Source organism: Sphaerodactylus townsendi, linkage group LG09 (assembly GCF_021028975.2).
Source record: "Sphaerodactylus townsendi isolate TG3544 linkage group LG09, MPM_Stown_v2.3, whole genome shotgun sequence".
Lineage (NCBI taxonomy): Eukaryota > Metazoa > Chordata > Lepidosauria > Squamata > Sphaerodactylidae > Sphaerodactylus > Sphaerodactylus townsendi.
Window position 1 is genome coordinate 44,285,487 of NC_059433.1, and position 105,640 is coordinate 44,391,126.

Here is a 105,640-nt window from a genome sequence, read left to right on the forward strand (position 1 = left end):
TATCCAGGAAAGTTCATTGAAATTTGAGCCTGTATGCCTCTTTGGAAAGACTGTAAGACTTTTTTGCTTGAGCTGGCTTTTAACAATTGAGCTTAAGCAGGTGTGAGTATTTTAATTTCTACAAATTATGGATACACTTAATTGGCTATACTGATTTTATTGCTTTTTTGGAAAGGAATCGTGTAAATAAATGTTTACAGCACTGTTTGTGCATTGTATTTAAATAGCAAAGGTTGGCTCATTGAGAGGTATCCTTGGCTGTCTCCTTTTTCTTGGACCCTCCCCAAGATCTTTGTCTAAACATTTTCCACATGCAGTGTAGATTTGCTTGGGTTGAGTGTTAAACCAGCTTTTTTATAAAAAAGATGCAAAATGTATCACAAAATTATGCATCTTTATATATGGCATGACATTTATGCTGAAAACTTCTTTTTAGAACATATTGCTTCCTTGGGATAATTGGCAGAAAGATCTATAGGCAACATTAGATAAAGGTAGTCCTCTGTGCAAGCACTGGGTCATGACTAATCCATGGAGTGATGTCACATCACAATGATAACTGGGCAGACTTTGTTTATGGGGTGGTTTGCCATTTCCTTCCCCAGTCATCTACACTTTACTTCCAGCAATCGGAGTCCTTATTTTACGAAGAAGGCTGAGTCAACCTTGAGCTGGCTACCTGGAACCCATTTCCATTAGGATCAAACTGAGGATGTGAGCAGAGCTCTGAGAGCAGTACTGCAGATTAGCACTCTGTGCCATGGGTCTCCTTACAGGCACCAATCACAGTGCTTTCATTCAGAAAATGGAGAGGAGCAGAGGAAGTTGCCTGCCTGAATGATATCTTCCAACTGAGAGAACAGGTCTCTTGAGACAATGGAATCACCCAGATCAGACACAAATTGGCCAGTCCTCCAAGATCTGTAGGCTAATCTTGTCAGGAGAAGTTTATCATCAAAAGGTAAGAAAAGCCCTATCTAATGAACTTCCCTTGTCTTTAGAAATAGTAAAACCTCTGATTTTCCCTCTAAAGGTGGGCCCAGGACCTGTCACAAGTAAGCTTCAGATATTGTCACAATTTGCTTCAAAGAATGGGGTTGGATGAATATGTAGAAGTCTAGTCATCTGTAGGTGGAGAAACCCACAAAAACACATGGCTTCACATGCTCTTGAGCTGGGCCTTGGCTCCCAGTAAACCATGCATTTTTACATAGCTGCCAAACATTTGGCTGTACTGTAAAAATATATCCCATGGCAGAAGGAATGTTATACTGGCTGTTTCACATTGTCTTCTTGAGTAGCTCAAGCCTGGAGTCCACATTGCTGCCATAAATGGCAAACTGTCTTCTGAGGCAATCATATGGACTTCATTACTCAGAGGCTATAATGTAGGAGTCTCTGAACTTCTTAATTTCTCTTTGACAATTACCCTTCTAAACATACATTTAACCAGACATGCCTGCCCACAAAACAAGATATTGTTTTTTCATGAACCAACAACACTGCAACTCTATAGAGCGCAGGCTGCTGAGTCTGGATTCAACTACAGATGCTGGCATTTTATGGAACTTTCCAGTAAAATTCATCCTATCCTGAAACCAGTTACTAGAATGAAAATGAGAGGAACAATTCCTAGGATTTATGTACCAGTCTGGCTGAAAGGCCAGTACAGAAAAGAATCTCAGAATACGTACAGTTCCCCTTAGCCCTATAAAAAGCTACAGAGAAATGTATTTTTCTTTGGAAGTTTGGACTGCACAAAACCTTCACCTTGAGTTTTAACAAGTTTTTTTTTCTCTTGGCAGGGTACATGGGGGAAGTGAGTCAATTGCTCACCAGCTTCACCCACTAGGCTTTTAGATATCCAAACAGTAAGTCTGGCAGACTCAATGAGACAGTCAAGTAACACATATACACACACATCCCTACCCAGCTGGACAGGTGATATCTAGCAGAGAACAGAGACTTGGAGTATTTAAGAGATGTCATGTTATCTCTTGTTCTGACAATGATGACTTTGACTTGCACCATCTTATGCCAAGTGTGTGCTTTTCTCATTACTATGGATCATTTCATTATTTTCACCTATAAGACAAAAATGTAAATGCGTAACAATGAAGGCATTAATTAATGGGTTCCATGCAGAATACCTTTGAATGTTGCCAAGAACAAGACAGAAAAAATGAATACGAAGCATTACACATTGTCAGAAAATGGTTGCTAGACCCTCCTCTTCCTATAGTAACAACAAATATTATTTTTCATTTCTTTTATTCATCTGGGACTGAATACATCACAGGTGTCATTAAACTGGTCAACACCAAGATGGTTGCGGAAAGTTTATATGGGACTGGTATCTAGATTGATAGAATAGAACTTGTTTCAGTTCTTAAATTCCTATGTTCCCTCTCTGGAATTCCAAATTGTGTAGTGGGGTGGCCCTCTAAGCTGATTTGGGACAATCATCTCTTGATTTTGGCTCTGGATGAAGGCCTTTTCTCTTAAAGTTAAAATTATACATGCAGTCATCTAAGGGGGGTCACCTTGGATTGATCAGGGAGAATTCTTATATTTCCCATTGGGATAAACTTGTAGAGCTACAACTCCTCAATCTTTCATTGGACTTCAATCAGTCACCAGAGAGAACGCTATGAACACAATTAAGAAATGTTTATTTAGGTATGATTCCAACAGTACAATCTGTAGAGCATGACATATTTATTCTATTTATTGATGTTCTTCCATCTGGCCAGCTTCTTAATGACTGTTCACATATGACTGTTTCTTGGTAAAGGAATTCCTTGCCATCTGGAGTCTTGCAAGTGAGGTATCTTAAAGTACCCTACTCTGTTAGAAGATGTGACTGATGTGCAGGTAGTGTAGATCTTCTATATCACATGACTTTTGAATATTACCATTTTACTGAGGTTAGAAATCTTCCCATTTTTCCTTTGCTTCAAAATATAGACATTACCTCTTCTATCAGAAGATAATAGTAGACCCCCCACTCACTCTTTCAGTTGGAAAATTTTATGCCTTTGTGATTGATTTTTGTAGCCTTCCAGATGTGGTCTAGGTTTTTTTGCCAAAAACATTTTAGTAAATCTGCTTAAAACTAATAAGTTAAAAAGCAGTATGAATTAGAGAGAGCAATACTGGTTCTAAAAATGCATTTAATATGCAGCTCTCTGGTGGAGAGCATATCAGATGTTCAACTCAGAACATATTGACTTTTATTAAGAAAATATTTCACATACCATGACAAACAGTAAAAACTGAGTGAATACAAATGAGTCCTGGAGTACACAAATGCACGCATCAAGTACTGGATATATGCAGTGAATTCAGGAGAGCGTGTTTTTGCTTGCACAATTATTCCAGTGAGTTAGAAGGTTTTTGAGGATCTGTAGTAAAGTATTCCATGGTGGGAAAACACGGCTGATGGCAGAGGTGACCTACAGCACTGGACAAACCTAGAGAGAAAGATGCTGGGATCATTGTGGTGTTCAGCGATTCCTGGCCAGTCTTCCTCACTACTCTCAGCCTTGGAGGTGGGTCCTGGATGTTGTGGCTGTCATCTCCGTACAGGGGGTCTTTCTTGTGTGGCCCTTGATGAAGTTGCTAGCTCAGAGATCTTCAAACTATGGCCCTCCAGATGTCCATTGACTACAATTCCCATCAGCCCCTGCCAGCATGGCCAAGTGGTAGGGCTCATGGGAATTGTAGTCTATGAACATCTGGAGGGCCATAGTTTGAAGACCCCTGTGCTAGCTCCTCTGGACATCACGGTGGTGCTTTTTGGAGAATTTATGGCAAATATTGAGGGTTGGGGAGCAGGTCAGAGCCTGGTTCCAGCTCTTGTCTCACTAGGCTTGTCTGCTGTCATAGGCCCCTTTGGCTGCCTCTGGGGAGAAGGGTGATGAGATGGTTGGGGCTTTCTCCTCCATAAGAAGAAGGCAAGCCCTGGGCTCACACCATGGTTTTGCAGGGTGATCTTGGTCATAGTGCCCACCCTGTAGGACAGGAATTCCACTGGCATCCCACTGTGAGATCTGAAATACCTTGCTCTCATCCACTTTCCATCAGAACTCTATAACATACTTTTCTCTGATGGAATCCTTGAGAAAATATTCCAGGGACTGCCTCTGTATGGCTTGGATGAGGGATATTTGGGGTGGGAGTGGGAGTTTGCCACAAGGTAGGGCCATGGCATGGGAGCTGGACTCCTGGTTCCAGGCCCATTGGCAATCTTTGTGTCTGTTGAGACCCTGCATGGCTTTCCTGCCACATGTCCAGAGAAAGGCAAAGTTTGTTCCCCCCCCCCACACTTTGTTTTGCATAAATATACCCTCCTGGGAGCTGCTCAGGTACGTGGCAAGACCCTCTCTGGTGGAGTCCCTTCCAAGTCTCCTCTGGGCCAAGGTGTGAAGGGCACCATCTGTGATAGTCTTCATGGTGGAGTGAGGGCAGGTGAGCGGGCAGAAGGCATGGTTGACCATGGCTTCATCCCCGATCTTTGGTGTTCCAGCTCCTTCAAAGCTTCGAGACTGATACTCACCCTTTGCCCCCAACCTTTCCATTGACTGTGGGGAAACATTCCTCAAGTTCAAAAGCAATGCAGAGCCAGAGCTGGCTGACAGCTACAGCAGCTCCAACAGACAATGACAAAGGTATAAATTTTAATGGGGTGGGTTGGGGGGTGGGGGTCAGAGGGTGGGGCCACACCTCCCCAAGGTCTGCCCCCCTCAGCTCTGCCCCCACCAGCCCCCACCTGGAGACAGGGGTCTGCCAGCCCACACCTGGAGATGGAGGCTCCGGCTCCGTCCCCCCCAGAAGTAGAGCCAGCCAGTCCCATGCTTTTGGTTCAGGCCCCCAAAGTTAGAAGCTGGCTCTACGCCTGGCACTTTTTAGTTTTTTTCAATAACTTTTTCCTTTTCTTCCTTTTGTTCTTTATTACCAGCTTTAATATGTAATCTAGGCAAGAATCGATTTCAGTTACTACGAAGTCTAAGTCAAAGAAAACTTTTTCTGCTAATCCTGTGAATTCAAGCCCTCTCCTTCGGAACAGAAATAAAATAGTTTTAAATATAATACCTGATTGGGGCACTCTTAGCTCTTGGAAGAACAAATGGGAAGCAAAGCAGCATTCAGCTTTTTAAATTTTTTTAAAAACCCAATATTTACGTTCAGTTGAGTTGTAATAGGTGAAACAGATCCCAGGTTTAATTCCTGGGGACCCTATTCCTGACAAGTGTTTGTCCTGCTGCTCAAAGATTGCCAGTGAGGGGGAAACTCACCACCTCCCCGGGAAACCATTTCCACTATTGAAGCAATTTTACCATAAAAATTTTTCCTGCCCCTTCGGGGGTAGAGTGGCATACTAAATCAAATAAATGACAACAAAAACAACAACAACATCCAGCTGATACCTTTCTGCTTGTAATTTGAACCTGTTATTGTGAGTTCTAGCTTCTGCTGTCAACAGGAACAGCTCCCTGCCCTTCTCTAAGGCTCATTCCGCACATGCAGAATAATGCACTTTCAAACTGCTTTCAGTGCTCTTTGAAGCTGTGCGGAATGGCAAAATCCACTTGCAAACAGTTGTGAAAGTGGTTTGAAAATGCATTATTTTGCGTGTGCGGAAGGGGCCTAAGTGTGTTTGGGTGCTAAGTGCCATCAAGTCACTTCTGATTCATGGCAACTCTATGAATCAATGACCACCAAAACATCTACTTGTTAAAAGCTCTGATCAGGTCTTGCAAACTGGGGGCTGCGGCTTCCTTTATAGAGTCTATCCATCTCATGTGGGTCTTTCTCTTTTCCTGCTGCCTTCAACTTTTTCTGGCATTATTGTTTCAGGTGCACAGTGAAGACCTTTCTCTTCACCCAGGCATTGGCTAGCCTCCCTGGAAGCTCTCTATAGTTGCTGGACTGGAGGGTTGGTGAGGGTGTTAATTTTTATGCTGTTTTAATTGTTATATTTATTTTATTTATTTATTACTTAAACTTTTAAACCGCCCCATCCCCGAAGGGCTCTGGGCGGTGTACAACACAAAAATGTAAATACAATTAAATAAATTACTAAAACCATTTTAAAACAGCGATAGCAATAAAAGAGGCGTCCGCCAACCCCAATTTTAAAATTCTCCCCAGGAAAAGGGAGGGGGAGGTGGCGAGCCATGTTAGATGGAAGGCCCAGGTGTAGATTATTTGTGATGTCTTTATTGTGATGTTTTATTGTTTTCAACCTTGTGCAAGCTGCCTAAGACTTTGGTAATCAATGGGGTGTACATGAAACAAACAAACAAACAAATAAATAAAGGAAAATATTTATAAACACAAACCCCTTTATGGAAATAAGGAGTTCTCCAGATTAGGCTGAATGTATAAAAAGGCTATCAGTCCCACATTCTGTGAAAAGAAAGGTAAGGAAAGCTGTTACTCAGCAAAAAGTAAAAGGTGCAATTTTCAGGATGAATTTGCTCATAGAATACTTTAAGAAGTTGTGTCTTCTAGGATACATAGGGTGTATGAACAATCCAAAAAGAAAATGCAGGATTACACAAATTGGTACATTCAGCATAGTTGTGGTTCATAGGTATAATCTGATGGCAGACTACCTCCTAACACAGGAACTCACACTATACTCCAGCACTGTATCTTCTCAGTGACCAGAACTCCCCAACCCCCATCACAGGTCTTAACCAGCTGTTACATATAGGTAGGCTTTTTTCCATTCTCATTTTCCTTAGTTGCAAGTTCCTCTTGGTTCCCCCCCCCCCCCTTACATGTTTTTCTCCCTCTAGTGGTCGATTAGATATTACACTGGGGTGTTGTGTGGTTTCTGGGCTGCATGGCCGTGTTCTAGTAGCATTTTCTCCTGACGTTTCGCCTGCATCTGTGGCTGGCATCTTCAGAGGATCATTTGCCAGCCACAGATGCAGGCGAAACATCAGGAGAAAATGCTACTAGAACACAGCCATACAGCCTGGAAACCATACAACAACTCAGTGATTCCAGCCAGTTATTACATTGTTTTATGTCCAGCGTAATATATTTAAACTACAGGTTTTTACACTGGACATAAAGTGATGCCATTTGAAATGACCATTAGAACGAGAAAAACATATGCATAATAGAAATCAGTCAACACTTGACTAGAACAGGTCTTCAAGTTCATTATTGGACCTTATATGCCTTGCCTTTGTCAAGCACCAAAGCTCACTTAAAGATATCAAATATTTAAGTTTTGTGACTTTATGTAGTTAGCATACATCAGTGTGAATTCAGCACTCTTCACATGCCCTCATTTTGTTGGGGGTGATGTACAAGGCTTGGAATCACAAAAGGTTGATTGTATTGAAAACAAAAAAATCCAGGCTTTAAAAAGATCACATTGTTTAGAAAAAGGGGTTTTTTTATTCTTCACAGTCTTTGAAAATTATACATCTACAAAGAACAAACCAGTAATCTCTTTTCATTAAAAATGTAACTGCAGTGTAGCAAGATTTCCAAACTCTGAGTGACTGGTCAATTCATTCCTGAACCAGACCAATGCAATGGAACAAGAGGGCTCCATGCCATCACAAGAATGAACGAGTCTTTGAATCACAGAACAGTCTGCATGGGAAAACAGTTCCCCCTATTCTTTCCCAATGTATCTTCCTATCTGATAGCAGTTAGGGCTTGTAAGATGTCTTTGCTCAACTAATTTAGGAGACTCAAGAAGGCTATTTTACACTTACATTTACCTCCCTTTTCCTTGTTTATATTTATGTACAAGAGCATTAGGCAAAGTAGTAGGCATGAACATGTAGTAGTAGGCATGAAGTAGTAGGCATGCACAGGATAGCTAGGATTTGCCCCATCTTGCACAGGAAGGCATTCTTTTCATCTACTTCTGGAAGGAACTGTTGATTGCTCACTTCCCTTCTGGTTTAGGAAGAGTGCAACTAAAATATGACAGTTCCACCAAGCTGATGCTTTAGCCGGTATCCAGTAGTTAGAAGATTTCCAGGGTTCCCTAGAGGATCTATTAGTAAGCTCTGCCAGAAAAAACTCTTAAAATGGATCCCAGCACACTAAAGACGCTCCCTCACTGCAGGAAACAGTGGCCTTTGTCCCAGAACGCAGTTGTGTGTTTTGACAAGCAAAACCTTTGCCATATCACATGGGAGGCAACACCCAACACAGAGCAGCTCAGAGTAATAGAGCTAGATGAGACAGAAGTATATTTTTCATTCAAAATAAATGGTGATTCGATCTAGATAAATCCACAAAGATATTGCCCTTTAGGGGAAACATTTTTTGCCGCGGATTCAGATAAATAGTGTTGGCAGCCTAATTAACACAACAAAGGTTCAAAAACTGATTAAAGTATAGATAAAGCTTTATTCGGGGATTAATATACTTGATAATAAAAAGGAAGGAGAGAGAGTGCAAGCCTATGCAGAGTTACTCCAGTCTAAACTCCCTGAAATGAATTATGTATACCTGAGTAGGTAATTAAAATATAATGTTGTGTATTCTAAGCTCTCTCAGCCCCATCTATCTCACTGGGTGTTTGTTGTTTGGCTGGGGGGGGGGGGGGAAGGCAGAAGGAAAAGGAGATTGTCAGCCCCTTTGAATCTCCTTACAGGAGAGAAAGAGGGGGAATATAAATCCAACTCTCCTCCTCCTCTTCTTACTTCTAAATGAGAAAAAAAATAGCTGTGTAGCCAAGAGAAAGCAATCTGGATTGGAAGAGTAGCATTACAAAATTTTTTAATGGTGCACATTTTGCAGGGGTGTGCACTTAGATGCTAAGTAATCAAAATCCAAACGTTCCTCCCAAATACTCCATTTATTGTTCAAAAGAGACAGTGCCCCACATCATTTCAGACATGAATGGGGTTATTTGTGTGTTAAAACAATAAGTAAAAGCTAACAGCAATAATACCGAACAAGCAAAGTGGTGGTTTTGCAAGCTCTGCCCTGTCCTCACCTGATATGTTCATGGCTGATACCAGGATCATTCCACATCAGGGCTCCCCAACCTTTTTCAGGCTGCAGGCACCTTTGAAATGCTGACACAAGGTGGTGAGCACAACCACAACATGGCTGTCATGGGAAACAGAGTCACCCATGTGGCACACTCTTTAAAAAATGGTTCCAAGCAAGGTGCTGGTAGGTGCCATGTCACCCAGGTGGGCACCATGTTCTGCTCTACATTCTTGGTAAATGCTGTGCTTACTCAAAGGCATTTAACAGCCCAATCCAGAGGCCACCATGGCCAGAGACGTCTCTGCAGCAGCTCTGCCTCCAGAGGGCTTCTAGGAAGCATTGGAAGGCAGCGAAGATCTGAAAAACTCGGCTGCCTGAAAGCCCTCCATAGCCCCAAATGGACTTATACCAGCATTTGGGTGGTATAAGTTCAGTGGTGGGGTTCTAAAAGAGCAACCACAGGTTCGCTCCCCCTGCTGTGCGCTCCCTTGCTGCCCACTTACCTGGCTGCTGCGCCCCCGGCCTCCCTTTCTGATTTTGGGTGGGGGGATGCGGCCTGATCTGCGGTTGCCCTAGGATTCCAGACGGTTAACAATGGTTCGGCAGAACCAGTGCAAATCAGCTGAATCCACCTCTGTGTAAATCCAAGGGTTACACTAAGAGCCCAGTGGCGGCTGACTAAACTCAGTTCCATCCCCTGAATGCTCCCAGTTGCACTGGCATTTTCCTGGGTTGTGTGCAGCTGAGGTCCACGGTGCCTGCCCACCTTCTAATTTTCTCTCCTCACTGGCTAAGTGCCACTTATGCTGGTGGGGTGGGCACACTGGCAAAACCCAGCGCTGGCTCCAAAATCCCATTCCCCCCCCCCCCCCCCGTATAGGATTGGGCTATAAAAATCACATATAGATCATTTTTGCCCACTATGCCATATTACTTGTTTTCTTGGATTACCAAACCTCCTTAGATCTGTTCTGCAAGATAGCAATAGGGACACTTTCTCTTAATCTGAAATTTATTAAGAAGGATCTCATAAGTGGCAGGTGTTAATACCGGCAAATTTCATTCCAATGGATAGGGGAGAAAATTAGACTCTTATTGGTTATAGTTCTATGAATATTTGTAGGACTAGGAAAAAAATGCCTGGTATCTGAGGAACCTTGTCAAGATGAAGGATGCCCCCAATTTTCCCCTCAGAGTTGTGCTTACCAATGATGTCTTCAAGCCTAGTGTCTGTCCTGATTGTGCCAGAACTGGAGCTGTGCTGAGAGGGATCATAATCACTCATAGGCTGCAGTAAAAACTTAAGTTCAAAAAATCTGCCTCCTACTGATTATAGATAGCAAGTATATAAAAGTGTGAAATAGAAGACAAATTTGTCTATCAGTCTTCAAGCTGCACACATTCTTATCCTCAATTCTATAGGAAGTCTCTATAGTTTATGTGGGGACAATGCTTGAAGCAATTTATATGTAGATCCAGAATATTTCTGAACCAAATCTTATATTTTGTGATTTAGGCTGATCTTGATTTGAACATGGAGTTGGACTAGATGGCCTTTTCCACCTTTACAATTCTGTGATTTCAGTTGCTAAATATAGAACAGTTTGGGATATTATCTTCTACAAAATTACGGTTAAAAAATTGAAAAAATGTTTACATTTTCAGAAATCTACACTGAAATATATCATTGTGCTAACAAAACTTTTAATATTTCAATATTCATTGCAAAATTTTGAATTGTTCATAAATGAAACATTTACATTTTCACATTTTACAGTTTAATAATTGCTGCTCAACAAAAACGTAGAAAACTATACAAGATTATGCTAACTGAAATGATTGCTACTACAACAAAATGGCTCCCTTTGAACAGTATAAAAGTTTTAATGACAGTAACAATCTTTTCCCATTTTGGTTATGCATATTTTACTATACAGGTACTTTGTAGCCAATCTGGCTAGTAAAGTTTTCTTTTTTCTGGACCATCCATTAACTTCAGATGTAACATCTGTGGTTTGCTGCTGCCTCTTTGTGGGAGAAGACAAGATCCATTCTTCTCAACTACAACAAACATAAGCACAAGTTATGCATAAATTGTTATCAGGTGGCTTAAAGGCCAATCTTTTATTTGTTTTTGCTACAGATCTTACATTCTGTAGGTTGTAAGAATACAGAAAGAACTATTCCGTGGACAGCCTGGAGAAACATACATCACAAAATCCTCTGGTAATTAATGATTTAAGGGATGTCTTCTAATGAGGAGACAAGAACAACTTCAACCCTTTCTTTTGCACTTAATTTATTCTTGCTATTTTCAGAGGGGTTTTTTGGTTAAAGGATCATCAAAATAATCCTATTCTCCATTTAAATCTGCTGAGGGGGATGAGTGCTGCCAAATCCCAATACAATAGAGGAGCACAACACTGCATGGGTAGGGAAGCTTACACTGCAATGACACCTTGTGCCAACAAGAGGCTCCGTTGGCTGGTATTCTGACCAGAAGACTGAGTGGAATTGTGGGGGACATAATGAGGAAGAGGGCAGCTGGAATCCTGGGCTCACTCTCTCCTTCCCTGAAATGTCAGATTTACATTACATCCACTGTTGTGGGTTAACATGGTGACACCTCCTGAGATGAGGAAGAGATGAAACAAGTCAGACCCAGCCCAGGGCTCATTACAGAGGAGGAGAACTTGCAGGCAGAAGTTGTAACAGGGGAGAGGTCACAGGCAGAAGATATGGCACAGTGCCCTCAGTCCTTAGGTCGTGCCTGAGACCCATCAAGTGGCAGCCTCACCTTTGGAGTCACTGCATCCTCTAGAGCAGTGGAGGAGTTTAAGATGTAAAATTCAGGAGAGATGAAGAAGCCCAAGATTGCTGGGTCAGAGGAGATCAATCCCTGACAGCAGCATTGAGGCAGACAAATTACACCAACCTGAGAATGGCGAAATAATCTAATTAACTGCAGCCAGCTTCTCTGTCCCAGTGAAATAATTCCCTATGTAAACAGCCAGTGAAGGGAGCCTTGTGTGGGAGCAAAATGCTGCTTGTGTGCCTGCCCTTCCAGCTGAACCATATGCTGCACCCTGCAAACCTCTCTCTTCCAGACCAAACCTGACCACGCTTTTTGGCTTTGCTCTCACCTGCTCTGATGCTTTGCACTTTGAATTATTTGTGCTTGTCCTTGGACGGTATCCACTGTTCATGTCTCCTGTCATAGCCAGCTGCCTGACTCTGGACATCAGCCAAAATGTGTCATAAGTTAACACATCCAATGGAGTTAAGGGAATCCTTGCCCCTTGGTGGTGTTTCCCATTGCTGCTTTAAGTGGCAGTGGGAGAAAAAATTTAACAGGCTGGGTCTGGCAGACCTAAATGGAGTTGATGGAAAACCTTCAGCTACCTGACTTCCCTCATCTTTTTCCACCTGCAGAATTACAATGTCATTTATGATTCTGACTACTCCACGGAGCCAATCACCACAACCGCATCACCAAAAGTATGCAAATTTCCGCCAGAAAACACATTTCATGTTAGGACATGCAGCAAGAGGCCACTTCTCTTTTGCCCTGAACATGGAGAACTAGGAGAGCCAGGAAACTTTGGGGTGGGGAGGTTGGCTAAAAAGCAAGCAATTTGTATACATAGACTATACTAAAGAGAGTTCAAAAAAAGATAGATGAACACCACTAGCTTTCTCAGAACTATTTACTCATGAAGAAAGTGGGAAGCACAACCACCTCTTATTACTGAACATATTTTCTACCTGTCTTCAGTTTTTGCCAAATGCACTCAGTTTTGAATGCATGATAACAGCCATGACACATGGAGCAAAAACAACAATGGATGAATAAGTCACAAACATAGGCATGAGGAGGAACTGCCAAAGGATAGCAAATTCCAGAGCTGAATTTCTCACTGCCATGAACTCACAAGTTCATCATAGACAAGCCACTCTCCTTCAGATTCTGTCCCCTCTTTGTCCATATGGAAATATTAACACTGGTCTGCCTGACAGCATTACTATAAGAATCAAGAAAAGTAATGTATGGGAAGCTATTTGAACATTCATCAAAACAGCTATAAATACTATGGATTAAAAACATTTGTCTATCACATTTTTACTGAGCTTTTGTTCCAAGAAGCTCACAGCAGCTTACATGCTTGTCTCTGCTACTATTCTATCTTCCTATGTGAGTGACACATCCAAGGGCAAGACTAAGTTGATCCATGGCTTCAAAGTTGAGTTTAGATCTAAAACTTGGTCTCCACAGTCTAAAGACTGCACCACAGAGATTCTCACCATTGCTGTCCCCGTCCAGGATGGAACGAATGGGGCTGGGCAAATGGAAAATATTCTAGAACATGTAGGGGTATTGGTCAGTGGCGTACCAGGGGTAAATGGCACCCAGAGACAAATTGTCTCCAGGATGCCCCCCTCTGGGAGGCCAGAAGAGAATGCAGTCCCGGCCTCGGAGACCTTCTTTTATAAGCACTGAGGCTAGGGGTGGGGCTTGGGGAGCAGGAAGGGGTGCACGAAAACGACGAGGCAGTGGCATATCTGTCCCTAGGCAGATACGCTACTGATAATGGTCTATGTGCTAGTCATTTTGACTACTTTTGAGACATGCACATGCCTTTACTCTGGGGGAATGTAGCCAGGTGTGGAATCTGGGATAGAGTTACATGCTAAGCCCTAATGAGCAATGGCTGCACACGGTCCTTTCGGTATTAAGTGGTTGACATCTCTGGATGGGTGAAAGGTGGAATGTTCATGGCAGACTGATTCTAGGTCTTTGTTCTTGCAGCTATGTGATTAAGGGAGTTGCTCTGTAAATAGGATGTCTGTTCCAATCCCATTGCTTCTTTTTCCTTTCTGAAATTTTATTAAAATACCGGTATTTATATCCTGCCTTTCCAAAAGAACCCTCAAGGCGAGTTCTGTCTTATGGAAGCCTCAAACTCCCACCCTATTTTCCACCACATTGTTCTTTTCCATGGAGTTACCAGTCAGCTTTTATTCTTTCCTTATGCTTAGAGCTCCCTTCCCTCTCTCTTGCAAAAAAGTTTCACATCAGAATCTAGTGTATGTGTGTGTGACATTATTAATGTTGTCAATCTGGATTCTTCTTTTGGGAAGCTTCTATATTCCACATACAAACCTCTGACTGCTAGGCCATGCATGACTCCAACAGAAGAGATTAACAATCATGAGACCATACTTATGCTTCTTTGTAAGGAAGAAGTATACGAATCAAAGGGTATATTCACCACATCCCCACTATTGCCATGGTTTGGCTAGTGAAAACCAGGAACACACCAAGCAGAAGCCACAGTCAGCAAGTGACAATGCAATTAGGGGGGTGGCAGCAGAGTTTCCTGGGCGGTTAAGGCAGCGGGTGCATTGGTTTTTGCTTTATGTTTAGTTTCTAATGATATCATGCTGTTGACTTTAATGCTGACATAAAGCTGTAACTATGTTATGTCTCTGCTATCACTGACACAGCACAACTGTAAAGAATATACGACAGAATATCGGAGAAGCCTATCACAATATTATGAACTGGGATGTCAATCCATGTGATAACAGATAGAAGTACTATGTAGTCATCTAAACAGTAACAAATTCTGATAGGTTTAAAAAATAAATATAATGAATAATATAATGCAGAATTGGGATGACTACATTGCTGACACTGTATCTGAAAATTCATGCCAAAGGAGGCACCCCCCCCTCAAAAGAGCAGCTTTTTATTTGAGTTCAGTATAGATCAGATTAACTAATCTTAGTAACCTTTTAAATATTTCTCTCCGCATTCTTTTTGGAGGACTGGGACTATCATTCACATCAAGCGCTTTTGATCGAAGTGATGATTTGGAGCATCGGCCTGTTGGAGTCATACCTACAAAGATCACAAATATGGATGCTATTTTAATGCTAGTAACTATACATTCAGAAATAGACTCAAATAGATAACTTTACATTAGATTTTAAAAAGATTTTGCAACCCACAAAGATATCTGTAATTTAGGAGTATCATGACCACTAATGCCTGATGCATTATGCGTAGATGAAATTGGACTCAAGGGAATAACTTTTATTCTACTCTGTGTATAGCCTGAAATCAAGCTCCTTCCCTTCTAGACTCCAGATTGAAAAGAAACAAGTAACATAATGCTTATTTCCCTAGCAGGTTGAACTCCAAGCCCTCCCTGTCTGACAGGCCCAAGCCTATGAACTGTTCTCTAAGGCTACCAGCCTTTCTACTATGTTTTTAATGCTTTATTTCCTCCCAGGGTCTCCAAGCAGTTTGCATAATTCTCAACTCCCCCATTTTACCCTCACAATGAACTCATGAGATAGTTAAGACTGAATGGGGAAGGTAGGGCCTAGGTAGTAAGCTTCATGGCCAAGGACACGAGGGGCCCCATTTGACCCTCTAATTTCTAAGATGAAGGGACTTTTTGTTGCCCAGTTATATATATATATTTAAAAACCCTTGGTCCTTGCTATTGGGGGGTGGGTTGTGAGGAGGTAGGGAAGCATTCCACTAGTATTTTCTCTGCAGTTCATAGAGACCTCCACTACCCTGTCCTACCCTGCATTTAGGACTGTGGGGTTTCTACAAAAGGGCAACCACTTTACAAATAACTCAGCGTAAGATGCTTGATTACAAGTAAGATGTTACAAACACAATGTACACACACACACACACACACACACACACACACACACTCCTTAAACTTTGCCCATACAAATATTAACTAGGGCTGACCCTGACTAACTGAGATCTGACAAAATCAGACTAGCCTGGGGCTATCCAGATCACTCACTCACTCATATACATATGTATACACACAAACACACAGTGAGAAAATCTGTTGCACTATAGCCAAATATTTTTATATAGTCTAGAAAATTCTCTTAGGCCGTTTCCGCACGGCCAGGATGCGCCCCCACGCCGCCAAGAGTTCTGGCGGCGTGGGGGCGCAAGCCCGTTCGCATGAACGGGCGAAGCGGAGGCCAGCAGACGGCAGGCGGCTCCGCACGGAGCCGCCTCTTCCCCCGTCCCCGCCCCACTCACGGTGTCCTCATCAATTAAGCCTGCTGGGCGTTCGCAGCACGCTGCCCTCCGACCCCTGGAGGTCCGGAGGGCAGCGTGGGCGGGCGCTGCGGCGCCCAGCTGGCGGCTGATGATAAAGCGTGAGTGGGGCGGACGGGCTGCGTCTTCCCGGTGGCGTGGTTTGCACCGCGCCGCCGGGAAGACGCTTCCTCCCCAACAACAACCCTTTAGAGGGTTGTTGTTTAGGGCGGCCTGACGCCGCCCTGGGGGGAGGGAAGCGCAGTCAGGTCGCTGCTGCTGCGTTGCAGCAGCGGCGCCTGTGCGAACGGCGGCCTGGGGGCGGCGTTTTTAGCGCCCCCAGGCTGTCGTTAATGGGCCGTGCGGAAACGGCCTTAGACATTACAGAATACAGAAAGTCACTATTTTGCCATGTATTTATTGTTTTTATTTAAATGAATGTTTATAATATTTTTGCTGGATGATTTAAAGATGTACTTTTGTTTTGGGGCTTTTTGTATATTTTATGATTCTGATGTTTGCTACCTTGAGAACTGGATGGCTGGAGAACAAACTAAATATATAAAACACAATAAATGAAGATAAAATCAGAATGCAGTAATAAAATGAATTTTATGGTGAGCTTTGCCTATGCTATCAAAAGTAGAACAGTTAAAAGAGGTATATTTACATATAATAACTTTTTGACTTCATGACATACAAGTGAATACATACCTATTTTCTCCTCTATTGACTTGAGATCCTTCTCTTGTTCAGCAAGTTCTTCTTTCTTTTTTTGCATGTCTGGAGAATTTAATGACTGCTCCTGCTCTTCATGTTCTGCATTCACTTTATTAAGTCTGACAACTGTTGCGTGGTACTGGTGAAGGAGTTCTAACAGGCAAAAGAACAGTTGGATATAATTGGAAACTATCTGTAAGCTATTTCTACTATTTCCTCCATTCACAAGACCAAAATTCTCTTCGTAAGGACCCTGAAGTTAAAAGATGGGGAGGGGTGATGTTTAGGATAGTAAATCCTCTATAGACTCATAACAGCTGCTAGAATACTGGAATGATAAGAGAGAATTATCCCCTCAAAATCTTCCATACTCAGCTTTTCTGCACAATTCATTTGAAACGTTTTGAGGCAGGAAATAAAACATTTCCTCCATGGAGTTCCACATTGTTTTTAACCCCAACCATTTTATTTCCAGCCACAAAATGTTTTAAATAAATCCCTTTTTAAAGCAAGTCTCTGTCTGAAACATTTTGAAAACATCCTCAGTTTTATGATCTACTGATTATGTTTCCCATGCTTCTCTGAACTTCCTCCTCAGCGCCATCCTCTGAGCTCACTCAGTTCCCCTTGTCTATTTGAAGCATTTAGCTGTTTGTTCTTTTATTTGGGGGGGGGGGGGGCGGCAATCTTTGAAGCATCCAGTATACGAGGAGCAGAGGATGCAGCACAAGGCTGTGAGGTACTGATTCAACATGGAACCAAAAAAAAGGGGGGGTGTCACAAAATGGCAGCCAGGAATCAAGGGGGTGAGTGCAAACAAAAGGAAAGGGGTCTGACAATGTTTTACAAATGTTTTGGGAGATCTGTGCAGAAAAAGCCACTTTTTAGGAAAGGAAAGGAAAATACCACTCCTCCCTGCAGCTCTGAACCAATGCAGTCAATGTTAAAGGGCAACTGCACTAACAGCAGGATCAGATGAGCTGAAAAGCTATTCACCCTAGCCTTACAGCTCAGTAGTTTAGCTCTGTGTTGGAAGGGGGAGACATGGATTTCACAACAGTTTATTAATCCTCAATTTCTCACAAGTTCCAAACTTATGAAAATCTATTGCAGTCCATATTCTTAAGGACATTGACACTTTTTATAATCACAAGAGCAGGCAATTAGCAGCATATTCTGCTGCCCATGCACGGCTGCACAAATTGGAGCGCTGAACTGTACAAATGAAATGAAGCTGTAATGATCACAGAGTCAAAGAATGGATGCTCATGCATATTTTCCAAGTATCTAAAACTATTCAAAATTTTTCTAAGATGATGCACAGAAGCTTTGTATGATGCAAGTCCAATAAACCAAAAATAAACAAATGGAAACTAATAACGTAATACCAAGATTCTTTAGGTAAGATCTGCAAGAGTTGTGATAACATTCAACATAAATTATTCATTTGACTTTACAGAAGGGCAGGGGGGTCAAATCCAAACAAATGTAAAAAAGCTACAGGGTCAAACTTCTATTGTCTTTGGATGCATGTGGCAGACTTAACTAATAATATAAATATATTTTAGTTAAAACATTCTAAATAAATTTTAAGTATAGCAAAAGTTTAACACAAAGCTCTATAACAGATTCCATATATAATGTTCTTAACACACCTATCTGTGTGGAGAGAACATTGTACTGTTGTGGCAGAGGTGCTGCAAATACCATTCCTCTAAGTTTATCCACTGGAGGAACTTTATTCTGAAGGCCTCCAAATTTTCCATTTGGGCGAACTCTGTCTCCTTCTCTTGTCAGTAAAGTTGGGCAATATGCAAATTTAACAACCTATGTAAACAAAAGCAAACAGAAATAATATTTAATATATCATAATAATAATTATATTATAAATATTTTTTATTATGTGGGGGGTCCTAAATCAATATTTTCATAACTGAAAAAAGAAACGTGCTTAAAAACTACAGCTAGGTGTATGTTATACATCCATCAAACAGGGAAAACTGGAAATTTTCTTTCCTACCTTCACAACTTCCTTGAAGTCAGGGGGTTGAATCCAGAGCAAAATTTTGGCATGCACTAGAACGTTTGTGCAAGTAGAAATTCAAGAAAAACAGAACAGTTGTTGATTGCACTAAAACAAACTTATTGTATATTGTATGCTCAGTTGCATTTTTGCTGCTGCAAGATGTTGTGTGTAACCAATTTCTGGGCAATGTATTAGACAGGAAGTCATGGTCCTAGGTTTGCAAGACCTGAGCAAGGCTGTTAACGATAGGACGTTTTTGAGGACGTCGGTTCATAGTTGCCATAAGTTGGAAGCTACTTGACAGCATTTGACACATACATAATAATAGGGAGAAAAATGCTAGATGTTGCACAAGATCTTGTACCAGCAAAACTGCATGAAATTCAGTCATGCTTTCACTTGCACATCTCTTGATCCAAACCAGAAAGTCCTTTCTCTGGGAAAACAGATATCAGGAACAGACCAGGAGAGAGAGTGACAGTATAATGCTAAACAGAGTTATGCCCTTCTAAGCCCAGTGACTTTAACTGATTTGGAAGGATGCAACTCTGCTTAAGATAGTACTGAAAGAAATCCTAAGTGGGCCTTCTTGAAAACGTCTCATTCTATTTAATGGTGCTTATGTTCAGGGAACTATTCTTAGGACAGTGAACAAAATCTTCTCTTCTCAAAACATTTCCAGTACAGGTGTAAAGTAACCCTGACTGGAACACCAGGAAGATATGTTAGTTATAACTGCAAACCTTTTCTGCAAAGGCTACATCAAGAGAAGCCATCTTGTAGCGCCTAGAGAAGTCTAATGGGAAGACTCCATATGCAGAGGTACAATATCCTTATATCAGAAGAGGGCATAAAGTATATGCATAAGATATTCAGATGTTCCGCACAGCAAACCGTTTATTAACATCTCCAAGAGCCTCCTCCTACACAGATTCAGAAAGCTGGCTGCCCACAAAACAGTCAGGGTTACTTTACACCTGTACTGGAAATGTTTTCCTGTTAAAGGACATTATACCACAAGAGTTATGTCTATGGGCCTTTCCCCACTTTTCCCTCTACCGCCATCGCTGTGCGCTACTCACTGCACACGTCATTTCTGGCGTGCGCCCTGGCTTCGCCACAACCCTGCACTCTGCGCGGGGTCGTCAAAAGGAGCCATTTTCTCTAGCACCAGGAATGACGCGCGCTGAGGGGGCGCGACAGCGGCAGCGTCGGGGCGGCTGCGTTGTCGCCGCCCCTGCAGTGGGCAGTGCCCTGGGACCCCGCGCTACTTGAGGAGAGTAGTGCGGGGCTTAAGGTAAGTGGGGAAAGGCCCTATATGTTTTACTGAATTATTTTATATATTTTATTTTAAATGATTTTAATGTTGAAGTATTGAAACACAGAGAAGATGTGATATTTATGGTTTGACAAAGCATGTTAAGAAAACCTAACTAAAATATCTAAAAAGTGAGTCCCATACAATAGAGACTGCAGTGAGTAAGGAAATCCAAGTCTCTGTTTAAGCTAGGATGACATATTGTGTTTAATTTCTTGATGAGTTCTAATTGAGCCTTTTCATGTTATAGTTTAAGTTTTCCTGTAGAACAAGGACTTTCAAGTCTGTGATAGTATGTCCCAGGAGAGCAAAATGTCCCCCCACTATCTTCTAGAGGATTTGACTTCTTATGTCTGATTTGTGTTTGATTCTCTCACAGAGACCAACATATTTGTCCAATGAAGAAAGCAGAAGGGCATTACAGGCACATGATGTGATATATTAAATTAGATGATGTGCAAGTTGATGAGCCCAGGATGGTGGAACTCATATTATTAGGTCCTGAGACAATATTGCTTTGGTATATGGGAACAAAGTCAGCATCTTGGTCTGTTACAAGCTTTGGTTCCTGGGTTTGTGTCTCTGTTGAGTAGTTCATTGTTGTTGGTGACAAGCTATTTTTAGAAAGGCCTGCTACCCAAGGTCTGAGATTGAAAAATATCCATATACCGGAGAGGTTGTAGGTCAATAATGAAGCAGTGAAGTGGTTTAAGTTAATGAGCTGTAGGCCATGACCAATGATGCTCTATTGTTACCCCCTCGGGGTCTGTAGAAGGCTGGCCAAATCTGGTTTTGTGAATCTGTTCCTTTTCATTACTGGGTGGGTTCTTTAGTCCAAAAATGTCTTTGGTCCATCCCCTAGGTCAGAGTTCCTGCCTGAGGGATCACAACAAATGTGATTCTAACCAGAACTTGACCGTTGGCTATGGTGGTAACTGGAAGCATGAAGTATGTTTAATGGCCACCAGGTTTTTCATATAAGGTGGTGCTTATGCATTCATAACATAGTTTCACAAAATGTCCAAGAAATTTACTCCTTGTGTGGACTATTTCATACTATGGTTGATGCCTGAGGGGCAATTGTTGAAGTCCTGATGGAATTTCTGGAAAGCATCCTTCCCATGTGTCCAGAAGATAAAAATATGAATAAATCTTAAGTACAAGATAGGAGTTAATGAACAGGAGCTGAGGGAAGCATTGCTCTAAGTCAAGTATAAAGAATGTTTGCATATTATGGTGCCAGGCAGGTGACCATAATAGTGCCACAAGACCCAGAATGGTGTAGTGATTAAGAGGGGTGGTTAAAGTGTCTAATCTGGATTCCTCACTCTTCCACATTAGTGTACTCTAATTTAGTGAACCAGGGTTTTGTTTTCCCATTCCTAGATGAAGTCGGCCAGGTATGCTTAACGTAAGAGCCACATAGAATAAACTTCAGATGTTTTGACTCACAAGTCATGAACAAATAAAAGACAAGTTTTTATTGTTACATGCCCATTCTGTTTACACATTTTTATATAAACATTAAGAAGCACAGATATGTAATAATTGTTCATGTATGTATTTTTTATAATTTTTTATTAATATTAAATGAGACTATCAAAATAAAAACAAAAGGGATAAAAACTGATATTGGTAATGATAATTATAGTCTATTACTGCTAGTAGAAATACTGTGAGTCATTTAAAATCCAGCTGATATGTTGTGAAGGCTATATGAATTACAAGGGCTACAGGGCATTGGGCACTTTTGTATCAGCCCCCTGTGCTCAAGCTCTTACTGTCCCTTGGGCCTTCTTGCTCCATAGAAAAGGGGCAGCAGCCCAGCCACGGACAAGGCCACGCACAGCAGCAGACAGGCTAGAAGAGGGGGAGACCTATTCCACCAACCAGCCTCTCTGGCTGCAAGCCACACATCATGATGCAAAGAGCTGCATGTGGCTTGTAAACCCTGGTTTAGCAACCCCTGATCTGCATCACAAATAAATCTGGCCTAATTCCAGTACAGAAATTGGAAGCCCTATCTTTTCATTTTTGATTGAAATAAGCATTTCTCTCTAGGTCAGAATGCTAAAAAGGTAAATATAAATCTGGCAATGAATCTATTGCTTGAAAAAACAAAGAAAAGATTGGACTATTTCTAGGAATAATACATATTTTCTCCTGATTTAAATTACAACTTTTAATGTAATGTTTATAAAACTCATAAACCTCATTTATCGGCAATTAAAACTCCAAAGCAACCTCTACAACATTGTAAGGAACTGTGGCCATTATACATTGTGCATCCCTGAATCCTGTTCTCAACGCCTTGCACAATTAGACAAGCACAAACACCCCATCTGAAGGTATAATACATACCTCTTTTCTGTAATGATTGGCAGCGTCTAAACTGTCAACAATAATGGTGTCTCCTAAGATCAATCCAAACACTACAAAGTCAAATTAAACAATTATATTTCAATAATGAAACATCATACTATCAACCACTATGTAACCTAGTTCTTACTTCACATCAGTACATGACATCTTGATATGGTAGTTTGATAGAACTTTAGCATTTCGAACAAGAATGGACCAATGTCCCCCCAGGATACTAGACGGGAACAACTGCGATGAATATAACATTATCAAGTATAAGAAATTCAAATGACTGAAATTCCAAAGTGCATATTACATAATCTTGTTTTCCACAAAATGCTAGCAGAAAGCATGGGTGAAAATCCTATCTAGATAATTTGGTTTAACAATGAGTTTCATAAACAATTAACCAAAAGAGCATACTTTTTCCAATACTTTGGAAAAAGTATTGCATTATTAATAAGTTAATAACAATAACAAAAAAGTAATGCATTATTAATAATGCATTGACAACTGCCATAAAATATTTAGAAATCATTAGGCATATTTTGCCTTTCAATGCAACCACTAGAAACTCATATCATTCAACATGTGAAGCTGACCACTGTATTTATAGTCACATTTCGTTTACTTATTTTGCCCCAATTTTCCATAGTTTAGTAAACACTTTAACCCCCCCAACTTTTTTTTTAAAAAAGTCAGACTTTTTTCTCCTTATCTTTTCACATTACAAGACTTCAAAGCCAGAAAAATGCTGCCACTAAGATGTGTTTGTTTGTAATATGATTCCAAGTCCCACTCAATGACCACTTACCTGTCTGGCAGTTTTCTTGGTGTTCTGGAAATGTTAGCAAATGTCTGGCAAACACTGGATTTCCAAGAGGATCGAAACATTTCCTTCCATTTCGAAAGTGAGGTAAAGGCCTGATTAAAAATAATTTTTAAAAGTTACAGAGGGGTAGATGAATTAGTCTGTTGCAGCCAACACAGCACAGCCTTCCTTGCAGCATCTAAAAAACATAACACTTTCGAATATATAAAATAGTATTGAAAGAAATACCAATAATATAAAAAGAAATACCATAGTGGTGTAGCAAGGCGGGCTGGGGGAGGGGCTCACTATACTAACTAAATCCAAAGATGGTGATGGAGTAGCAGCATCATAAAGAGGCTCTCCTATGACTAAGTAAATTTTTCCACTCGTTAAGTGGTTGGAATAGTCTGAGCTATTAAAGATAAGGCAGAGGCTATCAACACCATTCTCTTCAACTTTGCAAACCTCAGTTCTTGGCAGGACTTTTATCTTTTACTTTTTAACTGTGCTGATTTGGCCGGCACAGGATCTCAGATCAGAGGGACTACAGGTCCCTGCCTGAAGATACTAACACCTCATTTTTGAAGGTGTTAAACCATTCAACTGCTATTTAAAGCTGGACATTTGACAAGACTTTCTTATTTATTCTAACTAAAACTACATGATTAAAAACTGATTCTTAAGTTGCATTATATGTCACTATCAGACCTCATGGATGTAATCCTCCAAATCAGTTATTGTGAAACTTCTATTCTTTTCAGTAGTTTGTGGATTTATGTACACTACATAGATTAAAAAGATTTTCTAAACAGTGACTTTGGCTTATGCAAATTGCAGCATTTATTTTGGAGTATGACCCTGACATGTGGTGTAGTTGTTAGTGTATAAGACTAGGAACTGGGAGACCCAGGTTTGAATCCCCTTGCTGCCATGAAAACTTGCTGGGCCAGTCACACATACTTTGCCAAGCCTACTTTACTTTGGATCTCCACTGGGGAAAAAGGCAAGGTATAAATCAAGTTAATACATAATTCTACATACCTGAATACAATGCACCATCTTTTTAGATGCAATGCTGAAATCAGAAACCTGCATGAGAACATTGTGCTGTCACTAGTTCCTGTATCTCTAAGGGCCAAACTTTATGTTAGGGATCTATGTGATGTTAGGGATCTATGATCATATCCTTCAATGTCCAAAGCAATCAGAGTGGTTCTGATATCAAACAGGACCATGGACACTGGAGTGAGGAGGCAATTAGCTCTTCCTCTTACATCAGTCCTCCAACTGAAAATGGTGCAATGGCAAAGTTCTGTGCTCTTTGGCAGTGCATCTCTTCTGTTGTTAAAACTAGGCCCATGCACCATGTTTGCATAATATGGAAAGATTTATAAAGAAACACGTGGATCTGTTGCCACCTTGTCTAGCTCACCTCTACAAGAAAATAACTTGAAAGTTTTTACTTGGAAGGACATTTGCAGAACCTCAACTCAAATCTTATGTACATATACAAGAGAGCAAGTCCCACTGGATAAATATGGACAGGTACTGAGTGGTCAATCTCTAAAAGAAACATAACATTGCAATTTCTCCACCACACATAACGCACTAAAAACAAAAGTGAAAATGTTCATTAAAACTGGCTCTTGAAAATAAAAATTTAAATGAGAAACAAAAACACATTTTACCTGTTCCAGTTTGAAAGGTTCTTCTTGTAAATAGAATCAAGAGGCAATACCTGCTGCCGCCCCTGAGTTTCATCAAAGATACGACGAGCAGCAGTAGTTGTCAGAGTGACTACACAGTCCATGTCACTCGCCAAATGCCATGAGATAACCTTTGCTGCTTCATTCTCTTCAATTGTTGCCAAGTGTGCAATCTGGTCCATAAAATTTAAAACAATAAAGGTCAAAGTTTGGGGGTCAAAGTTTTCCAATTATCAGCGTAATATCCTCCCACCTTCAGTTCAGACAGAAGGCATGATGTCAGCTTCAGTCTTGAGGCGTGGCTATCTTTGCTGGGACTGCTGAAAGTCAATCTCCCAACTTTGCCATAGCTTAAAAAGGGGCTAAAAGCTATACAGGAAACTGACTAAACACAGAGACAATTTTCTGTTCATGACAACTTGTAGACCATGGTAGATCCCTAGCAATGTTTTAGGCTTCTTGAGCAGAATTAGTAAGTGTCATTGGAGAAGTGTGTACCCACCTCCTATATCCAAGGATGAACTACTGTAGTTCTTTAGTGAAGGTAACAAAAATTTTTTTTATTATTATTAGTTTTAATATCCCACCCCTCCCCTTTGGGCTCAGGGTGGCATACAACAATCATCAAACAATTGTTGCTGTTTTATTGCAATTGCAAAATGCAGATCTGATCCATGTATTCTGGACATGTACAAAACTTACACAGATTAACTTTCTGCCGAAACAGATTATTGGTGATACTTTATGCAGTAATATACCACCAGATCCTAAGATAATTGTGTTTGGATATTTTCAAAAAAATTAGTTGCTGGTTCAGATACTAAATTAATATTCTGCCTACAGCTGCTAAAATTGTTACTGTGGCATCCTGAACAAACCAGAACCCTTTTCTATAAACAGGCTGGTTTAACAGTATCTGGAATCTAGCCATCCTAAGAAAATCAAGACACCAACAAAGGCTGCAAAGAAACAATTCACTACATACAAATAGGTTTTGTGAACTCTATGTGATGTTAATTATGTACTGGAATGAAAAAATTATAAGACAAAAGATACTTTTTTCTTTCTATGGATTGTTATAAATACCCTTCGATTCCCCCTTTTCAAGTTCTTATGCAGAGTAATGTATGTAACAATTACATTACAAAAACTGAAACTGCAAAAAAAGTATTTATTTTACAAATTTCCATGTAGATATGTAAACAAGTTATTGTCTTATTTTGTTAGAAATTTATTGGTGTTATGAATATAAGAAAATAGAAAAAGGAGCATGTGACAGAGAGGGCATGTGTCCTCCTTCAACTTTTCCTGTGCTAGAGAAAGCTCTATATCATAGTCTATCTTCAGACAGCCTTTTGTTTGGAGCAGTGGGAGGACGGGCAGGGGAATGGGGAGGGTGGGGCTGGTCCCAGCAGAAAGGGAGGCCTGCTGCCGCTGCCTAACTGGACCTGGCTTGCTCTTGTGTCAGAGGGGCAAGCAATCTGCCTCACCCTGCCAGAGAGCCACCTGAGCCACCAAGCAGTGGGAGAGTGTCCCTAAATAATTCTAATCATGTCAGGTCTATGGCCTTTCCATTTTTTTAATTTACCCTGTGATGGGGGTGAGAGAAGTTAGTTCTCAAATTTTCCAAAAGTAAGTAACACAACACTACAAAGAACATTTGTGAATACTCATAAATACACTCTGTTGTCACAGGCTGAGATAGGCAGGAATATTAACTGTTCTGTACAGAGTTAGGGATATGTTTACCTTGCCTAAAACATCTTGGCTGCCTTTATTATAGTGGGCAATTCCACATGTTCTTCTAGGTTGTCTTTTTATTTCTTCCTGCTCAGATTTCTTCTGTCTCAGAAGTGAGTCAACATGCTGCAGCTGAAGAATTAAGTCAGAAACAGAATATACTTTACTATGGTTGCCATCCACCAGGCTGGATATATCTCCTGAAATTACAACTGAGTGACTGGAGATAGAGATCAGTTCACTTGGAGAAAATGGTTACTTTGGAAGGTGGTTTCTATGGAACTATACCACATTGAGGTCCTGCCTTTCCCCAAACCCCACCATCACCAGGTATTTCCTATCATTTACTAGCAACCCTGTCATTCACTAGTATTACAAGTACTCGTTTGGTTATAGTTGCTTTTTTAAAAAAAAGGTCTTGTTCTAAAGAGTCTAATTAGATGCTCAAGCAAAGTCTTGTTCCACCTTGTCTTAAAAGGCAGGAAATGGAACCACTACAATTTCCTCTCTATAACTACTGCAGTGAAATTTAGAATATGTTCCATTTTCAATTATACTGCTCTAAGGGCACTTTCGAACATGAAGAATAATGCACTTTCAACCCACTTCCACAATTGTTTTGCAAGTGGATTTTGCTATTTCGCACAGTAAAATCCAGCTGCAAAGTGCATTGAAAGGGAATTGAAAGTGCATTATTCTGCATGCGCAAAAGTGCCCTAAATGGCTCGCTCTAGCCTCAAAAAATTGAGATAATCAAGGCAACAAAGAAAATGAAAGATATCCACTTTGTACAGTGGAAAACAAATTCAACCAGCAAAATAAAACTAATTTGCAAAAGCTGAAAAAAGAAAAGGAAAAAAGGCAACCCCCTATTTTATTTGTGTAACAGTTGTTACATTAAAGAATGTTAAAGTTATAAATAGCAAAATGAATTCAGGCACTCCCAAATATCTGGAAGCTTGTGATTTTTCCATTATGAATATAATTTTTTTTCTAGACAGCATCAATGTAGATTAGTGGTGGCTTCACAGCACTGTTCATTTCTAATTAACACAAGAATCTGAAAGTTACTAGGCATTAGCAAATGGCTAATTATTGGAATCCTAGACAGGCATGTTCTGGTATGTTTAAACTGAGGGTATTCTCCTTCCTGCTCCACATGTAACTGTGCTATAGTTGCATCTCATGGCAAACCTATTGTGTGCAAGTGACCACGCTGATCAACTCCTGCTACTTGTGGGCAGGCCCATCCAAGCAGCGAAGCAGGTGGCAGTGCATGTGTGCTGCTCTGTTGCTCTCTGAGATGCTTCCTGGTGGCACAGGAAGGCTTGGGGGGGGGGGGAACAGCCTCCCCTGCTGCCGAGAAGCTTCTGTGGGGCTAAATGGACTTACATGACTGGATTACCTACTGCTGGTGTAAACTGGGCAAATGGCTGGGAGGAAGTCTACTAATGTCAGCTCCTCCCCCGGCCATGCCCCCGGACCATCCCTGATGCAGCAGCAGTGGCATGAGTGCTGGGGTGCTGGTGCAGTGTCTTGTGTTGCATCCCAGTGCTGGGGATAGCCAGCGGCAGCCACACACTGGTGGTTTTAACCAATCCACCAGGGTAAGTGCCCCAGGAAGAGCATTTCTGCCAGCAGAAGCCTGCTCCACCTTCCACTGGGATGGGGCTCTTTGTCTCCAACTTTGACTGAGATACATTATCTAGATTTTGCACTTTTTTGCAAGCCATTCCCAATGTAAAAAGGGTGGATACAAATCCCTCAAACAAGTTACTACAAAATATTTTATTCTGCAATTTGTAGTGATATTTGGCAAGATCCTGCACTGGACAAGAAAATTGTCATCAGCTTCAATTTCAAAATAACTCTCTTGCACTGCAATTCCTATAAGCCAGTCTCCATATGGAAAGGGGAGTCTATCCTGCCCTTCTGCAGCGTGGAATTGAAAAAGAAAGAAGATGGAATGGAATAAGGTAACACGGCTTCTGCACTTTGGGAAAAGAGGGGTTCACCAGGAACAGGGCTATTATTTCAATCTCTTCTTCCATATTTGTTAAGAGTACCTATCCAGTAAAGGAATGCAAGCTTTTTAAAAAGTTACATCATTTAGATATTTGGTATAACTGAATAGAATATCTTTATATCTGATCATTAAGAAAGCAAGCAGCCATACAACATTCGTCTCAGGTAGATCAATCTGTTGTTTTTTCAGTTCAGCCTTCAGGTGGGCCTCTTTCATTTTTGCTTCCTGAACCCGACCTGAAATTATATATAAATCAGTGGAAATGAGTTAAGGATGGGTTGAGGATTAGTTCACATAGAACATTTATTACCTGACGAAGCCAGTGTCAAGTAATTACTTATATCTCAGATCAAACAAAAATAATGTCTATGGTAACAATTCATGCACTCAGTGAAGAATCATTAAATGATTCTGGGGTCAAGTCACTCTGCTTAATTTTTCTATGTGATTTGGTATACTGGTGTATAACACAGAGAAAGGTCACCATGAAATTACCAGGCCATGAGCTAATAGCTGCCTATGTATTTGAAACAAAACACTTTTTTTCAGCTGTAGTAACAGAACTGGCTGACAGAACACTAGCTTGTATCCAGAAAACTGTCAGCAGAAGACAGGTAGATGCACTTCTCCCGGGACATGAATCTTAGTCATGGGATCAAGGTGGAAAAAAAACTTAATGAGTTGGGTTGAGTGTGTGTGGCTACAGTGAGGAGGAGCGACTGGGCAAAATCATCCTCTCCCTGTTATGAAAACAGAGGATTTTGCACAACTGCTCTTTTTATTGCACTCTTCTGACCTATGTGACTTTTTGGTATTCTAAAACTACATTTCAGTACTACTGAAAGGTTGAGCACATAAACAATACATAGACACTGCAGGGAAGACATGAACATTAATTTCAAGTATGAGAACGGTGAACAGTAATATTCTTACATGACTTACATTTTATTTCAGACAGTAGCTTATTAGAGGTATCAAGCATACTTCTGTAGATGCTTACTGATTGAACTAGATTGTCTCTCTGTTTTGTAAGTGTCGCCATCTGCTGTTGTGTCTTAAAATCTAGAGAAATCAATATATTTTAGTTCACTGAAGTCTTTAGTATTTCCCCTAAATATCACAATACACAAAATAAAATGATGCAATGGCAGTTTAATAAAAGATGGTAAGAAAAAATTACTTAAAAAAGATTATGGTGGAAAATAGAATTTTAATAGATAGAAATATAGCATACAGAACAAAGCTAACCATTGTAAAACATAAATGGAAGGCAGTAAGGTTCCAAGTTTCTTTCCAAAGTTGGTATGATTGGCTCAAACACAAGAATATATTTAGTACTATGTCTCCCTGGGCTATTTTCTGCCAGTACAAGAGCCTGAAAAACACAAAAATGTATATATCATATTATCAAATGTTTAGTAATGCTTATCAAAACACACTTGTAGCAAAAAGTATTTTGCAGTGCTTCATTCAATAAAAATGCTGGTTTTAGTAATAGAACAATTTTAAACATGTTAAAACACTTCTTGCTATAAATTTATCATATTATTCTCATATATCTCATTTCAAGGAATAAAAGAGCAGCTTCATTTTCCGAACACCCCATTTTCACTGTCTCTTCTATAAATACATTAAAACAGAATTTAGACAAATGTGTGCACTGCACATGCTCTAGACAAAATGTTGTTATACCACATCAATTTTTATTGAAAAATACCATGAAACAACACCGATGTAACCCAAGTGAAAATATAGTAAAATAGCATTCAGCTCCCAAGGTGGAGTTTAAATTACTGCTGTTATCACAGAAAGAGACAGCTGATTCCAAGTGATCAGTGGTAATCTTAAGTGAGAGAAGAGGCAATTCTAATTTGAAACACTAATTCAAATATTGCAAGTTTGCAAATACTCAGCAGAAGCTGACCAGCGTTTGTACATTTTAAGTACCAAAGAAATCATTGAGAGACATTCCATTGCAATGAATAGAAGTTGGCAAGGGAAGAAGTAGGAAAGATCCTGTCAGTTCACTAGCAGTAGCAGCTGCTGCTATCTAAGCTTTGTTTGTTTCTTCTCTGCTTGCAGTTACTTAGCCTGAGTGTCACCAGAGACACAAATTGAAGGAGAAAAGACAAAGGCTTTTAGCTTTTGGCTTGCAGCCTGTGCCTTTGTAGCCCAGCCTAGGATATCTTTTTTTCCCCTCCAGTTTGCTTTTTGATTTGTTAAATTAAATAAATTGGATGAATTTTGGCATTTTCTATAAGCTGTTCTGGGAACTTTTATGGACAAAGAAATATGGGTATGTAGGCATGCATGCTTGAACAAACAAACAAATAAATAAAACAATGTCCACATTTGCTTCTTTTCAAATGGTAAAGTTATTCTAAACAAATGCAGGAAAATCTATAACAGTGCAAAAAAATGGGAAGTGATACACGTGTAAACAAGATACGCTACCAATGATTTTTTAAATACCTCAGATTAGCAATCTTGGAGACTGAAACTGATTAGTATCCCTTTATGGAAGACTCACCTCAATTTCAGCAATTCCTTTGTGAAATGGAAACTCAACTGTACTAGTTTTACCCTGAAACAGTGGAATGTCTCCATCTTTCCCAGTGGAACTTTTAATTTTGACCATGATTTTTCCATCTAAGTCATTCCCACTATTGTTTTTGTATTCATCCTTAAATTAAAAATACCAAAATTGAATATTTAAAATGATTCTTGTTCATAATATATTTTAAGACTGAATATGGCATATTTACATATTTTTTTCAAATCAAGCCTGAAAGCTAAAACAACTACCGATAAAACATTTTACCCTAAGAGCTAAAATGACTAAAATGAGGCTATCATACTTTGGCCTCATTATGAGAAGACAAGAGATACTGGAAAATACAATAATTCAAGGAGGAAGACCCACCATGAGATGGAGAGGCTCGATAAAGAAGTCATGGCCCTCAGTTTGCAAGACCTGAGAAAGGCTGTTAATGATAGATTGTTTTGGAGGACATATGTTCATAGGATCACCATGAGTTGAAAGCTATTTGATGGCACAAAAGACACACATGTCTTTGGGAACGTACAAGAGTAGATTTCACAAAATGCTCTTTGAAATTCTGAATACAAAATCCAGTTTAGCAATTGGTTGCACAATTTTTGAGAAGGAAGATTGGGGGAAGACAGGGTTGCACTTTCCTGTAACTGATGTTCTTTGATGTTCATTGATGTCTTCTGTGCAGGCACAAATTGGGACTGCTTATAATGCAGGACAGCAAATGTGAGACTGCAAGCTTCATACTTTTGGCCATTGCCTCATGCACGTTTCCTCTCAATGGTCACTTGATCAATGGCTGCTGCCCTCTCCCTCAGTTCCACCTGAGCTGCCACAAGACCTTAACTCAAACTTGTAGCAGGGCAAGAGGAAGAGAATGTGTGCCTGCACAGAAGACCTTAATGAACATCAGACACAGATGAGTGCTACCCTGTCTTCATCTTCGGTTTTCTGTGCATCCCCACATTGGAATTCTAACAAGTTACCTTCTTATCAGGTGGTAGGTAGAGCAGTGGCATAGCGCCCATGGGGTGGGGGGCATGGCCGGGGCGTTCCGGGGGTGTGGTGGGGCGTTCCAGGGCATGGTGGTGTCAGGCACCACGGTGGCAGGGGCACAGAGAGCATGTGTGCCCTAGGCAGGGGCACAGGGAGCGTGTGTGCCCTAGGTGCAGTTCCTCCTCACTCTGCCTGACTTTCCAGACACTCCATTGGATGATTTTTTTGCTGGTAAGCTCATAGTCAACAGTGTTTTCTCATACAGGGCTGCCTTTAGTTTTGAAGTCCTATCTGCCCATGCTTTAGAGGTAAACTGCTGACAAATGTCACACATGGAAACACTGTGTTCTTCACTAAAACATAACAAACATAAGGTGATCTGCTAATTTTCACCTCACACTGGGTACCTTTCTTAAACAGTCCATGCTGTGTTATGATTATTGACCCACAAACCATTGCCTAAACAAGGAGTGGTGGGATCAAGCAACAAACTGAATATGAAGTTCTTCTACAACCTCTCTCCGTCATGCAGAAGGAACTGAGGGAGAGGGTGGCAACCATTGGTCAGGTGACCGTTGAGAGGGAATGTGCATGAGGCAATGGCTGTAAGAGCACCCTCTAGTGTTGGAAGCTTGTAATGTCACCATTGCTGGCCTGCATTAGATGTAGTCCGAATGTGGGAATTCACAGAAGAGCGAAAATGAAATGGCTGTTTTAGTTCAGGGCAGTTCAAATACAAATTCATAAAATCTGGAAAGGTATCAGTTGAAAAAAATATTTTTTTCTTTTCTAATATTAACTTCAATTAACTCAAAGCATTAATTTTGATTTTTAGCACATCTTCTTACTCATCTTTTTGCATATATTTCCTTGAGAATTACATTAATCTGGCACACATTTTCTCCCAGATACTGATCTACAAATGTTGCATCTTATTGAACTATTACATTATGCAGGATTACTTCAATTAAAAACTGCTACAATTTGAATTTCTAAGTAGGAGCATTAATAAGTAGGAGACTGACTTAACTAATAATTAATAAGTGAGACTGACTTAAACAGCATTTTCAGTTAGTTGGTAGACATGATATATCAAACATGATAAAAAATTTGCAATAGCCTGTAATCTAAACAATACAGAATCTCAGTTGTCTCTTTAAGACTTTCTGGACATTTGGAAAATTGAAGCATATTTATTTTATGTATTGTTGAAGGCTTTCACGACTGGATATCCACAACAACCATATGTATTCTAATATGAACATTTTTGAGATTTCCTTTGTTAGTCACAGGGTAATTATGGATCATAGCAATAGCATTTTCCCCCCTAAAAGGATGGCCTTTCATTTTAGGATTTAATGACAGTGTTCAAAGAGAATAACTTAAAGGCCTAATGCTACTTTTATGGATGAACGTATAAGTGGAGTAGCCTATTTGTGAGTCTTCATTTATCATGAAAAGGAAGTAACTGGTGTGAAAGAAAACAGTAAACCTAACACCAATAAGTTTTTACAGTACCATGACTTAAATGATTAGAATATAAATTCAATCCTAATTACCATTATAATGAAGCTCAAGTCCTTGACAAGGGTCCGACTGCCAACAGAAGCTGCATTAGAGACTGCAGGAGTATGTGGCAGAGATGCTGGCATCAACTTCACTGGTTCATTAGGCACCACTTCAACTACAATCTTGAGAAAAAAACACACCATAAACATGTAGACTTCATTTCTAAACTTAATGGTGATCAACAGTAATGAAGCAGAAGCAACCTGGCCTTTTCACTCAGATAAAAACTAAAGCACAGCCTTCAATGTACCACACTAGGGCCCAGTTTGCACACTTTCTTGTGATGGTGCTTGCTTTCCTGGTGGTAGCATATACAACTGACAACTGCATGGACTGGACAGTTTCTATACAATTCTCACAGGTAGCTCCAACCACACAAAACTGTGAAAGGTTCTTCAAGAATGTGTATGATTCAGGCCATTCATATCAATTTTTAGATTTGTTCTATTATTTATTTCAGCATTTTAATGCCAGATAATAAGCAAGATATCTGATGTAAAAATATGTAGTATCGCTTACATCTCTTTCCTAGAAGGAAAGGTACAATGGCACATTGGTAGGCACAGTGAAGCATCAGCTGCTGTCCTTTGGAATGCAACTAGAGCAGGGGTAGGGAACCTGCGGCTCTCCAGATGTTCAGGAACTACAATTCCCATCAGCCCCTACCAGCATGGCCAATTGGCCATGCTGACAGAGGCTGATGGGAATTGTAGTTCCTGAACATCTGGAGAGCCGCAGGTTCCCTACCCCTGAACTAGAGTGTTACCAGTTTTTAGCCACTGCATCATGGGGGACGTTGAAAGTAGAAACATATATTCTCACTCATAAAAACCAATGGGCCCAATTCACATTTAAGCACGTCAACATTTTTACCTTTCCCTATTTAATCCTGCACATGGAAATTTCACAAGGAATGGGAAATGTGTTGTAATTATTATTATTATTATTATTATTATTATTATTATTATTATTATTATTATTATTATTATTATTATTATTATTATTATTATTTTGAAATTTATACCGCCCACCCCCGGAGGGCTCTGGGCGGTGCACAACATTTCAATATAACATAAATAAGCAAAAGGAGCCCTCTCAATAAATTAAATACAATATAAGATAAAATAAGGGCTCTAAGCATCGAATTAAAACCATTTAAAATACAGCATACAAAATACAGTAAAATATAAATGTAAAAATATAGCGTCCGGTCATCTAAAACACCTCTCTTAAGAGGGAACAGAAGGCCCAAGATGGAAAAGGGCCACAGATGATAAAAAGGGAGGAAGAGGTGCCATCAGCTCAGTCTTACAGGCCCTGCGGAACTCTCCAAGATCCCACAGGGCCCAGACAGTTGGAGGAAGAGCGTTCCACCAGGCAGGGGCCAGGGCTGTAAAAGCCCTGGCCCTAGTGGAGGCCAGCCGCATCATTGAGGGGCCAGGGACTACCAGAAGATTGGCCTCTGCCGAACGCAGAGGCCGAACTGGGACACGCGGGGTCAGACGGTCCCGAAGGTACGAGGGTCCCAGACCGCGTAAGGTCTTAAAGGTTAGAACCAACACCTTGAAGATGATCAACTGGGAGCCAATGCAGACGACGCAACACTGGCAAAATGTGATCTCTAGCGGCACCACCAGTGAGCAGCCGCATTCTGGACCAGTTTCAACTTCCGAATCAGACGCAAGAGCAGGCCTGCGTAGAGTGAGTTACAATAGTCTAACCTGGAGGTGACCATTGCATGGATCACAGTGGCTAGGTCCGCTTGGGAGAGGTAGGGGGCCAGCCGCCGGGCCTGACGCAGATGGAAAAACACAACCCGGGTTACATGGGCCACCTGGGTCTCCATTGAAAGAGATGAATCCAGGTGGACCCCCAGGCTACGGGCGGAGGAGGCCGGTGCCAATTTGGCCCCCTCCCACACCGGTGGCCCAGCCAGAGGATCTCCGTCTTCGATGGATTCAGCTTCAACCTGCTCTGCTGCAACCAACCAGTATGCATTTCCCACATTCACAGTCAACTCTGCAGTTGATGTCATGCAAATCTGCCACAATAGCAACTGCCATAGAGCAGAGAGGGATGGATGGGATACAGTCAGTATGAATTCCTTTACCTTTAAATGCTTCTTCATGAGGCCTAAGCAGAGGTGGGATCCAACTAGTTCTCACCACTTCTCTAGAAGTGGTTACTAATTTTGCCGAGAAGGGGTTACTAAAGCAACCTCCCTTCCCAATAGGGATTGGAGGTACATGTGTGCAGCGGCGCCACTGTTTGAATCCCACCACCATTGGAACCTGTTATTAAAATTTTTGGATCCCACCACTGGGCCTAAGTAACTTCTACTGAGAAGCAGGAAGAGAAAACGTGGCTTTCTTGAACCGTATAAGGAGGAATCAGTACTCTTGGACCCATCAGTTTAAGTGAACAGTTTGTTGACCTTCTAACACTGCTCTGCTAGTCAGGTAAAAACTGAACAGACAGCTTCCTCTCTCCTCTTATAGCTCCTGCAGTTTCTCCTTCTTTATTTCCCTCTTCCTGTTGCTACAGCAACTTAAAATGTCACTCCAAGTTCTCCTCTGACCCACAATAATATTCCATGCATTTGCAAAATCATATTTTTATGGAGGGGGGTGGTGGTCAATTTTTATAAGTTTTCATATTTTTCTGCAAACTTGCTGTTTCCTATGGGTTTGCAGAAAAATACACCATAGCCTTGTGTGCTCTTCTTCCACAGATTTTTTGATCAACATGTGGTGACACACCTGGCTCTTGGTAGCATAACATCCTCTTGTTCTCTGACATACAAACTGTCATTCCTACTCTGTTGGCCTGTACTGTGTGTTGGCTTTTGCTCCTCCATCTTTATTTCTGAACAGGAAGCAATGACATAAGCAGGGAGCCACAACATAACACAACTGGAAGAGAATAGCTTGAGCGGGTTATTTTCGAAGTCATCATCAACATATGCTTATGGATTGGCCAAAAGTGGTACTATCACATACTATCACATAAATGAAAATTACTCTTACATGTTTTTATACACATGTTTTTTATACACATGTGAGCTCCCAAAGGCACCTGGTGGGCCACTGCGAGTAGCAGAGAGCTGGACTAGATGGACTTTGGTCTGATCCAGCTGGCTTGTTCTTATGTTCTTATGTTCTTATGTTCTTACATATTATTTCAAAAGCAAACCTGTTCGCTGCTAAGGATGTTCACTTTGTCAATGGCAAAAGCAAACTGGATGCTGTACGAGCCCACTTTTTCGGGAACGTTTTGGTTCCTAAATTGAAACAATGAAATTTAGTGAGGAAAAAAGTCTTATTCTCTTGGTTGTTAAATGAAGCATTTTATGTTTCCCCATAAACCAGCCTCTCTATAATTAAGTTTATTGCATCATCTGATTAAAGGCAGCCATGCGTATGTTAGAACCAGGTTAGCCCAGGTTAGGCTGATCTCATCAGATCTCAGAAGCTAACCCCCGAGGAATGCCAGGGTTGTGATGGGGAGGCATGCAGCAGGAAATCCCTCTGAACATCTCTAGAAAACCCCACCATAGGTAGGCATATATCAGAGGCAAAAAAGAAAGAAAATGTACTGTCGGAGGCTTTCATGGTCGGAATCACTGGGGTGTTGTGGGGTTTCCGGGTTGTAGGGCCGTGTTCCAGTAGCATTTTCTCCTGACGTGTCACCTGCATCTGTGGCCGGCATCTGAAGATGCCAACCACAGATGCAGGTGACACATCAGGAGAAAGTACTACTGGAATATGGCCATAAAGCCCAGAAACCCCACAACACCCCAGAAAATAAAAAACATGTGCTTCAAACAATACTTTTCTTTGCTAAATATACTCATCATCATACATTCTAAATGCAGTAGAAATGTCTGCGCCACCTAACTTAATGTTTTGTATGTGACATTTTAATAAAGTAACATATCCAATTAGTACAGCCGTATTTCTGTTTATTATGATGTATGTGAACCAAGCTACTAGATGTGCTCCCATGCTTGCTTGCTTGCTTGCTTGCTTGCTTGCTTTCTTTCTACGTCTGTGCATGTTGCACACAAAAATAAAGAGTTTCTGTTTTAATCTTTAATCTAATTCCAGTTTGGTGTGGCATCTAATTGAGAGAATCTGAACAAACTGGAGTTTGCTTCTTTACCCCCAGCCAGGATTCTATTAAGGTTTAATTTTGGCTTAGAATCCTGATTTGTGGGGGAAAAAAACCAAACTTCTGTTTGCACAGACATTCATAATCAGATGCCAAAAATCATCTTCAGAAATAGCATTTTGTACACCCTATATCAGGGGTGGTCAACCTATGGCACTCCAGATGTTCATGGACTGCAATTCCCATCAGCCCCTGCCAGCATGGCCAGTTGGGAATTGTAGTCCATGAACATCTGGAGTGCCATAGGTTGGCCACCCCTGCGGCCTATATGTTGGTTTTCTCCCCTCTAAGAATGACACATTTTAAATCACATTGGAATCAAAAGAACCCAGATGAGAATCCAGTTGAATACCTGAAGTAAAAAAAGCCGTCATCCTTATCCTCCTTAGCTTGGGTGCAGCCAAATGTTGTAACCTAAAAAAAAGACAAACATAAATGTTTTAAATATTTTTGACTTTGAAACTGTAACAGGCAAGCTGTACATCAAAACAGGGTTGCGGAGGTACCAAAGTGCTTCAAATGATAGCTACAAGTGGTTCACCACTTTTTATTATTATTATTATTATTATTATTATTTATTTAATTTGTATACCGCCCGATCCCCGAAGGGCTCCGGGCGGTGAACAACATTCACTACAACATCAACAGGAGCGGTCGTACAAATATAAACACATAGGCTCCATCCCATAAAATAGCTTAAAACTCATAAAACAGCAAAAAACCATAATACATAATAAAAGGCGTCCGACCCCAATTTAAAACCTACCCCCATGGGGGGGGATGGCAGGACCCCTCAATATGAGGGGACCCTGATGTAACTGCCCTAGGGGCAGGGCAGTAAGGGGGCACCATGTCAGCAGCTGGACACTCCAAAGGCCCGGTGGAACAACACAGTCTTACAGGCCCTGCGGAACTCACCCAGGTCCCGCAGGGCCCGGACAGCTGGAGGAAGGGTGTTCCACCAGGCCGGGGCCAGTGCTGTAAAGGTCCTGGCCCGCGTGGAGGCCAGCCGCATCATAGAGGGGCCGGGGGCCACCAGTAAGTTGGCCTCTGCAGAGCGCAGAGGCCGAGTTGGGACATATGGGGTCTATGGATCGTTTTTGCCTACTAGTTACATATTAAGGATGACATAACAAAGCTTCACAAATAGAAACCAAATTAATTTGAAAAAAAAATGCTATATAGAACAGTGTCTCTCCATTGTGGATCATGAAACGATGCTTAAAGGTTGCCTGTGCTTTGCCTGCCAGCATCCATGATGTGTGACCCTTGAAAGACCTCTGTTTGAAGAGTCAACCACTGAATGCTCTTTGCAGCTGCAATTGTGATATACCATATTATTGCATATCTTTCATTCTGGATATATGCCATCACATATGGAAGAATAATCCAGTCCTGTGTAGTGAGCTTACTCTATGAAAAAAACTGCCCTGTGGACTCCAAGCAGCAATGACGTGCCAGTCACCAGTAAACCATTTACACCATTTTCTATCATACAAAAGTTTCCTGTTACTCACATTCGACCGGGTTTCACTACTGTCCTCTTCCCATATTTTCATAGAAATTCTTCCAGGATTTATATTCTTAATAATGTTACCATCTTCAGAAATAACACTGATCATGAAATCTGTAGGCAACATAGAGGAAAAGATTTCCTATATTTCAAAGAACATGCTGGCAATTATCTGTAACTTATATTTGTTAATGCATCTAGTGCAGTCACACTGTTCTGCATACAGGGGTACTGCACATTCACAGGCCCAATGTGGAACAGCTCTGCAAAGCACTTAAAAGAGTGCTCCCCATTTTTCCCCACAACAAATTGCCCTGCTTCTTTCCAGACATTAAGAGGGGGCAAAGAGCAGCTTTCTCAGGTTCCTTGAGCCACTGCAGGAAATAGATTTACTCTGTAACCAACGGAAGTATTAGGGGAGAGCTCACAGTAGGGCAGAAGGGAAAAGATGTGTCTCAAGCTAACCTATCATTCTGATGAGCGGTTTGCTATATATCTGGAAGTTTGGCACAGTGGAAGGGGCTGCATGATCCCTTTACAATATTTGTAATGCTGGAGATCTAACAGTGCAATTCTAAGCACCCAGTTAAGCCAAAGGGCTGTAAAGTCCCCCATTTTTGAAACAACATGTGCATCTTGTCTTGAGAATTGATCAACAAAATTTTCTCTACAAATAAGAGTTAAAGGGCATGATGAATGGCACTCCAATTGTCCAGTGAAGGAACTCCCCACCCCCCACCCCGCCGGCCACCCAGGATAAATCCTTAACTGTGGCTGGATCAACAAAGCACAAATAACTACTCACCAGGAAAGGAGCTTCCGGCTACAAAGGCATCTTTATTATCATACTTGACATTCAAGTGTACAGGTTTACTCGGGTCAGGCAGAACGTTTAGCTTAATTACTGGACAATCTAACATAGTCATGTTATATGTTGCTTTAAGCTGCAATGTGTGCTCTCCCCTGAAATAAACCATAATAGTTAAGCGCCAATACTTCATCCAAAATGTTTCAACATCTCTAAATAGCAGCTTTTCCATTATATTTTTACACCGGAAAGAAAAACATTCTTCAACAGTTTGACATATGGTACTATCCTAAGACAACTTTACCAAAAACCTGTCCAACTGAAATAAATGGGGCCTATTCTTTGAGAATTTGTAATACCTTAAAAAATGAGGTCTTTATAATTTCTTCCTTTTCAATAGGAAATTGTGATTCTACCAAATCCAAAGAAACCCCACCACAAAAGGCCTAATATTTATTTAATTTAGGTATTTATCTACTGCCTCTCAAAATCATCCACAAAACAATCTATAACACATGAAAGTTCTAACAGTAAAATCATTTAAAAGCACAGACAAAATATCACATATACTAGGGGTTCACAAACTTTGTGAGACCCACTATGAAACCTACTTGATTTTTTGAAACCCCCTTGCAAAATATATCTATACTGTTTTCCCCACCACAAAACGCAAGAAACTTACATAAGAACAAGTCAATATTTTACATTTCACTTTTAATATCTATAAACATCTAGCATTACCAAGGAAAACTAAATGGTCACAATTCATGGTAGTTTTCTAGATAATGCAGAGGCAAACCTATATTTGTCACCAGGCCTACCAGCATCTCCTCCTCCCACTCCTCCTGTTTCTCCTCTACCCATATCTGTGAAAAACTTAACCTACTTCTGTGTTCAAGCCCATGCCTGAAAGCCACTAGTATATGAAATATCCCAGTGAGGCATGGGTAGAACAGATAACAAGGATGTTCAAGCTACAGTTTCTGTCACGGGTATATGCAGTAGTTGTTCTTATGACTGCACAGAATGGAAGTTCTTAAGTATAGTCTTCAGGGTTATAAGAAAAAAATCAGTGCAAATTTTTGAGTGCTTGGTTAGGGTATACAAATATGAACTACTCTGACAAAACATTTTCCTAAGTTAGATCTATCAGATGTAACTATCATATCGCCCTCTGTTACATACTCTTCCCCACGAAGATTCCAAACAGCTGGTTAATATCTAATACTGGGTAAGACAGCAAAGAGTCAGAGAAAGTAAATATAGGAGAAAGAGAGCCAACAGTCCAAACTGAGAAGATGGCCAGAAAAAACAGCTTCCCATGAAGAGTTCATCTATCATCTAAAGGTCAAGTTAATATTTTGGCAACATTGAAAATACTGAGTACAAAAAAACTATGGAGACCAGTATCGGAAGTTAATAAAACTTTTCATAGAAACAAGGGATGTTACTTGTTTTTGTGACTAATGGGGATAAAATTCTCAAGAGATTCCATCTGTCACACAAGCAAATGCAAAAATTCAAGCAGGTGGGAGGCTCCTGGCATTTAATAGAATAGGAATTCCACAGCAGTCCCAAGACAACAATTAACACCCCCCATACCTCCTGGGACACAATGGATTCAAATAACATATAATAAAGGAATCCTTCTGTATGAATCCACACACTCATATGTAAAACAGGGCATGAAAAGATTGATCAGTTTTTAAGTGGAGCACGTTAACCGAGAACAGCTTAACCCAGATTTATTACACTGCAGTCAGGCCCTTTCCCTCTCAGCCTGGATCATATAAAGGAAAAACATATACAGGGGCAAGGAGAAGATAGGGACAGACTCATGAAGTAGTGAAGTGCAGCAACATAAAGCATATATTAAGTTGGGTTAAGTATCTCCCACACTCCATCTTTAGATAAAAATTAGATGCTCCAATCCCCACACCTCTTGTCTTGACCAATAAGCAAAAAGTTGCTTGTATTTTTGCTCTACCAAGACTAACATCAGCTCAGGACCACAGTGTACCTATTTTTTTTAAATAAAATCACAGATGCTGAGAGATATCTTATCTATCCCCATCACTGACTGCTTGCAACTTTATCTGGTTTGACATTAGTCTGGCAGTCATATTACTGCTTGCAGCAGATATTTGTTAAGATGGCACAGAACGTGGTGTCTATTGGTAACTATAGCATTTGTAACTATCTGGTCTCCCCCTCTGTACAGTGCTGTATGTCAGTGTGTGCTAGCTGATGCAGCCTGTGAGAAAACATTAGTGTGCCAATAGGAGCCAGAGTGCTTACACAGAATCAAATCTGGGAAGATAGACATCAATACAAGTCTTTTTGGTGACAATATCCATATGTAATTATACCAACTTGTCCCAAGCAGTTACATATTTTCTCAGTCAGACTCACCTGCCCCTTCCTTTTGACCTTTGTAAACTCTGAACAGGACAATCAATGGCCAAAAAATAAAGGGAGAAGGAAGATACTTTTTTAATCAATGGCTTAAAATAAAATACTATTACATGCCTGAGCATTCACATATTAGAAGCTTCAAAAAAAGCATCCTTGGATCCAGCCCACTCTAATAGATGTGAGGGCATCTGGTCAGTGGTGGGATCCAAAAATTTTAATAACAGGTTCCAATGGTGGTGGGATTCAAACAGTGGCATCGTCGCACACACGCACCTCCAGTCCCTATTGGGCAGAGAGGTTGCTTTAGTAACCCCTTCTCGGCACTCAGAAAAAATTAGTAACCACTTCTAGAGAAGTGGTGAGAACTGGTTGGATCCCACCTCTGAATCTGGTGATATTCAGTGCTTTTAATCACTTACCTAGGAGCATGGATGTTAAGAACTCCCAAATGGGCTCTACCATTTTCATCTGTTTTATACAGCTGATTTGAAGGAGTGACCTAAAAAAAAGGTTTTTCCACTTAATAACAGAGAAACACTTATGTTTTGTTTTCACCATAAAAAATGACCACGCATCTCAAATGCACACAGATATAACAGATACAAATTTCACTCTATCATGCAACTTATTCAGGGAAAGAAAATACAGCGTTGTACTTACCTGTGCAACTGTAGTTCATCAAGTGGGTTTCTGTGCAGACACACATTGGGACTGTGCTTGTACAGGCCTGCCTTGGAAAGATTTTTTAAGCTTTCTGTCTGCTCTGTAGCTCTGGAGAGCACTCACTCCCCCTCTTCTTGGGTGAGAAGATTCCCTCACAAATGGTCATGTGACAGGAGGGGGAGGAGTGCTCTTCCGTCAATTCTCCTGATGGCAAAATGGCTTGACAAAGATTTTGGAAAAGCCAGTTGCAGCGTGGTAAAAATAGCATCCCATGGCAAAGTAGTAAGGAGGGATATGTGTCTGCACAGAAACCCACTCAATGGACTACAGTTACACAAGTAAGTGCAAAATTGTATTTTATCTTCATGGATATTCTGTGCAACCCCACATTAGGAAGCAAGCTCAAATGCTTTGGCGGCAGGCGTGAGGCTTTCTGACTGAACAATGCCTATAGAACTGTTTTGCCCACTGAAGTCTTCTTGTGGGAGTCGATGTCCACCAAATAGTGTTGAATTGGTCATATAAACAAATGGATGTGAACTACCACAGCTGTGGAAAATGGCATTAAGTCCAATAGTTTTTGGATAGATAGCATGGTTTGAAATCAGTTAGAGTTATATCTGTGGACCATAACCCTGATGGCAGCTGCCCTACAGGCCACAAGGAATGCTCGGTGATGGGCAGAATCCAAACTTGCTCGACACATTGAGATGGGATGAGAGAACACTTCTCATGATTAATCATGAGTCCCAACTGCTGCAGAGTGCAAACCGTGAAGGAGATCTGCTCCTTCAACATGAACTTAGACAAGGGCATTAGGAGCCAGCTGTCCAAGTACAGAAAAATCACACAATCAATGTCTGTGAAAAAGACCATTATGACCGCTATACATTTAATAAAAATTCTGGGGACTGTATACTTGTAATCAGAGTTTCCACACCTCAGTCTCAGCTACCTATAGCTGGACATTTGTATGGAGACTAGAAAATAAGCATCTGTGAGATCAAGTACAGCAAACCATGACCAAGAGATTACTAGCGGTAACACATTGGTCAAGAGATAACCTGCGGAACTTGTGAATACGCAAGTGCTTGTTAAGTATACGAAAGTCCAGAATGGGGCATTTTCCTCCCAACATCTTATCAATCAGGAAATAGTGGGAGAACAACCCTTAAAACCTTGGGCTGAGGACACTTCCCTAACTGCCCCTTTAGATAGCAGGGTGGATGACATGAGACATACCAGGACTCAGAAAACACTGGAATGAAGAAAGTTCCATACTTTCAATATTTCTAAGACCCAAGTGTCATTGGTTATAGTTTCCCAGAATTAAACAGACTGGAACAGCCTATCCAAAAAGAAACCAGTGGCTAGTCAGGAGGTAGAACTTTTGTCTGGACTAATTCATAGGAGGAGATTTCCTAGGCTTTTTTCTCTTCTGATAAGGAGTGAATTGTCTAGATTGGTATTGCTGGAAGGCAGGATGGTTTTGATTTTGCTGTGAGGTAAAGGAATAAGGCAGTTTGTATTGGCAGCTGTAAAAAAAAGTGACAGAGGAAATACCTCTGCTTGATAGGTTGGGATGGGGGCATAATACCCAAATAGTTTTAGATGGATGTCTCCTTCCACAGTTTGTGGAGAATATGGTTTGTTTGTTCACTGAACAGATGGATGCCATCAAATGACAGGTCCTTGATACAATTTTTTTGTGTCACTGGCTAAGATTGACAATCATAGCCAAGCGCCTATGAAAGGCCACAAGCAGAAGCTAGGGATACACAGAGGCAAATAATGTGCTTCCGGCAGTAATTTGCTGCTTGCCAAGACAAATCCCTTCCAGATGAGTCTCCTTGGCAAGTGCCTTGTGCTCATCTGGCAAGGAGCCAATGACCCACACCATTTTTCCCCACGGGAAAATTTGATAGCACAACATGGTCTCTACAAGGGCAGCCCTGGTATCAAGAGAAGCTATGTAATAAAACTTACAATCAATCAAAACTTTTTTTTGGTCCACTTTTGTCCAGCTAAAAATGTCCTTTAGTTACCAAAGGAACAGCAGTGGCGTAGTGGTTAAGAGCAGGTGCATTCTAATCTGGAGGAACCGGGTTTGATTCCCCGCTCTGCTGCCTGAGCTGTGGAGGCTTATCTGGGGAATTCAGATTAGCCTGTGCACTCCCACACACGCCAGCTGGGTGACCTTGGGCTAGTCACAGCTTTTTGGAGCTCTCTCAGCCCCACCAACCTCACAGGGTGTTTGTTGTGCGGGGGAAAGGGCAAGGAGATTGTAAGTCCCTTTGAGCCTCCTGCAGGAGAGAAAGGGGGGGATATAAATCCAAAAAAACCCATTTCAAAGTAGCATAAGTAAACTGAAGACCACAGGCTTCCAACTATTCTTTTATTATTTGGGTCGATTATTTGTTCTTTTATTATTTGGCTGCTAGTTACTATATAGTCCCACATAAATCTGGTGCAGAAAAAACCCAGCAAGAGATACATATAAGACAACAGCTGAATTTTAATCCTGAACATTGAATAAATTGCTAATACTTTTTACTCATTTATTTCATCTCCTGTTTACTTTTACTGCAATAAATTTTTTAAAAATACATTATATATATTAGATACCTTGAATGATAGTATAGTCTAAATAGACACTATTCAGAAGGTTGTTTTAAAAAGGAAATGTAGTGTTGGGTAATAACTCATAAAAATTTACCTTTATGATGCTTGACTTTACAAGGCTTATTTTGACGTTTGGTTTAGGAGTTGGGTTATCCCACTGATCACAAAGCTGGACTGTAATAGATTTAGGCAGCTCCTTGCCGTTAATCACTAACATAGACTGGAACAGTCAGAAATCACTATTAAAGACTATAAAAATGACAGCTGTCAATGCACAATACTCACTAACTTTTCCATCATACATTGACTGAGGAAAAACTAGTTATGAAAACTATTTTTGTATTCTGTAATCCAAAATTACTTTCATGCATATTACATCTCTTCTTTATATCCTCTTTATGTAACTATGTTAAATAAAATACTTTTATTATTTATAATAAGATACTTTTATTATACAGTTATTAATAAACCCCCCACAATTCATACCCTCCCCAACACAGAACTTTTACACAGAACTCTCCAACCACATGAAGCTTATTTACTTCCTCTAAGTTCGTCCAATCCATAAGAATCAATTTTGATGGAGGTCCTGGAATCACATTTAATCTCAAGAAGTGAGAAAATTCATGCCAAGCAAAACACAGTTCTTTGGTTCCAGGATGGCCTGGTTTAAATCTGATGCCTTTAATACAGAACGTTTGCGAATCTGCCTATAAAGAAAAAGCACAAACATAATTTTGATCTTACCAACGTTACATTGAGAAAGTTATTTGATGGTAAGGGCAAGGGTAAAATTTACATGTTTCATTACCGCTCTTTTAATGTATGTTTTATTCTGCTGGTCCATGACAACAACAACAATCATCATCATCATCATCGTTTGACTTCCCTTCTCAAGCCTTGGTATTTTACCATGTTTTCCATTTTTTTCCTTCAAACCTGACATCACCGACCAGAGGTGGGATCCAGCAGGTTCTCACCAGTTCCCGAGAGTGGGTTACTAATTATTTGTGTGCGCCGAGAGGGGGTTACTAATTGGGTCCACTTTTCGGTCTCCACGCCCTCACTTCCCCCTCTCTTCTTCTTTCTCATAGCCCGGAGCTTGCCGGCTAGTAAGAGGAGGGACCCTTTAACTACTGTTGGGTCCAGGGGACTCTTTACTTGCTTGGCAGGCTGTTTATTTTGGCACTCTGTTCATTTTATGATAAATTGTGATTTACCATGATGCTTGGCCACTTAAAAGCTCTGTATTCCTGTATGTGAGAATGTTATGCTAATCTGTGTCTCTAATCCTGGATTAATTAATGTGAAATATTTGCAGAATATACAGTATGGATTGCGAATTCTAGTTCACAATGGATGATGTTCTGGTTTATTTTTTACTTTAAACAAGAACAAGAAGAGTTTGCATTTATATCCCCCTTTTCTCTCCTGCAGGAGACTCAAGGGGGCTTACAATCTCCTTGCCCTTCCCCCCTCACAACAAACACCCTGTGAGGTGGGTGGGGATGAAAGCTGTGACTAGCCCAGGGGTAGGGAACCTGCGGCTCTCCAGATGTTCAGGAACTACAATTCCCATCAGCCCCTACCAGCATGGCCAATTGGCCATGCTGACAGAGGCTGATGGGAATTGTAGTTCCTGAACATCTGGAGAGCCGCAGGTTCCCTACCCCCGGACTAGCCCAAGGTCACCCAGGAATAAAAAGGGAGTGTTAATGACTGATTTTAGGTATTTATGGGGCTAAAGGATTACAAAGCATTTTGTATAAGTGAAAGGTTAAAGGTACTAACTACTAATGCTTACTCAATTTTTTAAAAAGTCATGACCTGTGTATCCTGGCAGTAGTCTTGATATCTAGCTCTTGAATATGCCTATGCAGTAGGAATGGTCCATCGGATCCGTGTTTTAATGAATTTGTCTTAATCTAAAGTGCAAATTATTTTGAGTATTGAATGTATTAGCCCTTCAGAATATAGTTAACAAAACAGTGGGGATGGTGAATCTTCACTAAACTGTAGTGACCACTCATGATTTCACAGTTGGCATAAAGTCCTGTTGTTTCCTATGTGGCTGGTTAGCAAAGGTAGAAAACGGGATAATTCTCCCTGTTGGGCTCTTTTAAAAACATGTTTTAGAAATATGGTGAAGTTCCTTGTTTAAGGAAAGTATCCTTCTTTTGATTTCTAGAAACAAAATTAAGTATTTGAAAGTATTAAGTATTTGACAGACAGTCAATTAGAGGAGAAGTAGTTGTTTCTGTTGGCAGTAGATGATAGGACTTTCTATAATGAGTTTAAATTATGGACAGAAAGATACCAGCTGAAAATTAGGAACTTTTTTTACAGTAAGAGTTTTTTTATAGTAACAGAGAATTTATTAATGCCCCGCCCCTGGAATGCCCGGCCACGCCCCCATCGTGCCCCACCCAGCCCCATTGGCGCTATGCCACTGTTTGAATCCCACCACCATGGGAACCTGTTACTAAAATTTTTGGATACCACCACTGTCACCAACCCAACCCAACCTAGTCATTATTGGCACAATGAGTACCCACATTAAAAAACGTTGCATGGCATTTGAACCATTTATGTGGGCATATTGCTTAGATCTGTACATATACTATGGTATACATATACTACATCCTCGGTTCTTGGAAAAACCCGATGTGTATGAAGGACAACACTGGCTGAAGATCTGGCAGCTATGATTTCATAAAATAATGATGATGATAATAATTATTATGTTCCATTGCAAATAGGGCTTAATTATTTTATGGGACAAGATTAGCTAACATAACATGGAACAAGATTAGCAAACTCCCCATTGTTGGGACCCCTGGGAGCAACAAGTAAGGAGAAGGATGAATAACATTTCAGTTCTATGATTGTGCAAATATGATAGCATTGCCCATGCCATGCAGCACCCATGGATATAAATGTTCAGCCATAGAAGGAGAAATGCTATCTACACAACATTAACTGAACTGACAGTGTAGGGCGAATATTTCAACCAGATCATGAAACCTTCCATACAGGCAAAATGTTCCAAGAACAGATCTCAATTGCAAATCCAATTACAAAAAAAAAAAAGAAACACACAGAAAACACCATGTGGAAGCAGACCTTCAAACACCTCATTAACCACCAATCCCAAGTGACTTCCTCTGCCTGCGTATATGAATGCTGTTGGACTGAGGTGAAATATGACAAAACTTGCTCCCTTCTCCTTCCAGGTATAAGAGAATGCTGCTTTATGGATATACATTTCATATATGTGGATTATTAAGAATTACCTGCCAAGTAGTTATCAAATCGGTCTTATCCAAATCATTCCCAGAAATTCCCAAAGAATTCAAAGAAGATGATGTCAGGTTTTGAATTTGGTTTCCATGCTGATCTATTATCATTATCTCTTTAAAAAAGGAGATGAAAACTTTATATTAAACAAACTATTCCTTTGCATAATATCATTTGATTAGTTTTCACTGTATGGATCCCTTTGAAGGAACCAGCTCCAGAAAACTAATTAATAAAGAAAGAAAAATTAAACCTACTTAGCTTACCATATATATGAGGAATGTAGAGAGTTGTAAGTCTCCTGTGTTACACAAGTACCCATACTGATCTCACTTCATGCTAATGGTTAAAAACTGCATTCCTAAGCATACTTCCTCAAAAGCAAGTTTTATTGAGCAAAGCAGAATGAAGAAGAATGGGTTTTTAAACCCTGGTTTTCTCTACTTTTAAGGAGTCTCAAAGCAGCTTACAATTACCTTCCCTTCCCCTTGCCACAACTGATACCTTGTGAGAGTGTTCTGAGGAAACAAGGTCACCCAGTAGGCTTCATGTAGAGGAGTGGGGAATCAAACTGGATTATCCAGATTTGAGACCTCCACTCTGAACTATTATTCTACAATGGCTCTCAAGTCTTTCTCAAGAAAGAACTTGTTCCCAAGGAACAGGACTTATTTTGAGTGAATGTCCTGAGGGTTGGTTTGCACATCTTCTATGAACACCAATGCAAATAAAATAGAAACAAAACGTTAAGTAATTTTTATAAAAAAGCTAAATCAGACTTCAACAACAGGATTTGAGACAACAAAAAGTTGTGGACTCTGATAAACTCTGCACAGAATTGGACAGGATGCATGATTCGAGATGATTCACCTACAGCATATTGTGACATCTATCTGCCATCATACAACTATTTGAAGTCTGTAAGGTCACAGACACTGATGAGTAATTCAATGGACTGTAGTCTGTCACACTTGCTGAGCACGGTCCTGCTACAATGCCATCACAGCTATGCATATCTGTAGGAATGGCGTAGTAGAGTGAAAACATTGAAAAGTATAGGTACTTGCCAATTTCAGCTTGCAGCTTTTCACCCATTTGTATTATGTTTGATCCATTTAGTTTGCATTTAATATGCTTTGGCTCATCAGGAAGTGGCCTAAGACATAAATGATCACTGATTATTGTATATATCAAAAACTATTTAGTATATGTGAATCCTGATGGATGTTTTTATACTGACTACTTTGTGCAGTTTGTATATTCATTCATTCATTTTTAAATTTATACCCCGCTCCTCCCCGTAGGGCTTAGGGCGGCGAACAACATAATATAACAGTATACATTAAATAGAATACAAACTTGTAAAATAACATACATAAAACTGTAGAACAAAGTTTCAGATGGCGACTTAACACATCAAACCTAGTGTTAGCCAGTTACAATAAAGCAGCACTTTACCAATATATTAACAATACAGCAACAATAATCAATATCGCAGCACAGTAACATTATATTAGCAATATGCAGCAATACATTAACACTATAACAATACATTAACAATAGAGCTACAAACTACTCTACACAACACTATAACTGCCGTAAAGAAAATAACCTAAAAATACTACCCAATTTCCTCCAAAAGAGCTGGCTACACCTATCTAACTTACACTCTCTGATAATATACTAAGGAGGAAACTAACTACCCCTAACCTACACTCCTATAAATTACTAACTAAAACGACACAAAAAGAACAATGGTGCAAAGCCCAGATTGAAAAGGCCATTGCCCTCCCCCCACAGACCAGCCTGCTTCTGCCACCTGCCTCCACTGCTTAGTTCTTTGCCAGCTGGTATGTTGGATATCTCAGAAGCCATTTGCACCCCCTCTGTTTGTCCACCGCAGGCATTATGTACTCGAATGTTGTTAAAATTTATAGTTTACTGCCTGCCGGGAAGCGTCTCCCTGGGTTCAACGTCGGCTCTCACACCACCGACTCGCTGCCTGGTAGTTACTTGCTCCTGTTCCGCTTGCCGGCTACAGTCATTGTTTACTTGAACGATATCGATGTTTGTGTCCCACTGCTGACCGAGGAGCGTCTCCCTGGGTTCAGCATTGGCCCTCATACCACCGACCTGTTGCCTGGGAGCAACCTGCCCCCGCTCCGCTTGCCCACCACTGCTAACTTGAGTGTTGTTAATGTTTGTACAGTTTATAATGTATATCAACAATAGACTGGGTTAAAAGATCCTCAAGCAGATCTAAATTTGCAGAAGACATTTCTTCGCTCCCCTCAGGGACAATGTGGGATGCAACACAGACAACTGAAGCTTGAGGAAGCTATCCATAGAGGCCACAGTTCTCCTCTCATAATTTTCTACTGAAGCAAGATCAACCCATATGGTCTTGCAGTATACCCTTATATACTTGCGTATAAGTCTACTTTTTCAGCACATTTTTTGAGCTGAAAAAAGCTCCCCTCGACTTATACGCGAATGAACGGGTGGCGAGCGGGTGGGGGGAACGGGTGGTGAGTGAAAAAAGGCTGGGAGCTGAGGGTGTTTTTCTGCACTTGCTCCCTGCTATGTGGACGCAAAGGCAGCTCCCAGGTAAGCCTTGGACTGTTGCTTCGCTGCACTACAGGTGGCCAGTAGTTTCATTCACAGTGAATATTCAGTGAATAGGTGTGAATATTAAATATTAAATTTATATGTTACAGAATTTTTGTTCAGGCCAGGAAGCTCCGTGAATGCTAGGGAGTCATACTTATTGGGAAATCCGCACAATTGGAGCCCAAGATGGCAGGAATCCCCCCCACACACAGGGTGCCCTGGGGTGCAGCCACTGCCAGCACCTTTCTCGGCCCCCACCCAGTGTTTTTGGAAAGCAGGTGGGACTTCTGTCCAGCTGAGCTTGCAGACCTGCAAAAAAGACTTGCTTTGGGGCAGTGGCTGCCATCACCACGCAAGCATCTTCACTGTGTAATGATAAGCTCTCCATGTTGAAGGAGAACCTGTAGGGACTTTTTAAAAGGGGGATCTTGTTGAGCATCTTCCCTATGAAACTCTGAAGAGATACTATCTGTGAGAGTTATATATTCCACTTCAGAACTTTTAAAGTTATTGTTGATACCATACTGTTTTTCTTTGAAATAAATATTTAAAAACATTTTTATTGGTATCTATTTTTATTTTTGAAATTTACCAGTAGCTGCTGCATTTCCCACCCTAGACTTATACACAAGTCAATAAGTTTTCCCAGTTTTTTGTGGTAAAATTAGGTGCTCGACTTATATGCGGGTCGACTTATGCACGAGTATATACGGTACTTACTTTAAAGCTGTGAAAGACTTCATAATATTTACACACTTGTTTCTCAATTGCAACGACAATGCAAATGGATTATTATCACTATAGCCAATCACTGAAGGTCTTCTAGAACTTCAAAATGTACAAACCTGACAGTAAATGCAGTTTCCAGAGATACACGGTCATCACGAAATACAACCTGACAATAGCGCTTATCTTTTACAGATGTTGGTACTTGTACATCAGGCAACAATCCTTTAAGCAGTTTTTCTCTATTAATCTCGGCAGTCCAATTTGCCTAAAAACAAAAATAAATTCAATCAAGAGTGTTAGGTGTAACTGAAAGCAACCCTTTCTCTGTTTTATTGAACTTACGCTGCTTTTTCATCTTGTCTAATAAAATGAATTGCGGGCCAAGGCGGGACCCTGTTGGCCCAAGCCTTGCATGTGACACCCCTTGGTTGAATAATCATGCAACTTGTTCCTTTGTGGGTAAATATTTGGCCACAGCCAGAGGTATTTAATGTCAAGGAGTTAACAGGAAGCAAAATGGCGCAGCGGGGGGGGGGGGGGGGGGATCTGAATATCTGGGCAGCGCGAGTGCTGTTTTCCCAGAGGCAAGCAAATTCCTCAACCCAGCTGCTGGAGGAATTGATCATGATGGGCCAGATTGGAGCAGGGAATGCCAGTTGAGCAATGGACCACTTTCTGGCGCCCGTTCCAATCTGCTGCTAGGGCTCAAGCCTGGTAGCCCCTGCCAGCATCCCGACCCTTACCTCTTAAAGAGGCTTTCCAACAGGAGAGCTCCCTCAGTTACCCTTTTCCTACTGATCACCCCCTATGCACAACCTGCCGCAGGCTATGACATAACAAAACATGAAACATCGAAAAAGCATGCAAACAGTGAGGGGTGGGTGGGTCACTCTTCGGCCGTCCAGGCGTGAATGGCCTCGCCTGTCTGGACGGCCTTTCATATGATGCGGGCCTGCCTTGGCTCCATGGAAAAGCGGAGTCAATCAGGGCCCAGCCCTGGCGGCGATGTGGCTTGCGCTGGGGCTCACCCGCCTGCCGCAAAGAGGCGTGCCCGGTCGAGCTGCGGGCAGCGTATTAAAAATGCAGCAATTGATTATCTACATCCCCTCCCCTTTTAAAACACACATAGTCATACTTATGGACCTACCCTTCTACTCTGCTCTTCCTCAGAGGCTGCCTTTTAGCTACCCCCACTATCTGGAGATAGACAGGTAGCAACTCTAGAAAGGCCTTCTGGGTTGTGGTGCTGATATTTTAAAATTCCCTCCCCAAGGAGATTTGTCTGTCTCCTACTTTCATTGACTTCTACCAGCAGGTGAAGACTTATCTGTTTTGTTTGGCATTCCCCCACTAACAGTTATTGGTCCTCTTCCCTAGAGATGTAAAAGTTCCAGAAATTTTGACACAACATACCTTTTTGAGAAAAACTATGGAGATTTTCAGAAAAAATGAAATATATGCAATGTTTACTGTCCTATCAAACCTAAACTAATAATTACTGCTTTTACAGCATAAAATGCACCATTTATAATTGACTTAGCATATAAAATTTCAATATTTGACATTTATGGAATTTAAGAGTTATGAACATCACTGTTTTATACAAGCAAAATTGCAAATCTATCCAATACTTAAGAGAAAGCTGCAAACTGATGCACCCTACAAGTTATCTGGCTAGAAAAAAAAACATGTTGCACTTACCTGTAACTGTTGTTCATTGAATGTTCTTCTGTGCAGGCACACACTAGTACTGTGCCTATGCAGACTGGCCACGGAACTTGAGTAGCAAGCTTTAGCTAAGAAAATAACTCTTCAGATGTTCTTTCCCCTCCCAATCAGGGCCCAGGGGAGGGTCTTCAAATGGTCGTGTGACTGGGAGGGGGAGGGAGCACTTCTCTCAGCTCTCCTACCAATGCTGCAGGACCAACCCAAAACATAATGATGGAAGAACCAATAGGAACAGCCCACACCGGGCAAGGAAGAAGGGATGCATGCCTGCACAGAAGACTACTTGAGGAACAACAGATGAGTGCAACATTGTTTTTCATCTTTGTGTCCTTCTGTGCAGTTCCACTTTGGGAGAGTAGCAAGCTCATTCCAAAGAGGTGGTGGGTGTGAGGCCGTAACTAAAAACAATACCCACAACACCAAAGTAGTTTGAACAAACTTCATTCCCAGTCATTTAAACAATGAATGCAATAAGCAGATAGGATATGACCTTCACCCAGACAAAATAGGCAGTCTTTATGGGCATTATTTATGGCCATTTTAGCACCACAGGTAGTGCCCTTTTTGAACAAGGCCTTACCCTTCGAAGACATAAGTCAAAAAAAAGTTTTACCTCAGAAAAACAGGCTGAAAATCTTGACATAACATCAAGTTATGGTGGAATGCTCTCCCTCCAGCTGTCCGGGCCCTGCGGGACCTTAATAAATTCCGCAGGGCCTGTAAGACTGAGCTTTTCCGCCGGGCTTTTGGAGAGACCAGCCACTGATTGGTGCACCCTCCTCCTCCCCTCCCCCCATTTTTAATTTAACAATCTGGGGCTCTGTTGTTCCCTTTTAGAGGGAGTTTTGATTACTGGATGCCATCCATTTTTCTGAGCTGCTGCTGTTGTTTATTTTTATGATTACATATTGTATTTTAAAGTGTATTATCATCTTTTATGATGTGACTATTGCTTGTTGTAAACCGCCTTGAGCCCTTAGGGGGAGGGCGGTGTATAAATTTAATAATAAATAAAAAAAATAAAAAAGTAAAGGAGCTGAAAGACTTGTTACCGTGTTTCCCCGAAAATAAGACACTGTCTTATATTAATTTTTGCTACCAAAGATGCGCTATGTCTTATTTTCAGGGGATGTCTTATCTTTCCGCTCCACAGGTGCATGCTCTGGTATTCTGTTCAACGGGCATTCTTCCAAACAAAACTTTGCTACGTCTTACTTTCGGGAGATGCTTTATATTTAGCACTTCAGCAAAACCTCTACTACGTCTTATTCTCAGGGGATGTCTTCTTTTCGGGGAAACAGGGTACCTTATTCCATAGCGGCAGTAAGAGAATTGAAGGGAGTGCTCCCTCCCCCTCTCAATCACATGACTATTTGGTCAGGAAGATCCTGCCCTCGGCCCTGGTTGGCGGGGGAGGAGCACTCAGGAGAGTTATTTTCTTAGCTAAAGCTTGCTACTCAATTGCTGTGGCTGGCTGCACAAGTGCAGTCTCAATGTGTGCCTGCATAGAAGAAGCATTCCTTTGCTGTGAACTTACAGAGTATCTGGCTGGCCAGGATGGGAAACAATGTTTTCAGTATTTTATTTTCAGTGCTTTATGTGGTTTGAAGACATTATTTACTTATTTTTTTTTTTTACATAAGCTCCCCATTATTTCCATTCTAAAATTCATAAAGAACACCTACCTGGATTTTTTCAGTCAGAGCTGGTGTTATTATAACCTCTCTTTCAATCTCATCATACATTTGGAAGATAAGATTTTGCATCAAGTCACCTGCAATCCAGCTAATTTCATCCTGGTGCTTGATCTGAATAGCCTGTTCCTCTACCACATTAAAAATCTGTAGTCTTGCAACACGATTGCTGGGAAGCAATTTAATAGTCTTTTCCACTGGTGGCACATTTCTGCAAGTCTAATAAAAACAAGGGGGAAATAAATAAGCAAATAGAAATAACAGGATGACTGGTAACTGAGAGATTCAGGCAGATTCTGCATGGGCCATATACAGCAGTGTGGGTCCAGTAAAAACGCCATTGTGGAGGACGACTTTGCACTGCTGTCGCTGCTGGAGCACAGCTGCAGCAGCATATTTTCCCCACAACGGCATTTTTCTGACTCACTAGTTTAGCAAGTCATCTGAAAAACACTGACATCTACCTGGTGCTGTGCGAACAGCACCGGGGGGAAGTCAGGGTTTTCCCTGGACTCTGTAGTTCCCCTCTTACCTCCTCTCAGCTGCCATCGCACTGTAGAGGCCAGGGGACACACCTCTTGGCCTGCGACCTCAGAGGCGTCGCCATGGCCACGAGGGTGTGTCCCCGCAGCTCTGCAGAGCGACAGCAGCCAAGAGAAGGTAAGAGGGGAACTATAGCGGCTGCTGGGGTACCAGGGCCGTTTGCAGGACAGTATGTGAAAGGCCCCAGGGGGTGCACCGGCATCAGGTATGCCGGTGCACCGCTGCTGCCCCCACTTTTGCAGAATCCGCCATACTTACACAAATAGAACCTGTGACTAACTGTGAGAGACAGGAGAAAACCTGGCTATTTAACCCCTCTCTAAAATCTCCTTCTTTAAGATTTTATAAGCTCTGCAGGATAATAGGCTGGTTCTCCCCACTTTTCCCCCCATCAAGCAGTCTTCATTGTACACTCAGTCATTTTTAGGCTGGTTTTTATAACAGCAGCAGCAGCAGCAGCAGCAGCAGCCGCTGCCGCCGCCGCCACCACCACCACCACCTTTATTAGGCATAGAAAACCTGTTTAATTATATAAAATCATGTTTTTCTGCATACCGAAATCAACCTAAGTAGGCAGAGACCTCTACCTCAGTGGATTCCACATAGCACATTTATATCTAGTTGCAATCATTATAAATGAACTGGTTTTCCCTTGGAAAACGAGTTCATTTATAATGATTGCAACTCGTTATAAATATGCTATGTGGAATCTACTCATATCTCTACACAGTCTAGTTGGGCTGCCTTTACCACGGGCACTACCCAGATTCCTGTTTGATACAGTGATTACTGAATTTCAAATCAAATCTCACCAAAAAGAGTACAGTAATTAGGGTTAGGGTTAGATTCTCCTCAACCTCCCTGTTGTATTTTAAACTTATGCCAATAAAAAGGTTGAAATGAATGAATGAGTACAGTAATTTAGGCATTATATTGTGTATGGATGACTTTTTCGTCAACTTAAAAATTAATGAAATCAAGATATGAATGTCACCAGTTTATACAGGATGATATACAAATTTTGTAACCTTAATACCCCTTAAATGATAAAGTAGTATGATTCCTTTGGTGGTAAATAATGTGTTATTTCTTGCTCTAGGCTTCAATCTATACACAGAACATATCATAGGGATTAGATTTAGGTGGAGTGAAAAGTGGGGGGAGGGAATTAACTATTTGAGATATGTTGATGATACTATATTTCTGGCAGAAAACAGCAAAGACTTGAAACAACAACTGTTGAAAGTTAAAGCAGAAACTGCCAAAGCAGGGTTACAGCTGAGGATCAAGAAGACAAAAGTAATGACTATTGGGGAATTATTCAATGTTACACTTGACATGGGGAAACTGAAATTGTTCAAGACTTCCTATTCCTTGGCTCCAGCACAAATAAAAATGGAGACTGCTGGCAAAAAATCAAAAAAAGATTGAGACTGAGAAGGGCAGCCATGGCGGTGTTAGAATGCAAGGATGTGTTGCTAGTGACCAAGATGAAGTTAATTTTTGCCACAATAATCCTCATTACTATATATGTCTGTGGAAGTTGGACAATGAAGGAAGCTGATAGGTAGAAAGTGGTTTCCTTTGAAATGTGGTGCTGGAGGAGAGTTTTACAGATACTGTGAAATGCTAAAAAGACAAATAATCGGTTTTTAGATCAAATCAAGCTAGAAGCTCAAATTCTAATACTAAATACTACTAAACTGACACTATCAAACTTTGGTAACATCATGAGAAGACAAGATTCATTGGAAAAGACAACAATAATGCTAGGAAAGGTTGAAGGTAACAGAAGACCCAACATGAGATGGATTGACTCAATCCAGGAAGCTAAGTCCCTCTGTTTGGAAGACCTGAGCAAGCCTGATAATGATGGGATGTTTTGGGGGACACTGATTCATAGAGTTGCCATGGGTTGGAAGCAACTTGACAGCACTTAAAACACACAAAACAACCCCTTAAGAAGCTTGTTTTTATATGAGGGATTTACAATGCCGGCACTGGTCTTAAGCTACTAGATCTCAATAAGGAGTTGACCTCTCCAGTTTTTGTCCTACTCTATCCCTTTCTCTTTGGTCTCCACTGTCACCATAGGCCACTAATACTGTTGAAGACAGCCTGTGATCAGCTTACTTTAAAAGATTTGTCTCCCCTCCTTAGTTTCCTTTGCCAGCTTGAATAAGTTCTGTACATTCATCAAGGTAAAGGAGAATAAAAAATATCAAAACCTTTTGGTCACTTTAAGATTGAAGGTATCCACAGCCTTTGTCTTTTGAGGCTGCATTCATGGCTATATGGATGGCTCCCTGTTTCTCTACTTTAGTATAGTAAACACGATTCACACATGATCTCACAGTTTCACAGTTGCAAAGACCCAAGAAGCTCCCATTTCCAAAAAAGAAAAAAATATCCTTGACATATAAATAAGCCATAGATGCGGAAGTAAACAAAATACAGTTGATCAGCACAATACTATAACATATGAACAAAAAAATCCAAATAGTCTCTTTGATGTTAGAGATCAATATATCTTAATGATTCCAAGCTTCCTTGTTTGAAGGACATCCCAGTTATCTTTTCTACCCTGTACCAGAGCCTGTCTCCTGTGAATGGCTGCTTCTCCAAGATGACCCTTCCAAGAACAGCTGCCCCTCTCTAAAAGGATGCATTTCACCCCACAAGCCCACCCCACAAGCCCCCCAAACCATTCCCCCTATACAGTCATCAAAGTTCATAGGGGGAAAAGGAACGTAAGACCACTTGGTCACTTTGAGGCTGAAAATCTCTACCAGGTACTTGCTTTCAGGCTACACACATCTGCCCTTTGTCTTTTCTACCTTCATTAATTACCATATGAATGGTTATTCTGCGAACTTGGAATTTAGAGGGAATTGGGGAGGTGGGAAACTCCTTTTAGTTTAACCAGACTACAAAGTTTCAGTTTAACCCTTGAGGATTTACACAGCACAAATCCAACAGTTACATAACAAAGTAACAAAATTACACAAAGAACAGTAGCAAGCTGTGCAGTTGTTCTATTGCATAGCTTAAAAGTCAATGAACTGTCCCTGTGATACTACATATATAACATATACATATTTAAGCTATATTATTCATTAATATATTTAACATATAATATTCATGTTTTGTCAGCCATTTCTCCACGACCTTGTTATGCACTTTTCCAAAACATGAATATCCACGTTTTTTAAAGCAGCTAGTAGTTTCTGTACTGTGCTGTTACAATTTGCAATGGAAATCACCATCAGAAATTCTTCTACACTCAGCATTCAAACATCTAATATGACATCAGAATAAGGAATTTACTCAAGTACCGTATATACTCATGTATAAGTCGACCCGCATATAAGTCGAGGCACCTAATTTTACCACAAAAAGCTGGGAAAACTTATTGACTTGCGTATAAGTCGAGGGTGGGAAATGCAGCAGCTGCTGGTAAATTTCAAAAATAAAAATAGATACCAATAAAATTACATCAATTGAGGCATCAGTAGGTTAAATGTTTTTGAATATTTCAAAGAAAAACAGTAATCTGGCTCTGTAAGTGGAAAAGGGAGTCAACAAAAACAATATGGTTTCAACAATAACTTTAAAAGTACAAAAACCTTAGCTCAATCAGCAACCATGCTAAAACACAAGAGTTAAAATCCTTCAAAACTGGATTCCTCATCATCATCATCTGTATGTCCAAATGAAACCCAACTTAGATTTTAAGAGGGATATTATCAGAAATGGAAAATCTAATATTAGCTTCCATTGTAAACAATGGGGGATGGGGCACCCCCTTCGGGGATCAATAACTTTGGATCCCCTGACCCAAACTTCACCAAACCTGGCTGGTATTGTAAAGAGACTCTCCTGATGAGACCAGCCAGGTTTGGTGAAGTTTGGTTCAGAGGGTCCAAAGTTATGGACCCTCAAAATAGTAGCCCCATCTACTAATAGCTCCCATTGAAAACAATGGGGAATGGGGGCACCTCCTTTGGGGGTCCATAACTTTGGACCCCCTAAACCAAACTTTACCAAACTTGGCTGGTATCACCAGGAGTGTCTTCTGAGGGTACCCTGAAATTTTGGTGCATAAAAACTGCGCCCCCTGCTGGCTGGCAAAGTAAAAACACACACAAAATTTTAATGACCCGCATATAAGTCGAGGGGAGCTTTTTCAGCATTAAAAATGTGCTGAAAAATTCGACTTATACATGAGTATATACGGTACTCTTTTTGGGTTGGAGAATTGAAATGGAGCCCAGTGCCAGATGGTACCTGTAAAATAGCAATATGTATGTGGAAAGTTCACAGGTGGTTGAAATGGCAAAATTTTTTTTTATAGAATTCTGCTTCTGCAGCCTACAAAGGTGAACTTGTTCCATGGTGATTTTCAAAGCACTTGGAAAAAAGTGGTCTTACTCACAGGTATTTCAATCTTTGCTTTAAGTGTCTGATCTTTCTTTATATTTTGTACATGTAGAGCTGGTCCAGTTAAGATATTCCACCCAGCAGTGCTGCAATCTGTGGAATATGTAGGAAGATTTGGAGCGCCTGAAAACTAATATAATTATGTGATACAGCAATTAATAACATGCAGGTTTAAGGTGGTGGCCATATCAAGTCACAGTTTATGTATCAAGAATACAGGTTACAAAAATTCCAAGACAAAATAAAAAATGAAAGAGCACTATAAAAAGACACTAAACTTCTGTCTATAGAAAAGACAGCGGCTGTTATTAATTCTGAATAAAAACACTGGTTTCATTCACATAGGAAGCATCTTCGCAGAGTGGATGTCTTGAGGTGTGAATAAAATACATAGCTTTGGAGTACAGTGCCAAACCACAGAAAATGAAAAAAAAAAACAAATGAGAAAAATCAATTTCAGCTATATTTATTTAAGAACATAAGAACAAGCCAGCTGGATCAGACCAGAGTCCATCTAGTCCAGCTCTCTGCTACTCGCAGTGGCCCACCAGGTGCCTTTGGGAGCTCACATGCAGGATGTGAAAGCAATGGCCTTCTGCGGCTGTTGCTCCCGAGCACCTGGACTGTGAAGGCATTTGCAATCTCAGATCAAAGAGGATCAAGATTGGTAGCCATAAATCGACTTCTCCTCCATAAATCTGTCCAAGCCCCTTTTAAAGCTATCCAGGTTAGTGGCCATCACCACCTCCTATGGCAGCATATTCCAAACACCAATCACACGTTGCGTGAAGAAGTGTTTCCTTTTATTAGTCCTAATTCTTCCCCCCAGCATTTTCAATGTATGCCCCCTGGTTCTAGTATTGTGAGAAAGAGAGAAAAATTTCTCTCTGTCAACATTTTCTACCCCATGCATAATTTTATAGACTTCAATCATATCCCCCTTCAGACGTATTTATTTGATTTTTATACAACCTTTCCCTACTTTTATAAATAATCTAAAACATACACATTAAGATACAATTTAAAATCAGAGATGTAGTAATGTGGAACTACTACGAGCCATACACACAGTTCCTCTTTCTAGTGTAAGGAAAGACGAAAAAGAGAGGAAAACAGGGGAAGGGGGAGAAGGAAGGGGAGATGGGGAGGAGAAAGAGGAGGAGGGAGGGCCTGTTGGTGTATCACCATAGCTGGCTCACCCATATGCTCAGTACAATTACATAAAATTCTGCTGTGGAATCCTAGTAGAATTGCATTAAATTCCACAGGGCTCTGGTCTCCCCAGACAGAATGTTCCACAAGCAGGGCCCAGGGCCCTGAATAAGGCTAGCTGGACTTTCCTTGCCTAAAACACATTTAGTGATGACGATATACTCCTTTATTCAAAAATAAATATGCAACGCTGCTACTTTTAATTATATAAATCTGGAAGGCTAGTTTCTGATTGTAGCAGTTCCTTATTAGTTAAAAACTAATTTTACAAAACAAACCAACACAACATAAGAACACATGCATAATATAAACAGAAATCTAAATGGTCATGCCCAAATGCTCACAGTCTAGAGTTTATGCTTTGGCCACAGAATGCATGTAAGAATGAAACCAATATCATGATCCAATACTTGGAGGGTTCCTTCTAGGTGAGGGAGAGGATCCTCATGAATCTGGGTAATCCTACCGGGATTGTAATGGATGGCCTATGGTTCAGTAGCAGAGTACTTGCTTTGCATGCCAAAGGTCTCAAATTCAGTCCCCAGCATCTTTAATTAAAAGTAGCAGATGATGAGACAGACCTTCACCTGAGACCCTGCCCACCCATTAACGATCAGAGTAGATAATACTGACTTTGGTAAACCAATGTTCTGACTCATGCTGTATTTTTAAAACACAGCAAAAAAATATGATGTACCTTGCAATAAACAATTAGTTTTGGTTGTGCTGTTATATTTCCTACTTCATCCAGCACTTCAACCTGGAAAGGGAATGATGTTCCATTTTCAATTTTCAAGATGTTGGAATCTGGTCTGACATTTAGCCGGCAAGGAAGGCCTGTTGAGTTTGTAAACAAAAGTTTACTGTCTGTTTATGAAATTTCAAAATGCACCTTACCAACAAACCATTAAAAAGTCGACTGGTACTACTAAGTGGCTTGTATCCACCTACACTGTTCCTTAGATGGAATGGCATTTGCTGACCCCTAGGAATAAAATGTCATGGGGTGCCACATGAGGGACAAGTGAGAATATCTCACTTTACGAAGTCTACACATTGTTGGACACATATTAATATCTTTACATTGCTACAGAATAATCTTAAAACAAAGATTTTCCACATCCATTTCGGGTAAATAATTCATTTCCAAGCAGTAAATTAATGCAATATTAACAACACTGAAACAAGGAACTGTTCAAAATGAGACTATGTATCTGAAGGCAAACAGGATGACTGTTTGGCCAGAAAAATTAAATGTTAAAATAAAAATACCAAATGATTTAAGCTACACTGGTTTATATGAGATGCAAAGATGACAATTACTTTTTGGTGCTGGAAGATGCTGGAAAGGGAGAATTTAATTTCAGTCTTTTTTTAATGCTTTCATAAGAGTCCTAGCTATTTTTCAGCAAACATTTGTAAGATTTTCAAATAGTTAACTTACCTGGGAGAAGTTTAATTTTCAAAACATGGGAGTCTTCCTTTAAACCAGGAAGTAAAACTTTCAGAGTAAAGTTCTGTTGAAAAAGATCGATGTGAAAAGCCTTTATCTGAGACCCTGGAGAGCTTCTACCCATCTGAATATACAATTATTTATTTATAAAAACATTTATACCCTCCACTTCTTTGATGTTCAAGGCTGCTTACAATAATAATTTAAAACATTTCCAGTTAAAAATAGCAAACCTCAAATTTCTCCATTCTGAGATAGATTAATGGTCTGAGTCCATATAAAGAAACTTCATGTGGGATTTATTTAATTTTTAGCTTTATAGGGCCACTCCCCACTCACCATAAGCCGCGGGGTCACCTCTTTAAAAGACACGAGGAGGATGGACGTTCCCCACGTCACCAGCGCCCACTGCACAGCTGCCCTTAATTTGCCGCTCTCCCACCTCCTTGTTGCGCGGCAAATTAGGTCCTCTGAAAAGAGCAACATTTCCAAAAACCCCGCAGGTGCCGCAGGGGGGTGGGGAACCTCGGCTGTTTACGCGCGGCTGATTCGCTCTGACGCGCAGCTTCCAGCCAATCAGGAAACAGGAACCGCCATTTTGTTTAGGGAGGGTATTTCCAAGTGCTTGGAAATTGAGACGTGTGCACAACAAGACGTGCCAACATTGCTCTTTTTTGCTCGAGCTCCACTGTTTTGCAGCTTGGTAAAGTGCTGCTGAGCACAGGGTTGTCGGCGGTGTAAACTGAAACCGATATTTACTTTCATTTTTCTGCCCAAGCAATTTGCAACAGGTAGTGATGTCAGCATGTGCAGACGTCTTAAAACCATGCGTTCAGCTTATCCAAACCAATCTTTTCGGGTCCAGCCAATCAAAATGGAGCCCCCGCCCGGGTTGGCTGCAAGGTAACTCCCATCGGTAAATGATGCACACGCGTGCCAGCCAATCAGAACGCTCGATTGCCTCTTTGACTCTTGATGTGGAACCCCGCGCTATTTCCTGAATGGAAAATGAGTGGGGAACAAATGTCTCCGTTGTCAAAAGCCACGGAGGCTTTTCTACGAGGGGTCGCTGCGGGGTTGCACTCAGACGAGATAAGTGGGGAGTGGCCCATACTTAAACTCCTACTGTGTTCATTTTCACTCAACAGGGAAATTCTACCCAAAGTTGCTCCAGTCTAAGATTACTGCTTTCAGTGAGCCTGAGTTTGGAGTTGTTCTCCATTTACACTTATTTAGCTTTCTGTGGGGGTGGAAAGTGCCAACGAGTCACAAGTGGCTCATGACAAACCCATAGGGTTTTCAAGGCAAGAGATGTTCAGAGATAGTTTGCCATTGCCTGCCTCTGCTTCACAACCTGCATTTTCCTTGGAGGTCTCCTAAGCATGTACTAACCAGGGATGACCCTGCTTAGCTTCCGAAATCTGACAAGGTTGGGCTAGCCTTTTAACCTCTGTCCAAATCCTACCTTAAGACAATGTTATCCTATCTTTTATATTTTCAAACAGACTTTGAAGCCTGCTACAGTACTGCCTTTCAGCATTACGGAACAACCTAACGATCAGATTAAATATACTAAGAGGTTTTATTTTAAAAAATAATGAGACCTGTTACAAACACAGATAACCAGAGATAAAGGAGACAAAATTAAAAATTATACACCAGCTATAGAAAAACAATACTACATACTGTCATATTAGAAGTCATTTACCTTGCCTTGGAAGCTGTTCACAGTACCTTTAGCAATAACACCTTTTATAACCGAGTTTGGTCCTCTATCCATTTCTTCATACTTTAATGTTAAACCACTACAACACAAAAATTAAACCTCATTTAAGAACTAAACCCCCCCATACAGATGCATTAAAAACATATTATAGAGTAACAGTTCAAAAGATTTCTTCCTCAACCAAATGTAGTTGCAAAAGTATTTTTCCAAGGGAAAAAATTGGGGGAGAGGGAGAATGCGCTGTTTAACTTTTGCTCCTCTATTAATTTGTGGAAAATGCCATCCATAAACTTTTACCCTACGTGGCAAAATATATATATATGCAAGGTAGAAAGGACATTTGTTCATTTTTAAGCCAGAGCTCAACATACTCCAAGGGTTGGGTTGCTAAGGCACCTAGACATTTTATTGTGGCACCTAGTATTTTCAGCAGTGTCTCTTGGCAACTCTCAGTGGAAGAACAAAGGTGGCTCCAACCAGTGGTGGGATTCAAGTAATTTAACAACTGGTTCCAGTGGTGAGATTCAAATAATTTAGCAACTGGTTGTTTACAAGCACCATTTTAACAACCAGTTCTGCCGAAGTGGTGCGAACCTGCTGAATCCCACCACTGGCTCCAACTAGTTCTTCCACTTATTGACAGAGGAGAAAGATGGTCCTTTTAGCTGCCACAAAGGCTATAGTTGAGATTTAGGGACCTTCATGGATATAAACCATGTGAAATAGAGCTTGTATTAAGAGGGGAATTGGCCAGGATTGAATAAATATGCTGGCTACCTGAGGAACCTATTAAAATAAACACACTTAAAGGTCTTGCCATTTCTTACTTATATGCAAACTTAACTGCACACCTTTCAGTGGTATTGGATGAATTTATTTCAGAACTGCCTGTCTTCTACACTCGGTCCCTGTACTCAATTAAAGGGAGTTTTTAAAAGTAACAATGGGACTGAGAAGTTGAGGAGATTAGGCTATGGTTAGAGGTGTGGCTTTTGTTGTGACTATGACAATCAGGGTTATCACACAGTTATTTGCATGCTGCGATAGTTTTGTCACAGCTTTAATTACAGGAAACTGTGACGAGATTAAGATCGGGTTCTGTGATAGCAGTAATTAAAGTGTATTGATTAAAATTAAAATCCTGAAGGCTGAAAATTTCTTTAATTTAAATGATTCCTAAATTTCTTTGCTGGCTTCTAGAGTCAATGAAAATTAGTCAAGATGTGGTTTAAATACCAGACAAGACAAAGTTGAGAGGGTTTATTCTACCAGCGATTAAAGGCTTAATCCAGGGTGATCCAATGAGCACATATATTTCTTCCCTATCAGTTCTACACAACCTGACAAACTATGGAAGAGTTTCACAAACACTTAGCTAGTTCTATGGAAATGCAGGGAGCAGATTGTCAGTTACTAAAATATAACAAGCATGCCAGTTCAACCTCCAGTATGTTTACTCTGGATTGGGTAGAACAGAAATATCTTTAAGTATCATTTCAAGCATAAAGTTACGAAACCATTACCTAGCTTCAAGTTGTGGTATAATATCATCTCTCAGATCAGTATCATGACCAAATTCATCTTGCACATTTAAAGGAATACTGAATGGAATTCCAATCCGAAATGGAGGATCCAAAAGACCTATTGAAAAGCGGTGAGGCTTTCCCGCTGAGGTGAAGAGAAACAAGTGTTCATATATTAAATGAAAACAGCATTTTCTCAGTGAAATCTATTCTCTTAATTTCAGTTAGAAATTTTATTTCTGAAATTTGAAGCATGGTCAGAGCAGTGTAGGGAATTTATAAACATAAGTGGAAGCGGTAAGGAAAATTCAATGGGCAACCCCATGGTCCACTCCCACTTTTAAATTAGTCAGCATTATGTTTACACTGAACAGTGCTGCAAATCACTATTTCTTAGTACTATCAAATTTGTTGGGAGGAAAACAAATGAAGACCGTAAGCAACATTATTATTTACAAACCACAGAAGCAATGTGTTTGAGTTCTGACTTTCATTGCACTGTTACCTTCAGTAGCATTTCTACCTACATAATACAGTTTTAATAAGACAATTTAAAATATGTGTATTCTGTACTTTTGATCAAGATGGACTAGACTAGACATTCCATCATAACTAGACTGCATGGGTGGATAACATGCATTAAGCACACTCTTAACCAAGCAACTCTAATATGCTTACCTATTATGTTAAATTTAAAAACTGTAGATGGAAGAGGTCTTCCCGCATAAGTGTCTGCATTACTTTCATTTAACACAACTTGCAGTTTCAGGGTGTAACTTCCAAGTTTATTAATAGTTTCTGCAAATAATCAGACAGTAAGATTATCAAAATGAAATAATCAAAATATTGATCAATTACAGAATATGTTTAATAAGGAACTCACCCATTTTTTTGAACCAGTAGGGCCATTTACCCCCATGCTGACTGATATGAGAAATGATTTCCTTATCTCCATCAGGGGCTTAAAAAGGAAAAAAAGATATCTAGTTAAATAAATAGAGTCGGGCTTAATTTATAAACAAACAAGGATTAACTGATATGACACACTGATTTTTTTACACATTGTTTTATAAACTTTGTGAAGTAAATCAACAGATTAAAGAAATTAAGTTCAGTCTTGCAATATAGTTCTTAACACTGGTGATATGTACAGTTTTAACATGTGTAACACAGTCTTTCCAATACTCATTGACTACATACTCAGCAAGCAGTAACAGGAACTACTGGGCTTAAGATTGGAAACTTGGGAGCTAAGCTTATTAACTGGAGCAATGGTGAGATGGGTTGATAAACTGGGCCACTCTCCAGAGCCTATTGCTGTTTTTCATTCCCCAAAATTTGCCAGTTTGGGAAGACAGACCGCCCTTTCCCACTCCACTTGCCACCTGTATCTGCCACCTCAGTTTGTCCTGCCTTGCACAGCCCTAGTCCTTTTAAAAAACACATGTTTATATATATATGTACACAAATATGAAGGAATTTGTTATGCCACAGAAAATTCTTGCCTATTTAAAGGAACAAGCTTCCATGGTGTAAGTGGGAATTTGAACCTGGGTTTCCCAGGTTCTCGTCTAACACCTTAAGCGCTACACGTTGCTGGTTCTCAAAAGAATAATACATTAAACAAGCAGGACTTTAAACGTTCACTCCATTAAACTTATTGAATTGCTGTGACGGCTGAAACTGTTTCAATTCACATTAATAAGGAAGTCATAAAATTTGCTTTAAAAATTGCATTCTTACCATGTAAAATAACCTTGAGTTCCACAAGCAGTTTTTTTGATCCCCCGTGACTTGCACCAGGGAGCTTTTGCATGGCTTCCCCCTTTTTATTCAATATTTCAATTCTTAATGCCCCTGTAAGAAAGCAAAGTGACTGAAATGTATGTAAAAGAAATCCAAGTTCTCTTCTAAGCTATTATAAATAAAGAATGAATATCAATTAAATTGCCTTGTGGATTAAAATACCTATAGTAGTTCCTGCATGTCTGGTTTGATTTGATAACAATTCATCTCCTTCAGGCCATGTTACTGACAACTTGTCAGGAAGCCTAGAGTAAAGAGCAACAGTTGTAAATAATTTTAGTACAATTAAATATGAAACTAAATTTGACAAATGGCACAAATCATAGATTTCTGAATTGTTATTCTCTTCTTTGGTCTTCAGGATCTTACCTAGCCATTTCCTCCTCAACATATTTCTTCACAGCTTTGTCCGATACTGAACGGTCAAGTTTGCATATTGGAATAATCTTTCTTTCATCGTACAATGCCTGAGGTTCCTGAAAAATTAAGGTTTTTTTTTTAATGACTGACTTTTATCAGTGAACCAAGGAAGCATGGAATTACAAGTCAGTTTACATAGGATATGAAAAAAATCCCCAAAGTCTTAAGGAAAACCACCATTCTCCCTATTTATTTTTCTATTTTTGCTGATCTACAGTTGTGACAGACTGTTCCCTCTAGCTTCCCCACCATCCATCAGCAGGTGAGTGCTGGCAAGAGGCTTCAAACAGAAAGCAGAGATGACACACCTTCTGCTTCAACCTTCTACCCTTTCCAATGGCTAGCTGCCTGGGGGTGGCTGGTTCCAAATATTGCCATTCCTTGGTCACCCTTCTCCTCTTCCCATTGCTTCCTTTCATAAGCAATGTACAAAAAGAAAACCTCAGTTGAAATACTATGATCTCATGAGATGCTGGTTGACATTTTTAATCAAATTTTAATTTTAAAAAACCTTATCAGATTTTATTGCTAACTGAAAGTGGGTGCTGAGTTTGCAGAAAAAAATATTATGTGGTTCCTTTAAATCTGCATTGTGGAGTCTTGTCCAGAATTATATATAGATTAACTAAATAGTTTCTTAGTTGATTGCTGATTTACAGCTGTTACAATCTAAATGAATTTATAAATCCCAAAACTTCAGTGATTATTTTGGCTGATTTTTTAAAAAGAATTTTTTTACCATGCATAATGGCCAGATTAACAACCAAAGGTTTTATATTTTGTTGTAATATATTTGTTGTAATATTTGTGTTTTCATCTAATTGAACCACATCTAATAATTCATTTTGATAGCCCTATGCAGAAATTAAAATTCCACATTCAGAGCTCAGGATTGCTCTTGTCTAGTGCTCAGGATTGCTCCCATCCTAGGCTCAACTGCTGGGTTTCACACAGGGCCTGTGCATTAGGGTTGGTCAATACTAAAAAAAATCGGTAAAATTCGGATTTGGGTATTTTGGGGCATAAAATGATTTTAGGAAGTCTAATCCGAATCTCATAGCCTCATTCTGGATATGCCCTAAAAATTCGGGTAACCCAAAATTCGGGTCCGCTTTATTATTTTTTGAATTTTGCAGGTGTTTTTACACGTTTTGGCCTGCAGGGGGTGCAATTTTAAAGCTAGCAGCACTAAACTTTCAGGATATCATCTGGAGACTGTCCTGATGATTCTCCCCAAGTTTGGTGCAGTTTGGTTCTAGGGGGCAAAGTTATTGACCGGGTGCCCCATCCCCCATTGTTTCCAATGGAAGCTAACAGGAAATGGGGGCTACACTTTTAAGGTCCATAACTTTGAACCCCCCTGAACCAAACTTCACCAAACTTGGGGAGTATCATAGGGACAGTACTTGTATGATACTCCCTGAAATTCTCCTGGTGACAGTAGCTCTAAACTGCACCCCTCATAGTCACCTGTAAACAATTTCCAGATTCTGTGCTCTGTACTGACTGGTTGGTTCTATTAGTATTAATGGGGCTTTCTTTGGGATAGAGTGCAACATTTCCTCATGGTAAACCCAATGAAACTTCTTCAGGCGTCTTCAGGAGAGTCTCTTCATGACAATCTTCATCCAGGCTTGGTGACCGCTGCTTTAAGGTTCTAATGTTATGGGTAGGGTCCATCTCCCACTGCCCCCATAAGCAAAGTTCCTCAAACCTCGATGGTGTCAATCCAAAGACTCTCCTGAAGATACCCCTGAACATTTTGTGACTGTGTACCTTTGATCAAATGTGCACCCCACAGCCCTCCACCAGAAATTCCCATTGACAGCAATGCAGAAGTCACTGCAGAAAAAGAATCTTGGGCAAATTTTTTGGGGGTGCCTGCAGGGGCTTATTTTTAGACATATCAGCAATAAAAAATATCAGGGTATCATCAGGAGACTGTCCTGATGACACCCCCCCAAGCTTGGTGCAGCTCATTGGTTTAGGGGGGCCAAAGTTATGGACCCTCAAAATGGTAGCCACCATCTCCTTTAGCTCCTCATTGAAACAATGTAGGGGATAGAGGCCCCCCTTGAGGGTCCATAACTTTGCCCCCCCTGAACCAAACTGCATCAATCTTGGGGGTGTCATCAGGACAGTCTCCTGATGATACTCTCTGAAATTTGGTGCCACTAGCTTTGTAAAATTCCGGTTTTCATGTTTCAATCCGCCTCCTGCACACATGAAGCCTGTTGGAGTGAGTGAGCTGTGAAACATCAAGCGAAACCAGCATTTCTAAAGCTAGTGACACTAGTCTGGTATCATCAGGGAGACTGTCCTGATAGTCCCAAAGTTTGGTGCAGTTTGGTTCTAGGGGAGCTGTGCCAGTTATGGACTCTCAGCGTAGCCCCCATCCCCTATCAGCTACCACTGGAAACAATGGGGATAGTTGCACCCCTTTGAGGGTCCATACCTGAAAACCAAACTGCACCCGAAACTTGGTGGGCAACATCGGACAGTCACCTGATGATACCCTGATAATTTGCGTCGATACATCTCTGCAAAATGCTGCCCTCTGCAGGCACCCCACAGAAATTTGCCCAAGATTCTCTAGTTCTGCAGTGACTCTAGCTGTATTGCTGTCAATGGGGAATTTTTGGTAGAGGGAAGCTGTGAGTAAGTGCACATTTCTTGAAGGTATGGTCACAAAACTTTCAGGGTATCTTCAGGAGAGTCTCTGGATGACACCATCCAGGTTTGGGGAATTTTGCTTCAGGGGTTTAATTCTATGGGACCCAGAAAAGGGTAGGGTCCATCTCCCACTGCCCCCCTGGAAGTAAAGTTCCCCAAAACCTGATGATGGTGTCATCCAGAGACTCTCCTGAAGATACTCCTGAAAGTTTTGTGGGTTTACCATGAAAAAAATGTGCACTCCACAGCCCTCTATCAGGAATTTCCCTATTGGACAGCAATGCAGCTAAGTCAACTGCAGAACAAAGAATCTTGTGCAAATTCTGGGGTGCCTGCAGGGGGTGCATTTGTAGATGTATCGGTACTTCATTGATTAGTAGTAGTCATTAGGAGACTGTCCTGGATGATACCCTCCAGCCAGTTTGTTAGCCTGGAGGGTTGCCAAAGTTATGGACCCTCAAAAAAGGGTAGCTCCCTCATCTCCTTAGTTCCCATTGGAAAGAATGGGAGATAGACACATCCCTTAAATCCAGGGGTCCTTGTAACTTTGGCCCCTAGTCTCAAACTCTCACTAACTTGGAGGGTATCATAAGGAGACAGTCTCCTGATGATACCCTGAAATTTTGGTGCTGGATATGTTTAAAATGCGCCCTGCAGGCCGAAAACGTGAAAAAAAAACCCCAAAAAATAAAAACGCAATTCGGCTGGTGATCCGAATCCCATGGATTCGGATCTGTTAGGATTCGGACAGTTCAGATTCGGCCCCTCCTCGTCCGAATCCGTCCGAATCAGTGCAGATTCGGTAAAAATTCGGATTTGGACTGGCCGAATCTCCAACCCTACTGTGCATATATTGGCTCTTGAGTACAGGTTCCCATGTAAACATAAGGTCAGGCAGAGGCAGCAGATGAAACTTCAGTGCCTTACCATGTTGAGATTGAATACCAGTACAGGGCTTTAGGGACAAACTGGGACAAAAGCCCAAGCCCCCCAGCCCCAAATTAAAGTAATAGTTTCAGCTTTAAATAATATATTTATATCAACAGTACTCAACTTAAAACAAGCTTCAGTTTACAATTATGCTATAATACAGAATGCCCAATGACAAGATTTTAAGAAATGTTTACACAATAGGAATCAAATTCCATTACTAGTTTAGTTTAAAACATTAGTAATTTACTTACCAAAGCTATCTGAACCTCTCCCCCAGTAGCATACACATCTCCATCATGATCTCCATATAAAAAAAATTGCAGTATACTTCCATAGAATATTGGAACAGTTTTAATTGTTTTTACCTAGAATAAAATTTAAGCTGATTTATTTATTTATTTATAAACATTTATACCCTGCCTCACACCAAAGGCCCCTTCCGGAAGGTGCCAATTAATCCAGTCTAGGGACAGGAAAATCCCTCTTTTTGCGGGGGGGGGGACTTTGCACGGCTCCTGCCCCTAAAGCAAGGCTGCACCGAGTTAAGTTCCCTGAAACAGGTTTTTTGAGAATTGCGCTATCTGCGATTCTTTAGTTTAAATCTGTGCTGCAGCAGCTCGTGAGTGAACGGCTGGCCGGGAAGCAGTTTTATTGGCTGTACTTCCCTTTTTAAAAAAGTCTCCGCCTCGCAGCTGCATGGCCACGCAGGGTCACAGGGATGTCTCAGGCCATTGCGACAGCAACCTGCATTTTATCAGTGGGCTCCGTTCGCTGTCTGCACGGAGGCATGCGAACACGAAAACAGGAGAGTGGATTACTTTATCCTGAATGCAATCCACTCTGCCTCTGCTGTAGAGGACCTATTCATTTAAACTAAACAGAGCATATTCTGTTTGCTTGCCCAAAATTTACAGAATTTAGACCTTTTTTTCCCCTGAAGGCTCTAACTTTAATAGGTTCGTTCTCTACAAATTCCAAATTGAACTATCTCCTGAATAATCAGGACCCTAAGATACCTGAAATGGTGGCCAATTTCCTGGTTAATACCCTGAAATAATTTTTTTTGGCTTTCCTCCTTGTATTAATGATGTATGTATATTCCTGATTTTTTTTCTTTTTACCAACTTGTATCATTCTGTTAAACCCTATCTGGCACATACTATATATTTTCTTTTCTGATGCCTAATAAAGGTCTAGTTTGAGTTTGAGGTAACAAAATAATATAGTATTCTAACGGATAATTTTAAATTGTTCATAAACTTCAATATACAGTTAACTTACCAGCTGCCCAGTTTCATATGTTTTTCCATCCCATTCTATCGCTGAATATGCTGCCCAAGGACTCTGCATTCTTTTTGAAGGGAGATCAGTGCGTGTAATTATTCCTTTTAAAAAAGTGAATTTTATCTGTTTGTCATATTTTTCATGGCAGTCTTTGAGCCATAATGTAAATTCTCTGTCAATTTTCATTCTCTGTTCCTGTGAAGAGTTTTTACATGCATTACAAAATCCAGACTTATTATTCACGACATCTTTTGTGTACACACATTTTTCGAAGGCCCTAAAAGCTGGGTTTTTAATGTTTTAAAGCCCTTTTATTTTAGAATATAGATAGAGAAGAACTGGCAATGTCAGCATTAAAAATGCTAGTTATCAACCAGTATCCCATATTTTCACATACCATAATAAAATATTACAATTTTTACCACATTTCCCAAAGAACACATATCAATGTTTCACCTCAATATGAGGGAGATAAGGCTAAGAAATTATTTGCACAAGTCTAGTTCTTAAACATCAATCATGTCTAAATCTGATATTCTAGATACACTATCCTGCTAATCAAAACTCATTTTCATTGTTGGAAATTAATTTTGGAACATGTTGCTTATTTTAATGAAGTTCTTAATATTTATTTATTAAAAAACTAAAAAAAATTATTCATTTATTTTATTCAATTTATACCTGCCCTTTTCCGGCAAAGATGGCTTACAACAAATAAGACAGTCAATAAATAGATACATGATATAAAATTTTAAAACATACAGTTAAAAGAGTATCCTATCCTAATTTAGTAAAATGCAATGCAAAATGACACCTTAAACAGTATTCTACTTCACAAGGAGAATGTCACCAGTATGATGGTGGTGGACAGGGGAGACCTCCAGACAAATGGAAGATTTAATCAATCCACAGGATGAAGGCAGAAAACCAGGGGGGGGGGGGGAGGAGCCAGAAGAAAAAGGGAGGGAGAAGGGAAATAGGAAGGAAGCCAGGGTAATGAAACGTACCTATGAACCCAGTTACCATATAATAAGAAATTAAATCAACAGAAAGAAGTCAACAGTTTCATGAAAGAAGAATACACTAATGGATCATTTTTCATATTTATTTAATTCTGGAAATCAAATATAGTGAATAAATATTACCTGTCCATTGACGACTCTGGTAAAAAGTGTATGTTTATCTTTTAATTTTAACTCCAAATCCATGAAAGTCAGCTTGTTTGTGCTGACCTGAAATTTATCATTTGTAAATAGTACTCCAGAAATTCTGTTGTAACATTCAACTGGGACAATCCTTTTCTTGGGAACAGCACACCACTCAAAACTACAGAGGAAAAAACCCCAATGTTTGAATATTAAATATATACTAATGCTAGTACAGTACTATATTTCTTACAAAACATTACATATTAATGCCACTACTGAGCATCTTACGTTTCCACTGTTGAGTAGGGTATTAATCTTCCATTCCAAAAACATTCAAAAACAGGTCTCTTTCCTCTGCCTCCCTTCTCTACTAAAAAGCATTCATCGTCATCATCATCTTCTTTTAACTCTAAATTAAAAAGAGTGAGAGTCAAATTATGAAGCAGCTGAAAATGGAATGCATTCTACAAATTGGAGCACAGAACGTTCAAACAAATGCATACTGTATAGCAAAACTAGTACCTGGATTGAGCAATGGGCAGGATGAATATAAATAAACTGAAACTTCCTCAAGAAATTCCTTCAGTATGCACCTGTGCAACAGCAGTAGCATTCCCCACAGCTGCAACTCCTAACAGTCCCTAGCTTTGAAGCTTTTCCGGTTACTGCCCCACTGCTATGGAACAAACCTCTTCCTAACCTCTTCCAGCAAGATTTCAATACTCAATTTAGAGGAACCTACAGAGAACTTGAATGGGCTCTTGACACCTGTTTAAAACACCTGCTTCAATTAACTGTTTTTAATTATGCATTTCAATTTTTTAGATGATTGTCTGCATACTGTACCTATTGTTATCACCAGCTTTGGGTCCTGTGTTGAGAAAAAGGCAAGGTGTAGGATACTCTAAATAAATAACTAAAGGTAAGACTGAACTGCTGGTGACTTCAAATCACTTGATGATGCAGCAGGAGTCTTGAGCCACTGCCTGACTGCTAGGGCTAAATGGCTAAGGATGAACAATTTGAACTTGAATACTGTCAAGGCACAGGTAATCCCAAGTCTGAGGTCTTGAAGGACAGGCACTTTCTGATGCAGTTCAGCTAAACCTTGCTGACAGTTAAGAGCCTAGGAGTTATACTAGACCCAGCATTATTTCTGGAGAAGCAAGCTAATGCAATTCCCTCTTCCAAAAGCAGCTTTTCTTTTCTGCAAACCTAGAGGTTTCTCCAAGCCCTACTTTGCAGATTTTTTTAACAGCATTCAAGGATCATGTTAAGAATTACACACAATGATGCCATCTCTTGTTGCTGTCCACTGGTTTTACCACTGCTTCTTTGTGAAGGAGCTAGATTGTCGAATTAGGATCTGGCAGTTCCAGGTTCAAATCCCCACTCTATCAAGGAAGCTTGCTGGGTAAACTTGAACCAACACTCTAAGTCAAACCTATCTCACAGGTTTGTTGAAGATAAAACTGAGGAGAGAAGAACAATGTAAACTGCTTTGGGGGGCTACAGGGAAGAGCAGAGCGGTATGAATGAAGTCAATAAATAATTACAAGTGGGAGGCCATGAGACTTGTGATGCAGTATCACATTTCTCCCTCTGTCACCAATCTAGGGTGACTCCAGGCTCCACCACTCACCTTGGCAACCAGCTACGGCCAGAGCAGCTTCTAGAGCCTGCCACTGCCAGCTTTTTGCAAGCATGCAAATGGTATTTTATTTGGGACAGGGGAATTTAATCCCACAACATTTTTTTTTAACATTTCAGGTTTTTCTGAAAACGGGGGGGGGGGGGGTCTTCAAAGTTTACAGAAAGATCTGTTGGTATCTATGTGCCCCCAATTCACAGATTTAGATAACCACAGATGAGATCATACATGGCTATTAGATATATAATTAGAATTAGGTTCCCAAGAGTAGGTTACTAATTATTTGTAAGATTTCCCTCTTCCCTACTATTTCCTCTTCCTTGAAAGCTCCCATGGCTTTCCCCTTTTTCTGATTCCTCCTCTGTTTTCCATCCACCAACCCACATGTTTTTATCTCCTCTCCTCTCCAGTTTCAGTTTTCTGCTCTTCCCTACCTCTGGCACCCTCTACCCAGCTATGGCCCTTAAATGGGGCTAGGCAAGCTCCGCTGTCCATCACATGGGGCTCATATGGGTTGGGCTATATCTCCCCTACCTCACCTCAGACTGGCTAGGTGCTGCCACTCCCACCTTGCATAGGGATAGTGTGGGTTTCCCATTGCACAATCAGTATTTGTACTTGCCTTCTTTCACTTTGGTGACTGGGATAGCCCCAGAGGTGGGATCCAGCAGGTTCTCACAGGTTCCCAAGAGTAGGTTACTAATCATTTGTGTGTGCCAAAGGGGGTTACTAATTGGTGATTTTGCCACGTGATTTTGCCTTAGTTATGCTCCTCCTCTCAGTAGTAGCGCGCAGAACTTGAAGCAGTCTAGCAGGAGGTGCACCAGCATGAGTGGCAGCCTGCGCCTGCGTGCATTCGTTTCTCACCCAAGGACCAGCGCAGCGGCTGCGTCCTTGCCACAGCCCCGTCCCCGGAATGCCCGGCCACGCCCCCGTCGTGCCCCGCCCAGCCCCATTGGCGCTACGCCACAGTTTGAATCCCACCACCATGGGAACCTGTTACTAAAATTTTTGGATCCCACCACTGGCTAGCCCTCTCTTGTTATACTGTTTAATTTTTGTACATCATGTTGACAATACTGTTTTTACAAGTGGGATATAAATATTTTACATAAACATTCTGTGCTTCGAATCCCTGTTTTAATCCATTTTAGTGTAACCGTGTTTCTGTCTCATCAGTATTACTAACTGCCCATTATATTATGAACAAAACAATAAAACCTGCTCAGCATAGGTTACTGAAGTTCAACAGCCCTATCTGCTAGAGGTGACACAATCATTGCTAAAATGTCGGCAATCTGTTTCCCTACCTACCCCTTTAACACTTTTTTAACAGCAAAAGCGTAGCAACATCCTAAAACAAGCACCCACAGATGTAGAAATACCAGTAAGTATGGAGCAGCTCCAGATAAGATATTAAAGTTTTCCCCTTCAGTTACCAAGTCTTCTATCTGTTTAAGAACCAATGATTCTTTTTACTCAAAGAGCTGAAAAGAGTATGCTAAAGGTCAACTTAAGCTCATGATGGCAAAAGAAGGATGTATCAGAAACATGCAGTCAGAAAGCAACATATTGTTTGAAAGAGCAGCACTGACTCACATGACCATTGTTGCCAATACACAGTTTTAATTTATATCCTTGCATGGCATCAATTGATTACCAATATGCAAAGAATCAGTAGTTAAGAACGTATATGTTAACATGACATATCTAGTAATGTTGGAAACATCAATTAGTTGGCCAAATTTAGCCTCTCTTATTTAAAAGCCAACTAGCACGAATAACTTTTTTTTTACTTACTTGAAGGAAAGCAAGGATCTTCAGGATAGGATTCTTTATCATACAAGAAAGGATGGTAACGAATAATGCCTTCCACTACACCTTCTCCTTCAACATGAGCCTTAAACTCAAAATTATCAGCAGCTGTATTTATATATAAAGTCTGCATATCATCTTTGATCTCTCTAAGATTCACAATCTTGGGTATCTTTCCTTTTTCAAACATAGTTATCTAAATAAAAACACAAATAAATGTAAGTTCTCCTGCTATAGAGAAACCCTCCATATTACAGTCATCATGGAATGATTACACAAATTATCAAACTATCTACTAAATATTACTAATGGGTTAGATTCTGCCAGCCTGTTATATCTGGAGATTCTTTAATTGTTAGAACACTTCCTTACACGGAAGGAACTGACTATTGTGATTCAGTACATCATTCTTGAAATTTAATATTTATCAAATAATCCAAAGTAACAGAAGACAATAATAGATCATTGTATAATCAATATTAAATATAATAATTTACAAATATATTGGTTCAGGTCCTACCTCAATATCAATACTGTTGAAAACTCCCGAGTCCTTCATTGGCAAGTTATTTTCATTTCCTTTTGGTCCATGTATATAGTAATGATATATGTGTCTGTAATAGTAAAAGTCTGAATAAAACACAGAGCAAAATCTAACTATATGCTATGGAATATTCTAGCAGACATTTATTTTAGCTTAAGTTAGGTATCTAAAAGTTGAGATACCTAAGATGCCCTGTAGAGCAAGAGGAACTCTCTGCTACTGCGTAGATTCTGATTTGGTTGACACAAAGCACTCCGAGCCAATAATTTTTTTTTCATTTATTGAGAGGTAAATATTCCTCAACGATTTAAACAGCATTTATAAATATAACATATATCCAGCTGATATAAAATCAATTCTAAGGTCACAGCTGACTACAAATTAATGGCCAACAAATGGTTAGCTATGGCAGTGTTGGCTTTTTTTCCTTAAGAAACAAGCAAAAGCAAAATAATGTATCTGAAGCTTGAATTTGTTACCATACACACTAAACTAAGTAACTCTTTTTGTATGTAGTTACAGTTCATTTGTTTCAGATTTCAAATTCCAGCAGTAAACGATGTCTACAGACATAACCACATGCACGTATGTGGAGAGAGCTTTTTCCATCCCCTCAGTGTGAAGGCGTAGCTTAACTGCTGTAGATAGAATGGTCACTCCTGAAAATTTCTCCCAGCATGCAATCTCTTCACATGCCCCCATTAGCTGGCGCAGAGTTATACCAGCAAAACGATAGGTGCAGCCTGTTGTGATGCATAGGTAAACTTCACAGAGATTGGGGAAAATGTTGCTTTTGGCTTGTTGGCTACAGTGCAGCAAATCTCTTAGGAGGCAGCATGGCTGTACCATCCCCAAGCTTGCTGCAACTGTTCTCGCCCTCAGGATTGCACTGCTAAATCTCTGTGCATTGATACTAAATCTCTATGCATTGGTACAGTGTACCTTTAGCCCTGCTTCCAGATGCCAGCTTAAGATCTCAAGGGTTTAGGAAGCGAACTAAAACTGTCTCTGCCTCTAAGAATGCCCCCTTCGATGCCTGAATGGGCTTCTGCACTGAAAGAGCGCTGGGGCTGTGGCTATGTTGGCATCCAAGTGTTGCACTGCCACGCAGTTTCACAGAGTGGGTATAAGTGCCTCAGTACCAGCACAAATGCCATTTAAACCAGAATAAGTGCATTTACACCAGCTCCAAGGTGCCTCCTCAACTGTTCCATTCACCCTTTTAGAATAGCACTGTTAATCTGCACTATGAATGCATAGATCCATTTTCCAGGCTGTTACCAGAAATCCCATACAGTACCAGCTAGCAGGAAAGGGACTAGGATAGAACCAGGATGATAAATAATGCTAAACCATAGTTAAGATTAATTGTGGTTTACAAGGTCTTGTATTCACATGATCAACTAACTTTGGCTAGTTTAAATAAACAATGGTTTCACAGTGTACCTGAACTGGTCCAACGAGTCTGAGTGATCACCCCACCAACTGTAAGGTTTACCAGCATGACAAACTCTACTACTTCCAATCTTTGGGTGGGAAAATCAAGTATGGAAGATAGTCTAATTTTCATACTCTTCTCAAAGGGCTCCAGGCCCAAAAGTATTTATTTATGTCCTTCCATCTACTAACAATCTGACATAAATATGTCCTTCTACCTACTAACAGTCTGACATAAATACCACACCTGAGATAGTTTTCATATTTTGTGGGAACTGCACAATGAAAATGTGTAATATAATGGTCTGCAATTAATAGCTTCTGAACATAAAATGTTAACTTACGCCAGTTGTCTTGTCCAAAGGTAAAAGTTGTTTTTCAAGTACTGCGCATGATCTGGCTGTACTCTCGTAATAACGACTGCAGTGAAACTTTCTTTATTCTTTTCTTCCATTATGAGATTGTGCAGGAATCGTTCATCATCATTAACAATGTGGGAAGAGTCAGAAGGCTAAGAGAAAGGAAGATAAAAAAGAAGTTACACAACATGAAACATCATGATATTTAATTTGCCCACTAATTCATCAAGGGATTTAGGCAAGAACTGATCCTGTGTTTCATTTCAAGCTATATACCAGAAAAGACTAGCAGCTACAATTCACATGCTACCCAAATCCTAATAAGTAATTAGAGCCAGAATGGTATAGTGGTGAAAAGAGGTGGAGTCTAATTTAGAGAACTGGTTTGATTCCTCACTTCTCAATAGGAGTGGCGGACTCTAATCTGGTAAACCAGGTTTGTTTCCCCACTTTTAAACAAGAAGTCTGCTTGGGGACCTTGGGCTAGTCACAGTTTTCTCAGAACTCCTTCAACCCCACGTACCCGACAAGGTATCTGTTGTGGGGAGAGGAAGGGAAGGAGTTTGTAAGCCACTTTGAGACTCCTTATGGTTGAGAAAAGTAGGATATAAATTAAACTCTTCTAACTCTTCTAAGGAGAAGCAGTGGCGTAGTGGTTAAGAGCAGGTGATTCCTCGCTCTCCTACCTGAGCTGTAGAGGTTTATCTGGGGAATTCAGATTAGCCTGTACACTCCCACACATGCCAGCTGGGTGACCTTGGGCTAGTCACAGTTCTTTGGAGCTCTCTCAGCCTGACCCACCTCACAGAGTGTTTGTTTTGAGGAGGGGAATGGAAAGGACTTTGTAAGCCCCTTTGAGTCTCCTATAGGAGAGAAAGGGGGGAAATAATCCAAACTCTTCTTCTTCTTAACTGTATACTATTAAAATAACTTCTCAACTGTTTTGTATGTATAAACAAGCTGCTAAGGAGCTACTGCATTACCTTTCTATTTCTAATGAATCCACTGTAAATAGCTTCTTTATTTTTCTCTTTCTTTTCAAAATCTTCTTTAGAAAGAACCAGTTCATGAACATCTTGAGCATTTGCCGGCTTGCTTATCATCTGTTGAAGATGTTTTTTAAAATTTTATTTATTTATTTATTTATTTGATTTTTATACCGCCCCATCCCCGAAGGGCTCTGGGTGGTGTACAACAATTAAAACACAATATAAATAAATAAACATTTAAAAGCAGCGATAAAATTCCCAATGCATTTACCGAATATAAAACTCAAGGTTTAAATTTAGAGTTAAGATCAAGATATACGTGGCGTCCAGCATTCTAATAATATAAAATCCCTCCCTCCCCACGGTAGAGGGAGGCGTGGCGAGTCTCATTAGATGTTTGGTGGCCCAGATGTTAAGGGCCACGGGAGGGGCACTATGGCGGCTGGTTCCTCCAAAGGCTCTCGGGCGCAACAGCTTCGCCTTACAGGCCTCTGGTGAACTCCCGAGGGTCCCGGTGAGGGACCGGACAGCTGGAGGAAGAGCGCCGCTCCACCAGGCCGGGGCCAAGGCCATGCGAAGGTCCTGGCCCGTGTGGAGGCTTTCAGCCGCGATCGCATGAGGGGCCAGGGACCACCAGGTAAATTGGCCTTCTGCTTCGATCGGAGAGGCCACGCGTAGGGACGTATGGCGGGTGATGCGGTCTCGAAGATACGATGGCGGCCTCCAGGCAGCGAATAATGGCCTTAAAGGTCACTGCACCAACACCTTTGAAGATGATCCGGAACTCTACTTCGGAAGCCAGTGCAGCTGCTCGCGAGCACCAGGCTGGATGTGTTCCCAAAGGCGCTGCCTGTAAGCAGACGCGGTTGCTGCATGGTGGACCAGTTTTAATCGCCGGATCAAACAGAAGGGAAGGCCCGCCAGAGAGCGAAGTTGCACAAGGCCAGTCTAGTCTGAGATGACCGCTGCATGGATCACAGAGGCTGTGGGTCCATTCTGGAGAGGAAGGGGCCAGTCAGCCGGGCCTGATCGAAAGGGTGGAAAAAGGCAGTTCGGGTTGTATGGGCCACCTGGGTCTCCATTGAAAGAGACAAAATCCAGGGACCCCCAGGCTGCGAACGGAGGGGGGTCGGGCGCACGTGACCCTCCCCCCCCCACACCGGGCGGCTGGAAGGCCCCTCCCCCCCCTCACGGCCAAGCCAGAGGGGATCTCCGCCGCCTCGCATGGGTTTAGTTTTTAACCTGCTCTTGTCACAACCAACCAAATGCTTAACCGCCTCCAAGCAGTGCTGTAGAGCCGCAGAAGCGGCGGCTGCTCCCCATCCATCAACAGAATGAGCTGTGTGTCATCAGCGCATTGGATGGCAAATCAGCCCCAAAAAACCTCCGCAGTAATTCAGCTGAGCAAGGGGTCGTGATGTAGATGTTAAATAACAGCGGGACAATAATGCCCCTGGGCTAACCGCATTGACAGCGGGCACTTCCGGGAGCGCCTGGTCCCCGCGACTCACTTGTTGAGTCCGCCCGGAGAAACGAGGGTTATCCACTGAAGGACAGTACCCTCGCACTGAGGCGGCCAGGCGGTGGGCCATAAAGGTCGCGGTCGCACTCACATCAAACGCTGCGTGAGATCTAGCAACACCAGCAGCCACGATCCGCCTTGGTCAAGCTGAATATCGGAGTGTATCCGTGACGGCGACGCGAACAGTCTCCGCCCCATGCCCAGCACGGAAGCCGGACTGGAAGGGGTCAAAACCGGCGCGCCATCCAGAAAGTTTGAAGCTGCTCCAGCATTCATTTCTCTTCAATTACCTTCCCCAGAAACGGTAAAGATTCGAAACGGGCGGCAGGTAATTGGCCAGATCTCCTGATCTAACGATGGTCTTTTTTAAGAGTGGGTGGACCACTGCCTCCTTCTTAACTCCATCCCGAAGGTTCCTTGCTCAAGGGAACCATTGATGATACTCTCAACAGATGGGTCGATGAACTCTCGGCCTCGCAAGTTTTTTTACAAGCCAGGACGGGCACGGATCCAGAGGACAGGTAGTAGGTCTAACAGCAGCTAAGGCTCTGTCGACAGCGGCTTCAGAGATGAGCAGGGAAACTGGGTCAAACAAGGACCAAGCGACGGGTAAGGAGTCTCCCCAGTTCGCTAATTCAAAGCTAACGTGGATGGAAGGTCGCGGGCGGAGGACGCCGATCTTTTATCCGGGCCAAAAAGCTCATAAATGCCTCACAGCTAATATCCAATTGAGGGTTTTGAAGATCTCTCCGATAAGCGAGGTCAATGACCGACTTATGCTAAATAATTGTGCTGGCTTAAGCGCAGAGAGCTAGCGGACGCCGAGGGAGGAGAGGAGAAGAAAGTCCTCTCTTCGGCCTCCCTTCGCCATCTCGTAGGCTTTCATAAGCCGCCCTATAAGATGTTCGCTAAGCAGCCGCTTCACACGAAAGATTTCCTCCACACTTCGCCTAGACGCTCTAAGCCCCGCTTCATACAGCCGCCAGCTCCTCTGTATACCATGGAGCGAGCCGAGAGCGGGGATCGTAGAGGACGCCGGGAGCAACAACATCAATGGCATCGGAGAGTCGGGAATTCCACCTTCCACTTGCTCATCGAGTGTGCCAAGGGTTCAGGGTCCCGCAGAGCATCTCAGGAAACCAAGTGGGATCCCATGAGTCGCCATGGATGACACTTCATAGGTCCGTGGTTGCCGTGACATGAGGCAGCGCCGGGTGCATGGACGTTGGAAGTCCCCCAAGACGATAAGTCTGGGGAAATCGCAACGCCCAGTCCGGCCACTCACCTTCCAGCAAAGCCGCAGGCTGTCTCCTGGTGCGCTTTTAGGGCGACCGGTACACCAGGGAGAATAGCCAACCTCTCCCGGAAGGTCGACTCACTCCAGGCCGAATAACACATTATCTCTATGCCGGGTGACCTCTGGGACGCGGGGCTGCCCCTGAAGGGAATAGATTCCCGCCGGATGAACAATGCTACACCGCCAATCGCCTGCCCTGGGTTCGGTGGATCGGTGGAAGGCACGCGAAAACCCGGGCGCCGTACTTCGCTTAAGGCTTAATGGGTCTGCCCTCACCTTTAAGCACTCCAGGTTTCGGGTGATATACACATGCCAGGTCCACCTGCTGGGCTCCTCGGAGAAAATCCCGGAGTACCGCGTGGCTCTTATTATTAATGGACCTGGCATTACACTAACACCAAAGATGAAGCAGAGTGTCCCTGAACTCCAACTTCCACCATCAAGCTGGATAGGCTCGGAGGTCAGAAGGCAGACGCGAAAGCATAATTGCTTCTCGTGTGTCTTCTATCATAGTATGGCCACCAGCCAACCGCAGTATCTTTACCCTGGCCCCATCAATCCACAGGGATCCCTAGCCCTCGAATTTGTGCCCCCATGACTCTACCAGCCTCCCTCCCTCCTAAAACCTGACCAATATCCCCAATATAACTAGCTGAACCAGTCTTAATCAATCCAGCCTTAAGCTGGATTAGCTATAGTACTAGTTACAATACAACTCCAATAACTACCCACTATATATACTAATACAGTTCCAAAGCTATGAACTAATACAATCTATAATCAACTAACATCTATCAATAATAATACCATCTGTCAAAGTAATCTAGGTGACCCTAAGGCACCAGCAACAAGTCGGGGTTAAGGGAAGAGGGATACAAAATGAAGATGCTAGATGAAAAAACCAGGGAGACCTTTCCTCAAAGGGGCATCGTTGTCATCTAGGTTCCCAGTGGGATCGGTGGGGGGTGATGGTAAGGATTTCTCCTGTGATGGAATGTCTATTTAAATAGGAGGCGGGTCCAGGGCTCACACCACCTGAGCCAGCCGCCTAGATGCAAGTCAGGAGAGCTGTAAGGTGGAAGCTAAAGATGTAGGCTAGACAAATGTAGTCCAGACAACAACCAGGAGCCACTGCCACTGGCCACCCTGGTCAGTCCTGAAAAGCAGCATCGGTATATAAAACACCCAACTCTCTCACAGCTGATGTGTATGTCCTGGAGATGAGACACCCAGCTCTCTCACAGCTGATGTGTGCGTCCTAAGAAGAGAGGGTGATATTATGCTCAGATTTCAGCAACTTCCGCTACGGCTGGCTGGCAGGCAGGATCTCAACAGGAGGGTCTGTCCCAGGCAGGGCTGAACAGGGCTGGCTTGCCTTGGGCTGCTGGTGGAACTCCTGTTGTAGCTGCCAGGTCTCCACCCCCGCAGGTGTTTCCAATGGGATGGGTGGGGAAGGACTCTCACTCCTTCCCAATGGCAGCAGGCGGCAGCTCACCAGGTGGACTTCTGCTTGGCTGGCAGTGGCAGGCAGACCCCACAACAGGAGGGTTCTGTCCCAGGCAGGGCTGAACAGGCTGGTTGCCTTGGGCTGCTGGTGGAACTCCTGTTGTAGCTGCCAGGCCCCACCCCCTGCAGGTGTTTCCAATGGGATGGGTGGGGAAGGACTCTCACTCCTTCCCAGTGGCAGCAGGCGGCAGCTCACCAGGTGGACTTCTGCTTGGCTGGCAGGCAGGCAGACCAACAGGAGGGTCTGTCCCAGGCAGGGCTGAACAGGCTGGCTGCCTTGGGCTGCTGGTGGAACTCCTGTTGTGGCTGCCAGGCCCCACCCCCTGCAGGTGTTTCCAATGGGATGGGTGGGGAAGGACTCTCACTCCTTCCCAATGGCAGCAGGCGGCAGCTCACCAGGTGGACTTCTGCTTGGCTGGCAGGCAGGCAGACCAACAGGAGGGTCTGTCCCAGGCAGGGCTGAACAGGCTGGCTCAGCTAAAACGAACAATAAACATGATAATGCCCCTGCCACAGACAGTGAAAGGAGAGAGGAAGGCTATTTGACAGATATGCAGCATATCACAGTTGGAAACATCAAGATGTACTTGTCCTAACACAATTACTGGATGAAGCTCATGCCCCATCTAACTATGTCATAACATACAAACATAGCAAGTAAAAGAATGAGTGATCCCTCCTCCTAGAGGAGTACCAGAAACCCTGCAGTGTACTCGCCTGCAATAAGCAAAGCAACTCCATGACTTGAGCCTACAACTTCCAGGTTTTCAGCTATGGTCATATGGCAAAAGAGTACTGCTGCTAATGTTGGGGTGGGAGAAACTGCTTACTATAGAATGATGAAAGGAAGAAGAAGAGCAATACACAGCATTCCAAGCAACTGGACCACGCCAATAAGTTGCACAAACTGACTGAAATTACAAATGAAGATTCAAAGTTACTTACTCTGGTTGACTGACCAACAAAAAATGCTGCTTGTTTTCCACCGACCCCAAAATATGATATGTCGCTGTTCAAACTGCGTGGGGCTGCTGCAGGGCGTATGTATCCTGAATGATCGCTAATGTTGAAGCCAGATAAAAAACAAATTTCTAAAACTGTTTAACAAGTATTATTCAACTCAGTATGTAGCTATTTATGATCTAGGCAAAAATATGTAAAATTTACTCTACCATAAACAGGACAAAATATCCTTATTATATATTTACATAAATATTCAGGGATAAGATGTTACACATGATTATCACAAATACCTATGTGAATAGTACCACCTACTCCTCATTTGCCAGCTTCTAGAAAGATGAAGTGCTCTGATCGGGACAGTCCAGGCTAGCCTGATCTTGTCAAAACTCAGAAGCTAAGCAGGGTGAACCCTGGTAAGTATCTGGATGGGAGACCTCCAAGGAATACCAAGGTTGTGATGTGCAGGCAGCAGGCAATGACAAACCACATCTGAACATCTCCTGCCTTGAAAACTCCATCGGAGAGTCAATGTTACCAGACCAATCCATGGTGGTTTGGGGGAACCCTGTTTTTGAGATAACAGTGTCTCCACGCATCCTGCCAACCCTTAGGGTGCCTAACAGTGCCTTGCCAAAATGGGGAGCCCATTCTCTTCATTGGCTAGAGCAGGGGTAGGGAACCTTTAACACTCAAAGAGCCATTTGGACCCGTTTTCCACGGGAAAAGAAAACACTTGGAGCCACAAATTATTTTTGACATTTAAAAGATAACACAGTATATACTGGGTTTTTTTTTACCTTTTACTCGTTCATTCTGAGAAGCACATGGATGCGTCCGCCCTGCTGCCTGCAGGGTGGGCAAGGATGGGGCCAGCGGCTCGGCCTCGCTGGCCACTGGGAAAGCGCCCGCCTCGCTCAAATGGGGTGGGCGAGAGGGGAAGCCTGCAGCGCGGCCAAGCCGGCTGCAGGCAGTTGGTGTGCCCACCCTGCTGCCTGCAGGGCAGGCAAGGATGGGGCCGGTGGCTTGGCTCGTGGAGCCGCAGTGCAAGGGCAGAAGAGCCGCATGCGGCTCTCGAGCCGCAGGTTCCCTACCCCTGGGCTAGAGTATCCACAAGGATAAAATCTTGTCTGGACTTGCCCTTGCTTGTATTTGACATGCAAAATACCTGTCATACACCCTTGCTAAAGGGCTTAAGAGAACACAATCCCTCTGCCTTGGAAGCTGTCATCTCCAGCCCTGGACTATTCATTTTGCGAAGACAAAGAACTTGTTAATGTATTTGCCCCAAGTGTTCCTGCCAGTGTTGTATTAACCCAAAAACCTCTGACTAATCTCCCCTCAAGGACCACATCAGTACAGTACAGTAAACCTTTATTAGGCATAAATAATTCTGCATACAGTATGTTTGTATGATAAACAGCAATACAACGAGGAATCCAGTACACCAAATTAGGACAAATCATACACAAACTCTCCGGAGATACACCACGACATCCATATGTTAATCAAAACCGATTTGAATGACTTCCCATGTTTACCTCAATGACCTGAGCCTCAGATATCAAATCAATGTAATTTAGATGATTTGATACATTGAGGGACACATTTTAGTACCGTCTTTGAGATATTACTTACGCTAGATATGTAGCGACCCTAAAGGTTATCTCAGAAGATGCATCACTAAGTAAATACTTCACTACATAAGCTGAAGGCAGATTTGTTTTAGCTTTAATAATCGGGATTATGGTCTTTGCACGAATGATACCTTAAAAATAATTGATTCATTTGCCATCGGTAACAGAACAGAAAGTGATCACTGCCCAATTGAAATTCTCTTACAGACCAAAACTAATAGCAGAGAATCAGTCATTCACACTCCTCCATATAATGATTCTAACATCATAAAAAGAATTATTTGGTCAACTGAAACCGAGAAGAAATTAACATTATTATATGACTCAAATGAACTCAGTGGAATTAGATCAAACCTAATATCTTCTGAGTCCAGTGAAAGTATCAACATGCATTATTCCAACTTGATGGACCAGTTAAAAACCGTGGCAAAACTTCCCGGCCATTTGAATGTTCGACCCTATTCAAGAGCATGGTTTGATACAGAGTGTAGTAAGAATAAGAAGCACTTTCTTAAGAGCTCTCTATTCAACTACTAATTTCGAAAATCAGAATGTAGTTGTGAGTCCTACAAAGAACTATCTCTTAGCCATAAAAAAAATATCCTACCAAAGAACAATCCTCCTCAAAAGGAAAAAAAAATTTCTCATCAAAAAATAATTGGAAACAATTATTTTACTTCTCCTAAAAAAATCAAGGAGTGGGAAACTCTTTTTGGCAGACAGTTACAAAACATCTAAATCCTAAAGATCAAATTCAAATTCAAAATATTCCGTGTTCTTCTTGGTCTAACTACTACTGTTCGATCTTTAACGTGTCCAGTGCTCCACTAAACCAGATTGACAATGACATTATGAACCATCTTCCAGTCTGACCTCCTGTAAAAGTGGGATGAGAAGTTGAAGAAGAACTGATATATATGATCTTTAAAATCAGGCAAAGCCGCTTCCTGGAGCCTGACGAGGCATTCCTGCTGAGTTATACTAAAGCAGAATCCCCACTTAAGTGGAGGCCCTCCCCCTCCACTTTAATGGCAAATTTGTTTACCCTTGTAGATCGTTATGGAATTATTCCAGAGACATGGCTCAATTCCATTATAATTCCCATTTTTAAAAAAGGACCACATCATTTACATTGTCACTGTTATAGAAACTGTAGTTTTATCAGTTTCCTCCACCCTTCGGGCATTCTCAAGCTTGGCCCATCAAGCTAATGCCTCAACCAATAGATTAATGATTCAACACTTACAGCTGATGTCCACCTCTTGTCTGTCCACGGAAAAGACAAGATTCACATTTGTCCTGGGAGATTAAAGGCCACTCTGCATAACACTGAGAGTCCCCTTTTTCCTATAAGAAGCCCCCTCTCCCAGTAGCCAGTGTTCAATATCACTGTCTCTTTATACAGTCCCACAATGCATTGTTCTTTCTTCTACCAGAGCAAAGCGCAGGTCGCTTAGTTCTGTTTAATGGACCATTCTGATCCAAGATCAAGAGACTATAATCCTTATTCCCCAATTATCTCCATCTATTGCAAACCTATTCCCTCAGTGCTGCTTATATCCTAGGATATCCTAGGACTGTGTGTGAGTTCTGTTGATTTGATTATTGCATGCTTGTGTATCCCTATTATCCCTTTATAAAATTTGTTAAACTTTATTTGCTGTTCTGTGGATTTTATTACAAAAGCTAATCTTAATATACATAGGCAACGAAGATCTCAAGCTTGCCTGAACTTTTGCTAAGCCAAAGAGTCTACTCCCACTAGTTCCCCCACCTTAAAAGGGGCAGATTCCAACCATTTTGGGTAACACTTTTTTTTTTCCAGCTTGCTATCTTAGGCATTTCGAAGCTGTTGGACTCTACCGGCAGTTCTTATCAGCAATACTTTTCATCTCTCTCTTTGCTTGCTGTTTGTTTTGAAGCTATGCTACCAATGTTTTATGTCATTATCTTAATCTTTAGCTATTTTTTCTGTAATTTTGTTTATTGAGCATGTGCTATACTAAATAAACCTTAAAAAATATTTTACTCTGTATTTTTTACCTCTGAGTTTTTGTGTGCACCCCAAATCCTGACTCACGTTGAGAGGTGGCTAGTAAGCTGTACCTCTGTAATAACCTATATGGCTTACTTTCTATTTATTGTTGATGACCATTTCTGGAAACATGCAGCAGGATCTTTTCCAAACTTGCCTTCTCAACTGATTTTCAGGAGATTCTCAAAAGTTTGCAGAATTATTCTGGGAAGGTTTCGGGGCTGCATGTTGACATACTCCCTTACTATCTTGCAGCACTGCTTCACCAGTTTTGTCCCTGAATGTGTTCTTCTCCAAAGAGTCTTGGTGCCCTCTTCCTCAATTCATAATGATTGCAACAGCTACTGAATTTCAACATATTTGCCATCAGCTACACTGACTTCGCTCCAGCAATCGCTAAAAGCATGACATGAAAGTTTCATATGAGTTTTCTAAATTCACCAAATTTACAACTAAACATCATGAATATGAGAATTGGCTAACCTTTCAAAGTCACCTTGCCGTATGAATTTTGACAACCGATACACAGCCCAATTATTAAGTTGTTTAGAAGTCATGCCTCTTCCATTGTCTACAACAGCAATAGCTGGCTTTCCTTGGGCATCATCAAATACCTTAGAAAAGAAACAGCATATAAAGATAACGATACTATGAACAAGTAAGTCTGAAAATTATTAAAATAACTCCATCGTGTCTTACCAGTTTTAACTGTATGCTTCGAACACCAGTATTTCGAGAAGTAGCTGATAAAGAGTTATCAATTAATTCTGCAAGTGCAAATGCTGAAGAAAAGAAAAAGTGTTCTGAGTGTTAATATGCAACAAGAAGGTAATTCCCTTTTTTATCATTCTCCTCTTTAATAACAGTTCCAACAGATGTTTATTAGAAACTTACTATACCAATAATTGATATGTATTATTAACACAGATGTAGTATGCCACTACCATTTGTTTCCATACCACCCTGGCATAGCAAGGGGAGTGCTTATTCACAGGTATCCCTGCCCACAAGCCAGCCTAAAGGGTAATGCTGGCGTTGCAGAGATTCTCTGTCAATAGCTAAGTCTATCTAAAGGAAACTTCCAGGAATTGTTTTCCTGTTCTCATGAGCTCAGCTTGCTTGCTATATCTGCACATTTTCAGCTCCACAGTCAAGGAAGAATGTATTCTCAAAATGATTCAGTAGCCCTGCTGAATGGATACTCATTTCCAGCCACAAGAAGACTCCTGATGTCATTATCTTAACCTAGGTACACCCTTCTGTAACTAATTTCTTCTGACCACCTTACAATGCACTCTATTGTTTCTCAAACAATCCATCCAGACACCTCCCAGAGGTTGTCCAGCATCCCCCAAAGGTTGTCCTGACACTCCCAGAGATAATTCACCCTATAAATATCCTTCCCTCCAAAGGGCCAATTGCTCAGTGCCACTGACACCTTTCCATCATTGTCTCTGTGCCCAACGCGTTGCCCCTTGGGACTGCACCCTGGATCTTCTTCACGTCGCGATCAAGTCATATTACCCATATATTCCATACCCCTTTCTATTCCAAAACTATTTTCCAACCTATCTATCTCTTAGGAACTCTGAGTGTACGTGTTTGCTGTATTAAACCAAGTGATTATAAACCCCTTATCCCTACAATAAAGGCTGTCGAATTTACAATGTATTCCTCTCTGTGGATTTTCTTCATATACACTGGTATTAAAAATTCCTTACCCAGCCTCTTGCAACATTAATAAGCAGTCTGCTCTAAGCTAATATTCCCCACATTATTAAGAGATTGTGTCTCCCTCCTGGGTAACACATTAATCCCTGATCAAATATTAATGAATATTTGTATAGCTATCATGGTCCTCAAAGAAGTTCACAACATTTAGCAATATAATGTAAAATCAAACAGAAAAGGCATAATGAAATAAATATATCTATGGTACTTTCCCCTGAACAGAAGAAAATGGCCTCAGATGGTAAAGAATTCCAGTTACATACCCTAATAATTGTACAGACATGAATGCTCAATGCATTCAAGGAACTGTAGTTCTCAATATCAAGTGTTATGGGAACTATGGTATATATATATATATAAACCTTTATTAGGCATAAAGGGAACTATGGTATCCAGAATGCTTTAAGCACCCAAGGGTGCTAATTTAATTCATCCAGACAGAGTGGAAAGCAGAAATGGAGGAGTCCTGTATTGAAAGGAAACAGTTTGAGCTGCCTCCCCCCTCCCCAAACTAAACTTCACTGGAAATTTAAGAGACAACTGAGAAAATTGAGGCAGAAATTAAAATTGTACCTATAAGTGACAAAAGCTGAGGTTGAGTCAGAGGATTACAAAATTGCTATAATGCTGCACTGCACAGGACACAAGGCATTGGAATTGTATAACAATCTACAAATCTATGCAGACCCTGTAAACAAGACACTGATAGAAGCACTTGCTGCTTTCAAAAACTATTGCTCGCCCAGAAAAAAAAACCCTTGTGTTGTGAACAGTTTCAGTTCTGGTAGCTTCCTTAAGATGAGACAGCAGCACATACTACTTTGTTACAATACTCAGGGAGAAATCTCAACACTGTGAAACTGGGCCTCCATAAACTTGATGTTAAGAGGCAAAAATGTCTTCACGTAAGCAAGGAACACCTCAATTTAACTTTGGCTCAAGCAACTTATATTTACAGAGTAAAGGCCGTTAGCAGGGTTCTAGCAGTTCAGCACAAGAAAGAAATAATATACATCTTAAAGAAAGCAAACCACTGGTGCATTCCCTTTCAGAAGGAAAGGAGCACTACTTGCAAAGAGTATTCCTTGCAAGAGATGTGGGCATGTATACAGGACACGGCAATACCAAGCTTCTGTAGACACTTGAAGTAGGTGTGCAGGGAGGAATCATATTGCAAAAATATGCAATGCACAAGTGTCGTTTCATCTTGATATATGAATACTATTCATACAAGAAATCACAGTACACCAGCAAGCTTAGCTTATCAGGAGGCCAGATAATGTTCAGTGTAGAACGGCTACTATTATGATTGCCAGCCTCCAGGTGGAACCTGGGGATCTCCTACAATTACAACTGATCTTTGAGCTACAGAGATCAGTTTTTCCTGAAGAAAATAGCTACTTTGGAGGGTGGATTCTACCACATTATTCTTTGCTGAGGATCCCCCCCTGTTCTCAAACCCTTAAGCTCCACCACCCCCCATTTCAATTTCACAGTTGGCAACCCTAGTCACTATTGTGATGATATCACTTTAAGAATTTCAGCTGATGGGCAGAGTTAAGAGACCCAAGAAAAGCAGTTGAAACTGAGACCTGTTAAGACAGCTTCTGTTAGCTGTTAAGTGTTCTAATAGTTCACATTGTTATACCCTTTTCAACATAAACATGTCAGGAGATGTGTGAACCATCCACCACATCGTCCTGGACCTTCTTTATGCTGATATGGTCCATGGGGTCCTAGTGCCTGCTTTGCCCCCTTCTGATTCTCTGGCAGCAGTTTAAACTCTTATTTAAACGCTGCTTCCATTGAAACCATTATTTATTTATTTTCCATTTTAAATTTATAGATCGCCCTCCCCCAAAGGGCTCATCTGCAATGGGAAACATAGCGGTGGGGTGTTGTGTGGTTTCCGGGCTGTATGGATGTGTTCTAGTAGCATTTTCTCCTGACATTTGGCCTGCATCTGTGGCTGGTATCTTCAGAGGATCATAAGCCCTCGACAATACAGGAAACATAGCACTTTGATAAAATAGCATTTATACTGCTCCAGATGCCTATTAGTGAAATTTTCCTTTTTTGTAAAGTTGAGCCTGCCATTTTATTTACCAAGGGAATTAAGTTTCTAACACTAAATTTAAGTGCATTACATTATCAATATTTAATAAATATATAATAATGTTATCAGCAAGTAAACTTAATTTAAAATTGTTATACCATAAAGGAACATCATATATTTTGTTTAATGAAGTGCTGCAAAGAAAATTTAAATCTGCATGCAGGCATCATTGTGGTTCTATGACCTAATCCAAAAAGCTCATCAAAAAAGCTTTCAATGATTCTACAGGAATTTAGAGAAGGGACAGGGGTCAAGATTAATCAGGCTAAAATAGAAATAAGTGATTTTAACTTTCCCTTGGAAGAACAGAGCATATCAGAACACAACAAGACTTGCCAATAAAACAGCCCTCTGTGAATGTGTGGACTGTGGAATAACATTTTAAAAAGAAAGAGAAGGAGAAGCAATCTTAATCTTTTGTTAATAACTGTAAAAATGAATCTTCTCCCAAAATTAGTTTTTCATTATAAAAACATATAATCTGTAACCACTATGAAAAATTTAAAACCTAGTAGTGAGCGATTAATACTTTTTGGGAAAGAAAAAGGCAAGAATATTCTTTAATACAATCTGTCTAGGCAACTGAACCATGCATCAAATCTGGGAGTTCTAATGATCCAAAAAGTGTATCTGTGCTAGAACTGGAAAGTTCAATTTGGATGAGGAAACACTGAAAGCAGCAGTACTGGATTGTGTTAGCAGTAGGAGGAAAAAAGCAATTAGAGATTAAAAGTTTACTTTGGCATTCCAGTTCAGCATGGTTTTTAACAATCTGAAATGGGTTAAACAGTTAACTTTATTATTCAGTAACAAAGAATTTAAATGCTAACAAAATAATTTTTAAGTTCTCTTCAACATTTATAATTTAAAAGGAAAGCTGAATAAACTTACGCAGCGGATTTTGCCCTTCACTAGCATAATATTCATACATTCCACTTTTCACAAGTGTGTCATAATGTGGTACGAACTCAATGCGCTCCTTTGTTGCAGAGGGGAGTGATTGATCAATTGACTGCAACAAGTAGAAAGTCATCCTGTCTTGAACAATCCCACCTGCAACATATGCATGAAACTTTAAAAGAAAAACAATTTTATTGTCCACATTTTCCCAAAATACACATCACATTTGTAATTTCTTCACTGATTTAAATTGTCATTAAATTTGCAAGTCAGCTATTCTATATATAAAGCAATTTATCACTACTGAAAAATCACATATATCTAATTATGATAAATGAGAAATGTGTTTTTTACCAGAACAAGGGAAGTTTTTTACCAGAACAAGGAAAGTTTACCAGAACAAGGAAACATCCTGAGACAAGAGGATGTGGTAGTTGGCTAGGGTAGAAGACCAGCTGAGATCAGTTGAACTGAGTAACTAGGCTATAGGGCAAGGCTCGCATCAGATTGTAAGCACTGAGCAATGAGCTAATACATATTAACTTCTCTTCATGCTATGATGACAATCTTCATTTTAATGCACATACCAGGGAAAAGGAAGGAAGGAAACACATTAAGGAGCAACATTAAATAGGCGGACCGGAGAGTTGAAACTCCTAGTATCCTCAGCCAATGGGAGAACGGAGAGGGTGTGGCTGAATCGGGAAAAGGAATAAATATGCTGCATATGTAATGAGCCAGTGGAGTCTGCCCATGTAAGAATGGCTCCCCTTTCTTTGCAAATAAAGCTACTTAGAACTCTCTCCTGTTGGCTTGATATTTGGTAACGAAATATTGAGCACCACATAATCAATCAGACTGCTGAATATTTTATGTGGATTTCTTTCTGCTGTAATCCAGCGCACATGCCTAAAACTTGCAGCATTGCCTCTTTTTTTTAAAAAAAAGACACTTGGACTTCGCAATATTTTTCTATAAATGTAAAAATCTTGTTGTGGTATTACCAGAAGCATAGCTGGGCACACTCTGTCTTTTCCACCACATGCGGCCCCTCCCCTGCAGCCCCCCCACTTACTTTTTCCAGCCGGCAGAAAACAGCTTTCTGTCAGCTGAAAACTGGCCAGGCTGGTGGGGCAGGGCCAGGCCTAGCAAGGGGGATTTTCACACACATCCCAGGTGCGTGCCTGGTGCAATGCACACACCCCTTCCCCTTGTAGCTCCGCCACTGGGTATTACAATTAAGAAACAAACAGCTTTTTTTTTATAAAGGAAGCAAAATCCTGTGGCATCCAAAAGACCAAGATCTGTATTTTATCTTTCAATGTTTGTAGCATGGGTTTTCATTGAACTGTGATTCCTCCATCAGAAGACTTTTTAAAAAACTGTACCTCTTAGAGAAAATATACTTACCAAAATTTTCACTGGTGATCTGTTGTCTGTTAGTTGTTGTGATAACAAATGTTTCTTCTGGGGAAATGCCACATGCCTATAAACATAAACGAAATATTATTTTTTCCATAGTGCAATTAATGAAAGATTTTAGGGTTAACTGAACTTGTTTAAATTACCCTAAATTCCTACCTTACAAAGGTTTCCCTAAAGAATTAAATAAAAGACATGAGGAAATTGCTCCCCCCCCCCCAATACTATATTTAAGTCAATAGACTTAACAAATAAGTTGTGTAATACATTTTTTAATGATCAACCAATTTATCACAAAACTGTGTGTGGGACAAATCACTGTGCAAGCTTCTGAATTGTCTGGGACGATTCAACAGGCTAGATGTTCAGTACAAACAACAAGTGGGTAAGGGGAGAGAAAATACGTTGTTTTGTGACACAGCTACAAAACTTAAAACATCAGCAGTTGTAGCCTTAAAATTGAGGATTGAATGTACTGCCAATTGAATTTACAGTGCTAGGTACAAAATGAATTTTTGAAACTGCACTAAGTTGTTTGGACCTGAAAGAAAAATAATGGCAATCATTATTTAAACATAAGAGGGAGAAGTCAGTCAACTGTCTTTCCAAAACGCCTTTTTAAAATGACATTTAACATTATTTACAGTATCATTAGGTTTGTCTTCAAACTACTAGATAAAGTACAAAGATAGTTCAAAAAGTTGTGCCTCTAGCAGCAGCCAGGAAAATTCTGTACTTGCAATACACTGTAAGCAGACATGGCTGAGGAGGCTAAGAGCTCGTGTATCTAATCTGGAGGAACCGGGTTTGATTCCCAGCTCTGCTGCCTGAGCTGTGGAGGCTTATCTGGGAAATTCAGATTAGCCTGTACACTCACACACACACCAGCTGGGTGACCTTGGGCTAGTCACAGCTTCTCGGAGCTCTCTCAGCCCCACCTACCTCACAGGGTGTTTGTTGTGAGGGGGGAAGGGCAAGACGATTGTAAGCCCCTTTGAGTCTCCTGCAGGAGAGAAAGGGGGATATAAATCCAAACTCCTCCTCCTACTCCTCCTTCTTGTCATCCATCTGATTCTCTACATTTTAACTCAATTAATTTCACTCCAAGTGAGCTCAGTGTTTTAAAGGGACTCTTTTCTCCTTAAAGAGTTGTTCTCTGCATTATTCCAGTATCTTGAACCCAAGAAAGTTAACTCCATTTTCCCTTCTGTTTTTTCAGGAACAGAAGTCAACTAGTGAAAACCTGTTTGTTCTTATTTATTTAATCCATTTGTACCTTGCCATTCTCCCTAATGGGGACCCAAAGTGGCTTACATCATACTTGTCATCTCCATGTAATCGTCACAAGAACCCAAAGAGTTAGGTTTGACTCAGAGAGTGACCCACTGAGTTTCCCTGGAGCCCAATGTCTCCTACTGAGCTTCCAGGGCACAAGTGGGGATTTGAACCCAGATCTCCTGGATATTAGCCCAACACTCTCTTACACCACTCTTTCCTGAACCCTTCTAACTCTAATTTTTTTAAATAAACCTTTAATGGCATATATATAAATTATACAATGGAAATTAAAATTGGCTGGTAAAAGAGTTAAAAAAAACCAAGCACCATGAGAGCTGAAATATTAAACCACTGAATTGGGATTTAGTCTGCTAAGCATTTCGGAACGTTCAGTGATGACAACACACAAGAATCTAGCAGTTTGTTCGATGGTAACAGTTTAGTTGCTGTCTAACAAGAACAAAGTTTTGACAGCATCTGTAGTGTTGCCTAGAGCAGCTAAGAGAGGATTAAGTAGTCTTTCCCGCTCTACAGCATATAGAGGGTAATATAATAGAACATGATGGACGGTTTCTTCAAGGTCAGGATTGCAGGTGCAAGATCTATCAGAGGATGGAAGATGGTGCTCTCTGTTATATCGTCTGGTGGAAGGAAGAACATTGCATCTGGCTAAGGTGACAGCGCGTCTCAGAGTGGGCTCATGTAGAAGATGTAGATAGCAGGAGTGGGAAAACGAGGCAAAATATGCAGATGGATTGGAGAGCAGGTTTTATTTGCTTGTGCCATCAGTTTCTGGTAGTCCTGCTCAAAGAGTCATAGCAGTCATAAGAAGAAAATCATCAAGGGACACAGCTAGGTCTTGCAACTTATTGGTTATATGAATCCACCACTCCGTCGAGACCAAATAAGAGAGCGCGTTTGAGGTAAAGCTGAGCTGGCCGTCGTGAAAACAGATGCGTAGCCAGAACCTAAAAGTGCGGCACCAGGCTATGGTTTCCAACAGATGTTGGCCAGCTTCCAAACACAAGGCTGCATAGGGTATGGAGCGAGGGGTTCCAAAGATCTTATACAGGAACCTAGATTGAATTCGCTCGGCTTCAGTGTTCCATACCTGAATCCACAACGGGCAGCCATAGAGGAGTTGTTGGCACACTTTAGAGTTGAAGATCTTTAAGGCGGCAGGGATGTATCTATGTCCCTTATTATGGAAGAAGCCAAGTCTAAATTAATTCTGTCTTGTCACAACAGTCTGCAACATGTCAAAGAAAGGCATGTTGTGTTTTCACACCTAAAATCATTTGGATAATAATCCCTATCTGTAAGTTAAGCTTCAAATGTCCATTCCATGTTTCTTAACTGTGCATGTTCCTTTTTGAATGTGCTTAGGCTGACTTCAGTGTTCAAGAAAAACATATAGTTTATCCTAGATAATTCAATAATATTTTATCAAGCTTCATTTGCAGCTTTCTAACCTTTTTAAAAGCCCAAACTACAAGCTTCAATTACTAGAGTCTAGTTTCCTTTTGCTCTGCAGAAAGTCTCTAAGCACCTCATCACTTATTATGTTTGCTTTTACATTTTAATTAGAAGTATTGCATCATTGTTTGTATTGGTAATCATTTCTCAGCAGACTACGATACTGAACAACAAGTTCAAAACAGAAATGTATTTAGTACTTGCAAAGTTGTACCAAAACTATACCTCCCACCAGGAAGCTGGGGGGAGGGGTGGGGAGAGGGAGAGAGAGAGACTAACAAGGAGATAACAGGTTCCTGGAGCTGTCTTCTCCTCACTCTGCCCTTCCAGATTCCCTTCCGCACATGCATAACAATGCAATTTCAATCCACTTTTACAACAGTTTGCAAGTGGATTTTGCTATTCCACACTGCTGCAAAGTGCACTGAAAGTGGATTGAAAGTGCATTATTCTGCATGTGTGGAAGGAACCATGCTGATAAGCATGAAGCTAATAATTTCAATATTAAAAGTCTATCTTGAAGTAAAACTCTGAAACTTTATCTACCATTCATTTCACTGCCTTCTTTACAAAATCAAAACTAATCTCATTTCAGTTAAACTGAGAATTCAAATAATCTTGACTGCTATAATATGTGAAATATGTAGTCTATAAGCTCTGTACAGATATTGATGTCTGTACTGTATAATAGTGTTACTATCTCTTTAAACTCAAAGATACCAAAGCGCACACTATGCTTAAAAAATCTGATTGTATTTTACCCAAACATGCTACAGATTATCAAAAAGTACAATGTCACAAAGCAAGAACTCATGCATATATTGAAGGAAACCCTTCTTATCCAACTCACTTAAAAACAGAGTGAAACACTTGCCCCAAAACAATGTGTGGGTTTGTACAAAGCAATTTTTTTTCAGAGTCAAGATTATTTGCATATTTATTCAGCTGAATTGTGGTTAGTTTTAATTTTTCCTTGTTCTATACTATGAGGCTATTTTTTTGTTCTGAGTAAGTCTTTATAAAATCTCTGTAGATGCCCATTTTCTCTCCCCCCTCCCCCAACATTTCTTATTTCTTATGTTGTCTTTATCTGGTTTCACCTATACTTGATATCTGTAATGATGTCAAGTCAAATCCAACCATTAAGATAGAGATACTGATTTTCAACATCTGTGCTGTTAGTAGCCTTTGTATGTGAACTAAACATAAAGCATCTCTAGCTTTCAGTTTTGTTTCCCATTCCTCATGGACCGCAGGAAAAACATTTTCACCCAGCCCAAATCATTAGCATTCTGCTTCTGCTTTAACAGAGATATCATGTCCACAGGATGCAAAGCTACAAGGCTTGCTTTATAGAAAAAAATCTAATTGGGCCAGAAATGCCAAGAGATTTTTGACGCAAATAAATAGGGAGTTCTGTCAAGTAACAGGTACAAGACTGTTTTAGACTGTGAGTCAGCAGGCAGGATCATAGTTCAGGGCTAAAAGCTAAAGAAATGTTGGCATCTGCATTCATCACACCAGACAGATAAGAGACTGTGTGTTCTATTGTTTAAGTAGAATATATTCTGCCTAACTATAAACTAGCCTATGCACTCCCACACATGCCAGCTGGGTGACCTTGGGCTAGACCTTGGGGGCACTTATTTCCTGCAGGGCTGCTGGTGTGAGTCTCTTGAAAGGAACCAGCCAACTTTGCTAAAGTTTGCCTGTGATGGCTGAATGCTGTGGGCATCAGGTTTACCTTCAACTTGGTGCCCACAGCATTTTCCTCTTCCACACATATTTTAGCAAATTTGGCTGGTTCCTTTCAGGAGACTGAGACCAGCAGCCCTACAGGAAATGCCCCCACCCAGAGCAAGACCCCTACCACAGTGCCTCCTGTTGAAACCTCTACCACAGAGCCATCTGGGCATAACAGAAAGCCCCATTGAAGTCTAAGCCCCACAGAACTTGCTGAAGAGCCTGGCAGATTCTGGGGAATGTCTGAATGTGTAAGCACTGGCTGCACATTTTTGAAGATAGAGGCGCCAGACTTTCAAGGTGGCTCCAAGAGGCCTTGAGTAATAGAATCCAAGCTTGGTGAGCTTTGCTTCTGGAGTGGGGGGGGGGGGCAGTTGAGGGAGTTCTGAGAGAACTCATCCCGCAGGCTTTCATGTGCAGGAGCAAGGAAACAAAATAATAATAATAAGAGTTTGGATTTATATCCCCCCTTTCTCTCCTATAGGAGACTCAAAGGGGCTTACAATCTCCTTGCCCGTCCCCCCTCACAACAAACACTCTGTGAGGTAAGTGGGGCTGAGAGAGCTCAGGAAAGCTATGTCTAGCCCAAGGTCACCCAGCTGGCATGTGTGGGAGTGCATAGGCTAATCTGAATTCCCCAGATAAGCCTCCACAACTCAGGCAGCAGAGCTGGGAATCAAACCCGGTTCCTCCAGATCAGAGTGCACCTGCTCTTAGCCACTACGCCACTGCTGCTCTTGGGGGCCCATAAGCCTTTGGGGGGCCCATAAAATTGAACCCCCAGAAACAAAGGTCTCCAAACATGGATGCTATTACCAGGAGACCCTCCTGGAGCCACCCTGAAAGTCTGGTGTCTCTATCTTCAAAAATGTGCAGCCTGCCTACACACTCAGAAATTCCCCATTGGCTACAATGGAGCAAAGTCACTGCAAAACAAAGAATATTGGGCAAATTTCTAGGGGTGCCTGGAAGGAGTGTATTTTTAAAGCTTGTGACACCAAAATTTCAGGGTATCATCTGGTAACTATTCTTATGATGCCACACAAGTTTGATGAAGTTATGTTCAGGGGGACCAAAGTTATGGTCCCTCAAATGGGTAGCCCCCATCTCCTGTTAGCTCCCATTGAAAATAATGGGGATGGGGCAACCCCCTTTGGGGGTCCATAACTTTGCTTCCCCTGAACCAAACATCACCAAATTTGGGTGGTATCAGGACAGTATCTGGCTGGTACCCTGAAATTTTGGTGCCGCTATCCTTAAAAATGCGCCCCCTGCAGGCCGAAACATTAAAAAACTAAAAAATTTAAAAACACACAAACGACCCTGAAATGTTGGCGCCTCCCCCCACGTGACCAAATGGGGGCGCCCGGGGACATAGGGTACCCCCTGTCCCTAGGCAGGTACGCCACTGCCTCTCTAGGTTAACAAACTAAATTTATCTGAATGATGTTAAGTACTTAAATTCCACAGGCACCTTTGTTCTTTGCTTACCGGTCTACATAACATCAGTGTAACACTTCATTTTGAAAGTGGACTAATGGTGTACAATAATGTGCCTTACAACATAGGGTGGGGGTGGAACTATAACAGCTTCCTGCAAAATCAGTCTCATTTTATTTTTCTCATCATTGGTCATCTTTTTTTATTGAAACATGGGGATATTTCAATAAAGAACTGCATGGGGATCTCTCAAATTTATTGAATGGCATGGGTCTCTCTCAAAGAACTGGGGACTTATCAAAGTATTACAAGACATGTATGTTCAATGTACTGTCAAAGGCTTTCACAGCCAGAATCACTAGGATGTTGTGCGTTTTCTGGGTTATATGGCCGTGTTCCAGTAGCATTTTCTTGTGACGTTTCGCCTGCAACTTTGGCTGACATCTTCAGAGGAACATGTATGTTCTTGTGCACAGAACCATGAAATCAAGAAGTGCTCACTTTAGTTCACATGCTCATCAGCTAACAAACATACAAACTATCACACCAGAACAGGAAGGAGGAGAGAAAAAAAACCATTTATGATAACACTGCAAAAACTTATGCACAGTGGAATTTGGAAAGGTGCTTCATCGCATAGCCTGCCAAGTAGAAGTCTCCCTATATAGATTATCACCGTTACGTCAATAAGATAGACGCTGTTTCGGAAATGTCACCGAGGCGCTCTTGCCACGAACCGTGCCTCGCTAGAGGAAGGAGGCGCATCCCAATTGCGCAATACCAATCGCAGGCGCCCCCGGACTTCCTACCCCGAAGGAGCGTCAGCATCCCTCCCCCCCCCCCCCCCCCGCTTCGCACCAGCTTCCCTCTGCTTTAGTCTCTCCTCGCTTGGCGCCTTTCTGGGGGTCGAAGGAAAAAGAACTCTCTCTCTCGAGCACGCATCTCAAAAACTTTCCCTCTCACTAGCGCGCGCGCACCTCCCACCCTGGCGTTCAAGTTCACGTCGGGGACCTCCATGGGACCCCGCGCCGTTTGGCAGGTGCGCCCAATCTGCGCAGGCGCGGGTCGCGAGGCGCTCGTCTGTTGACAGATGCGCCCAGTAAGCGCCTACTACGCTCTAGGAAGCCCCTACCTGGTAGACGGCGCTGCGGAAGCCCTCATAGCTCTCCTCATGACAGTGGACGACTTTCTCGCTGTCGTCCGAGAGTACATCCTGCCTCCGATCGTACACGAAGACCGTCAGGCCACTGCCGGCGTCATTCCTCTCTACTGCCATGTTGAGGCGCCGCGATGTGGAAAGCGGCTAAGCCGAAGAAGGGGGGCTCCTGGCCGCGCGTCGCTCTCCCCGCCGCGCGCTGCGGCCAGTTGGGAATTCGCCGAAGAAGGGAGCGGGTTTGGTTTCCGCCGTGAGAGAGAGGCAGGCAGGGGGCGTGGCCGACATAACACCCAGAGGCTGAGGAGAGATAAGGGGCGGGGCTACGATCAACGGGCAACCCCAAAAGCAAAAGTGGAGGAATGCGAGAGAGGGGCGGGGAGGCACCTCAAACCCGGAAGAGAAACCTGTCGCGGGTCTCGCAATCCGGTCGGCGGTCTGCAGAGTGGGCCGAAGCTTGAACGTCACATCCGTTGCCCAAGCGGCGACTTAGAACCGAAAGAGGGAAGCGCTGCCATTGTGCTGCTAATTGCCGATTAAGTTTAAGTGGCCAACTGGAAAGGATCCAAATAGTTTCAGGACATTGACAGAGCTTTGGAAAGCGCGTGCTCCCACAGTCTTCTCTCTAGATTCAGCTGTCCCAGAAATTCCTTGATAAATTTTAATCTCTACTGGGTAGAAGTTTCTCTCCTAGACTGATGCCTATTTAAAATAGGACCAAAATTGTTATCTGGTAGTAATAAAATATATCCCAAATCTTTGGGGGTTTTTTTAGGGTTTCCCACCCTTTAGGTAAGGAATCATCTAAACATCCCCTTTGAGAACACGTTGGGAGTGCAGCTTATTATTTGCTCAATGTTCCGTCTCTTTTCTGGTGATTAGTTTTCCCTTTTTCTCTATCCAATCACAAATTTAGAGCATGCCTGAGAAATGTAGGCTTGTTGCAAACTTTATACAAGGCCTGTGTGTAGGCTGATTATTTTTTTTAGCTTTAGGCATAGAGCAGTGATGGTAAAAATTTTCTTGGCATGTCAGAAATTTGGAAAATGATTAACTTCATTCAGCTAGTGTGTTCTGCCTCCCCCCCCCCCCACAAAACAATTCTTTGCATATTCACTTATTTTTTAAAATACAGTACAATTATATGTGGTGCTATTGTTAATAAGCCTTGCTGCACCCAAAGCTCCTCGAAAGCAAGCAAAATTCCAATTGTATATCTAGAGTGTAAATATTGACTCTCTGGCCTTATGCCAAACAGAGAGCTCGCTCGGCTGCCTGGACAGATAAGGAAGGGGCTAAAACTCCAGATTCCAAAGTTCCCTGATT

General features: G+C 41.3%; 1 protein-coding gene across 3 annotated transcripts; it reads right to left on the bottom strand.

Moving 5' to 3' along the window:
• Positions 1–7,399: 7,399 nt before the first annotated feature.
• Positions 7,400–104,652, bottom strand: SMCHD1 (structural maintenance of chromosomes flexible hinge domain containing 1). Of its 3 annotated transcripts, none has more exons than XM_048507561.1 (48): positions 104,294–104,651; positions 97,213–97,288; positions 95,794–95,955; positions 91,755–91,837; positions 91,539–91,669; positions 87,369–87,483; positions 82,093–82,212; positions 81,095–81,261; positions 79,290–79,383; positions 78,755–78,965; positions 75,592–75,712; positions 75,301–75,481; positions 74,153–74,350; positions 73,123–73,236; positions 69,215–69,321; positions 69,008–69,090; positions 68,783–68,896; positions 67,923–68,000; positions 67,718–67,837; positions 67,040–67,184; positions 65,499–65,595; positions 63,782–63,854; positions 63,035–63,174; positions 61,121–61,255; positions 56,134–56,361; positions 52,837–52,985; positions 50,449–50,537; positions 49,378–49,496; positions 46,627–46,794; positions 46,179–46,304; positions 43,219–43,298; positions 40,382–40,539; positions 39,581–39,690; positions 38,416–38,477; positions 37,086–37,173; positions 33,884–34,015; positions 31,305–31,457; positions 30,023–30,149; positions 29,717–29,836; positions 28,925–29,010; positions 26,758–26,880; positions 24,991–25,181; positions 23,303–23,412; positions 22,489–22,559; positions 18,439–18,610; positions 16,778–16,936; positions 14,776–14,884; positions 7,400–11,043 (listed from the first exon to the last, which is right to left on the bottom strand). In XM_048507561.1, the coding sequence occupies exons 1-48, from the start codon at positions 104,435–104,437 to the stop codon at positions 11,040–11,042; spliced, it is 5,943 nt and encodes a 1,980-aa protein (XP_048363518.1). In that variant the 5' UTR covers positions 104,438–104,651; the 3' UTR covers positions 7,400–11,039. The 3 variants fall into 3 exon arrangements, with proteins under 3 accessions (XP_048363518.1, XP_048363519.1, XP_048363520.1); XM_048507562.1 differs by having other exon boundaries at positions 95,794–95,974; XM_048507563.1 differs by lacking the exon at positions 31,305–31,457 and having other exon boundaries at positions 104,294–104,652.
• Between the last annotated feature and the right edge of the window lie 988 nt (positions 104,653–105,640).

Bases quoted from the DNA above. Each gene is read 5' to 3' on its own strand.
- SMCHD1 (XM_048507561.1), bottom strand. From the start codon at position 104,437: ATGGCAGTAGAGAGGAATGACGCCGGCAGTGGCCTGACGGTCTTCGTG. The intron at 56,362-61,120 runs GTGAGTAAGACC...TGTTTTTATTAG, and splicing joins AAGCAAAGATTGAAATACCT to ACTTGCAGAAATGTGCCACC. The intron at 29,837-30,022 runs GTTAGCTTTGTT...TGATTTCTCTAG, and splicing joins TCCATTTATGTTTTACAATG to ATTTTAAGACACAACAGCAG.